Source organism: Megascapheus bottae, chromosome 27 (assembly GCF_031878675.1).
Source record: "Megascapheus bottae isolate mThoBot1 chromosome 27, mThoBot2.hap1, whole genome shotgun sequence".
In the NCBI taxonomy this organism is placed as follows: Eukaryota; Metazoa; Chordata; class Mammalia; order Rodentia; family Geomyidae; genus Megascapheus; species Megascapheus bottae.
Genome location: NC_143535.1, coordinates 16,832,619 through 16,962,045, shown reverse-complemented (window position 1 = coordinate 16,962,045; position 129,427 = coordinate 16,832,619). Strand labels below are relative to the sequence as shown.

The 129,427-nt window shown below is 42.2% G+C and overlaps 1 protein-coding gene across 1 annotated transcript; it reads left to right on the top strand.

The window, feature by feature from the left end:
- The first annotated feature begins 33,623 nt into the window (after positions 1-33,623).
- Positions 33,624-103,781, top strand: Ets1 (ETS proto-oncogene 1, transcription factor). Its single transcript, XM_090319701.1, has 8 exons — positions 33,624-34,181; positions 70,660-70,779; positions 72,558-72,758; positions 75,988-76,065; positions 77,279-77,527; positions 82,452-82,712; positions 101,225-101,343; positions 103,123-103,781. Exons 1-8 carry the CDS (start codon positions 34,100-34,102, stop codon positions 103,336-103,338), a joined length of 1,326 nt encoding a protein of 441 aa, XP_090175827.1. The 5' UTR covers positions 33,624-34,099; the 3' UTR covers positions 103,339-103,781.
- Positions 103,782-129,427: the final 25,646 nt, after the last annotated feature.

The following is a 129,427-nucleotide window of genomic DNA, read 5'->3' as shown; positions in this document are numbered from 1 at the left end:
GTGCCACCATGGCTGCCAGTCCACACTTGGAGAACAACTAAGTTAATGCAGAATGTGAAGCAGTACCATCAGTTAGCAAGCATGATATGAATATTTGCTTCTATGTCCATTTTAGTCACTGTTCTAAAGTACATTTTGGGAATCATTGATTCAGAAAGTGGGCCAGTACCCTATCCTAGATACAAAACACATGATGGATAAAGGAATCAACTTTGTGTGTGTGTGTGTGTGTGTGTGTGTGTGTGTGTGTGTGTGTGTGTGTATTTCTACAAGATACCAAATGGTTCCCACATGAAATATCACATTCATGTCATAAAGGTTAGCAGTATCAGTGGGTGATTTCAAATCTCACTACTTAAAATTTCTGAAGCAAATCCACTAGTAAGATGGTGGAACTGAAGAATGTCTTGCCTAAATAAACTTTGGCTGTTCAAGTGGCAGATAATATTGAGAGTGTGGGTTCAGACGTCTTTCATGGGGCTTTCTCAGCGGGTAAGGCGGCTGGGAGGGATCAAACCTGGGCAGTGTTTGGAAAGGGCTATCCACAGCCAGGTGGGAAATTTCAGCATGAAAACCAGATGCCTCCAGTTGGGCTTTCAAGTGTTGAGGTTATTGAGGGAAAGCCAGAGACACTTGTTAAAGGGAGAGTCACCTTGCTCTGAAATGTTTATTTTTATAGCAGGTTTATTCTTTCAACTGACCATCTCAGATGGCCTGGAGGTAAAAAAAAATGGTTTTTAAACTCTTTCTGATATATATATGCACACACACACACACACGCGCGCGCACGCGTGCGCGCGCACACATATACCTCTTTCAGAATGGGAGTCTTCTTGTACCTTCTTTTTTTCTTCAAAATCATTCTGATCTCACAAGTGTAGATTGCCTGTATGTTGAAATAGCATACACTACAAAATTGGATGAATAGTCTATATTGAAGTAGACCAGGATTCATGCAGGCATTGTCCAGTCTCAAAATTTTATTGTATTGTATTTTCTCAAGTTTTCACCTCAGTGTAGAGCTGTCTTAAACTGTCCAAAGATAAAACCATTACTAGTTCTGCAGCATAAGACTGTATCCTGCAATTCCTGTTAGTAAACAAGGTCTGAACACTTGCAAGGATGGGAAAAGTGGACTGTGTTTGGTTCTGATCCAGGAGCTACAGTGTTGAGTGGTCTCAGTACTGGCCTTTAGACAGAAAGGACCAGTGCCAAGAGAAACATGAGGCAGGACTCATCTTGCCACACCTCAACTGGTCTCTGAGGAGCTCTGAGAGTTGCACTGAGGAAATAATGGAGGAAATGGAACCAGACTGGGCCTAGCCTAAATAGGACACAAAGAAGGGAATCCATCTGCCAAAAAAGATCTCACATACTTGCACTATCATTTTTTTCTTAAAAAATTATTAATATAACTTATACAAAGAAAGGGGTTTCACTCTGGCATGTGATGTATTTGACCAAACTGACCCTGTTTATATTACTTTTTCTTTAAAACTTTAAAACTTTTTTCCTTGCTAGTTACGATATGGGGAGTTAATTCTTATTTGCCACACTCAGAGACCTACTCTTTATTAACTATCTCCTCCTCTTTTGTGCTGTGTCTTGAATTCAGGGTCTAAACAGTATCCCTGAGCATTTGAAGGGGAGAGGGTTGTCTTCTCTTCTTCCTCCTCTTCTTCTTCCTCCTCCTCCTCCCTCTTTTTTCCCCTCAAGACTAGTGATCTACAACTTGAGCCATAGCCCCACTTCTAGCTCTTTTGTTAAATGGAGTTAAGAATCTCACAGACTTTCCTGTTCAGGCTGGCTTTGAACCATGAACTTGAGATCTCAGCCTCCTGAGTAGCTAGGATTACAAGTGTGAGCCATCCCAGCACCTGGCTTACCCTCCTACCTTTCCAAAACAGTTTTCATAATACTTTTTCATGCACATATAATGAATGTATTTGAATCATATTTACCCTCCCCTTGCATCATTTCCTTCTTTATTTTATTTATTTATTTTTTTTGTTGGTCGTGGGGCTTGAATTCAGGGCCTGAGCATCGTCCTTGAGCTCTTCAGCTCAAGGCTACCACCCTACCCTTGAGCCACAGCACCACTTCTGGTTTTCTAAGGTTAATTGAAGATAAGAGTCTCACAGACTCTAGTGCCCAAGCTGTCTTTGAACCCTGATCCTCAGATCTCAGCTTCCTGAGTAGTTAGGAATACAGGCATGAGCCACCGCCCCCAGCTTTTATTTTCTTTAAAATGTTTTTTCTTGTGCTAGTATTAGAGCTTGAACTCAAGGCCTTGCATGCTTGCTTGGCTTTGTCACTCAGGCTTGGTGCTCTACCACTTAAGCCAGTGCTTTCTACCCTCTTTTTTTAAAAAAAATTTCTGTTCTATCATTTAGATTTCCTAACCACAAGATGATTATGAACCTTACTCTGTGCAAATGAGGCCTGTCAGTGACCAACTGTGGACTGAACTTGCCTGTCTTCCAATGTCACATGGCCTCCTATGTCTTCCTGCCACCTCCTGCTTCCTTGATAGCTTGATAGCTTTTCCTCAGTCATTTCATAGGTTGCATGAATGATGGGGATCAAGGATGAGGATAAATTGAAGGGAGGAGAGTCCACACAGCTGGTATGATGCTCTGAGCAAGAATATACCCCCAACCAGGTGTTGATAGCTCAGGAGGCTAAGATCTGAAGATTGCAGTTCAAAGCCATACCAGGAAGGAATGTCTCTGTGTAACTCTGATCTCTAATCACTTAAAAACCAGAAGTAGCACTGTGGCTCAAGTGGAAGGGTGCTAGCTTTGAGCACAAACTGGCTCAGGGGCAGTGTCCAGGCTCTGAGTTCAAGCCCCCCCCAATGTAAAAAATTATATATACATATAATATATATATATATATATCCTCCAGATCCTAGCCCTGCTTTTATAGGCCTAGAGTTTTGATTCAGTTCTTCAGGCCTCCATCTTTCCACCTTTGACAGATGAAGTTCTTAAGCTGTTTTATTCTTTTTATTATCAAGGTGGTTACAGTTACAAAAGCCAGATAAAGAGTACATTTCTTTTTGGACAATGCCACCCCTTCCCTTGCTCACATCCTCTCCTCCCCACCCCCCAAGTTGTATAGTGCATTTTCAACAAAGTGTCCAGTGAGTACCACTGCTGTACTTGTTTACTGCTTTGTTTTTCTATTTCTGTGCCACACCCTCCCCCCCAAAGACAGATAAATGAATGAACACAAAAAAAGAAAAGAAAACAAAAACAGCAACAAAGAAAAGAAACATCTTGTTTCCTTTTCCTGGAGGTCATTCTGATGAATATTATTTTCTGTCATTGGAGGCCTATAGGCATTGTGTCTCTCTTAGGGTATCTTCCTTTGGGCTCACTGTGTGTGAATGCAGAGACCTGTAACATTTATCATGCTGTGAATTTTACATGTAGCATCTCTACTCGAACCAAAGCACATGCCCCATTTGATTCTCTGAGCTTGGCTTAAACTTATTTTCAAAAGTTCTTGTACCCATTCAACTGACTGGCACATAATACTAAAAAGATCTTGACCTCTAGCAAGTGACAGATGGATGCCCTCTCCTCTTTCTCTCCAACCTGCGTTGATGTACTGGACACAAAAACGAACTTCCTACTTGTGCCAGTGAGTGTTACCTATTCAGGATCTTACTTTACCAGGGAAAGGAAAAAGCAAAACCAGGTTGGGAGCTGGGGCTTGGCTTTCTGGGTTGTTTCCATACCAGGAGAAAAGGGTCTCTGGTCACCTTTGTGCCTTGGGGAGGAAGGCAGCCTAGGTGAGGCGGCCTAGCCTCCTCTAGCCTGCATGTAGTTCTAGCAGTGCTATAGTTAGGACACACACTTCTCTTGATCTGGCCCTGGATAAGTCCTCGGTTTCCCCCAAATCCAAGGACGTTAAGAGCCATGCTTGGCCAAGTTCCCAGGGGGGGCTGCCGTTAGAAAAGTTCTCTTAACTTTTTACAAACCACAAATATTTGGTGCAAGTTGGGAAAGGTCCCTGGGGGCACTAGCTTCAAGCAGTTTGACCCTTCTTCTGCAAAGGGGAGGAGGGAGGTGGGAGGGGGTCCGGAGGCGGGCAGTGAGGGCTGGCTGGCTGGCTGGTTGGCGACACTGGGTTCTTTGCTTGGCTTCAGTGGGCAGGCGACAAGCCGGGCGCCACAGCACTTTGTAAATGGAGATCCGCGGGTGGGTGGGTGGGTGGGTGGATGGATGATGTGAGGGCTGGAGCCAAAAAAGCAAGACCGGGTGTGTGAGAAGAGGAGAGGGGGCGGGGGATGGGGATTCATCCAGGGACAGCCTGTTGTGCTCAAGTCTGGCGATCCTGGACTCTCTGTCCAGATGTTCACAGTGTTTATAGCTGCTGGAGCAGGAGACCCAGCTCCCTCATTAATAAGTTGCTTTCTTACACTGCAGCCAGAGAGGTCTCAGCCCCATAGCCTGCAGCTGGAGCCTGCGTGTCCTGCTCCCCTCCCCCGTCTTCTCTCCCCCCCCCCAGCCTCCCCACCCTTCACCCCAACCCCGCCTTCCTCTTCTGCAATCCTCCCAAAATACACGAGCACACAAAAAAAGAAAAACACCAGCAGATTTTTTATTTCAGAGAGTAAACACTTGGGCCGTGGGGGTCTGGAGGTTATGGGAAAAGAGGAAACCATCAGGGCTAATCAGCCAGCACACACTTCCCCTGCTGAAATAAAACAGAAATCATTGCTGCTGCGCAGGCCCCACGGGTTAACCCTGGCGCTGCCAGCCGGGCCCCTGAGGTGGGTGCTTCGGGCCCTGCGCCTTGCAAATGCGACCCTCCCAGAGCCAGGAGAGGAGAGAGGCAGGCGTGGGGTGCCTGGTCTCTGCTCCAAGCTGGACTTAAGAAGTAGACGGAGGTTCCAGATAGGTAGACTGTGGCTCTCTTCCCAGCCGCACACATGCGCGGGGTTACCCAGTGTAACAAGGCGCAGTGGGATCCAGAGGGGCCCCAGGTCTTAGCTCAGATCAGGACCAGCTCAGCAAATCATTGAACTGCCCTGGGCCTCAGTTTCCCCACTTGTGCTAACGAGAGAGAAAAACAATAGAAACAAACCGAAGAATAAAATTCCAGATTTAATAGGACAGTGTGCATTGACCAGATCCTTCCCTTTTACCTCCACCCTCCCTTCCCCACCCCTCCCTTCCTTCCCCACCTCTTTTTCCCTACCTCTCTCCCACCCTTTTTCCTTCCTTCCTTCCTTCCTTCCTTCCTTCCTTCCTTCTTTCCTTCCTTCCTTCCTTCCTTCCTTCCTTCCCTCCCTCCGTCCCTCCCTTTTTCCTCCCTTTCCCTCCTTCCCCTCTCCTTCTTTCATTCTTTCCTTATTAAGTCTCCTAGTTTCCATCTTCCCTCATCTGGCCCCCTGCCGCCTGCCTAGAGAACATAAATATCCCCTGGGACAGAGATCAAGGGTCAAACATGAAGTCTAATTGCACCCTGGGAGAAATCACCTCTCTGCTGTTGTGTGGGCAGCTACCCTGGTGCTTGCTGGCCTGTGGCCTCAGCCTTTTGGTTCTGCCTGTCCTATCTCACCAACCAGTTTGGATAGTCCTTTCCTCCTGGAAAAATAGTGATAGTAATCATTATTATTATTCTAAATAGGAATCAATTCTTTCCCCACTCCAGCATGCATATCCCCATTAGACTCATTCCTGACTTTGGAAAATTGTTTGACTCTTTGGGGCTCTCTTGTTATTTAAGAAGAGAACTTGAGGACCCTCATTCATCCTAGCAGGCCAGACTGGAATGCCTCACACCAATTTCCAGAGTTTTGTTTGTTTGTTTCTTTGGTTTGGTTTGGTTTTGATTAGGTGGAGATGAGGAGCTGATATCCAGTGGTTCTAGGTGCCTGGATTATTTTCATTTGATGTCATCCTTAGTTCATAGGTTCTTTATCAGCCCTGACAACTTTCTTGTCAGAACTGAACTTCAGAAATTTGTGATCCTGCTGAGATGATGATGCATGAGACATCCCCCTCCACTTCACCCCCCACACCAGAAAGGTTAAAAACATCTTCCTCAAGGGAAAGTAACCACTGCTCCTTCTTGTAGCACACAGGCAGTTATAGAACGCAGCTTGCACACTTTGTGGAACAGAGGTGGATTGATGGTATAAACTTCCTTCTGATAATCTTGCCTCACCAGAGTCCCATGAATCCTGAGAGAAGAATGCATGGAACTGTGGAAGCTCGTTCCATTCCACTGTCTCCAAGTTCAGCCCCATCCTTCTTTTTGTTTTTTATGTCCTTTCTATTGATGATCTTTATGATGACGTCTTGGGGAGGCAGGGAAAAAAAGAACGCTTGCAGTGATGGCACCGTGGCCTCTCTAGTGAGCTGAAGTGTGGTTGGCACCCTTTGTTTGGTTCACTTCATAGCATCATAGGGAAGCCACATGGGTGCCCTACTTAAGAAGGAGAAGCCTTTCTAATAAGCAAATGCCCTATCCTCCTTAACTCCCATGGGGAAATGGAGGAAGCAGTATAAAAATAATGTCCCTGACACTCTCCCCATCAATACAGTGTCTAAAACGACAGATAAATTCTGGGCATTGCAGACTCTCCAATGGCTGTCTGCATACCTAGATTATCTCTTGGAATCTTTCCCTCATTTCTGATCTTTAGCTTCTCTTGGAGTCATCAACTATGATCAGACTTAGACACTGAGTCACATCAGACTCATCACTGCTATAGACCCGGACAAGTAGAGACAGTTTTTAGACTTCTCCAGGCTAGAGAGATGGAGAGCACGTTATACTGAACCAAAGGCTTTCAACTGCCCTGTGGTGTACTAACATTTCCAACAATCATATCTCAAATGTACATAATTAGCGGAGCACGCCCACGAAAGCTCAGAGGCTGGCTTTGAGAATGCACATTATTGGCTACCTCTCAGGTCTCAGGACTGTTCCTGGAGAATCCAAGTTCAGACTAGAAATAATAGAAAGGCTGGTATTTTGTTCCAACCACACCTGTATTATTTCAGGAATTTCATCATTACTTTGCCACAAGCACCTGCTCTCCCCTCCTCTCCTGTTTTCTCCCCTCCCCAACTCTCTATCCTCCCTTTTTCTCCTTTCCTTTCCTCTCCTCTTTTGGTCTGATACAGGGCCTCAAGCTCTGCTTGGCTTTTTCACTCAAGGCTGGTGCTCTACCAATTGAGCCACACCTCCATGCCCACCACATCTCTCTATTTCTACATTGCCTCTTTACTGACCAGTGGAGGTGGGGGAGGAAAGGCACAAATACCGATAAAAGAACAGTTTGTAGCCCATTCTTCTGCAAGTAAATGAGAATGTAAACAATCACGTTCTAGAAAGCTCCAGAGAAGGCTGTCTTTCTAGAATGATTTGAGAGGTAATTACAGTGTCCTTTATGTGCTGGGGATCCCGTACATGTGGGCTTTTTGCTTATACAGTAATCCTATGAGAGTGACATTCTCCTGATTTTATACATCAGATAAATGATAGCCAGGGAGGTAAAACTACCTCCCCAAAGAGCAGTAACTGTCACTCTGGGAGGGAGGGAGGAAGGGAAGAAGAAACGGAGGGACAGAGGGAGGGAAAGAAAGAGTAATTAAATTGGAATCTTTCTTCAAAGCTTGTCCTCTTAACCATTAGACAAACATTGCCCAGACTTTTTTTAAAAAAACATCTTCCTTATTGCCTCTTCTTCGTGACTATCGTCCACACTCCAGAATAAGAGAATGAGGGCTTTTCTACATGTCAGAGGCCCTGTGACCATCACACAGAGATCAAAGAGAAAGCTGACCCAGTGGTGACTATGGCTCTGGATCCTCTTTTCTGGTTTCTCTTTGGTCCATCATTGGTTTTATTTCAGGACATGAATGAGCAAGGCTTCTCCCAAGCATGTTTTAGTTTCTTTGTTAGTTATTCAGTTAGAGACTGTGAGCTTCCTTTACCCCAAGACTTAAGCATGGCATTCCCCTTTGCTCCCTTAGCACTCCCTTCTCATCCCCAGCCTAGCTGTGCTGGGAACAGACAGAGTCACAGGGCTAGTCTCAGAAGTTCCTGAAAGGTTATACCCTTGAAGCTCCCCACAGTGTACATAGCACGTGCTGGAGTTTACACAGACTTCTCAGACCTCTGAATAGAGAGACTAATTGTGGGGAAGCAGCTTTTCAGCACACAAGATGGGCTGTTCCCTGTGGGGTTTACTATCAAAAGGCTTTAAAAAGTGCAGTGTAGTCATGGTTGAATATTTCACAATGAATTAAATACCATTTCTCTCCTCGCAGCTGTTCTATGTGAGTGAGCATAGAGTATATACTCTCTCTCTCTCTCTCTCTCTCTCTCTCTCTCTCTCTCTCTCTCTCTCTCTCTCTCTCTCTCTCTCTCTCTCTCTCTCTCGTTGGCAGAAGATGTCTGCTGTACAAACCCAGGCATGGGGGTAATGAGATTATTTGTGTATGAATTCTTTAGGAAAAGCGTTTTTGTTACGGAAATCCATGGGTTGTGGAGCAGGGGCTCTGAAAATGAGGAGAGGAAGAGCCTAAGCTGAAGATTGAATCAAAAAGTTGGATCAGAACTGGGAGGCAGGGGTCAGGGGTCAGGGGATGGGCTAGGACTAAATAAATGGCTAGGACAAGTTATCTGGTTTAGCAATGGATCCCCATTTTGCCAAAGCTGCTTGCTGCTTTTAGATCTACCTACCGGATGATGGAGCTGGAGGGGGGGGAATTCTATATTTCATATTATTTACTTTTAGCACACAAGTATTTTTCCACCTTCCCTTTCAAAATTCCTTCCTGATCTTACCTGCTTTTAATGGAATTGACTGAACAATTGTTTGAATCCCTGTTTCTTTGCTTGCTTCTGTTGTTGGTCATGGAGCTTGAACTCAGGGCCTAGGTACTGTCCCTGAGTTCTTTTGATCAAGGCCTAACACACTGTCATTTTGAACGAGAGTGCCAATTCTGTTTTTTCTGAGGGTTAATTGAAGATAAGAGTCTTGGGACTTTCCTGCCCAGGCTAGCTTTGAAATGTGATCCTTAGATCTCAGCCTCCTGATTAGCTGGAATTACAGCAGTCTGGCCTTGCTTTTTTTTTTTAATCTACAAGAATTTTAAAACATTTTAAATGGTAGAAAATACCAGGGAATAGATCTTTCTTATGATATTTAGTGTGGTTTGGTTTCAAATATGTAGCAGACCCAAACAATTCCAGTAGTCCTGACCATGCCCTATGGTTGGAAGATTTGGATGTGGTTTGAGTATATCCCCCTAAATCCCATACACTGATGCTTGCTCCTCCCTACCCCCCTCCCATGTTTATCTTAGATAAAGAGATAGTGAAACCTTTAAGAGAGGACTTTGTGGGAAGTAATGAGATCTTTTGCAGAGACTGGTGCTTTTCTCATGAGACTGCCTTCTGGCTCTTAGAAAAAGGAACTCAAGCAAGGGCTGGGAGTTTGGCCTAGTGATAGATTGCTTGCCTAGCATGCACGAAGACCCAGGTTCCATTCCTTGGTACCACATATATAGAAAAAAACCCAGAAGTGGTGCTGTGGCTCAAGTGATAGAGCTCTAGCCTTGAGAAAACCCAAGGATAATGCTCAAGCCCTGAGTTCAAGCCCCAGGAATGGCAACAACAACAGAAAGGAGCTCGAGCATAACAGCAGGTTGTTATGTAACCAGATTGACACCTCCTTGAATTTCTTATAGTTTCTGGTATTTGGTTACAGCAATGCAAAATGGACTGAGAATCAAAGTTTCTACATCTTCTTCTTTCCTCCTTTTAGAAATGAACTTCAAGTGAACAGTTTGTTAGAACTCTGTAGGAAACCAATGGAGATTTGATACTGGTGTAGACTTAATTCTTCAAATTTCATCAAGGGGTAGGTGCCTTGCACATTCATTGAATAGCAAGAAAAAGAAGAAATTAAATCGAAAAAGAAGGATTTTGACTAGCTAGACAGAAACTAGTCTTCCAAATTAGCCATTAAGAGGTCTATGAATTACTTCTTTGCAGATATCTTCCATGATAGTCCAGAAGGCACTTAAGTAATTCATTTATTACAATCCATATGGCTCTATCACAAGAAAAAAAAAAGTTTTGAAGCCTTTTAAGGGAATGTTTTAGGAAACCCCAAAAGAGCAAGCAACTCATGTTTGAAACGTATGGAAGCTGAGTTCTGATGTCTCAGGCCTGTTATCCTAACTATTCAGGAAACTGAGATCTAAGGATTGAAATTTGAAGCCAATAAGGGCAGAAAAGTCCATTAGCCAAAAGCCAAAACATGGTAGAGGAACAGTCGTACGAATGAGCTAAGAAGCAGCACCCAGGCCCCAAGTTTGAGGCCCAGTACGAGCACAAAATAAATAAATAAATAAATGAATGAATGAATGCGTGAATGAATGAAATAGAGAGGGGGAGAGAGGGAGTAAGGAAGGAAGGAATTGAGTTTAAATTCGACATTTAAATTCTGCAGTCAGAGGCATTCAGAGAAACCCAGCTGAGCATGTCAGCATGAGAAGTCCAGGCAATAGATTAGGTTGGAAGTGCAACTCTGTAACTCTCCCTTCGTTATCCATCACCTACTACTTGTATTTCCCCCGTGTTTGTGGCTAAGCAAGGCACCCAAACTCAACTTCTGCAGGAAACACTGACAGAGTGTGTGCCCCTCTTGTCACTTTCACACAATCGTTTTCCTCTTCCTGGATTCAGACTTTTCCATGAACAAACATATGCCTTTGAAAACCAGAGACACTGTTCAAAATAAATGTATTCACTACCTCACTTACGTAACTGTAACCCCTTGTACATCACCTATACAATAACAATAAAAAAACAGTTATTTTTAAAGAAGACTTGCAAGTTAAAAGATTCAGAGGGTCTTTAACTCTGTTAAAAGTTTCATCTCTGTGATTTAGCACATCTAGATGTTTGCATGGGTGTTTTTTCTCTGAATGGCCCACCTCTTTCCCACAATGTTGCCCTGTGTTACCTTGCCTCTTCTTTCCCTCTTCCTCCGTGTCCTACCACTTTCCTCCTGTCTGCTACCCATCATGCTACAATATTGGCTTCCTCCCATCTACTTTTACCTGTGTGCGTTGAGGCTCCTTTTGTTTGCAAGTTGCAGGGAAGTAGCTCACACTTGTTTAAATAGTGACTTTATAGATCTGCAATTGGAAAATTCACCAGAAAATCCAGCTTGGGAGAACTGAAGGTGGTAGAAAACCAGTCACATTTCTCTCTTTCCTCCTCTTCTCTGTTTTCATCTTCCTTCTCCTCTGTCTCTGCCTGTTGCTCTGTCTCTATCTCTCTCACTCACTCGTGACTTTGCTTTGATAGGGGGAAGTTTGTCTGTATAGGTATCATCGACACATGTCTTCCTTCTGGGTTAATGGCATATGTTAACAGTGTATGTTATTACCTTAGAGAATCCATGAGATGATGGGAATGGGGACATTTAAATGGTCATGTTGGGTCGTGTACTTTTACCTTCTGAGCAGGAGGCAAATGGGCATACTGTGCCCATCACTGGCACCAAAGCTCTGCAATGGGAAGACAGTTCTAATTGCCTTTGTGCAGGTTTCAGTCATGTTCCCTTAATGCCAGTGTGCATCACTGTCTTAATCTTCCTCATGAAACAATGTCCTTCTTGCAGTGCCTCGCAGAAGACCTGAATTTTCATAGGAAGTCAAGGAAGGTCTGACAAACAGATGAATCAGTGTTTTAAAACTCATCTGAAGCCAAGCACTAGTGGCTCATACCTGTCAGACTAGTTACTCAGGAGGCTGCCAGCTCTGGTAGAAAAGTCTGTGAGATTTCCAGCAAAAAGCTGGAAATGGAGGTATGACTCAACTGGCATAGTGCTAGCCTTGAGTGAAAAAGAATAGTGAGTGTGAGGCCCCGAGCTCAAGTGCCTGTATCAGCCCCAATCAAGCAGAGATGTCATCTTGCTACAAAGAGTTCTAAAATTAATTATCTAATTAAGAAGTCATTCTAATTAATAATACATATACACAGACATACGAGTTCTAAAATTAAGAAATCATTTGAATTAACTGCATACACATACTTTCTATAATCCATAAAAAATGGCCTTTAACAATCAGATCCAGCCAGGCACTGCTGGCTTATGCCTATATTCCTAGCTACTCAGGTGGTTGAAATCTGAGGGTCACAGTTCGAAGCCAGCCTCGGGAAAGAAAATCCATGAGAATTTTATCTGCAATTAAAAAGGTAGAAGTGGAGCTCTGGCTCAAGTGGAGTTCTAGCCTTGAACAACAAAGCTGAGAGACAGTAGTACCCAGGCCCCAAGAACAAGCCTCAGGACAGGCACATAAAAAGAAATAACAAACAAGATTCAGACCCAAAGACTTTCTGTGTTGTAATTCTTCTCTCTCAAAGACCACAGTACAGTTCACCATGTACTCTTCTGTCTCCAGCAAATAGCCTAATAAATGGCATATAACAGCAGATTTGATCAATATGTGTGTCTTGAATGCCCAAAACCTTCATAGCTACTGGTGGTGTCTTGGTTCTTAATTAGGACCTAGACTCTTGACTGTACAGTGAGAAGAATGTTCTTTGTGTTGGCTAGGGGAAAGAAGACCCCACCCCAACCTACTTCCTGCTGGGAATGCCAAATGATATGAAAGTGTGGATCTGGTGTGTGCCCCAAGAGGTACAGTCATTTCCCTTGACTTGGTCAGCACAGAGAGGAGAGTCTGATTGTACAGAGGGGTTTGTTTTACTGGTGTTTAGTATAGTGGTCATCTGGCTCTGCTTTGTGTATCTGAGATCGCTGTTATTTTTTCCTTCTCTGCCCTGGATTGGTTTTCACCTCCCAGGCCTTCGCCTGGCCTCCTCCTTGGCCTTCCTGCCTGCCTTCAGAGATGCATTTAGACCCCGCTCCTGCCTCCCAACCTGAATGAAATATTCCATTCCTGGGTCTGCTGCTCCTCACCTCATTAGTGTCCCCGATGTTTATAAAGCCAGGAGATAATATTTTAAGGTTCCATTTAGAGTTCCCCGGGCAACTACACTCTAAGCTACTTAGGAAGTTTAGAAAAGAAGGTCACAGAAATGTTAGATGTTTTTTTCCACTGAACTTTTGTTAAGAAAATGGTCTTTAAGATGCTGTCCTATACACTAGACTGGGCAGACTTTATTTACCGCATGATAAGAAACCTGTCTTTTGTATTTGTTTTGCCTTTATCATTGGAAAGCTAAGAATTTTTCTTTTCCTTTTTTTATAATGATAAGGAGGAAAGCTTTATTGAGATAATTTGTATACTATGTAATTTGCCCATGTAAAATGTGCAACTTATTTTTTTTAGAATATTCACAGTATTGTGCAATCATCATCCTAATTTAGAGTATTTTTGTCCTTCCTAAAACAAATCTGTGATGAGTCTCCATCCTCTCTCAGCTTCTCACCCTGCAACTTAGTAACTACTAGTGTGATTTTTATCTTTGTAACATATCTGGGTACAGTTGGGCTCATACACTATGGGGCCTGCTGTGATTATTTTCTTTTACTTAGATTATGATATTCTCAGTTTAGCAACACATGCATGTTTTAGCAATCCTAGCCACTTAGCAGGCTGAGATCTGAGGGTTGAAGTTTAAACTTAGCTAGGACAGAAAAGTCTGTGAGACTCTTATCTCTAATTGACCAGTAAATAAATCTCGAAGTAGAGGTGTAGCTTCAGTAATAGAGTTCCAGCCTTGAGCAGAAAAGGACAAATGAAAGCTTGAGGCCCTGAATTCTCACCCCCCACTCTCTCTCACACAGCTATTTCATCAAATGGTTAAGTCACACTGTATATACCCACTACAGGAGGAATATGTGGATTGCTTTTACTTTGTAGCTGCTGCAAGTAACATTGCTAAAAACACCCATGGACATATGCTCACATGAACGTATTTTCATTTTTTTCTTTGTCATCACTCTCTGTTTAACCATTTGTGTTGTGGCTAGATTGTTTTCCAAGGGGATCCTACTATTTTTTCATTGTCGTCAATGATGTATGAGGGTTCTAATTTCTTTTATCTGTTCCTTCTCAAAAAAAAAGGGGGGGGGATTTTATTTTATTTTGAATTTGTGTGCCTTTGTAAACCACAGAGTTTTTTTTTTAAGGATATTTCCTTTAACGTGCACACCCATTTTCCTTGTTCATATTACTTCGCATTCCCCCTCCTCCAGTAGTATTTGACAGATTTTTTTTTTCCAGTCCAGGGACTCGAACTCTAGGCCTGAGTGCTGTCCCCATCTTCTTTTGCTCAAGGACAGCACTCTATCACTTGAGCTATAGCACCACTTCCCGGTTTTTTGTAGTTTATTGGAGGTAAGAATCCCAAGGACTCTCCTGCTGGGGCTGGCTTTGAACTGCCATCTTCAGATCTCAGTCTCATGAGCAGCTAGGATTACAGGCATTTGGTAGGTTTTATGATACTTTTTACCCCCTTTGCCCCTCTCCTTCCTGCTTATCCGTCCCTAGGTCATCCTTCTTTACAACCACGATCCATTACAAGGGTGACCATCATTATCATTTTAGATGTGTTTTCCACAAACTACTGACAACATGTGTTTTTTCATATTTTTTTTATTGTAATTAATAGAAGGGTTACATTATATTCACCAGATAGAAGGTGCATTAATTCACATACGTTGATACCCTTTCTCATGTCTTGGTCCCCATTTCCTTCACCCCCACCCCCACCCTTCATCTTGTTTTCCCCCCTTCCCTATCCAATTTCAAATAACCAAATACAGATATATCCAATATATCCGACAACAAAGTGAGATACTGTAACAATATGAGATAACCAAGGGACAGCAAAAGAGATGAGAGATAACATAGTACATTAAGGACAACAATCACTCATTATATGGCTTTTGTTTCTATATCCTAGAGGTCCTTTCATTTAGCGTCATACTGTATGGCCTTATGTATCTAGGTTTTGTTCTATTGTAAATCTCTGCTAGGAGAGCCCAAGGTTTCTACTGATTATGACAAATGAGGGAAACTATTGAGCCTATGTTCCTTTGAGTCTGGCTTACTTCACTTAATAAGATTTTTTTCTAAGTCTTTCCATTTCCTAACAAATGGGGCGGTGTCATTTTTTCTGACAGCAGCATAGAATTCCAGTGTGTATAAATACCACATCTTGTTGATCCACTCACCAACGGAGGGACATCTGGGTTGGTTCCATATCTTTGCTATGGTAAATAGTGCTGCAATGAACATCGTTGTGCTAGTGGATTTAGTATCTCCTTGTTTCTGGACAATTGGGTAAATGCCTAGTAGTGGAATTGCTGGGTCATAGGGGAGCTCTATGTTTAGTCTTTTGAGGAACTGCCATACTGCTTTCCATAGTGGTTGAACGAGTTTGCACTCCCACCAACAGTGTAGTAGTGATCCCTCCTGGCCACATCCCCTCCAGCATCTGTTGTTATTAGTTTTCTTGATCCTGGCCATTCTAACTGGAGTGAGGTGGAATCTTAGAGTTGTTTTGATTTGCATTTCTTTTATGACCAAAGATGTTGAGCATTTTTTCCATGTATCTATAGGCCATTTTTGTTTCTTCTTCAGAGAAGACTCTCTTTAAGCCTTTGGTCCATCTTTTAATGGGATGGTTGTTTCTTTGGAGAGATTCAATTTTTTGAGCTTTTGATATATTTTAGATATGAGGCCTTTGTCTGTTGTATGGTTGGTGAAGATCTTCTCCCACTCTGTAGGCTTCCTAATTAATTTACTAGCTATGTCCTTTGCCATACAAAAGCTCTGCAGTTTAATGCAGTCCCACTTATCCAGCCTTTCTCTGATTTGTTGTGATTCTTGATCCTTATTAAGAAAGTTTCGACCCGTGCCAAGGAGGCCTAGTGTATCTCCTATTCCTTCCTGTAAAGTTTTCAGTGTCTGACAACATGTTTTATTCGGTACCCTGAGTCTGACTTATCTTGATCCATGTAAGGATCACCTGATCAATCTTTTTCCTACAAATAATATACTTTTTACTTTTCTTTAAGGTACAGTAATATTTCATGGTGTGTGTGTGTGTGTGTGTGTGTGTATGTGTGTGTGTGTGTGTGTGATAGTTTCTTTATCCATGCACTGATTGTTGATCACCTTAGCAATTCTTATCTTTTTGTTTCTAGACTTCCTGTGAATGCAAAGTGTATTGAGTTGTAAGAGTTCTTCAGATAAGTTGGAGACAAGTCTTTTATCAGATGTACAATTTACAAATGTCTTCTCCCAGAATATGAGTTATCTTTATATTTTTATCACTTACGGGCATGTGTACACACACACACACACACACACACATTTTAGTTTTAATACAGCCCAATTTACTTTCTATGCTTTAGCTAAGAAATCACTGCCTAACACAAGGTTATGAAGATTTACTCTGGTTTAGTCTAAAAGAGCTGTGTGGTTTCAGCTCTTACATTTAAGTCCATAATCTGCTTTCAGTCAGTTTTTGTAAGAACCATTTCTTTCTGAGTTCAAAGGTGATGATGGAGAGGGGGCAGGAGGATAGAGAGTATGTGTGTATGTTTCTGTGTATGTTGTTGTGTGTGTGTTCAGCTTGAAAAAAAACTTTGCCATTCATTATAGACTCTACCAAACTTATTAAATGCATTGTCTTTTACATAGTTGAAATAAATTTGATGGAAGTTATACTGTAAGAAGTAGGCACCAGTAGATCATATCTACATTCATAGCGACTCAAGAGGCTGGTTTAAGATTAACTTAGACAGAAAACTCCACTAGACACTCTTCTTCAAAAATAACTAGCAACAAAGCAGGAGTGGTTGCAGTAGTAGAGCACTAGCTGAGAAATCCAGGAGGCATTGGGTAACTAAAAAACAAACAAAGAAACAAAAACCCCATTAAAAACCACACACATTGTTTACAAGTGACAATCTCTGTGTTTGAGTTTAGATCATTCAGACTGAGACTGCATAAGACAAGTTATGGGAAATAACAGAAACCAGGAAAAAAATAACAGTATCCTGGATGTATGCAGTTTGTAAAGAAGCAAAATCTGCAAATCTACTTAAGCTAAATGCTTATCTATTTCCTCATCTTGAAATAGGGATATTAATATCTTTCCTTGTCTTCTTCATTACAAGACCTAAACAAATACTGCTTAAATGTTCAGTTCACTTACTGTATATGAACTACAAAAAAGAGCACATGCTTGTAGGACAATTTCATTATACTTTTATGAAACAATTATACCAATTCTACCTTAAGACGAGTTCATATGTCTGTAACATGAATATTGATATTTTGGTTTTGCTTTACTTCATTGTCTTTGGCAAATTTCCAAGGAAATCACTATTAACTGGATGCCACTGGCTTATGCTCATAAGCTTAGCTACGCGGAAGGCTGAGCTCCAGGGGACCCAGGTTCAAAATCAGTTTGAGAAGAAAAAATCTCAGAAACTCCATCTCCAAAGTAACTGGCAAAAGGCCAGGCTGGTGGCATAGCTGTGTTGTGGTAGAGCACCAGCCATGGGCAAGCAAATCAAATAACTGTAAAGCCTTGAATTCAAATTCTGGTACCAACAATGACAAAAAAAAAGTAAAAAAGAAAAAAAGTTAGTATCAGTTGTCTGGTAAACATCTTGAATCTTCAGTTTATCACAGACAAAAGTTTTAATACATTATAATGTTCAAATAAGGCAATTGGAAGAAATCAACTGAGAATCTAAGGAAAGTAGAAACAACCCCTTAAAATGGAGGTGTCAAGACTTGCTACACTCTATGACATTGCTTTCCAGTCCTTTTCCTTGTCCTGCTCCTTTTTCCTTCTTATAGGTCCCCTTTGTGAAGAATTTGGAGTATGAAGCTTTAGAACAATGCAACATTGTTCTAGATGTATTGTTCTCGTGTATGTAACTTTGTGTTTCGGTTATTCTAGGATATGTACAGTACTAGAATTCGTTACTATAGAATCCTGGTATTCATGGGCATGTGACAGCAAAACAATGAGGAACTAGGACCTTGGAGGCCAGTCCCTCTCTTTCTAAGGCTTTGCCATGCTGACCGGCTGCAGCTGTGAGGGAGAGACATCTGAGAGTCTCCACAAGCTGGAAGGCAGAAGTTTATTCCATGTCAGTTTCCCTTGACCTCTGCCAGTCCCAGGGGAAGGAGCTGAGGCTTTGCTCTCATTTTCCCAATACTCGTTGGTGATTTCATCCCTCACTCTGGGGCATTCTTGAACTCAGGCAGAAGTATCACTGAGAACTAACTGTCACCACCTCCCAAGGACACTCTATTTCCGTCCCAGGAGAGATGGGTAGAAGTTAGGGTGTAAATAATTTCATTATCTACATCTGCCCCCATCCCCCATGTCACCTCTCCCCACCACCAGTGCAATCTTCCTTGGTGGAAAAAAAATAATGATGTAAATGGACTGTGGCACACAAGGCTAAAAAAGAAAAAGAAAAAGAAATGTAATAAATGAGATGGGTGATAGTGGCTTATGTCCATAATCCTAGCTAATCAGGAGACTGAGATATATGGGTTGCCATTCAAAGCATTCCAGGAATATAAGATTCCTATCTCTAATTAACTACCACCAAAACAAAGCAAAGGAAAATAAAACCCCTCCGAACTTGAAAGGGGAGCTGTAGCTCAAGTGAGCTTCACCCTGAGTGAAAAAGCTAAGGAAGGAAAGAAGGAAGGAAGGGAGAGAGGGAAGGGAGGAAAAATATGAGGAAAGAAAGAGAAGAAAGGAAGAAGGGAAGGAGGGAAGCATGAAATTCAATAAATGTCAACAAAAGATGTGGCAGGGAAAATTCACATTTAAAGGTTTTTGAGAGGTAGATAGGTGAGCATGATTTTTGACACATGAATAATTAGGATGTTTTGCATAGCTGTCTTAGATCAGTGTTGAATAAAACATGGGACAGAATCTCTATACCCTGGACAGACACTGCATGGGAAGGCTGGGAAGCTTCCTGTCTTCACAGGCATGTGTCTGAGATTTGGTGAAAAGGACATCATTGAAAATGCTTTGTTATCTTCTAGACCAGGTGAAGTGTGACTGCTTTTTCAATCAGGGAAAGAAACAATGCTTATTTACATTGAGTTTGGAAGTTTGGCACACAGAGGATTTTGAACCACCCAAATTCTGTGACATTAGTGTAAAATGAGTGTTTTCTAGTTGTTCTTCCAAGAAATCCTATTGGAAGAATTACATGGCCAGTCTGTCCTGATGTATCATTTGACCAACGACAGAATAGGAATGTATTGAAATGAATCTTTAGCACCTCTACTCCTTCTAGTCCAATCTGAGCTTTCCTCTCCCTTATATGATATTTCTTTTCTGTCATGCTTTGTCCAAAAACTATTTTTGGTTTCAGAAAACAGCTATTTCCATACTATATAATATAAATTACTCCCTAACACCTTCAATAATATTGGTTTTATCCAATGTACTTAATTCTTATACCCAGTAACTATGCTTACTTCTGCTATACATATTTTCTTCTATTCTTAGTTTGATTAAAGTACACTGATTATACACACCTGATATTTCTATTTGAGTAATGTGGTGGTATTCACACTGATTCATTTCCCATCATTCTTCTCTTTCAACCATGTTTTCTGCTTATCTCTGTTTGCCACAGTTTATTTCTGCAGTGGAGGTTATTTGATATATCCTTGATAAATTAACAGGTGTGACTTTTACAGGCTCAGAACTCAAAGGCCACTTTGTATTTGTGCCAAGCCTATCCAGGGGAGACTAATTTACAGGAAAATGAAGATCTTTTTTGTCTTCATTTACCCTCCTGTTTACTGCATGCCTTCGAGTTCTTGGATTAGTCTTCCTTAGGGCCTATCAGGGTAAAGGAGACTCATGAAGAGTGTTTTGCCAGCCGGGGTCTAATTGTGCAGCTATCATCCGATTATTATCATTACAAAATGGGTCTTTTACTTTAGCATGTATAGCTCTTGCCAGAATAAATTGACTGCCAAGAATATGACACTTTTATTCCTTTATCTTATATTGGAGGTTCCCAACCTTTTGCTGATAAAATTATTTATTAATTCAATAATCAGGCAATTCCCCCTTTTGCTGTAAACATTGATTGCTCTTTATCTGCAAAAGGCATCCATATATATATCCATATATATATATTAGAAACTATGAGATGAACTAATCTTAAATATCATTATGCCTAGAAAATCACTAAAGAAATTCCATAAGGCAGTGGCTTTTGCCACAAGGCTTTATGTGTCAGAGTGAGATTCAATCATTGACTTTGGCTGTTTTTAGATGTGTGGGAATACATCAGAGTTCAAAATTTATTTGGCCAAAGGCTTTATTTTTTCCTTTTCTTTTCCACTGCTAATTTTGAGGCACTCTGGTATATCATGGGGGATTTAACATATATATATATATATATTGATCACTCTCGATATCAGTCATCTATTCATGTATATGAGACACTCAAGAAGATCCAGGAGTCTTCCTTAAAATACTCAGGCAAGGTTTTGGGTTTTTTTTTTTGCCATTCCTAGGCTTGAGCTCAGGGCCTGAGCCCTGTCCTTGGACTTTCTCAAGGCTAGAGCTCTACCACTTGAGCCTCAGCAGCACTTCCGGCTTTTTTCTATGTATGTGGTACCAAGGAATCGAACCCGGGTCTTCATGCATGCTAGGCAAGCACTTTAACCACTAGGCCAAACTCCCAGCCCCCCAGGCAAGGTTTATATGGGTGCAGGGATTTAATGACCTCAAAGACCAGAGCTGGTTTGAAAACTTTAAGCTCATAAACTATTAAACAGATTTTTAAAAATAGCTGTTCTGGTCTCCTTCCATTAAAATTGTATTTAATAACTTAAAAATGTATAAAAGGGAGTACATGTAAATGTATGTGGATATATATATTATATATATGTGTCTGTGTATGAGATCTGATCATTTCAAATGGAGAGAAACATACTATAAAACAGTAAAATGCCTTTTTGTAAGCACTAAAAGTATCTGTAGTGAAGTTGGAAGTAGTCTTGAACTTACCTTTCCAGATTGTAAACAGTGTAAAAAAGTTTTCATTCATTCATTCGCAATTCACTTATTCACCATCCATTCTTTGTTTCTTCATTTGTTCTGTTATCACTCTTCTACCACTTACCAAGCGTTGCTAGGTTCAAGTCACTGTGTTTTAAAACAGAATTTCAAATCTGAGTCCAATGTGTTTCTTGCTCTTGAGGTCTCAGACTTTTCAGCAGTGGAGTAATTACCCTGGGAGAAGGGAATGTTTGATCCTGAGTTCCTCTGGGAAGTTGGGTAAGACCAGGAATTTCTGGGAAACAAACAAGTGGGACAGGAGAATGATCACCCAATTCGGACAGGCCCAGGATTGTTGGGGTGTCAGGATAGATGAGGTTGAAAGGTGGACAGGACCATTTTGATCTTGTAGACTCTGCTTGATTTTACCTAGTTGATAATGCTCCTTTGAAGGAGATTAACCTCTGAAGGGTGTTATGCTATTTGTCTATCATGCTTTAAAAAATTGGGTAGAACTGGGCCCTGGGGGGGGGTTCTCTTTAATAGGAGCTACTCAGGAGGCTGAGATCTGAGACTTATGGTTCAAAGCCAGCCCAAGCAGGAAATTCTTAACTCCAACAGACCCCAGAAAACTGGAAGTGGATCTGTGGCTCAAAGTAGTTCAAGCTTCAAGACTGACCAAAAATAAAGCGGAACGATTCTTACTGTTTTTTCATATCCCTGCTTTTCTATAGACCACCTTCCCTAGAAGCCTTCTTTTTTCTTTCTGCTCAATGGAATGTGGCCCTTTTGGCTTTGTTGCCCTCAGCACCTTGGAACGTGGTGACAATTGGTCACAATGTTTTCATCCAGAGACAGAAGCAACACTGTTGGCCTGTGGTGTGGGTGCATTCCCCCCAAACACTTCTTTGTGATGGAAACCTTTTACCTTCCCAACTAAGTTATTTTGTAAAAGAGTGTCAATTTGGTCTAGTCCTTCAGGCTGTTGGGGGTGGGCAGATAGAGCCGGAGCTGTGGATGAACACAGAAGCAGACTGAATGCAGAGATATTGATAAAGATGCTTTTCAAAGGGCTCCAGCTAATTGGCAGTGGGATGAGGGGGTGGGCTTGTGAGAAGTACAACATTGGCTTGTCTATTTTGTGGCTCTTTGTGGAGGTTGCTGGAGTGAGGGGAGCTAATCAGGAGACCAGCATGGGGAGAGAGGCGTGTTATTTAATTAGCTTTACAATGGGCTGACTTGAAGGCACGTGGTGGTTTTAATAGAGGGAGATAGATGCCCTTTTTTGCAGGGCTAATTGTTAGGAAAAAGCAAGGTCTTTGTTCAGACCCAGCATGAGGGCTCTGATCTCTTTGAGCCTAGGGCTTCCCCTGCTTATAATTTTAGACAGAGCTATTCAAGGGAGCTTTGCAGAGAAAAGAAGAACAAGAACAGTATTGTATATGCAGGATCACTGCCCAAACTTCTCCAAAGTCATTGGGGAAAAAAAAAAGAAAGAAAGAAAAGGAGAGCCAGAGGACCCAGCCATGTGCATTTAGGAGTATTTCCCCATTCTTTAATTGTTCTGGCTGTTGGAAGAGCAAAGCAATCCTTTCATCAGTTTGGAGCTGAGTGAGGTAGGATAATGTAACCAAACGTGGCCAAAAAAACCAATTCAGTCTGCGTTTTCCAATAATATGGCATTTGTCTGGCTAAAATGGGGCAGACAACTCACAAGGGTACTATGTAAATTCCATGCTGCCAGCCTTGATGACCAGGTGCCAAGCGATCCTAGTGCCAGAATACAAATTGAGTAGTTGATCTTCCCTGACAAAATCTATGTAACTCAAGGACAATACTAGGAGAGTTGCCTTTGGTTCTGAGTGGTAGCCCAATGGGCCAGGTAATTTAACATTCCACAGGACTATGTGAGAACAACTGGTCAGACACAGGCAGTTGACAAGTAAAAGTTGACCTGAATTCCAGATGATAAACCCATGCTTGGCAGGTGGATCCAGAATTCCGTCACTAAAATGCATACGCGTGGCATACTCAGAAATGAGTGTAATACTGATTTACAACACGACATGTTTTGATTGGCAGACAAAGATAACAATGAGCCAATGCCAAGAAAGATGAGTTAACACCAATGCTGCATGTGGTAAGACATTGGGGAATGCTTCCTTCCTAGCAATGTATAGGTCAAGCCATGCATAGCAATTTTGACAAATTCCTGCCCAGCCAGCCAGTTCAATGGTCAGGACAATTGCATAAAAAGATCTCATTTTGTTTAAGCTGTACAAAAAAAAATCACTGAATGGTTTATTAACTCCTTTACCCAGATAGGAGAGAACTCAATCTTGCAAGGCACACATCTATCTCCTGCTGCTGGATTGTGTGGCTATGCACCTGAGTTTAGAATGTCCACAGCCCTAGCCTCCATTTCCACGGTGAAAGTTAGTCTCATCCCAAAGGGTTAGTCCCCAAAGGTGTTATGTAGTGGATGTGTGGTCTACTCACTTGAGAGGAAAAATTCCCTTTGTCACTTTGTCATGATTTTAACAACACGTACCAAATTGACACTAATGGACTAATCTTTTTCACTGTGTACCACGGTTTGGATTATGAACGGTTTAGATATATTAAATCTGAAGTCATGCTTCTGACTTTTAAAATTCACAGTGGCAACTAAGAGCCACAGAGTATTCATTGTCTGTCAGGTACTGTACAAAGTTTCCTGGCATACACACACATTTCATATTCAGCTTCATTCTCTGGATACTTTCATCAGTTTGTGTTGAACAAAACGGAGGCTTTCTGAGGCAGGAGAGTGGCAAAGCTCAAACTCAAACTCTTGGTGTCCCTACTGCCAAAGCTTAGGCCATTAACTGTTCCACAAAAAAGAATCAATGCTCAGTTATTTTAGAGCTTATGTATATTCCGTGTCTGGGAGATACCAAAGCCTGATGGCTTCTGTGCAATTAGAAGCTGCAGGTCTTTGTGTTGCATTATTGGGATGCTCGGGCATGAAGGTTCCTTCTTACTCTCATACTTCAGTTAATTCAATTCAATTCGATTTGATTGATAAAACACCCTCCATTAGAGGAAGCATTAATAAAAGGGGTGAGGATGTGGGTGCAGGGTCTTTTGTGGATCTGGAATAGTTGTTGTCAATCATTTAGTCTCAGTGCTGCAGAATTCCCTGAAAGAGAGGCTTTTTGGATTTTATATTTCCTTTAAAATCCTCAACATAATTCAGAATTTTTAATTCCTGGAAAGGGATCTCTCCTGGAAAACTGCCACAAGAGAACTGCTTTTTATTCTATTCACCCTGAATTAGCTGCTAATTCCCCACCCAGCTATACTCCTCTTTCTCCTGGGGGTGGGGGTGTCTCTGGGGGTGTCTACCCAAATCCTTTTATATTCCTAGTCATAGGGCTTGAACTCAGGGCCTGGGTGCTGTCCTTAAGCTCCTCAGCTGAAGGCTAGTGCTCTATCACTTTGAGCCAAAGCTTCACTTCCAGATTTCTGGTGGTTCGTTGGAGATAAGAGTCTTATGGACTTCCTTTCCTGCACTGGCTCTCCACTAGAATGCTGAGATCTCAACCTTCTGAGTAGCTAGGATTTCAGGATGAGCCGGCAGTGCTCAGCCCTGGTTCTTTTTGTGATGAAGTCTTTCAAGATGATTTTCCAGTCTAGGAAAAACCAGCTTCCTATCCAACTGATAAAACCATTTTTGTTTTCATTAAAAAGGAAATTCTGTATAGTTTCTACATCTCTTTGCTTTTCTCCTTACTGAGCTTCACCTATTATTTTGAGCCTCAAGCCCTTGAATGTTTCATGAGTCTGACTGTTGGTGGCTCTGTGCACGTCACTCACATGGAAATTTCTCTTCCCTTCTTCATGAACTCAAAGGTTTTTATTGCATGACAGCTAATCCAGATAGATGAGATGTGAGCTGCCTCTTCTCACCATGGATGTCATCGCTAGCACCCCACACCCCACACTCCATCAAGGAGCCATAAAACAATGCCAAGCAAGCTGGGCTGCCTTCTTGGAAATTCCACAGACTCTAACATCTCGCTTTGGCACTTAAGAATGCAGAATCATGTGTGAGCCTTAATGATATCAGTGAAACTGATATCTATCTTCTTTTAGTTAAAAATTATAATTTGTTATTTTTTTTACATAGTTGTACAAAGGGGTTTCAATCTAGCATGTGCGTTTATGAGTACAATTCATCTTGACTCATAATCATATAAGCATTTTTGCCATGCTCCCTTGTCTCTTCTAACCCCCTGCATCCCCCAAGTTACCTAGATTTTCATTTTCATAGGCTTATCTCTTCTTGATGCTGTTTGTCATTGGCCGACATTACAGAAGTGGCATGTTTAGTGGTGCTCAAATATTCTAAATGTAAGTAATTACATCAGATATCCTAACTTTTGTTTCCCATGGATCTAATAATCTTGTATATTTAAAGAAAACTTAAATTCTGTGCCCACTTTTCAGGATAGTACAGCTCATGCCCCAAAACATTAAAAAAAAGGTTTGAAGTAGCATGAAAATTTAACAAATGCTATGCAATTCTTTTCCTTTGTCTTTGATCAAATGTAGGGAGAAGAATCTCAACCCATTAGATACAATAGCTAAGTGAAGGACATTTAAGGTAAAATAAGATGTTTGCAGACATCTCAAGTGGCACAGTAAATTAACTGTTTACTAATTTCTTTTTTTGTGATATTTAGGGAGTTGTACAAAGGGGTTACAATTCCATAAATTAGATAAGGAGCATAATGCTTTCTGGAAAATGTCACCCCATCCTTTGTTTCCCCCCATTTTCTCTCTCCGCACTTTGCATAGTTCATTTTATCCGTAGTGTGTATCAAATACTATAATGTGTATTAAATACTATGTTTGCATCAAATACTGTGATCAAATACTATAATTTCTCAGTGTGATTTTTTTTCTTGAGCCTCATATACATTCAGCTCATCATAGTTCAGGTGCCATGATGGAGTTGAATCAAGCCCATTGTTTCCTTGGTTCATATGGTTGAGATCAGTATGTTTTCTGTTGCAAAGTCTATTCTCTACTAGCAGATGCAGGTGTTTAAGTACAGAGAGTACCATTTTACCACAGTCTGTCTCTGTGTGCCTGCTGGCATCCATTCTTAGTTGGTCATCCTTGCCCTTCCTCTTCCTGTCCCCCCCTTAACATATTTCCCTCTTCACCTCATATCCTCTTCCTTTCTACACCTGTACTAAAAGGATGCATTTCAAAATACAATGCTTCTGGGGCCAGGAGTTTGGCCTAGTGGTTAAAGTGCTTGCCTAGCATTCACGAAGACCCGGGTTTGATTCCTTGGTGCCACATACATAGAAAAAAGCTGGAAGTGGTGCTGAGGCTCAAGTGGTAGAGCTCTAGCCTTGAGAAAGTCCAAGGACAGTGCTCAGGCCCTGAGCTCAAGCCCAAGACTGGCAAAAAAACAAAACAAAAAAACAAAATACAATGCTTCTGAGGAAGAAGGCTCACAGTGTGTTTGAGATGGTAAAGGGGATGCATAACAGACACTGTGTTCTCCATAAAGTATGTAACATTTGCTTCTTTCTTGTTAAGATGGGGGTAAAATTTGAGCTTATTTAGTACATTTTCCTTACCTTATAAATACTGTGCCAAGAAGCTGAATATCTGACCTTGTGGTGGCAGTCAGTGAAAACAAAGACAATTCAAAGTTCAGAAAGTCCTGAAGACTGTGCTTGAACACTCCGAAATGTTTTCTGATTGTTCCCAGCAGCATACTGCCTAAAATATCCATACTGCTGTTAAACTCTTGGTTTGTTGTGGGGTGAGCCATTTTCTTTTTCCACAAACAACTACTCCTGCCTACACATAGAAGAGAAGTCACATGTATATTGTGGTCTCCTTTAAGCAGAGGTATAGTTGAGTAAGCAGAATAACCAGTTTGTCAGAAAGGAGTTAACTCCTTAATCAGCATCATTTATTGGGCTCCCAGGGTCTTCACTCAAAGACTAGAGGTATAATACTGACTGTTGGCTGCCCTTAACAATGCCTGAGCCAGGTGCACATATTCCAGTAGATTCCAAGGCTGTTCAAGGTACTCAGTACAAAAGAAAAATCTCTGGGCATAAGATTAATAAGTTTTTAAGAAGAAAATTCTTTTGCATGGAAAATAGACACATGGTGGTGGTGGGTAAACTTGTGATATGAATCCTGTGCTTGTGTTGTATCAGTCCGTGACCTCCTGGGACCTGTCTACTCAATTCTACCCTGGAATCCTTCCTAAGTCTTTGAGCATGAGGACCTCCCATACAGTTGACTTTTCTAGTTCTATGATTCTTCAAAAATTGGCTTTGTGTAGGTATTGGATACATAATCAAATTTCTATTATTATGAAAGTGATGTATAGAGGGTTATAGTTACGTAAGTCTGGTAATGACTGCATGTCTTTATGGACAATATAACCCTCCCCCTCCACTGCTCTCAGCTTTTCCTTCCTGTTCCACATGATCAAATCTTAATCTCATTTTGGAATTTGGGAGACTTAAAGCCCAGAAAAAACAAAGACTTGGAATCCCTGACTCTTACCTCCTCCTTTCCATCTGGCCTTCAGCATGTCCCATGACTTATCTTTCCATTCTTTCCACTGACCGTCCTTTCTACTGGGTTCTCCTTTCCCCAATTCTGATTGGCTTCTAGTGCGATTTGCTTCTTCTACTAACATCCAGCCCCAAGAACAGGATGGAGAAGCTCTCTTATCTCCTCTCTGCTCCTTGATCTCCAGGATGATACCTATTAGTCCTTTGGGGCAATTGACTTTGTCATTTAAGAGAAGGAAGATGGTTCCACAGTGAGAGTCAAGCCATAACTGCAGAGAACATCTGTTTTGAAGTTTGATGTTGTCTTTGTAACCCAAGAGACAAGCAGAGTAAGATCAGAAGAAGGCTTGGCACCACCTGCAGTCCCAGTGGTAGGGTGGGAATCTTGTGCCCCTGAAAGAGACCCACTGCTGCCAGGCTATTAAATAGTGTTGGCTCTCTTGTCATCTGTGCTAATGCCACCATCTCTCTGCCTCCTCATGAGGCCAATTTAGGACCATGTAAATTGGGATCCCAATTATAGGATCCACAACAAGCATTCTGCATTAACCAGGCTCAAGGGGTGCAGTGGGCTCCGGAAAGATGCTCTGTAGGCTTCAGAGCGGCACACTGACCCTGGGTGTGGAAGAGGGCTTCAAATCCCATAGCCTTAATTGACTACTCGCCTCATCTGTCTGAGCTCGGTCTGTTTTGCTGCGAGGACACGTGATGTCTAAACTGATGCATTCTAAAATGTCGCTTGGTCTGTGGATTAGGCCAATCCGTTCCACATTGTTGGGGCTGCAGATGCAGATGAATGGTTCATAATTATAGTCTAAAGAAACTGCAGACAGCAATAGAGCCAAGCCAGACCCTTTTCTTCTTATAGCCCATGCCAAGCTGTCTCCCACAGGGAACGAGAGTGCGGTGATTCTGCAATCTATTTGTCCCAAGACAGCTCATCTGTTATACAGAATCAGGTGCAATTTCTAGAAACTGAGTCTGAGGATTTACATGCTCCTGTTTACAACTGATGCGGTTTTGTGTTACAAGGGCGATTGGTATAGACTAAAGCAAGCAGTCTCCACTTCTCTTATCCAAGTGGCATCAATGCATGCCAAGAGAGAGGAGTCAGTGGGTCCTGACACTGCCTTGCTGTTTTGTTCAGTTGTGAGGCCTTGGGTAGACTCAGTTTTTCTCTTTGATGAATGGAAGGGCTATGCTTACCAGATACCAACAGCCTTCCATCTAGTTTGACCCTATGAGGACAAAGGTCTACATTTTGTTAAGAAAAATAAAAATGAGAGCCAGGTGCTGGGGGCCACACCTCTCAGGAGGCTGAGATCTAAGGAGGGTAGTTCAAAGCTAACCCCAGGAAGGAAAGTACATGAAACTCATAAATCTAATTAACCACCTGAGAATTGGAAGTAGATCTGTGGCTCAAAGTGGTAGGACCTAGACTTAGCCTTGAACAGAAGAGCTCAGAGACAGTGCCCAGGCTCTAAGTTCAAGCCCCACAACCAAAAAAAAAAAAGTGGGGGGAGGTCCTAGCTAAGAGATTTATAGTGAATTCTCACCTATTTTACCTGATCTTAAAAATAATATTAAAGACGTGGTATTGTGTTAAATGCTTTGTGAGCATAATTGTATGATTCCATTTCTTCTTGCCAATAACCTTAACAAGTGGATGCTGAGAGGTGCTGGTGACATTCTGTAAGCCTGGCTATTCAGGAGGCTGGAATTTGAGGACTACAGTTTGAAGGTAGCCCTGACAGATGAATTCAAGAGACTTTCATCTCCAGATTACCAGTAAAAAGGCAGAAGTATAGTTCAATTGTTAGTGTCAGCTTTTGAACAACAAAAAAATGCAAGACTACAGTGCCTTGAGTTCAAGCCCCAGTACACACACACACACACACACACACACACACACACACACACACACACACACACACACATACTCTGGCGCACACATGCACAAAGGTGCTATTATTTTCTCCTGTGTGGAGGTACTGTGTTTCAGAATTGTTTAAGTGACTTACTGTGTTAATTCAGCCAATTAATTGGTACAGTTAGAATTGGAGCCTAAGTCTTATTCTAAAGATCACTCTGTTCTCTATGATAGATCTATTTTATTAGAAAGAGTTTTCTAGAGCAAATAGACCACCGAATGTCTTCTCCCCTCTCTCCTTGCTTTTCCTCTGAACTGTGGCTCCATTATCCCTTATTGTTTATTGTACCTTCTAAACAATAGCAAATGCTTCTGTTAAGGGCTGGGGAGAGCCAGGGTGGTTTTATTCCCTGAAGCAAGATGAGGTTGTGACACCAAAAGGTTAAGTGGTTTGGGTGAGGTCACTGAGGCAGTCTGCAGTTAGCAATATCATCTTCTAAGTCCACTACTTGGGTTCTCAGATTGATCTAAGGCCTTTTGGAAGTAGAGTTTCATTCGATAATTATTATAACTCTGTTTTTTTCCTTTTTATTGCTGTTTAATAAGGATATATATTGTAGATAAGACAGCCTTTGGTATCTTTTTACCCAGCATGCTTTTCTCTAAATGTAACAGATACAAAACAGCTTAAGTTTGTGAATTTTTTTTTTTGAATATCACAGGGCTTTCTGCCTTCTCAGTACAAAAAAAAGCCCCCCCCCAACAAAACAAAACAAACAACAAAAAACAACAGTCACACACAAAAAAAGAAAAAACAGACCACAAATGCAACTAAGACAGGTTTCTATTTGAGAACTTGAGAGTTCTCTCTCTCTTAAAAAAAAAAAATCTTACATTTCTACCAGTAAATCAACATCTGTGAGTCATAAACTCACTCTGGATCAGCCGTTTGTGGTCTGACTTTTTTTTCCTACCTGTCTTCAGTATAGCATGGTCTTGCTCAAAACTCAGCGATTTGTTTTATTTTATTCTGTTGGAGTCCAAGGTTGAGGAGAAGGCATGATTCAAACATGCTTCTAGAGAGAAAGAAGCATATTTTCTATGATGGTTTGGAATGAAGTATATTTTTATCTTTTTAATTTTGTTGGGTTGAGTAAAATTGAGGGGAGGAATATAAATAGAGGAATAAAATCTCTCTCTCTTTACATTCTTTATGTATTGAAAGAATTCCTGTAAAACAGCAATCATGTTCTTGTTATTTTACATGGTTCTGTCCCCTAAATCCTGTTGTCTTTTTTCCACTTGATTATAGCAAGAGTGAAGCTTGATGTCTTAGTTGAAGGAGTTCTAGTACTTGGTAGAATGTATTTGAAGTCTAAGGAATGTTTGAAAATTCCAATCCATTTTATTCCCAATGCAGAAGTAACAGACTAGCACATTAAGCAAAATTAAAGACAAGTCACCTCCTCCTCTCACAGTACCTGAGTGACCAAAAGTCTCACAGTTCCTCATTCTATATATTTAATGAACATCTGACCCAGGCACTTATTTCTTTTAAGGTGTCAGATAGAAATGCCATTTGAAGAACCATTCAAGAAACCCGAGTCCTAACTAGAATTAAAAAGTTTGCACTTATCAGAAAAAAATATGATGAATGAAGTATGACAGACCTGACCACATCTTAATTTCTGATTGGATTATTAATGTCTCAAATAGGTCAAAATATTTTAATTTTGCCTCATGAGTGCTTTTCAACCTACATTTCAATAAGATCCATGGCATCACTTGGGGTAGTATGAACATTTGTAATTAGTATCATGTAGAAATCTGTGCGGGGGGGGGGGGGGGCTATCTTCTCTGCAGTCTTCTTGCTGCCCTGCTCCCCTACCCGCAAATCCCCTACTTTAGACATTCAAACAGTTTGAGTTTCTGAGCTTCAGGGCTGAGTTAGAAAATAAGATGATTGACTGGCTGATTTGTCATTGTTGAAAGATTGCAAGTGTCCCATCTATTTTCTCTCCTTCTGCCTTGCTTGAGTGGAAAAGTGTTTACAGTTGAATTATGGTGGGCTGTTTTAGTGTCTCATGTGAATTTTAGTGTTTAGGTTAGAAAAGAAAGTGGAAGAGCAGACCCAAATAGAGAGGGGGGGGGGAGGGAGGGAACAAGGGAGGGAGAGAGGGAGGAAGAGAGAGATTGAGAGATTCTTAAAGAGGTGTGTTTTCCAGTTAGAAGTTTTCATGCTTGGCATAAAATATTTCAGTATTTTTAATAAGACATCATCATCAACAACACAAATTTCCCCCAAAGCAACTGTTAATGTATCCAGTTCTCCTTCCAATGTCATTTGTGAACAAGACAGGACACAGTTCAAGACCCTTTTACTGTGTGGCTTACTTGGGTGGGTGAATGTACAATTCATTCATCAGCTGTTTCCCTAAGCTTTTCCCAGGACCCAAAGTATCTGTTCTTGTCATCTGGAGGCCAGAATTGTTTTCTCATACCTTCTGGAAACACAGCTGGACCCCAACAGTCTTTGTTCTTTCAAAAAAAATTAAGATTGTTATATACACATATTTTCCTCTCGTCCCTGACCAAAAACTAATGGGGTGTGATCTAGTGGCTGGACCAAAAGGCTGAGATTTACATTTATTCTCCATTCCTTCCCTGGTTTGCTGTGAGAAGCTTGCAAGTTGCTAATGCTCAGAGGAGATGAAACAGGGCTTAGATGAAGGTAAGCAGGTGTACTAAAATTTGCCAGAGTCAGGGGCTACAGCTGGAAGCAACTGGTGACAGAAATCAGGGAACAATACTAAAAATAGCTTTCTTTGAGACTGTTCAGGAAGCTTTATGTTTAATTTAAAAAATCAAACACAGGTCTCAATGGTTGTATACAAGAATGTGGCTATGCACTGGTTGATTTGTTGGTTGGGATCAGTTATCTCCAGGTATAACCTAGGTGTTAATGGCAAACCATGCGTTTTTCAGATTCATTTTGTGTTATCTGAAGTGTTGCTAGTCCCCAAACGTGTTTCCCCCACCACCCCTCCCTGCCCCTTATCTTCCAGTTAAGTCCTTTAGAGAATCAAAGTAGAGAGCTGGACTGACCTGGCCTTTTTATTTTATTATTTTTATCTTATTTTATTATTATTATTTTTTGAGGGTGGTGTGGGGTGGAATTTGAAGCGGTGGCAGGTTTACTAGCTTTATCTAATATACTCATCCTGAAAAGACAAAGCCCTAGGATCACCTAATTAGAGGTACAGAATAAGGAGGAGAAACTCGTTCTCCACACCCCCCCCTCCGCCCCGTGTCCCCGTTCACTGCTGTAGAGAAGCCTAGGATTGGGCTTCAGATTCAATGCTCTCTACTCCAGACTCCCCCGGGGATCCAAGGGGGTACCTAGATCTGCCTTTTTTTTGGGGGGTGTCTTCACTCGTCCGCCCGCACACACGCCAGGTGGTAATCGAATCAGCCGTCCCGCTCGACCCCCCCCCCCCACCGTGCTGCCTGTGCCCCTCGGCGAAGAGGGGGAGCCTGAATCACCCCTACCCGGGCGGGAGCGCGAGCCTCGGAGGACGTCACCTCGGGACCCCCCCACCCCCCCACCCCGCCCGGCTCGCACGCTCGCCCCTGGGTGCCCATGCCTCACGTCCTGTGTGTCAGTCTTTGTGAATGAATGATGCACACACGCCCTTGAGAAAACTATGCTGCTCCCGGGAGGAGGAGGAGGAGCAGCGGCGGGTGACCAAGCCCTCAAGAATGCGTGGAGAATCAGACGGACTTTCCCCGAATCTGCCCCCGGTGGAAGCAGCCTAGGCGCGGGGTTCAGGGCCTTTCCCTCTCCGCGAACTAGCGGGGTGTGTGTGCGTGGTGGGGGGGAGTGGAGACCTCCCCCACCCCCTTCTTCCCCTCCTCCCCAACTCTCCCGAGCCCAGCTGCGCGCGGCGGGCGGGCGCGCCTCGCCCTTCCTTTCCGTTCTGGGCTTCGGGCGGTGATTGGCCGCGGCCGCTCGGGGAAGCCACGCCCCCCGCGTACTGGCCACGCCCCCATCATGGCCACGCCCCCTCGTCCCCGGGAGAGCGGAGCGCGCGGAGCGAGCCGGGCGGGGCGCCCGGAGGAACGCCCTAAAGAGGAGGGGAGTGCCTGCCCGTGTCCCGGGGAAGGGAAGGGGGTGATCGGGGACCGGGAGAGCGAGGGTGAGAGCGAGCCGCAGCCCGCGGTGGCCGAGGAGGCGAGGAGCGAGCGAGAAGAGGGGGCGAGGGACGCCGAGGAGCCAGCCAGCCTGCCAGCCTGCCCGCCCGGCAGGGGACCCGGCGCGCTCCCTTCTCCGCAGAAAGTGTCAACTTCCCGGGAGACAGTGCCGGGCGCGCACGGTCCAGGAGCGAGGGGGTGGAAAGTCAGCGGGGCGTTTGGAGTTCTTCAAAGGAAGAAGAGAAGTGGGCATCTTCCCCCCTCCCCTGCCCCCGTCCCGTCCCTTTTCTCTGGTTAAGAATCCTCCCCATTAAAAACAACCACACCACCACAAAACAACTGAAAACGCAAACTTGCGCTCACCCCCATCCCCCCCACTCTGGCCCCTACTCCCGGCATCATGAAGGCGGCCGTCGATCTCAAACCGACTCTGACCATCATCAAGACGGAAAAAGTCGACCTGGACCTTTTCCCCTCCCCGGGTGAGTGGTGATTGCAGAGTCTCCCTCCTCCCTCCCCTCCACCCCATACACCCCCCCCCCCCGTCCCAGTTCCGAGGGTCCCCTCCTTCTCCCTCCGCGGCTCCGCTCCCTCGTCTACCAGGGATGCTGGTGGCAGCTGGAGGGAGGGAGGGATGGAGGGAGGGAGAGAGAAGCCAAGAGGGGGGCTGTTGGTGGCCCAGGACCCTTCGTTTGGGGCATAGTATTTTATTTTCACAGCTGCGTTTTGCTGAAGAGTGGGAAAAGGCCTATAGAATTTCTAGCAGCACCATTCCCCGCCCCATGTATGTGTATCTATCTCTCTATTTCTATCTCTATCTTTATCTCTATCTCCCCGCCCCATGTATGTGTATCTATCTATCTGTCTGTCTGTCTACCTACTTATCTATCTCTCTATTTCTATCTCTATCTTTATCTCTATCTCCATCTCTCTTTCCTTTCCTATACTCTTATTTCGTAATCATAGCAAGAGGACCTGACACTAACCTTCCAGAACTTCGTGTCTTGATTCTGAAGCTCCTAGAATTGGAATTGGTTAGGAGGGACTTGGGGGGTTAGTAAAAGGTGAATGGGGTATCTAATGGGCCGGCCTTCCAGTTCCTTTTCAAATAAAGTCTCTCCTTCACCAGCTCCCCCTGGGTCTTTTCTGGGTTGATGAGGTAGTAGGAAGAGAACAGAAATGATCCTTTCTTTTCTGGTCTTTGGGCAGGTTCCTGACGTGCCCCATGTGTTTGGATCTGGTTGTGTTTAGCCCTTTTGGTACCAAGGAGTCTAGAAGAAGAAAAACATCCTAACACCAGACATGTCTTGAGAAAGAAACTTAGTTTTATCTTCGACCCAAATTTTGGTGCTAAACAACTCCACGGGATTCCTGTAGTCTGAGAGGGAATCAATCTTTTCAGCAGAGAACTGCTTACTCCCCCCCCCACCCCCCTGGCCTTAGAAAGGAGTGGTTTTGGAAGTGAAAGTATCTAAAACATAGAGGGAGAAGCCCAGAGTTCTGGAAGAAAACTGTTACATGCACCTCTGTTGTATCTGATTGTCAATAACTTTAGTTGCTGTTGTCTGGCCTTTCTTTGCTTTTGCCACAATTAGCTGCCTAGTAATTATCCTTTCTTAGGTTAAATTTCCAATGAAAGTCAAGCTGATATTTTGTCATTGTGAGATACTTCAACTTTGTTAATAGAGACATTAATGTCTTTTCCACTCCCTAATATTCATCCCCTTGATTGCCCTGCACAAAGAAGGCTGGGCTAGTTTCTTGTTACTGCACGACCATGGTCAGTGCAAAGTTGAGACCTGGGGCCAAGATTTCAGGCATTGAGAGCTGCAGTGAAGGCTCCATTTGGTGGTGGTGGTGGGGGGGGGGGTGTTCAGGGAAGCCATAAGAAGTTCTGTGTGTCACAATTTAACTATCCCATACAGGGCAGCAGTAAAAGGATAGTTCACAGTGAGGATATAAATGCAACTAAGAGGCTCTTTCTTTAAGAATGGCTTGTTTATATGTGTTGTTATGTATGTTTATGGGGAAGAGACAGAGTCGGTCATCTGGGAAATATCATGTAGATATGTCAGTTCACATACCTACTATGGATATTTCTTGCTGGCATTGAACAGAGCCCCTGGCAACACATGTTTTTGATCACAGCAAACAGCTGAAGCATGTTCTTTTGGTAATTTAATATTAAATATTAGAGATCTAAAGTATATGAGGCTGTTACTTCAGTTATGGATAAAAATAAGCCCTGGGCAAGTCACTTGCTTTAGCTTTCCTATCTACAAAATGGGGATGGCAGGGAGACAGTAAGGCCTAATTTACTGTCCACATCCATTATAATATTCCCTCCCTCCCTTCCTTCTTTCCTTTCCTTCATTTTCCTTCCTTCCTTCCTTCCTTCCTTCCTTCCTTCCTTCCTTCCTTCCTTCCTTCCTTCCTTTTCCTTTGTGTGTGTGTGTGTGTGTGTGTGTGTGTGTGTGTGTGTGTGTGCGCCAATATTGGGACTTGAATTCAGGTCCTAAGTGTTGTTTGCTCATAGATTTTTGTTGTTCAAGGTTGGCATGGGCTTTTTGTTGTTGATGTCCAAAAAAATGTTTCCAAGCCACCAATCCATTTTTGTAAGTAATTTTCAATGCAGCAACATTTCAACTTGTCAAAGAAGTCAGGTAGTCTTCTGCCATTTATTGCCATGAAGTTTTATTTCTGGCATTTTTGGGGAGGGGGGGTAGGTGATAAAGAGTGAAACCTGAAAATACATGTAGAACATAATAACTAACTTTTAGCTATTTTTGTATGGACTTCAGTTTTTTCTATGTAAATAATAAACCCATGCCTCAGAAAGGGACACAGAACTGCAGAAAAGGTAAGTAACGTAAATGAAAAAGGCCAGAGAGCCAGTGGGTGAGGTAAAAATGGGTTTCTAACTTCTCAGTACCTCCTGTTGTCACATGGAAGGCTGCAAGTTGCCTTTGATAGCTCAGCACAGAAACTTCAGTTAGGACTTACTCTTACAGGTGCGAAGATGGAAGAGCCCTTGGTGGTGGCTGCCAGTTTTTTTTTTTTTTTTAAACAGGGGAAGGACAAGGACTTTGTCTGAGTAGAGATTTGCTAGCAGACAGAATAGGACATGGGTTTAAAGTTGAACCGTTCACAGTGTGGCTTTGTATGTCCACAGCTGTGAATTAAATAGTCATCACAATGTCTTCTTTGGGTTGCTTGATTTCTTATGTTTGGAGACAACTATTGTGGGAGAATTAGCTGGCTTTTAAACTAGAATTTTCTTTCTCCTCCCCACCATTCCCAAATTAGTCTAAGAAAGCAGTAAATAGGTGGGGAGCGTACTTTTTATGGCTAAGGCATGCTCATGAAACTATGAAACTTTATTCACTTTTTTTTTCTTTTGTATTGATACTAGGGCTTGAACCTCAGGTCTATGCTGTCTTTTAGCTTTTCTGCTAAAGAGTATTCCTCTATCACTTGAGCTACAGCTCCATTTCTGGCTTTTTTTGATGGTTAATTGGAGATAAGAGTCTCACAGATTTTCCTGTCTACAGGGCTGACTCTGAAATTCGATCCTCAGATCTCAGCTGCATAACTAAGGAGTAGGTAGGATTATAGGCATGCGTCTTTTGTGCCTGACTCTTTATTCACTGTTATTCTTTTTTGAGACTCAGAAGGTTTTTGACAGCATTATATACCAACTTATTATATACTGTGAAATAACCTTGACATTGAATTTCCCATGTAAGTGTGAAATGGGGTATTATTCTGTCTGATTGTGCTGTGTCTGCTCTTAAATAGGCTCAAGCCTGATGTGGTCATTGAGTAGTCTCTGGGTTTTTTCCTTGGTGTGGAATTGGCTGAGAAGGGGCCGAGGCCACCAAGGCTGGGTGCCAAAGCAAACACATTCCCAAGCCACTTCATTCTCTCTTTCCCCATTCCACTGTACCTTCTGGGCAATATGAGTCAGCGCTCTAAGTACTAATTCTGGACCTTTATCCATTAATGAGAATAAAAGGGCCATCCCTAACCCCCATTCCATCCTGGCAAAGGTGATTCTTCCAGTGGAGATCTTTATTGTCCTTAGAGTGGGGACAAAGCATTATCCTTTCTTAGTGTAGATAAGAAAGGATCCAGCTGCCCAGCATGCCTGGATTATTTGCTCTGTTTGTGACAAAAACAAAAACAAATACAAAAAACCCTGTGGCTCAGAGCAGGGACTCTAGAGCCAGCCCAGGTAATCACTTAGTTACTATGTTGATTTGGGGTAAATTACTTAGTATCTCTGTATTCTACTTCTTGCATGTGTAATATTACTCAATGGGATTGCATGAAGAGTAAAGCTATGAATTTGTATAAAATCTTGACACAGCACTGTAATGGTTTCTGCCGAAGAGTTAACTCAAAGGCATGTCATTAAAGATGACCCTGATCAGTACAGGATTTTAGGATGATCCCTTGAAGGATTTGATAGGGAGGTACTCACATGCATTGCCCAAATTTATTTTTTGGAAGTGCACAGAAGAGAAACTTATGACTCTTTTGCCTGCTTCACTGAGATCTTGTTCCAAAGAAGATTCGTGCTTGCTCTAGAAAGCAAACATGGCAAGCAGGTAATTTTGAGTATCTTGAGGGCTGACAGGTGGGTTGCGGGGCTGGTCATTCAGTTATCTTGGGCCATAGAGGCTTGTCATTGTTACTTCAGCGCGGGAAGTCCACTAAATCTAGGGACAAGGAGGATATTTTCATGACTGACAGAAAAGCAGTTTTTTTCCATGATGCATGGTTGAGAAATGCATCATGTTTAGTTATTATAAATTATCCCTCATTTTATTTACTTGGTTGGCAAACTTGCATTCCACACATTTTTGGGCAGTTTGTGTTGCTGTGTGATTTTCTTTTTCTTTCTCCTCTTAAAAAGCCCAGACATCAGGAACATCAACTCTTGCTAGGAGCCAGTGAAGCCCATGATTCCCAAAGCCCAGCTTATTCCACTGGGTTTCTTCTGTTTCTCTGTTGGTTAGTTTAGGTCAAGAAAAAGAGTCCCTCTATTTCAGAGATTATGGTAGATAACTCTCCATTAGCTATCATGTAATTACAGACAATTCTGTGGTCTGTAGACATGAATAACCCATGGCTGTGGTGGCATTCCTTGAGCTTGATTGAAAGATGGACTCTTGCCATCCAAAAGTTATAGGATTCCTTCTGAAAGATGTAGTGAGCTTGTGTTGTGTGTCTGGTGCATTCACATAAAAGAGCCCCTTTTTACTTATCTCCTTGCTGTGGGAAAAGTATTATGTACTCCCATTTCTCACACGAAGAAAATGACACGCAGGGCAGTGCTTTGAATTACTTTAAAAAACGAATGAGATACAGCAGGTTTTTTTTCCCCTCACCTAACATTAAAGTATGGCGTTATTCTCATGAATATTGCAAAGTAAAATATGATTGTAGCCCAAAGCTGGTGACTCACAGCTGTAACTCAGTAGGCTGAGATCCAGAGGACTACAGTTCACCACTAGCTTGGAAAGAAAAGTCCTCTAGACTCCATCTCCGAAGTAATCAACAAACAGCTGGACTGGAAGCATCCAGATGCATTGCTTTAGCAAGAAGCTTCATGGGTCCAGCCACACTGACCTCAGGTGTGGAAGTGACTAGAGCACTCAGATTCTAGGGTTTTCAGTGTCCTCCAGGTAGAAAGAATTATGTTCCCTTCCAATGTTACAACTTTTTTTTTAATGTGCCTATGTGGGGGCTTGAACTAAGAGCTTAGGCACTGTCTTTAGCTTTTTCAAAGCTAATGCTCTGCCACTTGAGCCACAGCTCCAATTCTAGACATTTGGGTGGTTCATCAGAGGTAAGAGTCAAACGGATGTTTCTTGCCTAGGCTGGCTTCATGGCAATCGCAGCCTCCTGAGTAGAAGCAAGCGTGAGCCACTAGTGCCTCAGTAGTGTTACAGTTTCTTTCAAGCCTCCAGATCCTGCCCATTTTACCTCCTGCATTACTGACGCCTTTCTACTCAAAATCTGACTGGAATGATATTGGTGGCAAAAGCATTCATTTTCAGAAGACATGGTTGAAGTATTATTTTCTGGTTCACAAAGAGACTGAGTGGACTCAGCAAACAAATTTTCTTTTTTCTCCCTAAATTTAGGGTTGTTTTGAGTCTGTTTCATACATTAGGGAACATGGTTTAGACTGCTCACAGAGTAAGGAGGGAAAGACAGACCCAAAGGCAAATGGCAAATGGAGAATAGATTCCTGCCTTCTTCTCTTTGGCCAAGCTGGTGGTTCCCTTATCACTGACCCTTGGGGTGCATTCTCCCAAGATTAGAATCTTTTTGGGAATTTGTGCTGGAACAACACGCTCATTTAGTGTGTGTGTGTGTGTGTGTGTGTGTGTGTGTGTGTGTGTGTATGCCAGTACGGGGGTTTGAACTCAGGGCCTAGGTGTGCTGTCCCTTAGTTTTTTCTCTTCTCAGTGATGGTGCTCTGTCACTTGTGCCACATCTCCACTTTCAGTTTCAGGTGGTTAATTGGAGATGGACTTTCCTGCCCCAGGCAGCCTTTGAACTATGATTCTCAGATCTCAGCCTCCTGAGTAGTTAGGATTAAAGGTATGAACCACTGGCGCCAGACTAGTCTAATAGTCTGATACTTGGAATATATTTTTATTCAGTTGCTCCATCCTGGCACATCAGTCTCATTTGTTGTGCTCAGAAGGAATGTCTGTGAGGATTTGTCTCTGTGTAATCATGTTCTAGGGCTGCACTTTGCTCATGGATGTTGTTCTTCATTAAGGGTTAGAGATGTCAAGGTGATTCTCACATCTATTACTTTTTACTTGTCACCTAAGTGTAACTAATTCTTTGCTTTTCTTCCTGCCCTTCACCAGTAGGCTAATTCTACTTGGCTATTTACCTTTTCTTTTTAATTGTATGGTTTATAATTTTGAGGCAAAGGGAATTGGTCTGTATTGTAGGTTGTGGTAGGTCTGATTGCATTGGCACAAAGCCATGCTTACAGATACACTGAAAATATTGCAGCACAAGTTATAAATATTTATTATTTGGCCAATTCCGTCATATTTCCCAGGTTCTTTCCAGTGGGATTGAAGTCAAGCCTGTCACTTGGCCCTCCAAATAGGATCTCTTGTTTACTGCCCACACAACTTTTCTCAGTTGTCTTTTTTTTTTTCTGAAACTTTCAGTTTTGTCTCTGAGAGTTAGTTGCAACACAGTGATCCAGAAAGTGCTTTTAGCTTTCTGTAGCCCTGGGAATTTTTTTTTTAGGCGGTGAAATTTTAGACCCTGATGACGTTCAATAGATACCTTCCAAACCAGGACACTTTGCACTGGGCAAAGGAGCAATATTGACAATCATGAGGACTCATTAGCAGGTGGGGTCATGCTCCTTACACACTAAATTTGAACTGTAAAGTGCTTGTATTCTCTCCGTTCCTAATCTTGGGGTTAGGGCATCTAAAGTAAGCAAAGAGAACTGGGTTAAGAATTTAAAGCAATTGAAGTTTAGCATGGTTTTCCCCAACCATGAATTAGATTTTAAATTTATTGTTGATTCATACCATCATTTTGCGTAGAGCCTGAGAAACAACTCAAAATCAACCTCAGAACAAGTTCACACAGAGCTCTTGAAACCTCTAAGGTAGCTTTGGGCAGCTGTGGTACCTGTTATTTCCTAAGGTGGTGGTATTGGTGCTAGTACTGAGGTTGGAATACAGGTTCTGTTCCTTAGCCTTTTCACTCAAGGCTGGTGGCTCTACTCCTTGAGCCACAGCTTCTGACTTTCTAGTGGTTACTTAGAGATAAGTCTTCTGGCTTGGTACCTTGACCCTCAGATCTTAGCTTTCTGAGTAGCAAGCATTATAGGTGTGAACCCCTAGCACCTGGATAGTCATTGTTTTTTGCTTTGCAAAGTTCCGCAGAGGAAGCATGATTGTTTTGCATGCTTTGTGTGAATGCGTGCGTGCGTGCGTGCGTGTGTGTGTGTGTGTGATCTTGATGTATGTCTGCATTCCTGTTCTCATGAGTGAAGAAATGAACTTTTGGGTTGGGAGGAACTGTCACTGTTACATAAATGAAGGCAATTAAAATGTTTTGTTTTGTTTTAATGTGTATTCAAGAGGAGACATTTTACTGTTGAAATTAAAAGGGACAAAAGAAACCATTTTTTCCTCATTAAACAATGTAGATGAAACAAAGCAAACAAACAAACAAAAAAACCCCCAAAGTATAGAACAAGCCATTGGTATGCCAATTGCAACCTTTTTTGTTGGGGGTGGGGGGTAAAAATTAAGAGGGAAGAAGGACAGACAGAATAGTAGTAAAAGACCTAGTGAAAAGAACAGCAAAAAGAAGCTTTTAGAAAGAAATGAAAGAATTTAAGAGAAATTTTCATAGATATTAGGAAAGCTTCTACTCGGGTCAAGCACTGCTTTTGACTGACAGGAATTCTCTCAGGTAGCCTGATGGGAAGTCATGGACCTGTTTTCTTTGCATGGCCCATTTCTAATACTTCAAACCTTGCATGGGCTGATATGATAGCTGGTCAGGAGAGCTCACACACTGTCTTTGGTATGTGTTAGGCCTTTCTGTGGCTAACAGTGCAGGATTACCTACCAGTATTTGAATTTAAGAAAATATGTGTGGATCAGAAATCCCTGTGTTTTTTGTTGGATGGACTCTCTGTTCTATCAGTTTTAGGATGGAACTTTCATGGGCCAGCTATGTGGAGATCAAAAGCATTTCTGGAGCATTTGAAGAAGATATAAGAATAGACAGGGGGGCCGTGGTCATGCCCGTGATTCTAGCTACTCAGGAGGCTGAGTTTTGATGATTGTGGTTCAAAACCAGCCTAGGCAGGAATCTTCACAAGATTCTGATCTCTAATTAACTAGCAAAATGGCTGGAAATGGAGCTGTTACTCAAGTGCCAGAGCATTAGCCTTAAGTGAAAAAGCCAAGTGTCTGGGCCCAGGCCCCTGAGTTCAAACCCCAGTACCAGCACACATACACACATACACACACACACACACACACACACACACACACACACACACACGACAAAAGAGTGTTTTTGATATAGACCATAGTATGAAAAGAAGACTAAGTTTAGAATGAAAGCAAGGCCAGGCACTGGTGGCTCACACCCGTAATCCTAACTACTGAGGATAATGGTTTGAAGGTAGCCTGGGCAGGAGGTCCATGAGATTCTTATTGCCAGTTGACCAGCAGAAAACTGAAGTGGTGCTGTGGTTCAGAGTGGTAGAGTGCTAGCTGTGAGCAAATAAGCCCAAGGACAGTGCCCAGGCCTCTAGTTCAAGCCCCATGCCCAACAAAAAGGAAGGAAGGAAAGAAAGAAGGAAGGAAGGAAGGAAGGACGGACGGAAGGACGGATGGACAAAGGTAGGGAAGGAAGGAAGGCCAGCTTAAATCAGCATGATGTAGTTTGTTGGAAAAGAGAAAGAAAAATTGATATAGGGCCAGGCAGGTTAAGGGCAGAGTGGCAGTGTTGAGCAGGTTTGTGAGCCAGATGATTCTTTTTTTGTTTTTCATTATTTTTCCTCCCACTCAAACTGTTAGTTGTTAAAACCTCCATATCAGTTTATCAGAATAGGCGTTAAACCTCAGAGAACATGACAAAATCAATCAAGTAACTTTTTTTTTTCTGAGGTACAAATGGAAAATAACCTCGTTTAGGCGTGGGTATTGCTTGAACATGGTGTTTGTAGCTAATTTTTCAAAAAGCTTTTAGGAACCCTCACTATGCATGAAGTGCAGTATCTGTTTTTAAATACTTCTGTGCAGGTTCGGCTGTGTGCTATGATAATGTTTCTTGCTTTAATGTTCAAATAAGGCTGATTATATGATTATTTGTGTGTGTGTGTGTGTGTGTGTGTGTGCGTGTGTGTGTGCGTGCGTGCTAGTACTGAGGCTTGAACTCGACCTGGATCCTGTCTTAGCTTTTCTGCTCAAGATTGGAGCTTCACCACTTGAGCCATGGCTCTACTTTCAGCTTTTTAGTGGTTCATTGTGGTAAGAGACTTTTCTGCCTGAGCTGGCTTTGAACTGGGATCCTCAGATCTCAGCCTTTTGTAACTCAGTTATGATTACAGCCATAAGCTACCAGTGCCCAACTTGTATCTGATTTTGAACTACCTTTGTGAGAAATCTTCAGAGGGAATTTTTAATGGCAAAATTTTCATGTGACTTTTCTACTCTTATATTTATGCAGTTGTTCTATTTGATATTCCTTACCTACAGCGTAAGTTAATTCTATGCATGATACATCTTTATCCAGATTCTAACATCTTTATCCAGATTCCTCACTATACTGTAGTAGTGAGGAATCACAAATGGTAAGAGAAACCCATTAGAATAGTAGCAATTATTACTGTATCTTAAATAAATAGAAGAATTTCTCTGGGGCTCATCCTTGGTTGGAGAAGAAAGAGGCTTTATTCTAAGCCATGATTTTGCCTATATTTGTGTGACTTTGGGAAACTATTTCATTTATTCTGAACCTCATTTTTGTCATTAGGCAAATAAATTACCTGGAAAAGCTGCAGGTAAGGGTTCTCCTAACACTGACATTTTACAGTCTTTGATGACTTTTTTTTTGGGGGGGGGGTTGCCATTTCTTGGGGATTGAACTCAGGGTCTAGGGCAGTGTCCCTGAGATTTTGTAGCTCAAGGCTATTGCTTTACCACTTGAGCCACAGCGCTTCTTCCACTTCCAGCTTTCTGGTGGTTAATCAGAGATGAGAGTCTCATGTACTTTCTTGCCAGGCACAGCTATGAATAGCAATCAGCCTTGTGAGTACCTAGGATTACAGGTATGAGCCATGGTTTCTCAGCAGGCTTTGGATAACATTTTAAATAACCAAGGCTCAGAGAGAACACAGTGTCTATCAAGAGGTAGACAAACTGGGCACTGGTAGCTCCAGCCTGCAATCCAAGCTACATGGGAGGTTGAGATCTACGGATTGTGGTTGGGCAGAAAATTTGATGAGACTTTTATCTCCAGTTAACTTCAGAAAGCTGGAAGGTGAGGTGTCACTCCAGTGATAAAGCACTAGTCTTGAGCAAAACATACCAAGCAAGAGCTCTGAGGCCCTGAATTCAAGACTATGTTCTGCCACCAAATCAAAACAAAACAAACAAGTGGACAAATCCCTAAGTGGTGTTGATAATAACCACTGGGGAAATTTTAGGCACTTCTGGAAACGGGACCTTTCCACAGTGGGAGGTAATGGGAACTGCTGCAATTCTCACTCACACTTATCTCTATGGTCATTAAAAAGAATGTTTTTGCAGATCCTGGGCCTTGAACTCTGTGCCTGAGTGCTGCTCCTTAGCACGTTTTGCATGAGGCTAGCACTCTACCACGTGAGTTACAGCATCACTTCTGGCTTTTTCTGTGATTAATTGGAGATAAGAGTCTCATAGAGTTTCTTACCTGGTCTGAGCTTGAACCATGATCCTCAAATTTCAGCCTCCTGAGTAGCTAGGATTACAAGCATGAGGCACCAGCAGTCAAGTCTACCATCCTTTCCAAACAGTGTCTTGGGGGATGATATGGACTTCCCTCTTGGTCACACCTCTTGGTCTCCTAGTCTTCCACAGCTTCTTTTCTCTATAAGCTTTCATTCCCACTAACTGATAGTGGCTCCCATTCTGAGTCTAAGATAGAGAAGGAAGATGGAGGCTGGGAGTTCTGGGCGGTGGAGCAGACAGCCCAGCTGCATCCTTAGGGTTGAACGTGATGGCTGAGTAATGAGTTGTTTCATCAAAGCTACTACCCCTTTTTGTTATTCTGCTCTGTTGAGAAACAGTCCCCTCCTGTAGCAGGAATGCATTCTGCTGGGAGCTACCTTCCTACTTCTTCCTGACAGGCTAGTGAGTCAAGGCCTCTGCTGCTTGTCTCTAGAGTAGGAAGGGCGTGGGCCTGCATGATGAGATGGCCACAGGTAGTGTCTGCGCAGCTACGAGCTGACCTTTCATAAGCTGTGCCTGCTAGTGGAGTCAGAGACAGGCAAGGTGCCACCTGCTTTTGGGTTCTCACCCATCCAGGAAGCTACAACTGTGCTTTGGGTGTGGTACACTTACCCCCTTCTCCATTCCCCCCCACCCCCCCACCCCAGTCCCCCGAGGCGTTGCCTGCACACCGTTCTTATCTGAAATTTCCTTTTATTGAATTTTTTTTTCTCTAGTTGGAGTAAGATCTGTCGGAGTTAACCTTTGTCTTTGAGAAGCAAGGATCTAAACTCAGCAAGCCAGGTTTTACTTTGGGGGAGCAGGGCTTGGAGTAGAAGGGAAATAAATGGCCGTGAGGATAGGACTGGTTATTACTTATCCCTAAACTACTTAACTTTTCTTTGTTGCTGTTGTTGTATTTTGCTCTTTTATTTTTTAAATTTGCTTTTGGATGCTGACTTTTGTGCCAAGAACCTCATCCTTGTGTATGTGTGTGCCAGTCCCTGTTTTTTTTGTTTTTTGTTTTTTTCCTCAAGGCTAGCAGTCTACCATTTGAGTCATGGTTCCATTTTTAGCTCTCTCTCTTCTTTTTTAATATATAGCAAATTGGAGCTCACGGTCTCATGGACTTTTTTTACTGGGCTGGCTTCACACTGTGATCCTTAGATCTCAGCCTCCCGAATAGCTAGGATTACCAGTACCTAGCTAAGAATTTCATTATTTTACCCTAACCCAGAATAGCTGAAGAATTATTCCCCATTTGCAGGTGAAGAAATCCAGAGAGAAAGCCTTTGCCCCAGGTGGGAGACTTTCTAAGTGGAGGAGGTTAAAATCCGAGCATATCCAGCTATATAGTCAGCTCTACAATTGTGTCTGATGTCTGCATATTTTGCTGAAATATTTGGATATTTGTTGAATTTGGGTGCAGCTTCAAGATCTACAGTGCATGGACATCTTGTTCCCCAGTCCACCTTAATATCTGCTTAGAACCTGGTAGAGCGGTGAGGTTTGACAGGTGGCTTCACCACACTGGAGCTCCCAGGATCCTTTTATAAATAAGAGCAGTGCAGAGCCATGTCACCAATGAATTCTCCCCAGGGAAAGTGATCACGAAGTGGCAAAGGTAGTAGGTGACATCAGAATTCACCAAAGGCACACGCATGCTAAATATTGCTTTGGTTTGATGAATGCCAGAATATACACTTACCTAATGACAGTAAATGTTAGCCAGCAATGGAGATACTCGTGAGGCATTCTTTTCTCTTTCTCTGGAGGTGGATGTCCTTTATATGTTTCATTCATGCTTAATGAGTTCTCCACCATCGGAGTTGCAGGGACTTGCCTGACTAGCTAGCTTTGAATTATAATCCTCAAAACTCAGCCTCCTAAATAGCTAGGGTTATAGGAGTGAGCCACCAGCTCACTGTTAGGGGAAAGAATTATGCGTATGAGATATGCAAGAACTAGTGACTGCTTTGAGCTTTTCCCTTGCTAGTTTCCATTTGGGACAGAGGGCCTTTTCTATGGCAAAGAGCTGAGCCAAGTTGCACTGGTTTACCTCCCTGGTACAATGTGTTGTTCTTAGCAATAAAAGCAGGACTCACTCCCACCCACTCCCTACCTTGTTTCCGTCATGCTGGAAGCCAGAGCAGTCCAAAGCTAAATTGACAGGCTGTTAGCCCAGAAAGAAACTCCCTTGGTACAGTACTATTTTCCTTGCCAAGTAGGTGTAAATCCCCAGTAGCCATTGATGTCAGGGGTCCTTCTGGATTATGGGGCAAGAGAGAGTAGGAATTGGAAGCATGGTGGTGGCGGAGGGGGGGGTGCTTCATCTGATTGTAAGCAAAATGTGGTAAGAAGTACTTAGGGTCCATGGTTTTTAACCTTTGCCTGGCTTTGTATAGTTTCTATGTGGTCCGCTTAACTTGTCCTTATAGGCAGTCTGCTGTCCGATGTGACAATCAAGACTCCTGACTCTGTTTTTCCTGGAACTGCAGGATGAATGATCTGTATTGTTTCCGTATTCTATGTGAAGGGGTTTTCTCCTAGTAAGTGAGCTACCTTTCTTTGGGAGAGGCTGGGAGAGTTAATGAGTTCACACTTAGAGTCATTGGTGAAGGAAGGAGTGTTCTTAAATTAATGGGAAATGCACTAGAGAGTGTGATACTAAATACACATGAATCTCTCCAAGGTGTCTACAGGAAATGCATCATTGATTTTACAGAGATTAAAAGTCCAGTCTCCTTGTCTCCTACTGGAAATCAAATGTATGTCAGAATTACCAGGTGCATTTTTTTTTTTTCTGGTCTTGACACGTAACTTGTGTCTGAGATACAAGGACTAAGAAGTGACATTTTTTTGTTGTTGTTGTTTTCGGTCATGGGACTTGAACTCTGTGCTTGGGCATTGTCCCTGAGCTCTTCAACTCAAGGCTATCACCCTCCCGCACTTCAAGAAGTAACACTTTTTTTAAAGGACCCACTGTGTGCCAGGTACTTTGCAACTTTTTTTTTAACCAAAAAGTCATATTCTTTAATTGGTGTTGATGTTTTCTACCCTGCTTTGTAGATATGAAATTGAATCTCAGAAAGGTTCAGATACTCCTCCAAGGCGCCATAGAGCTTCAAAGTCAGAATTTCTACTGAGCTAATTGTTGGCTCAGGCCTGTAATCCTAGTTACTTAGGAGGCTGAGAAATAAGGATTTCAGTTCGAAGCTAGTCTCAGCAGGACAGTCTGTGACACTCCTATTTCCAGTTAACCACTGGAAAACCAGAAGTGGCACTGTGGTAGAGCACTATCTTTGAGGGAAAAAGCTTAAGGACATCTCCCAGGCCCCTGAGTTCAAGTCCCACAATGGACAAAAAAATGCACTAAGATTTTTTAATTTTTAAAAATGATCTTTAAGTAGATAAAGAGGGATAAAGGGAGTTTTAGCCCAACTAAATGATTTATGATTACAGTATATCTTGATCACCCTTTCTGTTCTCCCTTGCCTCTTTCAACTTCATTCATACTCTGAAGTTACTTTTTTACATATGTACATTGAATATTTTGATGGTATTTTCAAGATCTTTCTTTTTTTTTTCATCAGTCCTGGGGCTTGAACTCAGGCCTAAGCACTGTCCTTTGGCTTTCTCAAGCCTAGAGCTCTACCATTTAAGCCACAGCACCACTTCAGGCTTCTTGTGTGTATGTGATACTGAGGAATTGAACCCAGGACTTTGTGCATGCTATGCAAACACTCTACCACTAGGACAAACTCCAGGCCCTCAAGATATTTCTTAATTACATTATTTTCTCTATGTAAGCATGTTGAAAGAGAGAATATGCCAGCATTTTTGCAAGAGAACTTGATTCCTGGCACATTATTCTGGAATGGTTTTAGGATGGACATTACTTTCAGGGTTAGGAAGAAAATAGTGAATTAATTTATAACACAGGGATGTATAATGGAGAAGGGGGAAAAAATCACTTTCTCTGCATTTTCCAGCCCATGGTGGACAAATAAGCAAGCTTTTACTAAACTTACTGAACTTGGAGGTGGGACTGGGGCTTGGTCTCCCATGTTCTAGTTTGGAAAATTGAGGAATGAAATAGGAGCCCCACCCATGCTGGAGAATTTTCCAGGGAGGGGACATTCACAGACATAGTGTAGGCCTTGAGGCCACTAAAGGCAATAAGAATGTTTGTAGAAAAATAAACATGCATGGAATGAATCAACAGCTACATGGTAGACCTGGAATTCACCTCTGATTCAGTGAGAGATTAAAACAAATTTTTTTAAATAAAAAGTGATTCATACTTGTAAGTCTAACTACTCAGGAGGCTGAGATCTGAGAATCACAGTTTGAAGGTAGCCCAGGCAGGAAAGCCTGTGACATTCATATCTTCAATTAACTACCCAAAAGCCAGAATCAAGCTGTGCCTCAAGTGATAAGGGTTCTAGCTTTGAGTGAAAAAGCTTAGGGACAGGGCTTAGGCCCTGAGAGAAAGCTGGAGTAGTGGCCAAAAATGATCCAAACAACAGTAACAACAAAAAAACATTTCTAGATATTTTGACAACCTCTTTGGGACTTTGGGGCTATACCTTTAGCTATATTTTTTATTGTTATTTTTATGTGTGATGGATGGACTGATGGAAGAACTTTGAAATTTGGGTATTGGGCAGAATAACAGGGAATGAGCTTTTTGCTTTGGAAAGAGTTCTGCATAGCATATTCTTCTCACTGGCCCAGTGCAGGCAGTGTGTGACCAGCAAAGATGTAGCAAGTCTCCTGTCTCCTTGCCCTCTCCAACTGCTTTGCTTTGTAAGAAAATATTTTTAATTCTTTTATAAATTAGCCAATTCCAGAGAAGTTAATATTTAAATTTCCTAAAGTTGGTACAAAATACAGAGAGAAAATATAATCTATTTGTGTAAGACATTGGTAGTTAGGCTTATATTATTATAATATTATATTATTATGTTATATTATATATATTATTATATTATATTATTATTATTAGTCTACTTTTGTTTTTTCTTTTGTGCCAATACTGAGGCTTGAACTCAGGACCTTACACACTTGATTGGCTTTTTCTGCTCACGACTAGTGCTATACACTTAAACTTGTAGCTCTACTTCCCGGGACTTAATTCATCTATATTTGCCAGGTAGATTGATTTATGCCATAGGTTGCTTGCCATAATTTCATGGCATAAATCATTTTTATCTTTATCCTATATGGAAAGTCAAAAGCAAAGGACTTACTAGGTGGTTTTCCAGGCTAACTAATCTCTGTGAGTCTTGCCTTATCACGTTACATTGTTAATGATAATATTTTTCACTCCAGGCTGGTGAGACAGTGCTAGGTTTGAATTCAAGCTTGCTGCTTACTAATTTATCCTTAGGCAAATTATTTAACTTTCTAAGCTTTGCTTTTCTGATCCTCTCAATGATGATAATCATGAAGGTATCTCAAGACTACGCGAGGATTAGAAATAAGTCCTGTAAAATATTTCCTTTACACCTGGACTCAGTGAATGATACTATCACTGTCTCTCAGCCCACCCAATTCTGTACAAGTGTTTACCATGGACACAGTTATTACTTGAGTGGTTGTTAAAACTGTGGTTTACTGTTAACCTGGTTACAGAAAATTTTCCACTTGACACCCCTCTAACCTAGCAGGCCAGAACAGTCCCTGGGCCCCCTTATATCATTTTCTTGTCTCTGTCACGCATGCTTCTGGTTGCCTGAGTTGGAGTTGAGAGTAGATTTGCAGCCATAAAGCATTATTTCCCAGGCCCTTCTCTTGCTACTTTAACTATGTGGTTTTATTAGTTTTTTAAAATCAGTGTCAGAAGGTAACTTTTATTCCACTGCTGAAGCACCCCTTCTTAGCTTTGGGACCCCATCTTTCCTGAGAGGTGACTTAAACATGTGATGGAGGAAAAATCTGATGGAATAACACAAGGCAGGCCAGGCTCTCATTCTCCTACTTGTGAATTCCTGAGATAGCCAGGCAGTGAACTTATTTCAGAGACTCTTGAAGACTTGTCTTTTCTTTTCATTTCTTTCCCTCCCTCCCTCCCTCCTTCCTTCCTTTCTTCCTTTCTTCTCAGCCACCTGGCTCTGGTCCCCTGGAAGATACCTGCTGACCTGGCCTACTTCTCACATACTTTTCCCTGAAGAGCTTTGCAACTAGAGAATCCAAAGGAGCCTTGCACCTCTGGGCTTTGTCAGTGTCTGATTGCAGCATGTGATTTACTGCCAAAATCTGGCACCCAGAAAAGGAGATCGTGTGTCTTTAAACAACTGTGTGCCAGTGTGTGTAAATGTGCTTGCTAATCCAGTGACTAATTCAGAATAGTTTAAAGCAGCAATGAGTCCTGCTGCCAGAGCAGGGCTGAAGCCCAACTGGATATAGTCCAATTATTTCTTCAGTCCTGTCTGTCTCTGCCTCTTTGTCTCTGCCCTGTCTGTCTCTCTGTCTCTGTCTCTCTTCTTTCTTTTCTGAAGTACAATCAGCAATGGCCTCTGGTTCCTGGACTTCTTGTCCCCCTCCTCCTGGCTCTTCACCCCCCTCCTTTTTATTTACTCATCTGAGGGTGGGGCTCTGCCACTTCTGAGTCAAGGCCAGGGAACCAATCAGAAGTATGTTGGGGCATTCCAGCGGACAGAACTCATGTTCCCTCTTGGAAAAGAATTTCCCCCAAAGATCCCTTGCCCATTGAAGTGTTGTGACTGGGTCTTCCTTGTGCAGGTTCAGTCCAGCAACACTGTATCCCTTCTTACCATGTGTTTGCCTCAAGTTACAGTCTGTTTGCCCCTTCTCTGTCACTGTCCTTTCCTGGTGGGTCTGAGGTGTGGGAGAGTAGTGTCCAGTCAGTGGGCAAGTACCATACTTCTTCCAGGAGAATCTTATTAAAAAGGCAAATGTTGCCTTCATTCCGAGCCAGGGTGGCCTTTTGTAGGAGCATCTTTGGGAGTTGGAAGGACTTGTTTGTCTCTTGGAGTCTGGAGCCTCAGCCTAAGTGTTCCCAGACATTGCAGACGCTAAACAGGTGTCTGCTCTGGAAATGGCCCCTGCCTTAGCTTCTCCCACGGCCTCCGTGAGCACAGCCAAGCTGCCACCTCCAGCTCTGTCTTGTGTTAGAGGTGGTGTGAGAGGTCCTTGCCTCTGTCTTCTCTTCCCTGTAATGCCACCCATCCCTTCCCTGACTTAATCTGTATCCCCTTTGACTTCTCTCCTAACCCAGGACAGCCCCACTCCTTCCTACCCACTCTCTCCAGACTCTTGCTGTCCCCTCTCATCCTGTTCTACCCCATTGTAAACCCTTCTGTGTTAGAGGCATACTCAGAGTGTGCCTCTGAACATCTGAATGTGGAATGGTTGTCTGAACTCAGTGGTCTACCTCAGTGGCTTTTGTTTTGCTCACTAGAAGGGCCCCGACACATGAAGGGCCCCTGGTTTGTCATTGCCAATACGTTCGCATTGTTGTGTGGGTCAGTAACACTGCTCCCTCCCTCGCTCCTTCCCTTCTTCCCTTGCTTTCTTCCTTTCTCCAGTTCTGCCTTTCTGTCTTTCTCTGCTGCTGGGGCTTCAACTTAGGGCCTAGGTGCTATCCCTGAGCTTTTCTGCTCAAAGCTAACCTTCTACAATTTGAGCTCCATTTGCATTTTTTCCAGTGATTAACTGGAGATAAGAGTCTCCCAAACTTTTCTACCCAGGTTAACTTTGAACCATGATCTTCAGATCTCAGCCCCTTGAAGAGCTAGAGTTACAGGTATGAGCCATCAGTACCAGATAGCCAGTGTTTCTTTTTGAAAAAAAAAAAAAGCATTATTCTTTAAACTGAAATGAAGTGCACGTAATAAAATGTATCCTTTCAAAGAATATCTTTGGTAATCCCTTCCTCCCTCCCTTCCTTCCTTTTTTATTGTAGTACATTCACAAAGTGTGCCACTATCACCAATATCTAATAGCCCTCTGCCCATCAGCAGATGAGCGCTGTGAGCACACACCTAGACAAAGCACTCCATCCTTCTCATCCCCTGTGGACCTGCTCCTCAGTCCCCCCTCCACAGCACTCAAGCTCAGACTGCGTTCTGAGCGCCGGCTTGGTTTAGGCCCCTCTGGAGTGAGCAAGTGTACGTCTGGGTGGAGATAATGAACGCTTTCACCAGCTGCAGGCACACAGTTCATCCCAGGGAGCATGGGCTGTGGTGACTGCAATTTCCTAATGGCTTCCTGATGAGGCACAGCTAGTTATTAGTGGCGGATGAGGGCTGTGAATCTTGGGCCTCCCTTTCCCACCTGACCCAGGCAGATGCATAATGGCTGTGTTCTCCTCTCCCTCCACTCCCACCGCATGGATCTTTTTTTTTTTTTTCCTCTGTTTTCCATTCACTTGCCTATTGATCTAGAGATTATGTCTGCCTGGGGACTGGTCAACCACTTGGGTTTGCTGCTGGGACAGGTGGCCAGGATTCCCAGTTGTGGAACTGTGTGAGTGAGCTCTGTGGACAGAAGTGGGAATGAAGGAATGCTGCAGTGTGGGTATTCAGGGAGATTAAGAGAGATCCAGAAAGATGGCAGAGAAGAGATCTACTTTTTCATTTGGCAAAGCATATCCTTCCTATAAGCCTGAGATCCTACACTCTGTGTGCACTTGCATTTAAGACTGGAGCTGTTTATACAGCTCTGTCATATAGGCTATGTGAGACAGAGGGTAAGAATCATAAAGATAATTTTACTAATTTGACAAACAAGTTTACTTCACAAATTTACGTCCCTTACCTCTATCAACTGTGTCTGAATTGTCTTATTTGGACTACAGTGGGACTGAAATGGTTGTGATGGAGAACTGTCAAATGACAAGAGGATGCTTTGTTCTCTTTTTGAGTGATTTTAGCTACAGATGTCAGACCTGGAAGCCATCGACTCATACCTGTCGTTCTAGCTACTCTGGAGGCTGAGATCTGAGGACTGGGCTTCAAAGCCAGATCCTGGAAAGAATATCTGTGAGATTCTGATCTCCAGTTAACCACCCAGAAGCTGCCAAGTAGAACTGAGAGAGAGGAAAAAGCTAAGTGATAGCGCCTAGGCACTGAGTTCAAGTTCTAGCACCCTCCTTTACATGTACACAAAAATCCATAGGTCACCCTAATCAAAACGAACTGAAGTCTTCCCTGGGTGTGGATTGATGAGATTGGCATTCTCAAATTTCAGAGCCATCATAGTATCCTGCAACTCAAATTGAGGATCAAAGACTGCATCTTGGTGGCCCTTTGTATGCTACAGGACCCTCTCTTTGGCTCCAACGAGACTTTAGAATCTGAGCCTCGTCACTCGATACTTGAAACCATGTAGTAGGAAGCTCATAGCATGGCAGGCCCCCCCCTCCCCCAAATAAGTCTCATCTTCTCATCATCTCTGTTGGCTCTTTGGAAGGAATAGTATGCATCCAGAATGATGAGCTAGGGCTTATTGGTAGTAAAGAGAAGGCGGAGACCTTGCAGTGCACAGTGATGCAGTCAGTCAACAACAATGGTACAGAGGACTGGGCTGGGAGGCAAGAGGTCTTGAGTTAATAACCATGTGATGATTGGTAAGTTGAGATCACCTCCCTGTTCTCCATTTTCCCATCAGTGAAAGAAGAAGTTGGAAGTAGATGACGCCCAACCGACCTTCTAAGGGTGGCCCAGCAATACTATCGGGCTTCTGAGCAATGACAGATCTCTTCCTTGCCAGGGCAGCTTTCTTCCCAATTCATCTCCTAATCATGTCTAGTTGCCAGGAGGGGACAAAAGCCTTCCTCCAAAGAGCTGGTCAAGTTTTATAGCAATTTTTTTTTCTTTTCTGTCTGTAGATAAGGGTTTTCACATCACATAGAGTTGAGGGAAAGCTAGGAAAGCAGAGACAAGGAACTATATAGACACTCAAGAGGAATAAATTGCTGCTATGATAGTTACTGCACTGGCCAGAGACAAGGCCAAAAGTTGAAGAGAAACGGGGGCGGGGGGAATGATAAATTAAGTAGATCTTCACATACTGTGAATAGCCTCAGATGATGAGATGAACAGTGGATCTAATAATTTAGGAAGATGAACTATACTCCCTTGAGACTTTACTATCTCCCTGGGTTCTGGATGCTTCCATAAAGCAGCTTGAGAAACTCCAAGTGGAACTCTTGAAATGATCACCTAAAGGCCTTCTACGTCATGAGATTTCTGGCTCATTGTGGGCATGCATTTGCTTTTACAGAATAGAGTGGAGCCTTTATTCGGTGAGTGCTTGAACATCAAAAGACTGAGCGTGTGAATTACAGATGTTCCAGGTTTTGAGTCCATTTACTAGCGTGCAGGCATTTTTTGAAGACTCTGATAAGTTGATACTCAGGGCTGTCTCAGGCACTTGCCAAACATGCTATGGGTGAGAATTTTTTTTTTTTTTTTGCATCTTCTCTGATGTCAGCCTTGCTTCAGGGTAGGAATGTGTGTGTCTCTGCCTTTTCGTCACTCCGACCATGTGGTTCCCATGTGGTGCGTTTGAATTATCCTGGAATGAGTCAGCAGGGCCTTTGGAAAGAAGGGAATGTTTAGCCTGTAGGGAGGAAGGATGGAGAGAAATGGACACAACAGGTGGCCAAAACTCCACTTCCGTGTCTACTGTTTGGTGGATTTGATATGGCCCATATCTTCCTCTGGGATTTCACCTCCACCATGTGCCTTGAATGGAAGACATATCGGAGTGTTTGGTGATTGTGACTTTGTATATATTATCTTTGTTGTTCTGATAGTCCAAATTGATGGGCACGATGGGAAAACTGAGCATCTTCGCTCGTAACACTTCTGAAGGCAATGAACAGAAGGGTGGGGGAGCTGGAGGAGGAAGAAGTGGGATTTTCTCTGTGAAATATTCTAAGCTATCTAAATGAAAAGCAAGGCTTCTTTGTATATCTAAGTGTTGATTTCTCCAGGAACCAAGAAGAAATTCCCTTCCCAGGACTCAGGTACTAAGCGGAAATCTGAGGAGAATCTGCATTGAGTTCCAAATTTCTTACCTTTGGGAGAGTCCAGCTTGGAGTTAAGCATTTCTTCAGGCTGTGGTGTTGGATGGGATTCAGAGGTCACAGTGGCTGACTTCAGTTGCTTGTTATTGGAGAGTTGAAGATAATGTGGGAGGGAGACACACAGCTTTCTTTCCAGGACTCACTGCCTGAGCTCTTTCCCTGCCTTGGCCGGGGCCCATACTCTGTGTTTGTCACAGGCTAATATGACTGCTGGGGAGTGGAAAGTAACACAGTTGGAGAGGATTGAAATTGATTATCAGTCCAAAATCAAGTTACAGATGAAACTCCAGAAACTTAGAGAAGCCCATGGCAAAGCTCTTTTTTGTAGCATCCCTAAATATGTATAACTAGCAGATTTGGTAAGACTTGTCTCAGGATGTAGAGCACTGACTCCAGCCATTGGTTGCTTTGGCCTTAGCAGCCCCATCTTTTGGTGACTGTCAAAGAGAGAGGCTTTAATTTCTTTGGGTTGGCCACTTTCTGATCATCCTTCTCAGAGATGTGCTTCCGCAGAGGGCCAGCGAACTACTTCACTTGGCGAAAGAGAAGGAACCATGTGAGTAGAAAATGAAGTCCATTCCTAAGCTGGCAGCATTCTGGTTGATCTCATCTTCCTCCCAGCTTGGGTCCAGTTGGAGCTATGCATACAGGGCAGACTTCCAGTTCCTCCTGTCTGGGACTCACAGGGGCAGATATAAATAGATCAAGACTTTGTCTGCAGGCATTGTTCCCTAACTGCCCATTGTTTCTGGTAGCAAAGCATTGTGCTGCAGTGCACTCTGTTTCTCTCTCTCTCTCTCTCTCTCTCTCTCCTTCTTCCCCTCTTATTGTGCACAATCTTTGACATTGTCTACCTACCACCTTTGCACTTGTTTGATACCTGGGGAGGAACTTGAACAAACTTACCCCCCAAGTGTAAACTAGCTGAATCTGAGAGTCTCATCCTGTGGTTCTAGCCTGTTTTCTTCTGAGTCTCTGAATGATGGATTTGTGGTTGAGACAAAGACAGGTGGGTGTGGTGAGGGTGGATGAAGAGGATTTGTAACTGTTGAACCCAAAGGGTCTTGATTAATGTGCCAGCATCTGAGTAATATATCATCCTTCATGTTACACTGTGAGCCAAGCTGGGGGCTCAGTACTTACTTTGTTATTTCTTTTCAACATTTTGGGTGGGGAATTAGAATAAATTTGCAGAAAGCAAATTAGTAAATTGTAGGTGATGCAGAGCCGATGGGACAGTTAGTAGGAAGAAGGCAGACTCGTACTATTAAAAAGGATCTCTAGCTGGGCATCAGTGGCTCATGCCTGTAATCCTAGCTACTCAGGAGGCTGAGATCTGAGGATGGTGGTTCAAAGTCAGCCCGGGCACAAAAGTTCCTGAGACTCTTATCTCCAATTAAGCACTAGAAAATCAAAAGTGGTGCTGTGTCTCAAGTGATAGCCCAGAGTTCAAGGCCCCTGAGTAAAAAGAGAGAGAGAGGGGGAGGGAGGGAGGGAGGGAGGGAGAGAGAGAGAGAAGGAGACAGAAGGAGACAGAAGGAGACAGAGACAGACAGAGAACTCACTGTACATAGGCAAACATAGAAACATGGATCGATACAAAGGTCAAGTTTAATATAGAGACATGAAGACTCCACTTTTTGTAAATGCTAGCTCTGGGGCTTGAACTCAGGGCCTCTTACTTCTGACTAGCTTTTCTGTTCGAAGCTGATGCTCAGCCACTTGAGCCACAGCTCCACTTTGGGCTTTTTGGTGGTTAATTGGAGATAACAATGTCATGGTCTTTTCTGCCTGGGGTGGTTTAACATCACTACCTTCAGATCTCAGCCTCCCAAGTGGCTAAGATTACAGGCATGAGTTAGAGGAGGTGCTTGGCTTTCCACTAACTTTTCCATGTTGGCTGTTCTGACCAAAGTTTAAGGAATGAGCTGGTCATGTGACTCTCATTTTTCTCCTGGGAAGTATGATGTTGGATGCCTACAATTGTTTTAGGGACATGTGCTGAAGGAATGCTTCTAGATTTCGGTCAGGAGTACCATGAACGATTGAAGGAATCAGAGAGTTTTAAAACTTGTCCAGAAGGGATGATCGAATGAAGGAGTAAAGCCAGTTGAGAAGCAGTTGTATATAGGGCACTAGAATGTATACTGTGTAGCTTTGAGCAATAGAACTGTGGTTGATGGATAGAACTCCAAGGAGATAGACCTAGGATTCAGTGTGTGTGATTATTTCTTTACGTGATTCTTGCGGCTTAGAAGAGAAACCTAACTGAAGATGTTTGTTAAGGAACCTCTGGATAAGAATGTTTGGTTCTGGGCCTGGAGTTTGGCCTAGTGGTAGAATGCTTGCCTAGCATCCACGAAGACCCAGGTTCAATTCCTCGGTACCACATACATAGAAAAAAGCCAGAAGTGGTGCTGAGGCTCAAGTGGTAGAGCTCTAGCCTTGAGAAAGTCCAAGGACAGGGTTCATGCCCTGAGCTCAAGCCCAGGACTGGCAAAAAAAAAAAAAAAAAAAAAAAAAAAAAAGAATGTTTGGTTCTGGAGCCAGGAGTTTGGTGTAGTGGTAGTGTGCTTGCCTAGCATGCATGAAGACCCAGGACTGATTTCCTGGGTGCCAGATACATAGAAAAAGCTGGAAGTGGTGCTGTGGCTTAAGTGGTTGAGCTCTAGCCTTAAGAAATCCCAAGGACAGTGCTCAGGCCCTGAGTTCAAGCACCAGGACTGGCAAAAAAAAAGAAGAAAAAAAAGATTAAAAAAGAAAGAATGCTTGGTTTTGGTCTTGGTTGGTGTGTCATTTTAGTGTTGAGAAGCTTCATCTTCTACATTGGGAAAATGACCGACATAGTCTTTTTTTTTTTTTGTTTTGTTTTGTTTTGTTTTTGTTTTTCTCCCCTGGGTTAGAAGCTGACAGTCTCACAGTATGAATGTGTGTGGGTATGCATTTTCCTTCTCTGTCCAGATTTATTTATTAAAAGAAAAACACATCTGCATAAAAAAGCCTTTAGAAAAGCAGGAAGAATGTTGACTTTGTTTTTCTTTCTGAAGCACTAAGACATGTGGGGTTTCAGCTTCCTCTGAGGGGTTTTTGAAGACTGGCTTTCATCTCCAATGAGAGTTTTCTTTTAACCCCCATTGGGAAAAAAACGTGGCCCTTCTGTTGGATTAAAAAATGTATTTATATAATGTATAAATAAATATGAAAATACAGAGAGAATTTCCTTTCACAATTTATGGGAACATACTGCTTTCTGAACATCATTAATTGGGAAATAAATGACTGTTGATATTTCCAAGCCTGTTCCCACTTGGCTTTGTCTATGTTGAAGTTTTGCTCACTTTCCTTTCCCTGCCTTTGCCTACCTGTCTTTCCCTGTCTCTCTCCTAGCTTCCCTCCCACTCCATCTTCTCTTAGCTCTTCTTCCTCTGGTTTTCCATGGCTATGACCTACCTGCCCCCATCCACACCCCCAGGTCCCCTCCCTGCTCTCTCTTGCTCTCTGTCTCTGCCTCTCTGTCTCTCAATCTCTCTCTGTCTTTCAATTTGTCTACCTCTTTCTCTCTCTCTCTTTGACTGTCTTCCCTCTGCCCTTCCTTCCCTGGCTAGCTAGCTAGCTTTGAGCCTCAGAGTGCTGTCTCTGTGTTTGTTTCCTGCGTGGGAGGGAGAGGCAGGCCTTGAGAAAACAGTTCAAAAGTGCAGAAAAACTTTACCTCTTCCAGCCTAAATAAACGGGGCCTCTCCTCCATTTGTTTGCCCAGAATTTTCCATTGCCCATGAAGAAAACTCATCCTCCACCTTGCCTAGCTTTGCCTTCCCAGTAAGTCTCAGGTCTCTTCCCTCCTCACCATGATTTTGCTCCCACAAGATATGCCAAAAAGGCCCTGAACTGAGAGGATCAGAGAAGGCCACTTCTGGAAAGGATGTGCATTGGCCCAGGGGTGCCTGGAACTTGGGTTTCTGACAACTATGTCTGTAGAGAAGGACTTAAATCCTGGTTGTATCACTTTACTACTTACTCTTGGTTTCATCACTGAGCCTCAGTTTCCTTATCTCTGTAAGATGAAGGGAATGTAAACTTGGTTGTTTTGAGAAACGTACTAAAATATTCTAGACAGCGTTTTTTGGTAAACTTAAAAAAGTTCTATTCAGAAAGCAGCGATGATTGTTTTAGGTGGGAATTAAGTGAAAATGAAAATCAATAATTGTCACTGAGAAGCATCTTTAGGATCTGCAAGGACTAGGTCTTAAAGGTTGATAGGTAACCAGAGGGTGGAGAAGCTAGGGGAATAGGAGAACATTGGCTTATTCCAGGTTGCTTTAGTACTGAACTTTGCACCCTGACATCAGTTTTGGAGTTGAAGTCAGGACGGCAGGTGTTTTTCCCATTCTGGAGTGTGAGGATGTGGAGGATGGGGTCAGGGGCGTGGCTCCAATGGTTAAAGGCTTGCCTACCAGGACTGAGGCCATGGTTCCATCCTCAGAACCCAAACAAAAGTGTAGGATGGGAGAAGAGTAAGTTGGAAGCAAAGTAGCTGTCTGCCAGGTGGTAGAGAGGAAAAGACCCAATCCAGGCTTTCCTCTTCCTGCTTTTTCATAGAGTTTTTGACTGTGTGCTTTTTCATTAACAAGAAGTGAAACCTTTCCAGGACTTTTAGGATATAAAAAGATGTCCTGTGTTAAGAATCAAGTGGAACCATCTTTGTCAGAAATGATTTGAAACATGCAAAAGACTTTGTAAATGGCTTAAATCATAAGCTATTGAGTACTTTATTTGAAATGATCCTTATGCAGGATTCCTAATTGCTATAGTTAAATTTTTTTTTTCATCTGTTATGAGGCTTGAACTCAGGGCCTGGCTACTGTCCCTTAGCTTTTTCACTCAAGGCTAGTGCTCTACCACTGAGTCAGTGAGGTCTAATTCTGTTTTTTTTTTTTGAGGTTAATTGGAGATAAGAGTCTCACAGTCTTTCTACATGGGCTGATTTTAAACCGCAATCCTCAGCTCTCAACCTCCTGATTATCTAGGAATACAGGCATGAGCCACTGGGGCCACTGGCGCTTGGCAAAGCTATTAAAAAAAAAACCCAAAAAAGGTTTTTAAAATTTATTTTTTGTGATGGGGGATGGAATCACTGAACTAGTTGACCCTCATCTCTAACCACCGTCCCCCCCCCCGCTTTTTTGGGGGGTGGGTCATGGGGCTTGAAGACTCAAGACTACTGCTCTACCCTTGAGCCCAGCCCCACTTCCTATTTTCTAGAAGTTAATTGGAGATAAGAGTCTCAGGTCCTTTTTTGCCTGGGCTGGCAATGAACCCTGATCCTCAGATTTCAGCCTCCTGAGTAGCTAGAATTACAGGCCTGAGCCACCTCACCCAGCTACTTCTAACCCCTTTTGCTTTCAGTTTGACTTCCAAATAGGCTCTCGTACTTTTTTTTTGCTTTGGCCTCTCTAGTAGCTGATATTACAGTTGTTCAACACCATACTTTGCTTTTGAGACAAGGTCTTTGCGTACTCTCACCTGGGCTGCCTTTGAATTGTGACCTTCCTTTCTCTGCCTCCCGAGTAGCAGGGATTATAGGCATAGATCACCATGCCTGGTTCTCAGTGGGAGTTTTTAAAATCGAAAGATCCACTGGATTCATGTACCTCTGAAGTGTTGTCAAACCTATTTTTGAATAATAATTGCTACAAGAAAGTATCTTCCCTTAGCATACTGAAGGATACAGACTTAGAAATTTTTCTGCATGTTTTTTTTTTCATTGCATCCCCTTTCTACAAATACTTAAAGATAATAGAAGGTAAACTAGCCTGTTTTGTTTAAGGAAAAAAGAAAACAGAGCAAGCCAGTTTCAGGTGATATCAGCTTCCAATGATGTCTCCAAATGGGTTCTTCCCTCATTGTTTTCTCAGTTGTTTAATTGTACCCAGAGTAAGTAAGTATCAGATTAAAAATACCGTATCTATTTGTTCAGTCATCAAATTTTATACTATGTGTAAATTCAGTCAAGTCACCAATAATTCATCTTGTAGGTAGTATGTATTAAGGCTTCTGCAACTTCACCTGACTTTTATGTAGCCCTCATTACAAAGCAGGAAGAACACATATATAAAGTTCCATCTCACTGTCTCTTGGTCTGTTTCCTGGGCTGTCACTTGTCATGACTGCCTGCCATTACATGTATGTAGATAATCCTTCCAGCCGTCTTCATTCACTTAGCTCCTCTTTCAGGCCATTTTGCTCAATGTTTTAGGTGGGAGATTTGTATCACTCTAAAGAAGAGAGCAAGAAAATTTAGCTGTAGGACCCAAGGGGGCGGTTCCACTTTCTGGCTGGGATCCTGAAACGGAAGAGCCTCTCTGGGCTTCCCTAAACACCTGGAATTGATTTGGGCCGTGCTCTGCCTTCTAGTACATTTGCTGAGGTGGAGGCTGGTGGAGTGGCTGGGAAAGAAATAAATCTGGTGATTAAAAATAGCTTTTGCATGTCAGGTGCTTGAATGCACTTGGGAACTTGCTTGCAATCCCTTTTTGTCTGGCAGGTCTGAACCCCAGCGCTGCCGAATTACAACTGCTTTCATTTGTTTTCCCTGCTTCCTTACCATGTAATGGTCAAGGGCTCATTGAAACCATGTGTGAGCCTGGTGAGTCACCAAATTCTTAGGACTTCAGTGGTCATAATGTGTTAAAAGTCCCTTTTGGGGGGCTGGGACGATGGATGAAGGGAAGGAGGGAAAAGTCTGAGGTCACTTCCTACAGATGTTCATCCTGCGCTGGCTGCCTCTCTTGGTTTCTTTCTTAGTCCCAGCTGCAGGACCCGTGTCTGGTTTCTTGGTGCTATAGTGGACCATGTCTTTTTGTCTAGGGCAGTTTCCCTATGCGAAGACGTGTCTACTTCCCAGTTGGCACGTTGAACCCAAACAGTGTGTCTTTGCTGGTGGCTGCATGCATTGGCAGCACAGTAAAATGCTGTAATCCGAGACTAGCTTGCATACTTGGGCAGTCAGGTCACTAGAGGGTGAGCTGAGGATTTTCAGTGCTGCTTCTCTCTGCCTTCTTTGGAGTGGTGTTCGTTGGCTGATGCCTAAGAGAAGGGCAGGCACCCAGCTATGTTTCACTAACCATGGAGATCCAGACTAAGGGAATTTGTGTCCCATTGTTTGGGACAGTGATGAACTGTCCAAATGGGATAGGTACTGTGCCTCTGTTTCACTTCCCATCAGCAAAGGAAGGCAAAGCATCATGTATTGCTTAGCTCTTGCTGAGCCAGGATTTCTGCTTGTCCTCCATTGCTTTGTCTTATCATTATGTGTATGATAATTAAGACAGAGTCTGGAGAGGAACCCTCATCACCTTTCTTTGTATTACCCTCAGTCAGAACTTTGTGGATCAAACCAGTTCCCTAGGATTGCCTCCTGTCCCTGCCAAGGATTCTAGAGCCTGTTTTCCAGGATCAGAAGTGAAGGAGGAAGACAATGGCCCCTTTACCTCTGCTTCTGGTTCACTCTTCATGAATGAGAAGGGGGTCATAGACGTCAGAAACTTCCATTCATTTGCATCATTAGCCCCTCGTTGAGGTGCATTCTCTTAGAGACCATTAGTAGCTTCTATTTGTGTTGGTTTGAAGAAGAAGTAAGGCATTTATCTTGTTTCCAACACTTGTCCTAGGTAATTATGAAATCAGTTGCCCAGTAGAAGCTCTGGTCTTTCTAGATGTTTATTTTTTCAATTTTCTTGTTTAGTTGTACAAAGAGATTACAATTCTACAGGGAAGATTATGAGTACAATACAACTTGATCAGTGTCACCCCTTCTTTCATTATCCCCTTTTCATTCCTGCCTTCAAATTATGTAGTTCAATTTTTGCATAAGATACATTGAGGGTAATGTCTGCACTAAAAATGTTTCTCTTTATAATTGAAAGTTCATGGGGCTCTGAACTTGTGAAGAATGGTCTCGGTCATAATCTGTGTGTAGAACCTGGCGCTGGTATCAGCTTTCCATTCTGTTTTCAAGTCATCCCTCTTTGTTACACCTTTTCCCACTTTCCAGATTATGATGGTGTTGCCTTAAGCAATGTTTGTTTTGGGGTTCAAATTGGCTTGATGTAATAAGCAATGGCAAAGTAATGCAAAGCCCAACTTTATTCTCTGGTGTATGTCTCTTATAAGCATTTATATTAAAGTCTTCTATTTCACACATACAGTGTGCCAATCAACTTGAGTAAGAGGACATTGTGTGTGTGTGTGTGTGTGTGTGTGTGTGTGTGTGTGTGTGTGTAGGCATGTGGGTGAGTGCAAATGAAACGTAATGTTGGTAGAGTTTGAATAAGGGTTCACTCTATTATTCTCACAGCTTTTGTCTACATATGAAAATTGCCAAATAAAAACTAACACTTGATGAGGCTACTCAAATTCAGATTTTACTCAAGATCTATAGACTCAGCTCAGATCTGTTGTAGAAACCAATGAGTAAGTGAGGTACCTGGTATAAGAACACAGATGGCAAAAATATGACCAGAACCCCTAAATTTCGATAAGCAAGCCAACTATATCTTGTGCAAATATATCTACTCTGTGTCTTTCTCTCATCTTCCAAATCCTGTCTTTCGCACTTGTATAGTTGCCCTTTCTATTCTTCTCAAAGGAACCATAATGTCTCTTGGTTTTCTTTTGCTCTGAGAAATGTATTTCAGCATGTGTTTATGTAATGAGTTAACCATGTATTATGTGAATAGTGCCCCACTGGGTGACACAGATGAATGGAGGCAGGGCAGAAAGTCAACTTATCATTTAGTCTATTTGCTTCCTATGTCCAGAAGAAAGCTTCACTTCCTTTTATCCCAGGAAAGGAATAGAATAGGAATGATTCTTTTGACAATAGATTTTTAACAATGCTTTAATGGACATGCCATAATGAAACAGGGTTTCTTAACAATTATTTTGTTTAAGTGTTCAATGATCTCAGTTGTATCTAATTCTGAACCGAGAATAAAATATCTTACCTCTCCCAATTCTGAAAAGGCTTTGGTTTCTGGATCTCTGATCTCTTAGAAATTCTCTGGACTTTAAGAGTTGAAAGATTGGGTTGGCCCCAATTAGTTTGTCCCATCCTATGACTTTAGACCAATGCTTTTATTCTTTAGAGAGCCAATATGGCTTTCAAGTGATTGGGAGTGTACAAAAGGGGGGAAAAAGGAAGGTTGAGAACTATAGAAATCATATTACAAGAATACTGTAAGGTGTCTTGGCAAACAAGAAGGGAGTTTTCAGATGTAAGGTACATTACTCATTTTTTTCACATTGCTCTGATTATGACAATACCCAGCATATATAGCTGATACCATTGTAATCCACTAGAGTTTGGCCAAGTCCAGTCATCTACATAGGATTGGAAAGTTCATGTTGAATTTCTTGTCCTTACCTTATCACCTAATAGTGAGGGCCTAAGATGCTCCAGTCTGGTCCATATTATTTATTGAGAACAATCAGAGGAGCATCTCTGGTAAGTAAGTGCATATGTCTTTTTGTCTTCTTGACTGAAACTGCCCACTCTCCCTTTTCCAGGTTTAGATTCTGTATAACTTTGTTGATATGAGCCATTCAGCTTCAGGGAACTCAATGGTATAAAAAGACCCATGAAATACCTTGAAGAGTTCTTGGAAACTTAGCAGTCTTTAGCTTGGAGTAACATACAAGTGAATGGAAACCCTTGTTTGGCATTTCACTTGAACTGTAGATGGGGTGGTTTGTGTTAGGCCACAGTGGAACATGTGCAGGTGGTTTTCTGTGTTCAAAATGCTGCTGGCTCAGTAAAACCATGGATGTGTAGAGAGCTGCCTCTTCTGCCTCTACTCTGAACCAGCTTGGGATGGGTTTTTAGCTGCCAGCCCCTATATCTATCAAGATCCTAGTGTAATTCTTACAAATCTGAACTTGGATTTAGGGTCCTAAGTAGTTAGAAATTGAATCTAAAGTCTTATTTATACCACTGATTTCTATGCATTGAAGGAATCTACCGACTGCACTGGGTATTTCTTTAAGTACAATTGCTAGAATTTAGAGGCAAACATGTTATTTGAGGTTAAGATATCATAATCATTAACACATAGGTAATTTCAGTGTTCTTTTCTATTTTATCAGTCCTGGGACTTGAACTCAGGGCCTGGGTACTGTCCAGGAGCTTTCTCAAGGCTTAGAATTCTACCAATTGAGCCACAGCACCACACTTCAAGCCTTTTATGGTTATGTGGTACCAAGGAATCAAACCCAGGGCTTTGTGCATGCTAGGCAAGCACTCTTATCGCTAGTTCACACTCCTGTTTTTTTTCATAATTTTCTTCATAAAATGAAATTAGCTGATCTCTATGGAGGAACTCGTTGATGTTTAGATGGTCTTACTAAAATAGGACTGTTTGACACAGTATGAAAAAATATGATAGATAATGAGGTAAATATGTTAAGAATGAGAAATTTATGTTAGGACTCAACCTTAGATTCCCTGCTTGTTTAGTGATTTCATTATTATCATGAATTGGACAATTAGCAGAACTGCTGTAATCATAATCAGATAATGTAGAAGTACTTACTGTCCTACTATTTTATGTAATGAGTTTGATATGTTCTATTAATGGCACTTTGGGTTGTGATTATTCATTATCATTTAAGGGTAGTGCCCACACAACTGAAAAATGCAATCCAAGCCAGTTGTTCACTTAAAAATAGGAGAGTAATTTTTTTAAAACCCAAATTCAACATTTTATAAATGAGAACATGAAACGGATTTTTTTTTCCCCTGTAATCCTAGCTACTCAGGAGGCTGAGCTCTGAGGAACTCCGCCTGAAGTCAGACAGAACAAACAGATTCTAGAGACTCTTATCTCCAGTTGATCAGTAAAAAGGCAGGAGAGGTGTGTCTCTAGTGGTAAGCATAGAGTAGAAAAAGCAAAGCAAGAACACAAGACCCCAAGTTCAAACCCAAAAGAAAGAAAGAAAAAAAATGGGTGCTTAGCTTTTGACTTTCCTTATTGTGTCCTTTGACTCCCAGGGCAATGATATGTCTCAAATGTGTGGAAATGCTTTCCATCATCTGGGTTGTGAGCTCTCTCTCTTGGGCTTCAGCCATCAAATCTTCCACAATGAGATGGAAGCACCCAGCAATCACCTATGGGCCTCTATGGAGCTGTAGCTGCCTGTAGATGGGCTAGACTATTGGAAATGGCACTGTGGTGCATAGGAAAAAGTAATCCCAGCTGTTTCCCTCTGAGAGAACAAGCCGGAAGTGCTGGCTTCCCCAGTGGGAAGTAGAAACTTGTTTGGAGAAGAATCTGTTCCACACTCCTGACAAGACCAGCCTAACTGAGTATGAGGAGAGAGAGGAAGCAGACTGAGGCTTTCAGCCATCATCCTTAGCCTTCACCTGAAACTGGCATCCTATTGCCTATGTTTTCATGTTTAGGTCTCCCAGACGGTTCTCATTCTTCAATTTCAGTTTTCAACAGGACTACTGCCTCTTCATTAGGCCTGGTTCACATTTTTCCACGTGTTGCTCTGGCCAATTTCCGCCACCAGTTAAGTCCTTTCATCAAGTTCATAAATCTAATGAAGGGGAATCACACACACACACACACACACACACACACACACACACACACTGAACAAAATCTACACAGCTCAAGTGCATCAGTTTATGTTGGATGGGAATGATAGGATTCAGATTTTGAAAAACTTAATTGACAAAATATTTGTTGATTGACTTGTGCTAGGTGCTGGGGATGCTGCAATTTCCCCTTCTCAGAACCAACACTCCCTAGTGAACAAAAAGGAAAATTGACTTCTACTTTACAGAGGAGACATTTCTGGACCTGCCATTTAGCTGTTCTTGGACTGGTAGAATGGGGACAAACTGGAAGCATAATGTGTTTCATAAGTGACTCATTTGATGATTATTCCATTGTTTTGAAGAACTGGATATTATGTAATCAACACCCCCCCCTCATTTTTTTTTTAAATCCCTTACAATCTGGGATTTTCCATTATTTTGTCAACCTTCCTGGAGTCATGATCCTTTTTCCATCAGATTTCTTTTGGCCATGTCCTGGGGGGCAATCCAAATTTACTACTTACTGGTGCTTCAGATGCCCTATGACCAGGCAGGGCTCAGGACAGAAGCTACAGTGAGCCCTTCTGTTCTTCCTGGGCGGGAGCTGGGGGATTATGGGCCTTTTCTTGACAGCATGGCTGGAAGCAAGCAGGAGGGAAGGCACAGACTGCCCTTCTTTTGTGCCAGCTCACTTCCATCCATTTTGACATGCGGGGGCAATATTTTTGCTGCTTTTATTAATTTATTTTTAAGATAGTTTTATTTTCTTGAGGTAGTTGTACAGAGGAGTTGTCATTCAACAGAGCTGTTGATGAATACACTGCCTCTTGGTCAGTGCCCTTTTACCATTCTCCCCCACCCATCCCATCCCACCCCTTCTTTCACTTTTCTTAATTTTACTCTGTGGGTTGAACTTTTTATGTTGAAGCCCAACAAAATGACTATGAGGAAATGGATACTTGAGAGGGGGTGGGTGGGTCAACAGGAGAGGGGGTAGAAGAATGAATGTGGCAAATGAGTATAATGCAGGCAATAATTTTGTATATGCCACAGAACTGAGTAAAATAAGGGAAAGGGTGGGTGGAAAGATGTTGAAGTTATCACACAGATCAAGATTCATTGTGAACATACATTGCTTTGTGAATGGCTGAATTAACTGATGTAAAATAGAATCCTTTATTTTTTTTGAAGTCATCAATTGTCATCTATTTTTTCCTTCTGTGTTTCCATAACATTTCAACCAATATGATGTACATTGAAGGTTTTTTTTTTAACTAGCAAAAGTTTAAGAATGGCTACTGGCAGAACTTCTGTAGTAGTCTGGCCTGTACTCAACCATTTCCTAAGTCACTTTCAACACCCAATACACAGAAGAGTCAGGCTTCTAATATTCACAGCAGCAAAGTGCATCACTGCCAGAAGTTTTCATGAAGTGATGAGCTCTTTGAGAGAGATTGACTCTGATGTGAATTCCAAAGATGTCTGAATTCAGCCACAGGCACCTTCCTATATTGTGACCATAGTCTTCAAGTTCAAGGAGGGCTGGACACAAAAAAATACAAGGATCGTCCAGCTAATGATGACATATTGGCTGGTTGACATTCTTTTGAGGCCTTATTCTTTACTGCCTACTTGTCAACAAATGAATCAAGTTGCATGGAGTTTTACCTCCTGCATGTGTGTCAAGCTTGCCTGTTTATCAGTATTTTGACTTTATGAGTCAAAAGCACCAGTTTCTTAAGAGTTCTTCTGCTTATACATCTCTTAATCTGCTCTTTACAGAACATTTCCTAAACTGCTCTATAAAACATACCATGATTGGGCCGTTCCTTTACATTCAACTCTCAATGACTTTCTGTTTTATTTAGAATAAAATGATAAAATCACAAATATATCCCCTTTGATATGTCTCTAATGACTCCCTCCCTGCATTACATTGCACTGCTTTTTATTTAGTCTGTTCTCTTTGTCTAAGATTGTGGTCTCCTAACTTTAGTGCCTATCGGGATCACCTTTGTTCTGTTCTAAAATCCAGATTTCTGGACTGAAATCACATGACCATTAATTGAGTTGGTCAGGAATTGGATCATTTCTAGGTGATGTCAAGGTAGCTTTTCTGGGTGCCATATTTGGGGACCACTGGTTTAGAATGTTCTTTCCTTCTTATGCTCTGTGTAGACTGGATACCTCTCTTCCTTAAGAGAGGCTTTTCTTGGTTCCTCCAGAGGCATAGGAATATCTGTTCATATATCCATGCACATCTTGTACTTCTCCTATGAAGCTTTTGTTGACATTGTATTTGAGCCTATATCAATAGGCTTTTCGAGTGACAAAATTTCTGGAAAAAAATCAGGTATTTAGAGGCCATTTTGGTCTTATTTGTTTCTTTCACTGATTCTTTGCACATAAAGATTATTTTTCAAAGGAAACTGAACTAAAAATATGTCCTTCCTTCCTTCCTTCCTTCCTTCCTTCCTTCCTTCCTTCCTTCCTTCCTTCCCTTCTTCCTCTTCCTCCTCCTCCTCCTCCTCATCTTCTTCTTCTCCTCCTCCTCCTCCTCCTCCTCCTTCTCCTCCTCCTCCTCCTTCTCCTCCTCCTCCTTCTCCTTCTCCTTCTCCTTCTTCCCCCTCTTTCTCCTTCTTCCTTCTTCCTATAGATTGTCTTGAAATTTTAAATTTTATCTGCTCTGATGAGAATGTGCTTGCTAATTTTTCAGTTGCCATCTTCAGTCTATCCATATCTTAAGTTTTACAAGCAGTTAATTACCACTTAATTTCAGTTATTCATATACTTCTTTTTTCCCTTTACAGACATGGAATGCGCAGATGTTCCACTATTAACTCCCAGCAGCAAAGAGATGATGTCTCAAGCATTAAAAGCTACATTCAGTGGTTTCACAAAAGAGCAGCAGCGACTGGGAATCCCCAAAGGTATGTTGTTATAGTTGGGAAAAAAAGACACTGAACACAATTCTTCAAGCAGGCTCCTTTGCAGACCTGGAGTAAGGCAGATGTTAGACTAACCACATGTAAATCACCAACCATGGGTTGTTACAGATGTCAGTCAGAATGGATTAGTAGACTACTGGTCCACCATCTTCTAGGATTGTCACTGCCATCTTGCTTTTAGGACAATAGTTTCTAAGCTTGTTTACATATTTAGATCCCTTCAGCCATACCAATTAAATCTTAACCTTTGGTGGCATCTGTACTATTCTTTTTGTGTGTATGCTGATACTAGAACTTGAACTCAGGGCCTGGGTGCTGTCTCTTAGCTATTTCTCTCAAGGCTAACACTACTCCTTGAGTCACAGCTCTACTTCCAGCTTTTTGGTAGTTAATTGAAGATAAGATTATCATGGACTTTGCTGCTTGGGCTGGCTTTGAATTGCAATCCTGAGGTCTCAGTCTCCTGAGTAAATAGTATTCTAGTGGTGAGCCATTGACACCAGTACATCTGTATTTTTTTAGACTTCTCAAATGCTTACAAGCTGTAGAAAAAAATTGGGAAACTTTGTTTTGGGGTCCCTCTGGTCTACTATAGGATGTACTCAGTGAACTATATTTCTTGGAATTTACTAATTGGTCTTTTTTGGGTACAGATGTGTTTGTTCTTTCTGTTTTGTTACATGAAAGCATTTACTGAAAGATGGAAGGGGTCTGAATTTGTCAGAAAGGAGACGTAGGTGGAAGATTTCACTAAGAACATTTAATGGACAGTGGAGAGCAGGGAAAATGTAAGACTACCTTTAAATCAGGCCTCTTTTACTGCTAGAGGAGCAGATTCCAACCTAGTCAAATCTAAGCTTTAGGTAGATTCTGTGAATATTGAATATATTTCATGAATGTATCCATATACCTTACCCATGCCTCCACATTTACTGCAATCTTTGGTAAACAGCAATACTAAACATCCTTGGAAAATCACAAGGCATAATAAAGTGACTTCGAACCACTGGATTTTCTAGCATCTCAGTCTGCTGGGTTTACATAACTATTCTTGGCACATTGGTGATATTTCTGGCACTGAAAGCTGTTGTCATTTGAGCTTTTAAGTGTCAGTTGTGGGTGTGGTGTGCAGAAACTCAGGTCACACGTGAAGATTATATGTTGTATGTGCTACAATGCTTCTCAAAGCAGGGCCTCTTAGATGAAAAAGGCTTGTAGAATATTTAGTATGATACAGGCACCTAATAATGTCATTATCTGGTACCATTCGAATGACTTATCATTGCTAATTACTACAGTTATTACTGCACACAATTGGCTAAGATAAAAATAATTGGGACTAATGTTCCCTAAGCATACCTAAGGGTTGAGAGCTGAGAGAGGCATGTGCAGTCTGTAGAAATCATTGTTTTGTTATTACTGCTATTAAGCTATCTTCCCTTATCTAAGGCTTTTAAGAATGTCTAATGGACATAAGGCAAAGAGACAGGAGGTTCATGGAAATGTTTGTCTAAATGGAGGGCAGGGACTATTCTTACGTTGCGTTTTGGCAGATTCTAGTTGCGTTTTGGCAGATTCTTGCTCCTCCGTGATGTCAAAATAGAAAAGGTGGGGTGCCGAGAGTGAAGAACCTACATCAGTAGTCTCAGGCTGCTGCTCTCCAGTTCTGTGGTGCTGGTAGGGTCTTCAGTGACATTCAGGTCTTCTGTGTTTTCTTCTGAGTCTGATGCTCAGCCCCTTTGTTTGGTGTCTGTCCTTAGATCCCCGGCAGTGGACTGAAACCCACGTTCGAGATTGGGTGATGTGGGCTGTGAATGAGTTCAGCCTGAAGGGTGTGGATTTCCAGAAGTTCTGTATGAGCGGAGCTGCCTTATGTGGCCTGGGTAAAGACTGCTTCCTGGAGCTGGCTCCAGACTTTGTTGGTGACATCTTATGGGAACATCTAGAGATTCTTCAGAAAGGTAAAAGTGTGAAAATGCTGGGGAAGAGGAGGAAGGGAAGGGAAGGGAAGGGAAGGGAAGGGAAGGGAAGGGAAGGGAAGGAGGGAAGGGTTGGTGTTGCTGTCAGGTTGGAAGGGGTACCGATCAGTGGGTGGGTGGGGGAGGGGGAGAGAGGGCTTCATCATTGATGGTTGGTGGGGATATGGGTAGCATAATGCTTGGCAAGCAATGATGTTCCGTGTCTTTTGGCCTCCCTTTTCTTCTTTGTAATAGGGTTTCAGTTTTTTGTGTTTTTTTAGTTTTTAGCACGGTTGATTATACTCTTGTAGTTTCTTGTGATCTAACCTGAGTTCTTGCATCTGTGCATTTATTCGATTGTCCCCTGTTCCATATCACCCCTGGCAATAGGATAGACACTCCCTTGACCTATGGCCACGAACTATCTGGCTATAGGCAGGGAGAAGCTTAGCAACTCAGAGCTTATTAATATGTGAGACTTCTCTGCCCACTAAACTGGACGGGAGGTACTGCAGCGCAGAATCTCTTTTCCATCTGGAGCGGAAACTGAGGTCACACAAGGACGTGGTGTTGCAACCTTGTAATGACAAGGCCTTCCCTACCGGCCTGCTCCAACCTTTTTGGACCAAGTGACTCACGTCCCACAGTCCTGCCTGAGTATAGAAACAGCAGCAGGCGGTACACTTGGGTGTTTTGGCGCTTATTTTTCTACATTTCTTCTTAAAATAAATTTCAGTTACCAGCAGTCAGCAGTTGCCCTGCAGCTGACTGTAAGCCTAGAAGCCCTCTGCCCTCGGTAACCCGGGCCCACCCTTTTCCTGTGGTCAGCTTCTCCAGGCCTGGCTCAGACAGGGGAGGTGAGGGGGTGAGGGGGAGGGTGGGGAAGGGAGATGGGCAGAAAGCTCAGGATTAGCACTTGGATTCCATACAATAACCTTCCTCAGTTGAAGAATATTGTCTACACTGTGGTGCTCCAAGACAGACTGATCTTTGATTCCTCTGGCCACAGCAGGGGCTGCCTTTCTCAATGACAGTGAAAACTAAATGAACACAGTGATGAACTAGGTGAATCTTCCTGGGACTGGCAGGCGGCTCAGGCCTCCCCAGTCTATGGGCGTGTTCCCGGTGTAACTGCACCCGCATCATCCACTCCTAGGTGTTGACACGAGTGGCTTGTGTACAGAGGAAAAGCTATGGCAGGCTCGTCATGGGTCTCATCTATCTGCTGACTTCTAAACATACTAGCTGATTGCACCAGACCATGCAACCTAGACATATTCTACCACTATAATATTTCCCTCTGTTGGGCACCACACAGTTACCCTGCGATATCTGAGTGCTTTACAATACATTTGCTCTTCGGATTCTCAAAATAGCCCTGTGAGGGAAGGGGGTCACATTGTTTCAAAAGAAAAGAATTCTTTACCTGACTTAGGTCACTGTAAGACTTCTGTATACATCACCTTTATACTAACAATTTTAAAAAGATGCAAAAAAAAAAAAAGAAATCCTGTGAAATAGGCAGGGCAAGGAGTACTTGTTTGTAAAATGAGGCTTGGTTTAGCTGATTTTTCTTAGTTATCGTCATTTATTTCCTTGAATTTCTTTGTCATTTAATGTCTCTTTCTTAATATCCTTCCTGCCCTGTATTATATTCTGGTGATATTGTGGGAGTTTTTGACTCTAAAACACGTCCAACTTACTTTCCACAAAGAAAACAGTAGAAGGGAGTTTAAGTGAATTATAATGTAAGGGAGTATGTTTGCTCACAAAAGTAAGACCACCCTTCTCAGTGTTCACCCATGAAAGGAAGTAAAATCCGTACCTGTTCAGATTCACATACTTGAAGAGAGGGAGCAAGATATTTGCACCAAGGGCACAGCCTCTGTTCAGTAATTAATCCAAAACAATACTGCACCCAAAGAACATAGCTGTTTTGGGTGGGGTTGAAGGCTAAAGGTACAGGGGATGTTATAATCTGATAAGCTGCTAAAGCAAAGTTTAATCATTTTATCTCAACCCAGAACTATTTTTCTTTTTCTTTTTGTTTTGTTTTGTGCAGGTATAAACTTGTCTTCCCATCAACCCTTGCTCTGAGCAAGCTATCAAATACCTGAGGAAAGCCCCAAACCAACATACTTGCTTTCTATCTGTTTTTCTTTTCTTTTTCTTCTTCTTCTTCTTCTTTTTTTTTTTACAGTGAAATGGAGTCAGTTTATATGACTCAGAGGCTATCCCATATGCTGGATTCCAGAATAAACACTGGATCCCAAGCTGAGCTCTGTATGGCTCAGGAGAAAACATTTCTTTCTTTCTCTTATTTATTAATTTATTATTATTTTTTTTGGTGCCAGACCTGGGGCTTGAATTCAGGGCCTGGGCACTGTCCTTGGGCTTTCTCAGGGTTAGAGCTTTACCACTGGAGCTACAGTACCACTTCTGGTATGTGGTACCGAGGAATCGAACCCAGGGCTTCATGCATGCTAGGCAAGCACTCTACCACTAGGCCATACTCCTGGTCCAGGGGAAAACAATTCTATCCGAAGTTACCCTTCCATCTCTGTTCCTTTCTGATTCTTAGGGAAAGGCACCTGGGCAGCTTGGTTATGTTGCTGTTTGGGTAAATATGCCCCCAAGGTTTACCAACTGGTGTTACTTTACTAATATCTTGCTTTGTGTCTGGCCCTGAACTTGAATTGTAAAAGCAATTGGGGAAAAGCATAGTGCAAAAATCAGACATCAGTTAGAAGTAGAGGATATGCAAATCTATCTGCCTAAAGATTGGAAAGTATTTCTGAAGTGTTTGGATCAATCACTTTACATGCTGGGTGTTGATTCTTGGTAATCTCCCAAGACCTCATCAAGCCTTTGATCCTAATCTCTAATGTGAATATACCCAGAGAGCAGAAAAAAGCACATCAAATACTAGGCAGAATGTCTTCCCCCATCTCCCTCCCCCTCCTGCCCCTGCCCTTAGCAATTACTCATGGATTCACTTTCCAAGATATTGCATCCCATTTTGTAGCTACTGAAACAGTCAACTTGGCTATATTTGTGATCTCATTCAGAGACAAGGCCCCAGTCAGGAGCAACTCAGACACCGAATTTGCAGATTTCTTAGAGAAAAAAAGGGTTGAGATCATTGGGGCCCATGATTCCAAGATCCTTCCAGGCCAAGTATTCCTTGTGTGTTCATACTGACTTCAGTTCATTTGCTACTGTCTCTTTACAGAGGATGTGAAACCTTACCAAGTTAATGGAGTCAACCCTACTTATCCAGAATCTCGTTATACCTCGGATTACTTCATTAGTAAGTTATATTTTCAAACTTCTCTTGGCTCACTGTAAATCCCCCCCCCCTCCACATTCATCTCAATGGATGGATCTCAGTGTCTTTCATAGTAATTCTATGGAATAACATTTTCTTTACTGGAGGCTCTTCTTTGGGATTTATCTTTATTAATTCTCACCGAGCACACGTGTTCAACTTCTATGCAGGCCTTGTTAACCTGAACATTTCTGCGCCACTCTTGCTTCACTCTGATAAATCTTCAACAGGAAAGTCAGAGGGCTGGAATGCAACTTGACCCCCTAAAACCTTGGATCTTATCTTGATCTTGCATACTATAGCAGCCATCAGAAGGCTGGAGTAGGATTTGATCTGGGCCTCTGTTATTTTTCTTTTACTTTATTAGATATGATAGCATTTCTTCTGAAGTCCTTAAATGTCTTCTATGTAGCTTTACATTTTACTACAAAAAAATCTTACCCCTTTTACAATTAGAGCCTAACTATGCCAATGGATCATGCCTATAATTCTAGCTACGTGGGAAGCTGAGATTTGAGGATGAATCTGAGGCTAGCTCAGGCAGGAAAGTCTGTGAGACTCTTACCTTCAGATAACAACCAAAAAGTCAGAAGTGAAGGAGTGGCTCCAGTAGTGGAGCACTAGCCTTGAGTGAAAAAGCTAAAGGACAGGCCCGCTGCCCTGAATTCAAGCCACAGTATCAGCATACACATGCACAAAAGTAATAAAACCTAACTCCAGTACACTAGAGAGGTGACCATTGGAAGAGATAGTGTAGGGATATTCTTATCTTTGGCTTTGTTTTCAAAAGTAATCCCAAACAGACTTGTTTTCATTTTAGCTTCTTTATTAACATTTTAATTCCAGTAACAACAATACTATTAGCCACTGTCTATCAAGAGTTCATCAGATGTCAGTGATGTTGGCATTTTTTTCCATAAACACTATCATTAGAGCTCTGTCACAATGCTCTGGGAAAGACTGGAATCATCTGTGTTTTTTTTAAGTGAGGAAATTAAGTCAGAAAAGGGAAATAAATATCTTATCAAGGACCATGATAGTGGATCAAAGTAATAGCCAAAGACTAAAGTGTTTTCCCTCTGTCTCTCAGGTAGCCGGCTCATTTCACACTGGTGGGGCTATTGTGGATGGTAAAGAATTGCTTGTTTTAGGTCCAAGTCTCTCCTCTCTACAATGACCACTATTCTTTTTGCAGGCTATGGTATTGAGCATGCTCAGTGTGTTCCTCCTTCGGAATTCTCAGAACCCAGTTTCATCACTGAGTCTTACCAGACACTCCATCCCATTAGCTCAGAGGAACTTCTGTCTCTCAAGTATGAGAATGATTATCCCTCAGTCATTCTCCGGGACCCTCTCCAGACAGACACCTTGCAGACAGACTACTTTGCCATCAAGCAAGAAGTTTTAACCCCGGACAATATGTGTATGGGGAGGACCAGTCGTGGTAGGTCAAATCTCTTCTCTAAAAAATGCTCTTGGGTTTATGAGGATTACATACTTTTACGAGTTCTCTCACATCCTTCCTTTTTTATTTTGCTTACATGTTAGCTCTATGCCATCTTCAGTTTCAACCTTCTCATCCAAGAATATCTAGCTTATAAGACCATGGTGCTTCAGCCATATTCAGCATGTGGAGAGAATTCTAGGCACAGTGTGAAATTTATTCAAGTCTCAAAGTTGGCAGACTTGAACAAATAATCAAATATCTTACTGGGGTAGAATGTTTTACCTGAACAATAAATCTCATTGAATCTGGTCAGTTTTAAAAAGTATACTGGATTTTCTTAGGATTTTGCCTGAGGAGGACAGGACAGAAGAAAAATGGGGGAAATCTAGCATCTGTGTATATCCTGGTAGTCCTCCCAGAATACTCCTGGGTGAGATTGTAGAACCTGGAGTGACCGCTGGAGTGACCCCAGCTGCTCAGTCTGGGACCTTAGTCTCCTGTGATGACTTTGGTTTGGGAAGATACTGGATGGTTAACCAATGATTTATTTGGGATCATTAGTCAACAGTGTGGTGAAGGTGTGTATTTAGGTAAAAGACCAGGGAAAGAGGTGGCCAGAACCTTTCAAAAGCAGATACTCCTGTTGACATAGCTATTACAAAAACGATAAAACATTCATTGGCAGTGAAGTAAATGTTTCAAAATAGAGCTGGCTGACATAAAACAAAACAAAACAAAAGGTAAAATAAGATCTAGCATCGTCTACCTCATAGTGTGTTCTGACCATCTTGTTTCTGAGAAAAGTGTAGTTCATTATAAGGAATGGCTTGTTTATCTGGGAAGAGCTAGCTAATTTCTGGAAAGGTAAACATTATGACTTTTCTCATGGATAAATGGGAAAGAATCATAAATAGGAAGAAGAACAAGGAGAAACCTGAGACAAGTTTTCCTTTAGTCATTTGGGCCCCCTCAGTTTGCTGTTTCTGCTTGGTAGCTGACTGTCTCATATCCATTTTGTGCCCATTTATTTTGCAGAAAGCCAAAGATGCTTTTGCTTGAGTGAATCATCTTCTTACAGTATTCAGGCTTATGTTTTCTCCCAGCATGCTTTGCACAGGGATATATACCACCAGGCCCTGCACAGGGAAAGTCCCTGAAAATCACAACCCATAATGGCCCTTCTTAGGGCCCCAGGGAATTTGTTTCAGTCCAAAGGGGATGGGCGGGACCAGATTTACCTTCCTCTTTCTGTCTTTTATTTTTGGATACATGTCTATTTAAATACATGCACCCAAGTAGTAAGTATGAGTGTTTCTTCTCAAGCAGGTCAAGGTATCAGAGGAACTTTCTGGTCAGGCTTTCTCTGCATATATGTATTGAGATTGAGTTGTGGGTTTGGGGTTCAGTTCTTGTTGTACATTAGGTAGATCTATTGTCACATTGTTTTAAAATAACTTCCAGTATCACATTTATACAATTGCCTCTTTTCCTTCTTTGCTCTGGCTTGTTGGTTTGGGTCCCCACTCCCCAATGCTTTCAAAACCAAATTAATGATTATTAACCCCCAAGTGATCTTTACTATGGGACATAAAGTATTCTTCCCTGAATCTACTTTCCTACCCTTCAAGCTTCAGGCCACCAAAACTTTTAAGGAAGAATACTTTATGCAAGTTGGAAGCGCTAGAAACAAGACTGATACCAAGGTGGATTGAATTGGAGAGGGTATGATTGGGTCTAGACTGAAAGCATTACTGTTAGCTACCTGTTAATGATCATGTATTCCTATACTTCATTGTAATAAACAAAGTGCTTCTATGTCCCTCTTGGACTCCAAGGTCTGTCTTGGTGTTATTCTTTTCCTTGGGTTACTGTGGGCCAACCAGTCTACTGTTCTGAGTGCTCTGAGATCTGTTTGGTGGAATCTGATAGCTTTAGAAGAATCTTGCCCAGGCGTTTCTTAGAAAAGCTGCTCAGTGGACATCTTGTAGGACCCTGGATTCCACGCATGAGCACAGTAGCAGAACTGAGTGTCTAATGGATTTAACCCATTGTTGGAGAAAATACCCACATGTGGAGGTCTCTAGCTTTGGGATTGTAAAATGGAGCTAAAATGAAAGCTGCCTCTCTACTATAAACTGCACTTCTCATCCAGTTGTGTTTGCTGATGTTTGAAAGATTGCCAGAGAAAGGGTCTGGCTAGCTGAAATTGCTTGATTATTGGGACTCCTTTACTCTACAACTGTCTTGTTTGGGGAAATTCAGATCTGCTCACTTTCAAATATACAAATTGCTGGTAGAAGCAAGCTTAGTGGCACGTGCCTGTAATACTAGCATTTGGGAGACTAAAGCAGAAGAATTGCAGGAGATAGCCTGGGTATGTAGCAAATTTAAGGACAGCCTGGCTTACCTAGTGAGACCTTGAACTAAAAACAAAAATTAAAAAAAAAATCAACAAAGATACAAATCATTTGAGGAGATATAAGCATTGACAGCTCCTACAGATTGACGTGCTGGTAGTATATTCCTCTTTTTTTTTTTTTTTTTTAGACTTTAGTGTGTTTATCTCACAGAGAAATTTAATGACCCTTGACTTCAGTAGCTAGTATAAACAAATACCTTTTTCTAAGATCCCAGGAAAATTTCTGTTCCTCTGAACAAAGACATGACATTCTGCTTGTGGGGTGTTTTCCTGAGTCACTTGATGGGACTTTCTGAAAAGGACAAGTCCTTCATTTTTAATAGCAATAAAAAGGGTGAAGATAGAACACTGTATGTAGGCGGGATCAACCATGCCATGAAGCTCTTTGATTTGCCTTCCAAGGGTTATCTGGAGAAAGGGAGGAATAAGATGAGACAGACAGTGCCACCGTGCCACCTTTCTAGTGTAAGCAGAACAGGACAGACTAGGAGGTGCAGAAAATTTACAGCATCGATGCAAGAAGTACATTTGTCTTAAATATATTTCATCTGGCATTCAAAAAGAAATTTGGGGGAGCAGCATCTTTTCCTATGTTTTTGTTTTTATTTTGGTGCCAGTAATGGAGATTGAATTCAGGGCCTCTTGCTGTTACTTAACTTTTCAAGGTCTGAATCACACCTTCACTTCCTGCTTTAATTTTTTTTTCTTTTAGCTGGTTAATTGGAGATAATTATCTCTCAGAATTTTCTTCCAGGCTGGCTTTGAACTGGGATACTAAGATCTCAGCCTCCTGAGTAGTGAGGATTATAGCCATGAGACACTGGTGCCTGGTATTATGTATTTAATTTTGATTTCATGCCTACTTATGTTTAAAGTTTATGTTTTTAAATAATACCTATTGGTATGTAGGATAGACTACACCTAGTAGTTTACACATACATATTCTGGGATTTAGAATTTATTGGTAGGGCTGTCCTGAACAAACTAATAATTGATTTGTGGGTCTTTCTACATAGACATTTGTCATGTGCTTTTTTCCCCCCATTTACAAGTGTTGAATTGAGATGACCATCTAATCTTCTGTAATTAGCCTTAGGTTGCTTGAAAAGTATCTGATCATAGATTTTAAAACAGATTCTTAGGATCCTTTTTAGCTCTTAGATGCATTTGTCCTCCTCTGAATTTTTTTTTTTTTAATTAGCTTCTGTTTAAAAACTGTTACTTAAAAAGATGTCTTTTGGTAGTGGAAATTTCTCCAAGAGCCATTGTGTAATCATTACAGCTTTGTATAACCTGGTTTGGGAAATTAATGAACTTGCATGATCTTGGGGTCAGTTAAGAATGCCTTAAGCAACTCACACACTGAGGATTTCTGACACTATGAGCCTTAACTATTTCAGCAGTATTTTTGTGCATATATCTATTTGTATTCGAGTGTGAACTCAGAGCCTGGGTGCTGTCCCTTAGCTTTTTCACTTCAGGTTGGTGCTCTACCAGCTGAACCATAGATCCCACTTCCAGCTTTTTGGTTCCTAATTGTCCAGGCTGGCTTCAAACCTCAATCCTTAGATATCAGCCTACTGAGTAGTAAGGATTACAGGTGTGAGCCACAGGCCCCTGGCTTGTTTGCTTTTGTTTTTCCTTCTTTGTTTTTCTGTTTTGAACAGTTGATTCTTTCCCAGTAAAGTATGAATTTCAAGTGCACAATATGCTTTGAGACGATAATAAGGCCTTTGAGTTAAAAAAGAGAGCATTAAAAATATGTATTAGAAAAAAACATGTAATAACTTCCTTTCATATTTGAGAAGGTCTAAAGGAAAAAATACATATTTCATTTGAAATGATACATGGCAGAATGTTAAATACAATGTGTTTGTTCCAAAGTCAAGGAAGCCTAGTGGAACTGTGGTTTCTTCTTATGATCAAAATCTGTCGCTAAATTGACCCTTTTTGAAATCATCTGATTGACTTGGGTTGGGGAAAGAATTCAGTCTGTCCTTGCTCTGATGTGTTCATCAACTCATTGGGTTTAATACATTAAGCCAGAAATCCATAACAGGTGTGATTTTCAGTTATTAAGTTTTGGATTTTACTGTAAAGGTGATGTACAGAGAGGGGTTACCATTTTATAATTCAGGTAATGAGTACATTTCTTTTTGGATAGTATTACCTGTTCCTTCTGGCTTTAGAATTCTTGAGGTCCTAAATACTGCCTTGTCTTGCTGGCAGCTTTGAGCAGCCTTTGAACCTGAGTGCCTATACCAAGAGCTCTGATTCAGGCAGCAGAGTGGCAGTGGGTCTTTCTGATTGCAGCCTAGCCCCTTTCCCCAGAGGAATCTGATGGCCTCTGAAGCTTCTATGTCCCTGGGCCCCTTTCCTTCTTCCTTCCATCCTGCAGATCTGGTTAGCGATCTCTTCCTCCATAAGAGGGTTTTTACAGTTGTTTTTTTCCCCAATCTCTTCTCCCCTGTCCTCTTCCGACCTCTCCTCCTTTATCTCCAGGAAAGCTCGGGGGCCAGGACTCCTTTGAGAGCATAGAGAGCTACGATAGTTGTGACCGCCTAACCCAGTCCTGGAGCAGCCAGTCATCTTTCAACAGCCTGCAGCGCGTTCCGTCCTATGACAGCTTCGACTCCGAAGACTACCCTTCTGCCCTGCCCAACCACAAGCCCAAGGGCACCTTCAAGGACTATGTGCGTGACCGCGCTGACCTCAACAAGGACAAGCCTGTCATTCCTGCTGCTGCCTTGGCTGGCTACACAGGTAGGCATTCTCTCCCCTACCCAAGTGGCCTGTCTTCAGGCATCTGTAGGCTGGGTCACCAGAAATGCTATACCATGCCCCCCAGAGACGAAAGAGCACATTCTTTCTTTTTGGTGGCAGTTGGGAGATATCTCTTACTGGTCTCCAGTCTCTCAAAATACTGTGCTTGTGAATAGCTTTGATTTTTATTTTAACATTTCATTTTTTAAGGGAGGGAAGCAAATAGAAACATTCTGTCCTAAGGGGTCATTTCCAAGCATGGTAGGAAACTTACATTTTTGGATCTTTTCCATATGTGGGGGAAGGGAGCTATGGTGATTTGGAGTTTCTGGAAACTCTTGTCTAGTGGCCTGGCATCCAGGAAATTTTCCTGGCCTGTTCTTGGCAGGTCTTTCCAATTATAAAACCAGAAATGGCCTCTCTCAAAAGTGTGATGGAATGGCCTCATGCTTGACTGTGGTAAATTAGTTATCGTGAGACTTGCTGTTTGAATGTGAGGAAAGCATCCTAAATAAGTCCAGAGCTATCCTGGCCTTATGTAGGAAATCGTTATTTATTTATTTTTTGATGTTAAAAAAAAGAACAACAAAACTTTGGTGCCATTACTGGAGCTTGAACTCAGGATCTTGTACTCTTACTAGGCTAAGTTAGCTCAAGGTAGGAGCTCAACCATTTGAGCCATACATCCATTTCCATATTTTGTTGTTGTTGTTGTTGGGTAATTGGAGATAGAAAGTCTCATGTACTTTTCTGCCCCAGGCTGGCTTTGAACCATGATCTTCATATCTGAGTAACTTGGATTACAGGTGTGAACTACCAGCACCGGGCCTCATTTTAGGTTTATAATTAATTTGATTGCAGAGGAAAACTAGAATTGGAGTAGTAGTGAGTGAAGAAAGATCTCAGGGAATGGAAAATGCCCACTGAAAGCAGATGAAGAATCTGGTAATAGAACATAACAGCATTTGTGAGTCTCTAAGAATTATCTAAAGAGTATTAGCTAACATGTTAAACATCAGACCCTTTCTGTAAGATTGCAAAGGGTGCTAGGTGTGAGGCTCGTTTCAAGCTGAGAGGTCTGGGCCTCCACACTCGCTTAATATCCTCCACCCTGTCTGTGTGTGAAAGAGACAAACAACAAAATCTGGGTTTTGTTGGCCTATCTTTCTGGTCTTAGGAGTGTACTAGGTTTTAGTGTGCCCAGGGAAACCTCAGGATTTTATTTCCTCAAGGAAACCAACTGACTTTGAAAACAAAACTCAGACATTTAGGGAAAAAAATGACTCCCTGTTCAAAGATCAAGTGTGTGTCTTTTTAAGTTTCCTTCCTCCAAAGTCCATAGTGCTGTTCATTACATGAGCTGTGCTTAAGAATTATGTCCATGTTTTGAGGTTGGTACCTTGGGTAGCATCAGAGGTGACGTCTAGACATTGACCGTGAAAGGAGCTCATAGTTCTGTGATTCTTTCTCAAACGTGCCATGCTCTTCTCCGGAATGTGATCCATAGGTGGGAATTTTCTGTATTTTAAGGGAGGCTTTTCTCATCTCTGAGAAAGTGTATTGGGAAGTTCATAGCCATTTTCATTAAAGACATCCGAGAAGAGAAGACATATATGAAGAGCATTTTTGGATGCTCAAGGGGGCCAGGCCCTGTAGTCAGGACTAAGACTCTAATTGAATTTCGCCTGGAGAGAGTCGGGAGCGAAGAGGGGTATTTAATTGGGAAGAAAAAGCCTGAGCTCTTAAATGATTGACAGCATCCTAAATAGATAGTTATTCCTTCCTTCCTTCCTTCCTTCCTTCCTTCCTTCCTTCCTTCCTTCCTTCCTTCCTTCCTTCCTTCCTTCCTTCCTCTTTCCCTCCCTTCCTTCCTCCCTCCCTCCCTCCCTTCTCTTCTCCCTTTCCTTCCTTCTTCTCCCTCTCCTTCCTTCCTTCCTTCCTTCCTTCCTTCCTTCCTTCCTTCCTTCCTTCCATGTCTCCTGGGATAAGAGATTAAAACAGTGAGTAGAAAAGAAGGGAGTATGATCTTCACTTACATGGCTTAATGAAATAGCCTTATGGTTATTAAAATAAACACTGAAAACCATCTCATTCTCCATCTCTCTTTTTTTTGTGATTAGGGCTTTAACTTTTCAAGTTCAAGGGGTGGTGAGAACCACAGTGCAGAAAACAGAAGTCCTTTCTGTTCCCTCCCAGCTCTAACACACTGGATGAGTTTAGGCAAATTTATCTAGTACCCTTTTCTACTTTTAGTGAAGTAGAAGTGTTCATCCTTATCTTGACAGTAAGAGATATTTGAAAACTTAATTGAACCAAATCACTTCATCAAACACATGAATGATAGACATTTTGTTAGACATAAGGAGAAAAAAAAGTCCCCCAACAAATTGATTATTTAAGTAAATGAATACAGAGCAAATATAGAGAAGAAGATAGCCCTTGACTGCCTTACTGAGTTTGTTTCACATGATCTTGGGCTGGAACTAGAACGATTCATTGCTTGTGTTCTAGATGAGGATTGGGATTTGTAGGAGTAGCCCCCATTTTGATGAATTTTTCCATGTAATCTATCTCTGATGAACCTTCCCGGACTTCTAAACCTGCTTCCATGATCCTGTACCCTCATGGCTCCTTCTCTTTGCAAACATGGGAATAGAGTGGGTATAGAATTCAACCATCCTAGCCAGGCGCGGTGGCACATGCCTATAATCCTAGTTACTTAGGAGGCTGAAATCTGAGGATCAAGGTTCAAAGCCAGCCCTGGCACAAAAGGACCTGAGACTCTTTTCTCCAATTAACCTCTAGAAAAATGGTAAGTAGGGCTTGGTTCACAGGTAGGGCGGTAGCTTTGAGCAGAAGAGCTCAGGGACAGTGCCCAGGCCTAGTTCAATTCCCATGACCCACCAATAAATAAATAAAGGAAGGAATAAAGGAAGAAAGAAAGAATTCACCCATTCTTCCTCCCTCCACCAGGCTGTGTGTGTACGTGTGTGTGTGAAGCATGTGTGCGTGGGTGAGTGCAAATGAGCGCTGGGTATTACACAGACACATTAAGATGAGTTGAAATGATACAAGTGTTGGAAATATTTCTTAATTTAAAAAGTTATATCTTTCTAGGCACCAGTATCTCACACCTGTAATCCTAGCTACTCAGGAGGCTGAGATCTGAGAATTGTAGTTCAAAGCCAGCCTGGGCAGTCTGCGAGACTCTTATAGCCAGAAGTGGAGCTGTTGCTCAAGTGGTAGAGTACTAGCCATGAGCAGAAAGCTCCGGGATACCTCCTAGGCCCTGAGTTCGAGCCCCAGTATTGGCACGTGCGCGCGCGCACACACACACACACACACACACACACACACACACACACACACACACGAGTCCTCTCTATTTTCAGTCTCTGGTTTTCCCCTTGTCTGCTCTCTGTTCTCTTAAAATTCTGTTGCTGCAGAATATGTGTGGCCTCATAGAGAGAAGCACCCATCATTTTTATGACCTGAACATTTATCTTGTCTAGAGTCTCAGCACAAGCGTGTTCTTTCTGCCTTTACTCTAGTAGCCCAGTTTTCTGCCCCATAGCACCTAAGAAAGACATGCATTTTATTTCCTTCTCTGTAGGATGTCTTAGTTACTCTACTCTTAAGTGTGGAAATCAGCTAGAAACTGAATTTTCACATTCTCTTGCACAGTTACATTCTTCCTCCAGAGATAAGAAAATTGCATCAACCTTCACTGGGCTTCCATGGCAACTTGTTAAATTAGGTCGAGATGTGGGGGCAGATAACATGGCTTGAAAGCCTGCCTCTTAGCTGAGTTAAGAATACATCAAATGCAATGGTGGCTTCCGCCAAAATGTACCTTCTTACCTTACTGTGAACTGTTTACGGTTAATCAAACTGATACCATCAGAAAGCTCCATTTTCTCTTGTTCAAAGAATACATTCTGAACCCCCTTCTCATTACAACGTAGTCCGAGAAAGGTAGCCCAAATGTTTTTGGTATATTTTCTCTACTTGAGCAAAAGACTTCACTGATCTTTCTAAAATGTCTCTGGTTTTGTCTCATTTGTTTTTGGTTTTGATCTTGGACTTTTTTCTAGGGATAAAATAATATACTGGATTGCCAAATCATCTTCCTCCTGCCCCATTTTATTGATGGTGAGACTGAGGCATGCAGAACACGATTTACTCAGAGCCATGAAATTGCATCCTACATAACCAAGGCATTGATTCTTAAGTGTCACATGGCTGACCTGAATGCACGGTCTACCAATTTTAGGAATGAGAATACAGCTTGGATATCTAATTGTCATTGCTTCCAAGAGGTTTAGGAACTTGCCAGCCTCCTGTCACTAATTAACACTGTATTTATGTAAACTCTGTAGGAGGGATTCAGTCCAGAGTTTCTGGTCTGTGAATCATCTTTATTGAACTTCGTACTAGATTTTCAGACATAGCCACAGATAAAAGTCTATTCCTGTCATTGCTGCAGTTAGGGTGTGGGTGTGGTGGAAATAATCTTGTTCATGTCCAGTGGGGTCTACCTCCCCTAGGAGTTGCAATTATGAGTGAAGTGCTTTCCTTCTTTGCCCGAAGCCCGCCAGATGTTAAGTCCAAGCAACTCATGAACTGACATGATGTTCCATTGTGTTTTGCAGTGTGTAGATTTGACACTAGTGTATAGATTTGGGACTGTCTAGAATTCAGCTAATAAATAGTGTGTGTTTGTGTGTGTGTGTCTGAGAGAGAGAGAGAGAGAGAGAGAGAGAGAGAGAGAGAGAGAGAGAGAGAGACTTAATATACACACACTCTTATAGAAAACAATAGCTCATCCTTACCCTATAACTTCTTTCAAATTATTTCTGGTCTTAGTAAATTCTCTTCTTGGCCTTCCAGAGATGGCAAGAGAGCCTGTTTATAATAATAATAATAATAATAATAACAATAACAACAACAATAACAAAGCCCCTCATAGACCATTTCGTTGGGATTTGTTTTACAGTTGAGTTTTTCTTTCTTTCTTTTTTTTTTGTTTTAATTTTATGCCAGTCCTGTGGCTTGAACTCAGGGCCTGGGCACTGTTCCTGAGCTATTTTGTTCAAGCTAGTGTTTTACCACTCAAGCCACAGGTCAACAAGCCACAGCTTTTTGGTAGTTAATTGGAGATAAGAGTCTCATGGACTTTTCTGCCTCAGCTGACTTTGAACTACCATTCTCAAGTCTCAGCCTCTATAGCAGCTAGAATCACAGGCATCTAAAAACAGCTGAAGTGTAGACTCATCTAACGTTACTCCTGAAAATTTTTTGTAAGAATAAGTTTACTTCAAGAGGAAGTGCTTTAAGCTCTTCATTTCAGAATCGAGCCTGGGATCTTGTAGCAATACCTATAGACATAGTTTGCTGAAGGAAACAAGTTGCAAAATAGTCTCTGTGTACCACAGGGGCAGTGAATGACTGAGGAAACTTTTAGTCTGAGACTAAGCTACAGATAAGCAAAAAGAGTGTGAAGTTTTTTTTTTTAATACCCTAAGCACTAATGAGTTTGTTATTAGGAACAGTATAGACAGTCTTATTTTCTTCCTCCTCCTCTTCATGCTCTTTCTCCCCTTCCTCCTCCTCCTCTTCTTCCTCTTCCTTTGCCTTCTTCTTCCCTAGGGCTTGATTTCAGTCTCTGAACTTCTTTACTTAAGGATAGTGCTCTACTACTTGAGCTACGGCTACCCTTCCAGCTTTTTGCTGGTTAATTGGAAATAAGATTCTCATGGACTTTCCTGCTCAGGCTTGCTTCAAATTATGTTCCTCAGATCTCAGCCTCCTTAGTAACCAGGATTATAGTCATGAACCACTAGTGTTCCATATATGTAGAGTTTTTGTTTTGTTTTGTTAATGCATTGCCTGAGCTGGGTGCTGAAATATAAGCCTCTGAATGTCTGTTGGATAAGACAGTTGAGAAATGACTCCAGTTGGGCAGGATGTACTTGTTGACATGATCATTGTTTGTGCTCTGGCCACATGTTCAAAGGCTCAGAGATGTCAGGTGATTTTCCTGAGCATCTTGGGGCCAGGCCAGGGATGGCTGTCAGGATTGCTGTATCACCACAAATCATCTCAGGGATAACTTTGGAACAGTTCTCTTCATGGTCTTCCATTAGTAGTAAAACATGGTTAGAAGATTTGGCTCTCACCTTTTTTTTTTTTTTTGGTCTTAAGTGTCATTAAAAAATATGGAAAGCGGGGCTGGGAGTTTGGCCTAGTGGTAGAGTGCTTGCCTAGCATGCATGAAGACCCGGGTTTGATTCCTTGGTACCATATACATAGAAAAAAGCTGGAAGTGGTGCTGAGGTTGAAGTGGTAGAGTTCTAGCCTTGAGAAAGTCCAAGGACAGTGCTCAGGCCCTGAGCTCAAGCCCAGGACTGGAAAAAAAAATTCAAAAAAAATATGGAAAGCAAAAGTTCTCTATATCTTTGGTGGCTTTTGAAGGCTGCAAGGGCAGTGTCCTCTTAGAGGCTTGGTTGAACTTTGGTAGGAATCTTGACAAGCTGCCTGGGGCTGGAGAGATTCACTCACACATCACAATCTATCTGGGCTTCTGGTGTTGTTTATAACTATCTGAGGATTCCTGGGTGGATTTTGGATATCAAGAAACAAACATATTGACTCTTTGGTTCTGGAACCCCCCTACCCCCATGCTTGACTCCTCTTTTCGTATTAAGTATTCAGTGTTAAGTATTTGGAATCACTGTTGCAGTAAACAAAGGTTCATTGGGAACAGTGGAATTGGGTGGGGATGACTGCTCAGGAATTTATCTCTGTCTTCAGTTTGATGCTTCACCTTTACCTCTTTAAAATAGAACTTGTTTCAATTGAGCAAAATACTGCCAGCTTGCAAAAATCCTGGCTACTTTTAACTAACCAGACTTGGAAATTCCCATGGCATTTTGTGGGGAAAGGCCTGGCCCCTGCTTGCTTAAGTGGCTATTCTGGGTACAGGTTCAAGTTCAGAAAAGAAGCACCACTTTTCACTATTCTCTTGCAAAGGGACTCATGGACTTTCCTGCCCAGCTAGTTTTGAACTGCAGTCCTCAGATCACAGCCTGCTGAGTAGCGAGAATCATAGACATGAGCCCCTGGCACCTGGCTAGTATTTATTAGTTTTTATCCTTTTACTAAAAGCCATCCAGAGAAAATTTTATGATTCCCACTGCATGAATGAGGATATTAATCTCAAAGCCACATAGCACATAAGGAAGATATCTGTTAAAGTTTTCCACCCTGTCCAGTGATCGGTAGGAAAGTAGCTAAAATAGTGGGAAGTAGAGGTCAAGGCAAGCTTAAGTGTGGAAGAAAAGTCTCTGGGGTGGGGGCATCTGTGAAGGACACAGAGGGGCGATGAGGAAACATCATTATACATCATGCTGCCGGTCTGGATGGAAGAAATCCCACCAGCAGCACAATTCCAACAACATTTTGGCCTGTCTGAGGGAGAACTATTGGATCATAGTTGCCCAGCAATGTAACTATATGTGTCACGGAGTTTGACCTTCCTGCCTGTCTACACTCAGTCCTTGACTGCTCCAGGGTGTTGGATGGGGTGGTGAGGGGGTGTGGGGGGGAACAGGCCTTGGAACAGACATGGTAAAGGCATCACACTCCCTGCAGCTAGAGAGCTGAAGAACAGTTAATATAACAGCCACATCAAACCTGACCCATCCAGATGACCTGTCAAGAAGGCCAGCATACCTTTTCCATGTGGTTCGCTATATGGCAGGACACTGGGCCCTGTATCTTTATACTCACAGTAGACCTAAGTTGGCTGACAAGCCCAGTGCCTATGGTTGGTCATAAATTATCTTCTTGCATTGTTTGCCTTGTGACTCACCTCTCTCTGAGAGATACCAAGAGTGAAAGTTCTCCTAGGGTGACTGAATGTGAAAGTTTAGACTCTGAGAGGAGGGTGGGTCTTGAGATGCTGGAGGAAAGGGTGATGGAACTTCAAGGGGGGCTATGTGGAGAGGTTTAGCAATAGAGTTGAGATGAGGCTGTTTCTTGTGGACGTCTCCTCAGGCTTTTTCTCTGGCCTTAAAAAATTAAAATCGTAGCCAGGATACTTTTAACCACTCAGTAGGGAATGGAAAGCATTTGTTCAGATGTTTCTATGCTTGTTAATGTTGTGTTTTGTGTTAAAATCAAGTATAACCCAGTACACTTGAGGGATAATATAGGGGGACAATACTGAAAACTTTAGTTGTAGTAATGGTCGCCACCTCATATGTTCTAATATGCCTAGTTAATGCCTCTCATCTCTCATCCTTTTCCCTCATTCCTCTGATAGAGGAAATTGTTCTTGGTAATATCAGCTCCAAGGATGGATTTGAGAAGCCCACGGAGAACTTCATTTGCAGACTCTGAAATCCTTCTTCCTCATTCTTAAGTAATAAACCCATCTTCCTTGCTTCTTCTCACCTAGATACTTAGGGAGGTGTTTTCCTTTAGGTATTTTCACTGTTAGAAAAAGTATCTGTGGAGCTGGTGCGGTGGCTCACGCCTATAATACTCAGGAGGCTGAGATCTGAGGATCAAGGTTTAAAGCCAGCCCAGGCACAAAAGGATCTGAGACTCTTTTCTCCAATTAATCTGTAGAAAAGGGGAAGTAGGGCTAGGTTCAAGGATAGAGCCTTGAACTGAAGAGCTCAGGGACAGTGCCCAGGCAGAGTTCAAATCCCATGACCCACAAAAAGAAAGAAAGAAAGAAAGAAAGAAGGAAAGAAAGAAAGAAAGAAAGAAAGAAAGAAAGGATTTGTTTGGTTTATAACACAGTTTTTGCCATGTCTCCAAGTCCCAGCCTAAGCTACCTCTTTGTTGACATCTTCAAACTATTCAGTTCCCTAGAAGACATAAGGAAGAAAAAGCTGTAACGAAACCGACTTCCTGACCTGAGCTTTGCTGGCTCTTCCTCCAACTTCACGTCTGAGAGTCGGGCTGCACGTGGTTAAGCAGTTTTTGTGGTGGATTTAGAGGAAAGAGCTGGCCACATTTGAATAAAAGCGGCCCCTTTAAGAGAGAGGAACCAATACCTCTCTCTGGCTGCCACCCCCTCATATGTGTGTACTTGAATGTGCAGGTGTGCAAAGCTTCAGTAAAAACAAAGGTCTTTCTCTTCTGTACACTAAAATGTGTAACTGCTTTGTTCTCAGACTCAAGCCAGACTGGCTTAGAGAATCTCACTGAAGTCAGTGCCAGACTTCTGGGAAGTCAGGGGGAAGCCCCAACAGCCATTTACAGCCAAATGCACTTTCTGCCCCTCTGACAGGACCACTGAGGGCAGGGCAGGGTGCTGCTGCACCTTAGCCAGCGCTCCTGGGGTTTGGCTCTGTAAGCCCCATGGTGGGTGGAATGCTGGCTGGTGAACTCACTCTAGCCTAGCCTGGCAAAGTTGATGTGGTCATAGACAGAGAGGGGGCTTGGTGAGGGGCTCATGGCTCCGGGATTCAGTTCGATTTGTGGCTAAGATCTCCCCAAGTCACAAACTGGTTTGCAATGCGTTGACTTGCAAAGCAGTTTGCATCTGCTGTTTCTTTGGGTGTGTAGCTACTTTTTATTAGCACTAAGGATATCAGTCATCCCTAACTTTAAAGTATCTATAATGGTTCCCTCCTCCTCCCTTTTCCCCTCCTCCTTTCTTTCCTCCCATCCCCCTCTCTCCCTCCCCCTCTCCCCCCACCATGTGTCTTTCTTTAATAAGTTCAAATCTCTATAAAGAAGAGTAGAGGCTTCTATTTCCATTTTAAGAATAGCAAGCCCAGGGAGGTTAAATAAGTTACATAAGACTGCCTAGTAAACCAGGAAGAATTGAGATAGAATCCCTGTTGATTCTCCAGGCGGGGCTTTTCTAATACATATTCTAATTTTGTAGGATGCTATGATCACTTATCTACTCTGCCTGACATATGCCATGTTTGTTAATACAATGTATTTTTGAAAAGCTCTATCAGAACATATTAATAGTTAAAAGCTAGTTTTAATTGACCTGAGAGCTATTCTCTAATTTATTTCCATCACTAGCTACTGGATATCTCAGCAATAAGATGTAAATTGATGACGCTATGCTTCATCGTTGTGTTTATTAAGTGTATTGTATTTAGTAAAAGCATCTGTCAGGATGTTCATTGGTTGCCAACTATAATTACAAAAGCCTATAATCCCAGCTGCTCTGGAGATGTAAGGAGTATCGTGGTTCAAAGCTAAGCAAAAAGCCAAAGTTCCTATCTGAAAAATAACTAAAGCCCAAATGGATGAGAGGATGGCTCATGCCATAAAATATCTTCCTAGCAAGTATGATGCACTAAGTTCAAACCCCAGTATAGTTCCATTCCTCTCAAATATTCTTTGTTACAAAATTATTAGAATTATTAGAATCCTAATACTCCCTGACATTGAGCTCCTAATTACTGATGTAGGAAGGAATTTATGGAGTATAATGATTCACTAAGCCAAAGCATCATTGGCCTGTGGTAGAATGTACACTAGATAAATAGATTGATTGATTGAGATAGATAGATAGATAGATAGATAGATAGATAGATAGATAGATAGATAGATAGATTACACCAGAGATGAAGGTTGGTTCAGGTCAGTGGAAAAGATGGTAGCAGTGGAAAGGAATAATCCAGAAAAAATTTGCAAGTACATTGACAGACACAAAACAGAGCCAACTGTCAAGCACCCTCCTCTCTTTCCCTTCAAAGCGCTTTCTAAGGCCTCAATTGCCAGATCGATCTGGCAGGATTTTGTGATGCCTCAGGTTGCTCTTGCTGCAGAGCATGAAACCATCAGATGTTTCCTATTGTCCTACATTTCATAAAGATTTTAACCGGAGCACAGAGAAGAGCTCTGGGAATGGGTTGTGAATGATGATACAGAAGGGGTGTGGTAGAAAGGACATTGGACTCTAGACTCGGGAGTCATTTTGGCCTCTTGAAGCAAACTCTTCTGCAGTTGTGAGCAGCTGGGTCATTTCTGGATTCTAGTGTTCTGTTTTTGCTGTCATCGTTTGGCTGTGGGTAGAGACACCTGGCTAGAAAGGAGGGGCCAGCAGGGCTCTTTCTCTGTTTTAAGGCCACCTGCTAGATGTGTGCCCTCAGGGCAGAGTCAGACCTGTTGCAAGGGTGATCAACCATGAGAGTTTCATAGGTTAAAATAAAATGCGGTGTCTTGCCCACTCTGAGGTATTTGATTTGAATTTGCGAGTAGAACTAAAAGATTTCAGCTTCTCAAAGTGGCAGATTAACCCCCATAGGACTAGAGGGTGTGGTAGTTTTTATTTTGGGAACGTGCTGATGTAACATTGCCTGGGAGACCCATATTGTTTATTCCCCTCCAATATAATTGAATAAAGGGAAGGCTTCTGGGTGGCCTTTAAAATCCTCATGTCTTCCTTCAGAGGAGAAATCTTTTTGTTCAAAAACAAACAAACAAACCAAAAAAGCATCCAGTGGCATTTTTGGAGGGCCTACCAAAGATGAGGTATGATATCTGGCACTGAACCACTGAACAATTCAATTCATTGCTGGTATTGGTGGATGAGTCCCTGTCTAAGACTTTGGGTGATAGCCATGACAATGGTAAAGGAAAAAAAAACTCCTTTCCTTTGTATGTTGTAGTCACATGAGACAAGGACATTGAGCAATCTGTTGGGGTTGGCCTTGATGTTGGCAAAACCGCTGTGAAAATACCAGCAAGTCTGCCTGGAGAACAGTTGGTCCACATTGACCTCTGCCTCTGTGGAAGTCAGCTGTCCTGTGTTGACCTCTCATCTGGGCCCAGATGACAGAGTGTGAACTTGTGGCTGAGGTGGAAATGAGGGAAGAGTAGAAAACCCCCAAACAAACAAACACCTGGTGTCCAACACCAAATCCTGTTTTCCAGCCATGACATACTGTCGACAGCCAACTCCCAAACCTGGAAATGGACAAGTGGGAAGGACTGCTATCAAGAATGGCACAACTTTCTTCTAAGCTCACTGCTGTTTAAGTTGCTCTGTTTATAGACTCAGAGCAAGGGATTAAAAAAAAAAGCCAGGCACCATGGCTTATGCCTATAACCCTAGCTACTCAGGATGCTAAGATATGAGGATTGCTGCTCAATGCCAACCCAGAAAAGAAAGTTCATGAAACTTTTATCTCCAATTAACCATGAGAAAGCCATCATATTAAGTGAAATAAGCTTTGACCCAAAGGAACATAGGCTCCATAGTTTCCCTCATTTGTAATAATTAGTACACATCTACGACTCTCCTAGCAGGGGATCATAATAGCTCAAAACCTAAGTGCATCCTCCCATCTGGCGAATGTAATGTAACCCTTCTATTAATTACAATAAAAAATATATGGAAAAAAAACCTAGGTGCATATGGTCATATAGGATTAGAATAAACAAAAGGAACTCTAGGATAAGTAAACAAGAGGTTTATCTTTGTGATTGTTATTCTCAGTGTACTATGTGCAGTTATTCCTTTTCTCTTTTTTTTTCCCTTTATGATTAGTCTCATGTGGTTACTGTATCTGGCTTGTTACCTGGTGTATTGCCTATACGTTTATTTGTTCATTTGAAGTAGGGAAGGGAAGGGGGGGAAAACAAGATGATCGGTGGTGGGGAGGGAAAGGGGGACAAAAACATGAGAAGGAGTATCAATGTTTCAGAAGTAATGCACCCACTACTTGAAGAATGTAACCCCTATATCCATTACCCTGACCATATATATATATATATATCCAGAAGTGGTACTGTAGCTCAGAGTGGTGAGAACTAGCCTTGAGGGAAAAAAAAAAAAGCAAAACTTTAGGAACAGTGCTCAGAGTTCTGAGTTGAAGCTCCATGACTGATCATGAAAAATAATAATAATCATAGCTTTTAAGCCAATTACCTCTGATTGAGATAGGTGCTAGGACTTGGAGTTCCTAGACAGAACAAGGAAATTAAATCATGGCCATTTATTTGAAGGTTTATTATTATTATTATTGTTGTTGTTGTTGTTGTTACTGCTACTACTACTCTTTTTCCTTTAGAATTTTTTTATTTTCTTTAAGTAGTTGAGAAAGGATTTCAGTTTCACAGGTCAATTTATAAGTACAATCACCTTGATTCAAGTCACCTCTTTCCAACATTTTCCTCAACCCTTCCAATCTCACCCATCCACTCAATTTTTCTAGTTCCGTTTTCACATATACACATTGAATATTATGACTACATTTCTCCATCCTTCCTCTCTTCATTCATTAAATGAGTTTACTACCTTGGATGTGCGTCTTTCAGATCCACCGCTTAGGGAAGCATCCTTTCTGTCTGTGGTTTTCCTGCTATCCCAAGATTCCTCCAGGTATCCACCTGGCATTCCTTCTTCCCAGGCTCTGGCTACCTGTAAAGACGTCTCATGTTGTCATAAGGACTTTCCTCTCATACCAAAGCCAAGAAGCAGTCAAAAGAAAACTCCCTAGGACTGGGGGGCGGAGGGAGAAGGAAGAGGATAGCAGGAATAGAGGGTTTGTGGAGGCTTGGAGCTGGAAGAGAGATGGGAGTGGCCTGTGAATGTGTGTGGTACCCTCCCTCCTGCACCACTTCAGGAAGAGACCGCCTTCTAACAGGGACCCTCTGTTGTTGTGGCTCAGAGCTCCACTTGAAAAGCATAGTTTCCCAGTGATGCCACTGGATTCCTGATGTGTGACACTACAGGGCAGCGTGGTGAAGGGCGCTGTTGACTGCTTTGGGGCCCCAGACAGGGACACCATTGTGAGTCACATTTAACATGTGAGCTCCCCTTTCCCAGGACTGGTGCTATTCTTAGTACAAATCTCTCCTCCCTGGGACAAAGGTCACTGGGACCACAGTCTATCTGGGTTAGGTGGATGGGACAGGCATGGTGCAGGGAGAATGGAAGAAGGAAGCATGTCAGGGCAAGGACAAGAGGCTTAGGCTTCATGGATTTGAGCATATATACACATCTTCTGAGAGAATGGGAACCAGGAGTGCAAGACTCATTGTTTCCACAAGACTTGGAGGAGTAAATTCGGATGTGGCAGGCAGATGAGGAAAGCCAGCAAGCATTGCAAACCTGGAGTTGTCTTCACTCCATGTGTCCCCAACATGGCCCTGCTTTCTCCTTCAGATCTGAGTGAAGGCAACAGGTTGCTGTAGAAACAGATTCCTTCATGAGACCATCCAGGAAATGGGCTCACCCTGAAGCCAGACTTCTTGCCGTTATGGCTGGATGGGCAATCCACATCTTTTCCGTGACTCTTCTCCCCACAACAGCAGGGCGATGTAGGGGGTCAGTCAAAGGGCACAAGAGGAAGTTTCCAAGGGGTTATGGATTGTCCCTTACAGGCTACAACAGCCTGGCCTCTCTGAAGGACTAGAGCCCTGGGTGTGTCTGTTAGCCAAATGAGCTTACTGGAGTTGTCTATAAGAGTCTCAGCCCTGTGGTCACTGCCCACTGATGGCCTCAGGAATGGTGCAAAACCATTCCATTCTATGCTTCTCTTAGGGTGCTTCTTTTCCTACTGCTGGTCCTTTCTTCCATGAACAAATACAGAGAGCTCATAAGCATACCACCTAAAACTTAATATTCTCAGTGTCCAAACTGAACATTTTTGTGTTCCTTCTGAAAACCACAAAGGTCACTCAGGCCACCTTCACAGACATCATGGGTCAGAAATACAGGGAGAAAGAGCTAGAACATCTGACTTTTTGACATTTCAGTTTGGAAAAATGCTTCTGCAGAAAAAAATAGCAATAATAATTCTATCTGAAGGCCTATCCTCTGAACTATTGCTTATATCTGCCTGATGGCTGTGACCCAGAGGCAAGAGACTGTCTGTACTCAGATCATCCTTACTGTTTTTCTACAATGGTGAGGTACATTTCTAGATATACACCAAGATTTCCTCAGCTTGGAATATTAGCCTTTGCCTCTAAGAGATTGAAGACAACGTGATAGAGGTCCCAAGGTAAACAATGGGAAGGAGACATAGTGACATAGCACAACTTACCACTTTAAGGGGAACCGACTGCCCCAGCTGGCAGCCTTAGCTGTGGAGATAGAGTCAGTAACTATTGAGAGTACTATTGAGAGTCCTATGACTGGAAGACATAATGACTTTAAAAATTAGGACCTTTAATCTCTTGCACTGGTTTGGGCAATGTAATGTTGGGAGAAATTGGAGATCCAGAGTGCCTGGGTCGAAGTCCTAACTACTCCATCTCTGATTTGAATGGCCTTGGGTTAAGTTAGATAGCCAGGCAATGTGAGCATTTTCTTTGCTGTAATAACAAAAAATACAGGAAGAATAAGAACAGTGCTAGCCTACAGAATTATGATGAGGAGTTATAAGATGACTGGAAAGCATTGTTCAGTATCATGTGTAGAAAGAATATGGCTCCTGCTGGGGTTTTTGTTGTTGTTGTTTTGTTTTATTTTCGGTGAGGGATCTTAAAGCAGCTCCTACCCAGTATTCAGTTGGTAGTGCTAACACAGAAGTGGCCTAATTTAAGAGGCTTGGGCTATCTGGCATCTCTCTTCAGGAGTGTTAATGTCTTAGCTGTCCATAGTTATTGTGAACGCCATCAGGTCCAGTGGTCTCTCATGCATACCAGGTCCATTGGAATGGCTTCTCAGTGGATTCTTCATGCCATGCAGCATTTAGTCTTGTGAGACCAGGAAGGAAGCAGTAGCTAACGGCCTTACTCAATTGTGTTGTGAACCCAATAGATGGTTTTTTTTTTCCACCTACAAGCAGACTCAGAAAGTGAAGGTTTCACCAATGGAAATCCATTTCTTAGCATGTAAATTTATTTTTGCTTTACGGAGCATGTTGAGTTATTTAAACAACATCTGTTGGTGAGTCTTCTTATTCTTGAATATGAGAAGCATTTCTTGCAAGAGAGATAGGTGCATTCTCAGAAGGTTTGGATTCCATATTTAACTTGGATATGTGGAGAAGGGGCACTGGGAAGCACCATTCGGAAACAGTCACTATGTGACGGTTTCTTGTGACTGAGGTGGCACTGTCTAGATACAGCCGAGATCTTGTGGGACAGTGTAGTGAAGTCACCTTTCTTTTCTTACAATCTTTTGCTGGAAACAGTAGCATGGAAACAGAAAACTCACATGAGCTGTGGCCAGCTCAGCATGTGAACAAGCCTTAAAGAAATATGAAACGTAATAAATGACACCTTCAGAACCTGAAGAACATTTTGTTCTTAAGTGAGAGGAGTCTTAAGGCTTGTTCCCCCTATTGTGGAGCTGACACATTTGAAGATTAGAGCACTAGAAAAGTCAAGTTCCCAGAGTTGAGCACAGTGGATCATGCCTCTAATCCTTGCTACTTAGGAAGCAGATATGAAAGTTTGAGGCCAACTCAGGCAAAAAGTAAGACCTTCCCAGAGAAGCTGGGCATGGTATAGTGGTATATAATATAATCCCAGCTATGACAGAGACATGGGTAGGAGGATCATAGTACAGGGCCAGGCTGGGCATAATGTTCAAGACCTTGTTTGAAAAACAAACAAAGCAAAAAGGGCTGGTGTGTGGCTTAAGGGGTGGAGTGTCAGCTTAGTGTAGACTCTGATTTCCAATGCCAAGGCAAGCCGAGTGATGCTGGCTCACGCCTGGCATCCTAGCTACTCAGGAGGCTGAGATCTGAAGATTGTGATCTGCAGCCAGCCTGGGTAAGACAATCTGTGATGCTCTTATCTCTAATGAACCACCAGAAAACTTGGCACTGTAGTTCAAAGTGGTAGAGCACTGGACTTGAGCAATTAAAAGAACTCAGGGACAGTGCCTAGGCCCTGAGTTTAAGCCCCAAGGCCTACAAAAAAAAAATCCACCTCTCTCTGTCTCTCTCTCTCCCTGTCTCTCTCTCTCTCTCCCTGTCTCTCTCTCTCTCTCTCTCTCTGTCTCTCTCTCTCTGTCTCTCTCTCTGTCTCTCTCTCTGTGTCTCTCTCTCTCTCTCTCTCTCTCTCTCTCTCTCTCTCTCTCTCTCTCTCTCTCTCTCTCTCTCTCTCTCTCTCTCTCTCTCTCTCTCAAGTTTTCAGGTGAATTGGAAATACCCTGGCTTCCTTCCTACTCACCTTGGTATGACCAGCCACAAAGTAGACAAGTGACAGCTAGCATAAGCTAGTGAGCCTATATTGGTCTCTCTAACCACAGCCATAAATTAGAATTTGTGGGTCAGCAGTATCAGTTTAGAATACAAAGACAACTTAAAAGGAAGGCTATGTGGCATAGCCTAAGAAAAAATGATGGATAGATACTGCCAGGCCTTGGGCTGGGAATGTGGCTTAGTGGTAGAGTACTTGCCTAGCTTGAATCAAGCCCCGGGTTGATTCCTCAGTACCAAGTAAACAGAAAAAAGCCAGAAGTGGTGCTGTGGCTTAAGTGGTAGAGTACTAAAGTTGAACACAAAGAGGCTCAGAGACAGTGCCCAGGCCCAGAGTTCAAGGCCCCAGGACTGGCAACAACAACAACAAAAAGATGCTACCCGACCTTCTAGAGACAAGATCTTGGCAAAGTTTATTTCTAAACAAGAGGAGCTGGGAGAAAGAGAGAGATGGGGGAACCTATGGAAACAGTGTGAGACAGTCCTCATTTTACCTCAGGATTCTTTGGATAGCAAGTTAATCCCTCTGAACAGTGAGAACACACTCTCTTCTGAGCGTGGGTGCTTGCCTGTGCATGGCCTTGTGAGGTGGAGTGATGCTGGAGAGAAACATCATGACAGAAGAACGTCCCGTTGTCTTATTTCCTAGTGGGGTTCTGAGATCAGGATTATTCGTGTTCACAATTCAGAGGCTACAGGGCCTTCCTTCTGCAGAGCAGTGCTTCTGAACTTTGGCTTCAGTTTTGAATTGGCAAACCTCTAATGAGTGGGGATCCTCATTGCCTAAGCAAACAATCCTGAATACGGTTGCCAAGTCTATTGAGTATGCTTCCTAGAGTCTACCATATTTCAGATAATACATTTGTTGGGAAAGAAGGCAGTCATGAATTCATTGTATATACTATAAAGTTAAGAAAAGTAAGAGAAGGGTTGGGTTGAAGCAGGGTGAGAACCTTGTAAGGGGTGACACTAATCAATATGCATTGTATTCATAAACTGATTTGTTAAATGATGTCACCTTTGTACAGCTATTTAAAGATAAATAATACTAAAAAAAAAAAAAGAAAGGATAGGCTTCCTTAGAAAATCTGGGAAGGCGGACCCTGTATTTCTAGAGTTTACTCAGCAGTTAAAATGGACTGACCTTTATTGAAATGAATCAAAAACAAGACAATTGCTCTATTATATGTTTTTGTGTTGGGTCTTCACCTATTGTGTCTGTCTGAGCTCAGAGCATTTTATCCCCTTCAACATCTGTAGCTTCGTTTTCTCCTGGCTGGAAGGGCAAGGGATGCATATAATGGGATTAGTGACTAAGAAAGATGAATATGGGTTGTGAAGATTCAGGATGCCTTATGTTTGCAGGCAGTGGACCAATCCAGCTGTGGCAGTTTCTTCTGGAATTACTCACTGATAAATCCTGTCAGTCTTTTATCAGCTGGACAGGAGATGGCTGGGAATTCAAGCTTTCTGACCCAGATGAGGTAAGAAAAGAGCAACATGAGAGTCCTGAGCTGTGGGAAGATGGGGGTAAACCCTGGGGGGGCCTTACATGGGACCAAAGCTATGTGATTTGCTCCTTGTGTGACCTTGAGCCAGTTATGCTGCCTGTCTGAGCATTTGTTTTTAAATCATTTGACAAATAGCAAATATCTCCACTGCCCCTTTGTTTCCCAAGATTAACCGATATACACAAAAATGAAGTGCCTGGCACATGACAGACCCCTCAAAAAATAGTTGCCTTCTCTGGCCCAGCCCTCTTTCTAGCTCCATCACTCTGAATGTGGAAGGGGCCAGACAGTTCAAGAGACCTTGGAAGATTGATGTAATTTGTTCATTCATTCATCCTTTCATTACACAAATGCTTATTGAGTGGCTGATCTGTGCCATGCTCAATTCAGCTGCTAAAACACAATGAACAAGAGGGGCAAGCTCTCGGTTCAGGCAGACATGAGAAAATGTTTGTGTCCTGGGACAGAAAAGATGCTTCCTGTTGATGAAAGGTGTGATTTGTGATTTCAGATTAGTTCTTCCTCTGCACACTCTTCTGTTAGACTTCAGGCTTTCAAAGCAAGTAGAACCTACCTGATGATATAAAGAGCTAGTAGTGTGGTTCTTCTTTGCTTTTTCCCCCCCTCCCAATCAAATACTTTAAAACCCCACTACATAATGAGTTCAGATCACTGCATTTTCACCAACTTAGTTAACTTGACCACTCTCCTTCAAAAACTAGAAATCAGAAATTCTCTCATTTGTAGCAACACGGATGTAACAGTGGAGGTAGACATTATATTTAATGAAATAAACCCAGCAGACAAATAAACCCTGAAAGACAAATACCACGTTGTCTTACATTCAATATGTAGTGGGAACTAAGATACTGGTTGAATGGAAGTAGAGAGTAGAAGAGTGGCAGGGAAAGGGTTGGAGAGAGGATAGTTCATGAGCACAAGAGTATAATTGGAGAGGAGGAATAATGGTCCATGTTAACGATCATTTCCAAATAAATGTTTTCAACTACTAGAGAGGTTTTTGGATGGTACCATAGAGAGTAATACAAATGTCTATTGTGGTAGATAAGCCTGGGATCCTGATTTGGTCATGACACTGGCTAGTCACATGAAACCCCCTAAATACTTATAGTTATTATACCGCAATTAAAAATAAAAATATTAGGCAGGAGCCAGTAGCTCATGCCTGAAATCCTAGCTACACAGGAGGCTACTCAGGATTGCAGTTCAAAGCCAGCTGACCATGAGACCCTTACCCTGTTTAATTACCCAAAAAACAGAAGTGGTGCAGGGACAGCACCTAATTCCTTAGTTCAAACACTATGACCGACCAAAAATAAAAAAGAAAAAAAGGAAAGAAAAACTTAAACTATTTTTAGAAGAGTGCCATTGATCAAGATACATTATATTTACTAGCTGACACATTGAATAGAGATCCCTTTGTACAGTTAAAGATAATTTAAAAATGGAATTCAGAGAACATAGCTCAGGAAAGCATCTTGTGTCTGTGAATTGATCTCTGATCCTCTTGTCTGAGTCACCAAAGGCCGCGGTGTCTAGGTATACACAATGGAATACATATTTTGGAATATCTATAGTTTTAGACAATTTTTTTATATATATATGTATTTTATTGTTAATTAATAAAAGGGTTACATGATATTTTGCCAGATAGAAGGTGTATTAATTCACATATATTGATACCCTTTCACATTAGAGAGTTTGTTTTTAAAGTTGATTTTTTTCTTTCAGGTGGCTAGGAGATGGGGAAAGAGGAAAAACAAGCCTAAGATGAATTATGAGAAACTGAGCCGTGGCCTACGCTACTATTACGACAAAAACATCATCCACAAGACGGCGGGCAAGCGATACGTGTACCGCTTTGTGTGTGACCTGCAAAGCCTGCTGGGATACACCCCTGAGGAGCTCCATGCCATGCTGGATGTCAAGCCAGATGCTGATGAGTGATGGACATGAAAGGGGCGGGGCGATCCTGCTGAGATCTTTCAAAGAACAACTGCATTGGTCGGACTCTTTTTAAGTTTTAATGGTTATTCTATTTTTTATTTTCCAGAACTCATGTTTATTATTTTTTTTTTTTTACATTCAGGGGTGGGAGCTAAGGGAGCTACAGCTGTAATCCATTGTGCAGTGGTTGCAAAGGGAAAGCCAGGACTGGCGGGGTGGGTTGGGCAAGGACTTTTTGGGTAGATTTTCAAGGTAGAATTGTCTTCGTAGACGCTTGAAGGATCTGACTTAAGGGAGGAAGAGATTAATGTGTCCAACCATTTAACAACAACAACAAAAAGCATCCATGAAAAAACATCTGTCTTCAATTATGGACCTATTAGCAAGAAAAGTTGTCACATCAAGAGTTATGAGATGATGGTGATGGTGGTAGTGGTGGTGATGATGATAACAGTGAATTTGCTTTTGCTTTAAATCATGGAAGAAAAAAAAAAGAGGATGATGGGCTCAAAACAATTTTCTTTGGGGGGATGCACTTAAAACGAACAATTTATATACCTGTCACTCTGCTTTTCAAAACAAAGATGGACTTCTGTGGGGAGGGGCCAAAATTGTTTTTGTGTTAAATTTTATTCTATTACATTTTGTGCCAGTATTTTTTTTTCTTAAAAATCGTCTTAAGCTCTAAGGTGGTCTCAGTATTATGGTATCATGAAAGTTGGTTCTTATTTGCTGGCTGAGGACTCTGTCACAGTGGAAGAAGACATTTTATATAGACCCTATTGGAAAAGCAAAGTTCTGTTGCCAAAGTCAGGGATTCATTCCCATGTTCATGTGACTTAGATATGAAGGAAATGGTCATACTGAATTGAGTTGAGGGAGACAGTGCGTGTGAATCTCACTGATTAGTTTATTGTTTAGAAATTGTCACACCCCTGTAACTTATTTTTTATTAGAAGCTTCTCGGGGTTGGAACTTAATGTTGAGCTAAGACACATTAAGTCTTTGAAACTGAATGTATTTTGCAGTCCTGGTTTTGGCCTACCGTTGATGTAGGAGCACTGTTGAAGAGGAGGAAAGGAAAATTGAAGGTGGAAGATTCACTTGGTTCTTGATTCATTCTCTACTTGTAACCTAGATGACTTGGAATAAAAGCTGTGTGAATGGGCATTTCTCCTCAGGTTGTAAGAAGTCTTGAGTGCATGTTTGTTTTGTTTGTTTTTGATTTTCCTCCAAAACGAATGCTCTGTAATTCCTTCTTTGTGTCTACTTTTCCCAGCATCCCAGCTTTGTTGATCCATTCCCCACTCTCTAATTCAGCACAGCAAAATATACAGCTTTCTGATAGGTCAGTGAGATTGTGCCTCAGAGACAACACATATTGAAGACTTGCTGGGTTTTTGAAGGCATGGAAATTCAGAGGGAATTTTAGCAAAATGCTACAAGGGGGCTGTTTTTGAGAAGGGTTGGGCAAGATGTGCCTTTGAAGAACCAAAGCTAGTCAGGTAGTATATCAGCTGTGAGACTACATTTACAAAGGAAATACTTTAGACAGTGGTGGGGCCTTATGCTTGCATCTCTTATCTTGGCAGAGTGAAGGTTAACTGCAGAAGGGATGAATGATTGAAAGGCAGAGGACAAGGGGAAGGAGCTTGAGTGACGGAAATAAGGTGATCCATAGAATCTGAATATATATTTTAATTTCCCCAAAGCTTGAAATACAATTAGTTAATGGAGGCAATCATCGTTTTGCTGGTTGTGTGCTGATGTGTGGATGGGGGGCAGAATCTGAAAACAAAGGTTTAGGGGCAAAACTTAACATCAGACCATTAAACTAGTAAGGAAACATGCTTAATATGATTAGAATTCATCATCATACATATATATATATGTATATATACACATATGTACATATGATATGTATTATGCATGTATATATATTATAGTCTCCAAGTTAAAAAAACTAAAGTGGACTTCAGGAAAGAGAACATTAGACAAGTGTCTCAGGGCCAGCCCTTTGTAGAACTTAGCTAAGAAACTGGAAGTACTAACTACCTTCTAGCAAAAGGTAACTTTTGCCAACTCCCAGACCCCCCATGCCCATCCTGACCTAATAGGATCAGGGCTCTACGATGTATGAGAGTCCTTATGCTGACAGATAGCAATGGCCACACCAACAACAAAGGCACAGTGGCCCAATGGTGTATTGTGATTTTACGGAGGATGCAGGTGCCTTAATGAAGCTCTCAAAATATTTTAGGAGCTGCTCAGGGAGTGTTAGGTGGCATCGTTTGAATTACATTGTTTTCGCTTAGAATTATGTGATCTTTGTTGAGCACTGGTCAGTGTGTATGTGTGTGTGTGTGTGTGTGTGTGTGTGTGTGTGTGTGGTGCAAGCGTGCATGTGTGTGTTTTCAGACATGCAGAACCACAGCTAACATAATATCTGTGTTTCTAGTGAAGTCTCCTCCACATTTCAATAACAGGTGAGAGTAGAACCAAGGCTATGTATTTTGTCTTCGCAGACATAAAATCACTGTCTAAACCTTCAGCCTTTCCTATTCCATTTGTATTGGGAAACTCCCCTTTGGTGATCCTGTCTAATACTTGCAGCCTCGGCAAGCAGATAAGATGTGAGAAAAATGCCTCATTGCGCTCTCCTCTCAGCTCATTTGATTGCTAAGATACTCTTTCTCCCTAGATCCACCATTTTCAGGATTTGTAGATAATGTGTTTGTTCAGACAGCTTTTTCCATCTGGCCACTTGTTTTCCCTTTTATTTTTGTCCAAAGGCCAGAGACCACTCCAGGAAGTGTAGTGGTTTATACACTGGAAATGTAGCAGCATCATTGCATTTATGCTTTATATATATATAAAAAACAAAAACAAAAAAAATCACATATGCTAACTTCAGAGGAAGGTTGGGCAAATCTGATCAAGCTGGATGACACTGTATTCCCTCCCCACACCCCAGAGAAGTCACAGCCTGTGTGGGTTTGAGCTTTGGGGCTTTAGAGTCACGTGTTCCTTCTCTATGTAGGAGAGGGGTTGCCTTACAGAGAGCCCTGATGTGGTCACTGTGGGGATTGGAGATAGCATTGAAAGATCAGATAAGCCCTTCCTCACTTTGGAGATGAACACTCTGGTCTTAGAGCATTAACCTGCCTGACTTTCATGGTGAAGAATATACCTTCTCTCCTGCCATTCTGTGCGTGCTGCTTTCTCTGTTGGGGTCTATATAAATCTGTTGAACTCTGAACATACATTCCAAAGACATTTCAAGGAACCATAAGTATATGTATATCTATACATATATGAAATAGCTATATAAAAATGAAATGATCTCTATCAGGAATACTGCTTTAGTTACTGAGCTTTTTATTAAGGATACCTTTTTTTTAAGCTGAGAAGTATTCGGGTAAAAAAAGATGTTATATTGTGTTTGACTATTTTCCAACTTGTATTTTCATATAATTTATATTTTTTAAAAGCTGAAAATTTAAAAGCAAGATTTAAAGAAAAAGGAAAAGCAGGTGCTTTTTAAAAAAAATCAGAACTGAGGTAGCTTAGAGATGTAGCGATGTTAAGTGTCTTATGTGTTTTTTTTTTAAAAAACAAATGCAAAAAAATTTCTTATTGGGGAGTTTTTTGTTTGTTTATTTTAGTAGCTGATGCTGGCACATCATTTTGCTGGAGAGTTTTTTATATACTGTAGCCTGATTTCATATTGTATTTTAAACTGTGTGAAAATTAAAAAGAAAAGAATTTCATTCATAATGATGTGGCTTTGACTTGATTCTTTCCTATTTGTAGGGTGTAATAAAATAGGACAAACTAACCAATCAGAATAAAGTAGGACAAATAAACCAATCAGAGACCATCACAAGAAAAGAAAATACAACTCGGTCTTCCTGACTTTGGCAGGTCAGGACCATTTCAGATAGAGATTTCCTGATACAAGGTGAATCCCAATAGGATGACAAGAAAATCATCTAAGATTCCAGTTACTACAAATAATATGTCATTCTTGTGGAATGTCCTTGGCTTTGTCATACTTCACTTGTTCCTGTCTGAGAGCCCCAAGAAGAAAATGTTTGATGTCTTAACAAGTGGACATTTGACTTTAGCTAGAATCGTTCTTGGTATTAATACAGATAACTGAATATCATGGATGCCCTGGACAGACTTTGCTCTGTGCTAGTCAAGTCCATCACATCCATTCCTATGGCACTGAATTTCACTGGGCTGAAAATTAGGGCATGATAAAGTATCTGTCAGAACCCCCCAACCCAGGTAGCCATGTTATAAATAAAACACATATTTATAAGTACTCTGGAGAGTGAACGCTTAGGAATGCATTTTTCACAGTGCTTTTTCCTTGTTGAAACTGTAGAAGGTGGATGTTTTTAATTAACACCAACATTTACAGCATGAATCCCAACTCACAGCTGGAAAGGGAATTTTTTTTATGCTGAATTGTTCACAAAGAAAGTTCTGTTTTTTATTTATTGATTTTTTTTGGTGGGCCTAAAACTTGAGGTTTGCTGAATACATGTTAAACAAAGATTGTGTGGTCTAGTGGTTGGGGAGCCAGCCCAGTTGCCAAGAAGAAAGCCTTGGGCTCTACATCCCAACAAAAACCACCACCACTCATTGGGAGAGTGGGAGAAATGGTTTTAGGTCCTCTTTATGTTTTAGTCTTCAGCTGCAAGCCTGGGACAAAACCACAACTCCTGAGCCAACCTGAGGCCACATCTGAGACCTTCTCCGTTTAAATCAACAGCTTCTAGAGAGGAAGTTTCTGCTTCAGTCAACGTTTTGATCAGAGAGCTGTCCTTCAGTGTCAAATTGGTATTGTCCTTGAGAATATCTGATTTCATGCCGACCAGGGAAAAAGGCATAGAGTGTACTTGAATGAAATTAATTCGGGCCACTGTTTGTCAAACTAGGAGGTAGGCAGAATTCCATTGGGACATTTTCAACCAATTGGACTCTGGTAATCTCTTAATGATGTTGCTGAGAGCCACATAAGAAAGCCATGGCAGAAGGGCCATAGGGCAGAATGACATCACCAGTTGCAGGACTTGAGAGGATGGGGTAGTATGAAGAGACTCATGGGAAAGGGGGGGAGTTTCTAACACTTACACACACATACACACAAATGGTGGTTCAGTTTGGCCTAGTGGTAGAGTGCTTATGTAGCATGCATGAAGACCCTGGCTCAGTTCCTCAGTACCACATATATAGAGAAAAAGCCAGAAATGGTGCTGTGGCTCAAGTGGTAGAGTTCTAGCCTTGAGAAATCCCAAGGACAGTGCTCAGGCCCTGAGCTCAAGCTCTAGGACCCGCAAAAAAAAAAAAGTATATAGATTTCACATGCTTTCAGAAGGTGGTAGCCACAGAATTGGCCAAGCTCACTAACTCCTCACTGCAGTAGGTTTGGAAAAAACATTATAGAACTAAAGCTCTGATACCTCTTTCCTCACCCTCTCCCTAAATTGAGCAACAGTGTTCTCTCTGTCAATCTGGCTTCTGTCGCTATCACAAAATAATCAAGGGTAGGTCATGCAGGAAGTGAAGAGGCCTATTTAATTAATAGTTTTGGAGGCCCAAGTCCAGGATGAGTAAGCTTTTCTGGTGTGGGCCATGAGGCCTACTTCATAATGGGTGGCCTGGTGGTGCATGGACCATGTGGGAGAGAAATAGCTCACATAAGACTGAAAGACAGAAAGGTGCAGGAGAAGAGAATGCCCTCTTTCTAACAAGTCTCATGAGAACTGTCTCATTTTTTTTTCCAGGCCAACTTTAATTCCAGGGAATGCCCTCATGACATAGCTGCCTCTCATTAGATATCCTGCCTCTTAAGGGTTCTATCGCATCAACATGGCTACATTGGGGAATAAGCTTCTAAGAAGCACATAAACTTTTGGTGAACCCACAACACAAATAATCCTCCCATACAATAAGGGCTTTCTACAAATGCAGACTTTTAACCTAAAAAAGGAAGTGATGGTGACCCGTGCTTTGGGCAAAAGGAGGAAGACAATATAAACTAGAGTTAGCACACAAACATTTCTTGACAGTTGTATTTGGCATTCACAGTGTTGGATCCACCTGCACAGCCCAAATGAATAATGTCTTATAGTAAAGAAGTGGGGTGTTCTTTGAATCCTGACATTCATTTCAGTCTTCCAGGGGCACTGAATAAGCTGTCTCTTCTGCATGAACTTAGAGCTCCCATTTTATTTCTACTAAGCAAGCACCACATTCATCAATATGCCTTCCCAGTACCTTACAGAATCTGAGTTTGTGACTTTCTCCACAGTCCCTATTTTCTTTAACTGTAGAACCACCAGTGGAAGAGAGCACAAGAGGCCATCTGGGGCCTCAGAGATGATCTGACTTCTGAGTCCTTGTTCTTTCCATTACACCATGTTGCTGCCATTCCACTTGAATGATCTTTGATAAAGCAGGGTGACAGCTCACTACCTGTGGGAACCACAGCTCTCGTTCCTTCAACCACTAACATTGGGTTGAAAATGATATTCTTTTAGCCAGAATGCTTTTTCTTCTTCTTCTTCAAAATCCTTTCTGGCTACTGCTAAATGTGGTTTATGATGTGGTTCTAATTGCTCCATGTGATAGTTTGCTCATTTGTGGATCTTCCCTCCTCTACTGAGTATCTTCACCTAAGAGCAAGAAATAAAAAAAAAAAAAAGAACACTTTCCACTCATTTAAGGAGCCTTAGTTACAGTAGAGGTTGATCAACTTGCATACATTTTATAAGGTTTGAAGTTGAGAGAGGGAATAAAACAATTGATTAATTGAGAATCCAGAATGCCTCACTAGGAGACAGAATGGATTTGGTTTTTCTGCCCTTGGCTCAGTGCCATTTCTTGTTTTCCTCAACATCCCAGTCCCTTTCATGGTTTCCATTTTCCTGACAAACACATCTGTCCTGGGAAAGCCAGTTGCTTTCACTTTCCTGGAGTATATCAGCGTGTTGATATCCAAAGTCATGATAGCAGTGTGCATCTGCACATAGCAACACTAAGAAATCAACCAATGACCAGGCTTGTGATACGCTACACAATTCCCCAAAGCTCTTGTGAGTTTATGGTCCTGTCTCTAATCTTTCCTCCCTGACACTCAGTCTCTTTCGTGCTTTCAGTCACAGGCTGTGTACAGAGCTTTGATGTCAGCTCAGCTCTGGTCACTCCCTGTGATAGGACAGAGAGAAACAAGAGAGTTTTCAGCAGCCACTTGTGGGGATTATTAAGGTCAAGAGATAACTGCCATCTTTTCCCCATCCAAGTCCCAACAATCATCCCAATCCACTGATTTTGAGCAGTAGCAGATTAGTTTTAACCTGCTATTTCAGCTCTGCCTGTTCTTGTACCCTTTTGACATCAGTACCTAAGGTGTGCATGGAATGGTCTAGAGAAGTTTAGTGAAATGACCATAATTTCTATAAACCTGGAATTCTGGTGATGAACATGTGAACGTCGTCTTGATCTGAGAATGCTTTTTGAGGTTAGAATCTTCCATGACATGGAACAGGAATTTGTAAATAGCTTTGGAAATTATATAATGTCCACAACGAATGCTGGCTATTCCACCCAGATATCAAAGAGAGGCAAGTTCAAAACCCTTAAGAGTGATTGCAGTGGGGATCTCTCTGCCAATCTGCTTCTCAAGTGATCAGTTTTGTTCCATTTGTTCTGACTTCTGTCAGAATAAGAGTTTACGAATACCATGCAACGAATGTACCTTTAATTTGAGTTGCTTCTATCTATTGAGGAAATGTCTTAGAGGATAGGGACAATGACCAAGTTGACCAGTGTTTGGAGATAATGGATATTTTGTTATCTAATTCTCATGGCTATTTTTCCCAAGATGTGTACTTGGGCCCAAGAGATTTCAAGTGATTTCTTTACCAACTGATCATAGAACACTGAGTGTGCGTGTAGGGAAGGGGGCATCTGTTTCACCTACATGGTGATGACATCCATTATCAGTTAGTGACTTAAACATCCCATATCAGAACCCTAACCGTGGATCTCCAGTAGCCTTCTCCCTGCTATTATAAGTAACAACCCCACACCTGAAGTCCACCCAGTGAAGACCCAATTAAAATCAAGGGAAAGGGGCCAGGAGTTTGGCCTAGTGGTTAAAGTGTTTGTCTAGCATGCATGAAGACCCAGGTTTGATTCCTCGGTACCACATACATAGAAAAAAGCCGGAAGTGATGCTGAGGCTCAAGTGGTAGAGCTCTAGCCTTGAGAAAGTCCAAGGACAGTGCTCAGGTCCTGAGCTCAAGCACAGGACTGGCAAAAAAAAAAATAAATAAATAAAATAAAATCAAGGGAAAGGACATTTCTTGATATATATGTGTCAGTCACTTCTATTGTTCACCCACTGGTCTAGTGTGAATGTTCCTAGCCATTTCTTTCTCTTCTGTAATACTTTTCATGACCTCCTTGGTAAACCCAAGCATTCCTAGAGGATGACTGTGGATTTGCAAATACCAGAAGGTGAAGTGTCCTCATTTTAGAGTCAAAAGGGTTTCTTTCGTTGTTGGTAGTGGTTGTAGGGCTTGAACTCAGGTCCTGGTCACTGTCCTTGAGTTGTTTTGCTTAAGTCCAGTGCTGTACCACTTTGAGCCGCATCTCCACTTCCAGTTTTCTGATGGTTAATTGGAAATAAGAATCTCACAGACTTTCCTGCCTGAGTTGCCTCTGAACTTCAATCCTCAGATCTCAGCCTCCTGAGAAGCTAAGATTACAGGGACGGCCACCAGTTCTTAAATATGATCCAATACAGTAACATCAATTAAACATCCATGAGCTAGAAGTTCTGAGAGGTCAAGACTTGCTTCATATTCTTGCATAACAAAGGAGATGAACAGATCCACCTCTCCCATGAGCTCTCACCAAAACACCATTCTTATAATAGACCAAGCCTCACTGCCGATAATGCATTCTTCCTTAAGCTCACACCTCGGTGGTTTAGTGATGGCCGTATAGTAGCTTGGATAGGCATAACAACCTGCTCAATGCTGAAGTTTGGTTTGGATGATGGAAGGCATTGTATCTTAGTTTGCAGAACCACAAAATCCAAGATCAGAGTGTTGTCACAGTAAACATATCCAGCACAATGTCATCACCAAATGACTGTATCATGTAAGCATTATTCACTGAGCATCTGCTATGTGGTGGGCACTTGGTTGAGCTCTTCCTTGAAGAATCTCATAAAGAAGAGGGGACAACACACGTTCCTTCACTTTCAGCGAGTCATAGAAAAGTGCGTGGAGAATTTCTATCCAGTGAGCCAACACTGTGATTTGTTGCTAGGAGAAAATTCAACCTGAAGGAATCTATCACCAGCCAGCTAGGTGGACAGAAGAAAAATGGTTTCACAGAGACAGGAAACATGTATCACAGCTTAGAGAGGAGATAGTATTTGGACTGATGGAAGTTGAAAGTAGGGCACAGGCTGCAAGACCAGAAATGAAGGTCAGGATAGAGAGGTGGTTACACTATGGGATCCATGGCCTCTAGGCCAGCGTATGAAGACTAGAAGAGAATCCTGAGGATTTTCCTGCAGGCTGAGTTCCATGTGCTTATAATCATCATGCTGACTCGAGAGAGTGGATTGAGGGGCAGGATGGAGGAAGAAGGCCAGCTGGAAAATTGGCAGAGGTTGTGCTGGGCACATCGGAAAGCTGCTCAGGCTAAAGAATCACAGCAAATGGGCACAAGGTTTGTGTGGCTATTTTAGGTCCTGTATTAAGGATTTAATTGGATGGTAGGCAAAGCTGTCTATGTTAGTCCAAACCTTGGTTACTATGTCACCAAAGTCTGGGGTTTGGATGTGGAATGAACCTTAGAAATGAAGCCCAGTCATTTCCTTGTGGAGTTGAAGGGCCTCTGAGAACAGAGTTTAAGTGATTTGTTAAAGATCACACTACCACGTAGTGACAGGTCAAGGTAGAACTTCTGTGTTCTTACTCCAAGTCCAATTCTGTGCCCCTATTGAGGGCCAGAGACCTATCCCTCCACACAAAGCCAAGATATACTTTGTCTCCTTCCCATCTCCCATTTTTCTTTTCCCCCTTCTTCTCTTCTTCCTTCCTCACTTTCCTTGGGAGAACCAGAGCTTATCTAGCTTATAAATGGAAGGGGCAGGCCTCCCTGTAAGACTGACTTAGCTGTCTTTTCTCATCAGGATGCGAATCTCTCCCCAGAGCCCCTGGCACCTGTCTCCACTCCAAGCTGTAAGGGGAACAAGAAGAGAAGGTGTTCATTCCTCTGCTCCAGCTGCTGCAACTCCTTCTCCCAGAGCAGCCAAGCCCCAGTTGCTTAGTGAACCCTGAGCATATTTCCAGAGTCCAAATTTGAAGCCTAGGCAAAGGCTGGTGTCTCTTCAACCAGTTTTGCCATTTCTTCCATTTTCAGCATGGTATTTCTTACTGTTATTGGATAGACAGCCTCATTATATTATTGTGATTATTACAGTCCTTGATAATTCTTCCTCCTTTCTTTTTTAATCATTCCATTTATTCGTCATCTTATTTTCTTTCTTTGGGTCTTACTTTTGCATTTCTAGAGGGGAAATTTGGTAAGCCTGAAGGGACCCCTTTCTTGACTTCCCGGAAATCCATCCCCTATAGGCATGTCCCCTCTTCATGACAAAGGAGTACTTGACTCAAGGCAGGGGCTGTAAATTCCCTAATAACAGCTCAGATTACAAAAGCATCTAAACCAGGTGGAGTTACCAGAATTCCTCCCCCAACCTACCCCCTTGGCCTCCCAGGAAACTCCCTGCCTTTCCTTTATCGTCAAAGCAGTGCGCCAGAGGCCCACCTTGATGATAGATCAGTTCAAACAGCAAAGGTATCAGTGGTTGCCTCAGCCATCACTCAAGTATGTTGAGATTCCATTGGCAACCCGAGTATCGCCAAGCCCAACCACATGGCTGGTGGCCTATAAAAGTAGCCTGTATGATTAGGCGGGGTCGCTCTCTCACTCACATCTTAGAGATGGCCCTGACCGGTCAATATGATTCTCGATGCTAGGCGCGGAATAAAACATTTGCTTTTGTGTCAGACTCGTTCCTTTGATCACAGACCCTAATATGGGGGGACAGGGGCAGTTGCATTTAAGAGTATGGACTCTGAAGCTAGATTGCTTGGCTTTGTGTGTGTGTGTGTGTGTGTGTGTGTGTGTATGTGCTGGTACTAGAGCTTGAACTCATGGCCTCTGGATTCTCTCTTGGCTTTTTCACACAAGACTGATACTCTGACAGTCTATTTCCAGCTTTCTGGTGATTAATTGGAGATGAGTCTCACAGATTTTTCTTCTTAGGGCCGTTTCAAACCTCAGTCTTCGTATCTCAGCTTTCTGAGTAGCTAGGATTAAAAGCGTGAACCATGTGCAACCTGCTGACTGCCTGGTTTTTAAATTCTACCTTTTCTTCTTCCTTTTTCAGTCTGTATGACCTCAATCAAGTCACCTTCTTGGTGCCTCACTGTGAAATGCAGTTACCAACCAATCAAGCTTGACGTGGTGACTGCCGATTCATCTGTGATAACATAGGACAACCAGTGAATGCTGTGTAAAAGTAGGCACTATAGAAATGCATGTGAGTGAGTTTGAGTCTTTTTCCCTCTTCTTTGAGAGCCATGTTTTCCCTATACTTGTCAAATAAGGACAAAACCTCAGCACTCAGGGTGAGGCCTCTTAAGGGGTTGCCTGCAGAGAAAGCCCTGTGTATTCACAGCCCTTGGGCGGGGCTGTGGGTTCCCAGGATTCCTGCCTACCAGTGCAGCCACAGGTGGGCAGAGTGCTGGCTCCCAGGGTGGAGAGGGGATGGATGCCCCTGCCAGCTGCAGGGCTCAGCATTTTCCACTACTCTCACTGTGTGTTTTCCTCTCTGGGCTCCTCCTGCTGAGCCAGGACTTCTGAATGAAGGCCAACAGCAACCTTGGGCCTGCCCAAAGTCCTCACCCACCACGGGGCTCCCAGCCCTCCTCCGTTCTTCCCTCTCCCATTGGCAGGCAGAGGGAAGTGGAGGCTGGCCCATGCACATGGCTCACACACAAAGTGCCATTGTATAGGGCTGGTCTGTGGGAGACAAATGAAAGGGATTTCAAAATCAACGGCCAGTTATTTTTATCCATGGAAGGGCTGAAATGCCTTTATTTTCCATCTTGGAAAACAAGTCGTAAGGGATCATTGTGCTACACAGAGTGTTTTCCTTTATTCTGGTATTCAAGAATTTAGGAGGGACTTTTCTAAAAGCTTTTTACTCAGAAAGGGAGAGATTCAGAGAACCAAGAAGCCACTATGCCTGAGGCCCCTCCCACAAACACATAGATTGGGGACTTGTACAGAACTGTCAAACCCATAGTTGCTGTGGTTCTCAGAACTCAGGGACACTAACTATCTGGACCTTTAGCATTCACTGTAGTCCTCCAGAGAGGTTGCAGTTCTGTCCTCAACATCTCAGATCTCCACAGGTCTGCTTTTCTCATCCAACCCTAGCCCTTCTGTGTCAGAGTCGGGTCCCTTTTAAGAATGTCATGCTATGGCCCCATGGGAAGGGAGTATCTCTTAAAAGTGAGGAGCTCACGCCGAGGGTCAGACAATAAAGCGTGGAATAGGGGTGGAAACCAATAGAATGCTCATTCATGTTCCTCTGTCATAAAAAATAGGACACACTCACTTATTCATACTGAATACACATATCAATGATGTCATTGTAACTAGAAACTCTTCTCAGATGGACAAATAGCTTCACTGATTGCTGTAATGAATCTATGGATTGCAAGACCATAAACCCAACTCAGGATCAGGATGACAAGGGAAAATCCTCATTACCTTTTATACTTCTGTAGCAAATGATTAGTCGGCCACATATTGAAATTGAATCAACAAGAATTTAATTCGATTTGACAAGATCCAGCCAAAACATTTTCCAAATTATCAGGACTATACTAAATGTAGGTTTACATTCATTAATGATGATTACTACTCTAGGGTATTATGTTATTAATGCTATCTGACCTTGGCTGGTGTGTGTAATTTCTGAATAAATATGCATATATTGTGATTGCTGTGATGGTAACTCTTGATTGGTTGGCAAAGTGCCTTGATAAGTAAAACTCATCTCTGGATGTTTCTGGGAGGGAATTTTTCAGAGGAAATTAATCCATGGGAGATGGAGGAAGCATCTTCCCATTTGAGTTAGAGAAAAGGAAAATGCAGGACACAGGAATTCTATCTGTGTGTCTCTCTTTGGCTTTCTGTCTCTATCTTTTTGTTTATCTCCTTCCTATTTATGGATTTTTTTTTTGCCAGTTGTGGGGCTTGAGCTCAGGGCCTGAGCACTGTCCTTGGACTTTCTCAAGACTAGAGCTCTACCACTTGAGCCACAGCACCACTCCCAGCTTTTTTCTATGTATGTAGTACCAAAGAATTGAACCTGGGTCTTTATGCATGCTAGGCAAGCACTCTACCACTAGGCCAAACTCCCGGCTCCTGTTAATCTCCTTCCCAACTACTATGATGTGAGCTGTTCTACTTTGTCATGCCTTCCCTTCATGGGGGCCTCAATATTCATGAGACAAAACTCTTGCCCCTTCAGTTGTGTTACCCATATATCTTGTCACAGTAAGGAAAACCTGTAAAAGTAAATTTTTTTGATAAGGGACATTTTCTGGTCGTGGTGGGAAAAGCTCAACTTTGCTATCAGTAAAATTTATTTTAAATTCTGGTTTGCCCACTTGAATAGCATTTTAATACTCTACTTACTATGGGGTATGAGAAGACATTTAAATCCTCCTTTTCCTAAAAACTACAATAGTACCAACGGTCTGTTATCAGGATTAATGACACATATTACGTTAAGTGCCTAGAATAGGGCTGACATGTAATAAATAGTCGAAAAGTATTTTCTCCATCGTGTTTCCACTAGTCTACTGCTGGTAAAAGACCTGCACCATTTGTTATGATATCTTACTATTAACTCCTTGGTTCAAGAAGATAAATTTATGTTTTTCAACAGAGGATAGAGGGACTCTCGGTTCTATGAGGGAAGACCCACACTCTGGTTGGTTTCCCTGATGGTTCCCAGCTAGTCTGGAATAAATGGTTATATGTTAGTTTTAGTCTATATAAAGAAGACAAATGTATTCCCTCCTCTCCCATACTTCTTTTCCTTTTCCCCCTTCCATTACTTTCATCTTTAGAAGGTATCACACATCCATGCCATAATTGGCAATAGTTATCCTTGTTGGTGCATGCAGCTCAGCTAAAAACCTCAGAAATGAATTAACTATAGAAAGAAACTAAGAATCCCTTCATGGTCCTTAGACTGATCTTTGCACAACAATCTCTTACTAAAGGCTTCCTGTATATAGTTGCATCTGCTTCAAAACCATGGGACAATAACCTTGTACACGAGCAAATCCCTTCCAAAAATCTGTCATGCCGTGATCCCCCATGAGCTCTTTTGTAATCTCCAAGCCCCGGAAAACCGAAATCTTTAACTATGCTTTTGAGTCACCTAGCTTAGGCCTACCTGTTCCCTTCATGACGTACTTTCTTTATGAAACTCCTTGTAGGTCTTTTTCCTTTTTTGGAGACATCAAGAATCTGGTATCTTCATCTTCAAGACTATCTCTAATAACAATCATATCCATCAGAGTTTCGAGGCTCAAATCTTACTCTGTTATTTCATAGATGGCCCTGGAGGAACTTGGGAGTCAGAGACTCTATTCAAGTTATTAGAGCAAAGAGTATTTCATTTATAGTCCTCCCCTGGGAGAAGGAAGGGACAGAAGAGAAAGCACAAACGCTCTTAGAGCTCTCAGGGAGGGCTTGGGAAGACTCTTCAGAAAGAATGGATCTCTGAAAGGATGTGAGGAGTTAGTATGGTAGGTAAGAGCTGATCTGAATACAACTCAGGAAAGCTGTTCTGGCCCAGTGCACTCTGGGTGATGTCACAGCTGAGTCCTTTGCAATCTAGACAGGTGACCAACCTGTGAGTCAGGCTGGCCTGGACTAAAAGGGCTGAGAGTGGAAAGGTGCCTGTTCTGTTCCTGTAACCTGACAGCCTTGACCCTTTCCTTCTGTGGTGTTACTCTGTCTGGGGACAAAGGGGCCCTTGTTTTTACAACCTGCTGCTAGGGTGTGAGGATGAATCATATTCCTCCTCTCTCATACCCCCTGCCACGTGGCTTCATTGGGTCATTTGGACTTTATCTGAAGCCACTGACGCCTTTCCTTGTTTCAGGTCAGACTTCCTTGAGTTTCAGGTTACATATACTTGATTGTGATGCTGACATTCTTAAGAGGAAACTTCCAAAGGCCAATCTCTCAGCTCCTATGTTTCTACAGTGATGTATTCCCAGGTCCTTCCATCTGGTCTAGCATCTTTACTCTCTGAATTCAGAGACATTGACCCTGGAGGACTTAATTCTCCCTTTCAAGATTAAGGAAAGGACTTGAGAAGAAGGGAGAGGGAAGAGTCAGTTAGGTACCTGAGAGCGAACTTACTACCTGCCTGAAGCAACACTTCCTCCTTTGCAAATGGGATCCTACTTAGAGGACTTGTTATATTGTTCAAACAGGATAATGTGATAAATGCCTTTTTTATTGTTGGGATAATGTATAGAGGGATTACAGTTACATTCATCAGGTAGTAGGTGCATTACTTCTCGTACATTGATACTCCTTCTCATGTTTTTGTCCCCATTTCCCTCTATAAAATGACTTTTAAAGTAAGGGAGCCCTAGCAAGTGCCTAATAGACATTACATATGTAACTATACATACATATGTCTGTCTATATGTATGCACACACACATATATTAAAGATTACGATAAAAATTGCCCACTCTGACTCTTAATTGCCCCACAAAAGCCCATATGGTAAGGCTTGAGCCTAATGTGATACTACTGGGAGGTAGAAACTTTAAGGCATAGGATTTTTTTATTGTGAAGGTGATGTACAAGAGATGGTACAGTTATTTAAGTGAGGTGAGAGGTTACCATTGCATAAGTAAGTAAGGTAATGCGTATATTTCTTTTTTTTTTGTCAGTCTTGGGGCTCGAACTCAGGACCTGAATACTGTCCTTGGGCTTTCCTCAAGGCTAGAGCTCTACCACTTGAGCCACAGCACCCCTTCCAGCTTTTCCTATGTATGTGGTACTCAGGAATTGAACCTGGGTCTTTGTGCATGCTAGGCAAGTACTCTACCGCTAGGCCAAATTCCCAGCCCTTATATTTCTTTTTGAACAGTTTTACTCCCTCCCTCATTTTCTTCACCTTTTCCTTCCCCCCACCCCAATCCTTCTCTTCTCTGTCTTTTGCTTATAGATATTATTTTGGAGACAGTCTTGAGTTATTGCTTGGAGCCAGCAATGGACCTTGATTCTTCTGTCTTGGTCTTCCATATAACTGGGATGATAGGTACCTGACAGCATACCAGTGTTATTGGTCCAGATGGAATTTCCTTAGCTTTTCCCCTGGGATAAACCCTAATTACCATCTTCCGCATCTCAATTTCTACCTTCAGAGTAGATGGGATAATGGGCATACACTGCTATACCTGAGCTTTCTCTCTTTTGCTCCAGCCATGATTTGAATAGCTTTAAAGGACCTTGAAGTGACATCCTTTTATCCGAAGGACTAAAACCAAATGGGTAAACTAAGTCATAGAGTAAAACTTAAAAAATTGTGAGGCAAAAGTATTTTCTATGTATAAGTTAATGGTCTCAGGTATTTGTTACAGTGAGGGAAGTTTAGCACAAAAACTGAAAAATATTGAGAAGATAAATTTTAAAAATACCTTACCCTGACAATCAAATACAATTAAAATACATGGATATCCCTTGCCACTAAAATCTTGGCATAAATACTTTTATCATATATATATATATATTATATTTTAATCTGGGCCTGAGCTCTTCAGTTCAAGGCTACTACCCTACTCCTGGAGCCACAGCACTACTTCTGGTTTTCTAGTGGTTAATTGGAGATAAGGGTCTCTTGATCTTTAGTGCCTGGGTTGGCTTTGAACTGTGATCCTCAGATCTCAGCCTCCTGAGTTGCTAGAATTACAGGTGTGAGCCACTGCGCCTGGCTATAATCATAAACTTTTATCAAAGTAAAATTTACGTGTAAGACATGCACAGATTTTTGTCCAATAGAGGTGAGCATTGATAAATATATTTTGCAAGGAACATTTCAGAAAGACCATAAATCTACATTTTGACAGTCAATCACTGTTCTGATTTCTGTTCCCAAAAGTTAGTTTTGCCTATTTGTGGATTAAGTAACTCATGGAGCTTTGGGTAGAGTACTGGAAGCTTTTACATCTGTAGTGGAGTAAAATTAGCCTTAGACTAAATGCTGTTCTCTTCCTGTCTTATTAGCTAGGAAACAAGACTCAAAAGGGTCAAACTGTTTCCAAGGAACTTAGCTCAGGCATATTTTTAGGTATATAAAAATATCCAGAAAGTCCACATTGTCTGGCATCCAATCAGAAACTACTAAAGCATCGAAAGAAGCAGGAAAATATGAGCAATCGTGGAGAAAATATTCAGTTGAAAAACATTTCAAAGATATGACACAAGGGTAGAATTTGTATATAAAGGACATTGAGAAATGGAATAATGTGAGCCATTCAAGAAGCTAGAGGCTGAGTGTGCCCATCAGAGATGGAGAACACAAAACACAGAAAATCCTAGTTGGGATCAGTGAGAGGCTCTGGTTGGGATTACTGGGGACTGATGACAAATCCAACCCTGCCCAAGACAGGAACTACTCAACTCAAAACTATAGGTATTGAAAATATCCAGCATAAAGCTTACATGCAGTAACAACTGAGAAGAAAAATGCACAGTGTGTTAGTGCCATGAGTCAATTTTAGAGGCTGAAGATACTTGTAGCTGGAATTTCCAGAGAGGTGAGAAATGTAACAGAAAAAAAAGATAGTTAAAGAATTATCGCCAAGTGTGCTGGCTCACACTTATAATCCTAGCTGCTCAGGAGGCTGAGATCTGAGGATTGTGGTTGATAGCCAGCCTGGACACAAAAAACTGTGAGACTCTTATCTCCAATTAATCACTAGAAAATGGGAAGTGGGGCTGTGGCTCAACGGGTAGGATGATAGGCTTGAGCTCAAGAGCTCAGGGACAGTGCCCAGGCCCAGAGTTCAAGCCCCATGACCGCCCCCATACACACAAAAAGGAATTATTAATGACAGGAGCTATTCCAAATTTGACTAAAGATACAAACTCACGGATTCAGAAGCCCAAAGAATGTCAAGCATAAGAAACATCAACTGATTATACAAAGCCATATTCTAATCAAATTGCTGAAACCTAGGGATAATTCTTCAAGTAACCAGAAGCCAGCTGGGCATGGTGGCACCTATCTGTAATCCTAGTGACTCTACAAGGAGAGGCGAGAAGATTTTGAGTTAGAGGTTATTCAGGGCAAATGCACTGGTAAGATCTTGTCTCAGAAACAAAAATCTAAAGAAAAAGCTGGAATGACAAAGGTAACTGTAACCCCCCCCTATACATTACCCCAACAATAAAAACATTGAAAAAAAAAGAAATTTATTAACAGAAAAATTAAAAAGACAAAGCTGGGAATGTAGCTCTGTTCATATCATCACATAATAATGAAAGAAATAATAAGAATAAAAGCTAAGGGGGTGGAGTTTTGTGGCCTATTGATAGAGTGCTTGCCTAGCATGCATGAAGCCCTGAGTTCCAGTCTTTAGTACCACATTAACAGAAAAAGCTTAAAGTGGTGCTGTGGTACTTGTGGTAGAGCACTAGCCTCGAGAAAGCTCAAAAACAGTGCCCAGGCCCTGAGTTCAAGCCCCAGGACTAACAAAAGTAAGTAAATAAATAAATAAATCTAATTTTTTCGGACATATTCCATTAAGTCCACATCTTTCAGCTATAATATTTAGTTTAGTAGGTAACAGATTGGAGAGAGACAATCAGTGTTATTTCTTCTCTGATAAAGTATAGAAAACCTTGCCTCTATATCTGTTCTTTACTATACTCCATGACTGGAATTATGTTTCATCCTTAATTTTAAGAAGTCTCAAAGGAGGGGGCGCTCCACCCTCAGTCTGGGTTCCCTCTCTTAAGTTAATTTAGTATTTTAGTGATAGTAATCTGCATATTCTATTTTTCCCCTAACTGCTCTTCTATATGTTAGTAGGTAATTATAAGCCTTATGTCTATAAGTTGAAACATCAGCTAGGATGACTCTATATTGTGTGTCATCTCACACCAAGTTCCTTCATCTCACACCAAGTTCCTTTCACAGAGAACTTTCCTCACTGTCTGACCTCTGCTTGTTTCTGTTATCCTATCTCCAGCTAGATAGCAAATGGTAGATCCTCAGTTCCCACATTTAGATTTTATATTTTGGCTACATGAAAGGACCAACTCTCTCATCTCCAAATTCCAAATTGTCTTTGGGTGCCAGGCTCCTGTTAGTTAACCACTTAGGAAAGTAAAGATCTCTCATAAGCAGAAAATATATATGGGTGGCTTCTGCTGCTCCTAGAAAAGAGATACTGGGGTTAGGGGCGGAGCCTTCCGTAGGTGCCTCTGATATGACCCAATGAACGCGATAGGAAGAAATGCAAGTAATCATAATGGTCAGTAAGCATAACTGGATATATTTCATAATCTTTTGGTGGAATTGAGGCTACATAACTTTTTTATTAGCAATAAATAAAGCACAATTTAATGGCAAAACTTTCTTTTAGTCGTCTCATAAAAAATAGAACACTTGAAAATAAATATGAAAAGGGAACTCTATTCCATCTTCTTGGCTGTCTTTGCCACAGGCCCATGTCATACCACCTGCAACCAGCAGGCTTTCTGGACTCTGTGTGTGTGTGTGTGTGTGTGTGTGTGTGTGTGTGTGTGTGTGTGTGTGTGTGTGTGTGTGTGATTCAGACATACAGCATGTGATTCCCAAAGGACAAGATTGGCAGCATCAGCTGCTTGCTGCTCACGCCGCCAGAGTGACATCAGTTCTCTAGAGTTTCCCAGATGTGAATCCAGAGGATCTCACTACGAGTGGTTTTGCCTCGGGATGAGTAAGCAGGCAAGTGCAGAGGAAGTTTAACTTTATCATTTCGGGTCTTCATCAAAATTCAACTTACAGCACAAGATTGAGCCATATGGGATATAGTGATTGGATGTTGAAGATTTCATGCTGGCTCCCAGATTTCATTTTGAGTATCCGGGGAAAAATGGAAAAGATGAGCCATGTCGGATTTCAGATCATTGATAATTCAATCATTTGTAGTCATGACCCCCAAAGGTAAAACATACTTTTTTTCTCTTTATAAGTTAGTGTCTTGTTACAGTGATGGAAACCTGTGTAAAACAGGTAATACCTACACATGCATTGTTTCTTCTTATATTCCATTCATTATGAGACATGTCTCAATTTTTTTCTTTCATAAATTAGAAACTGAGTCAAAGAAAGAGTAAGTAACTTGCCTGATGTGACCATAAATGGCCAAGCTGAGTACCTGAGTTCCAATCCAAGTATCAACACAAGGTGAAGAAGAAAAATTAGCCACATACAGTGGCTCATGTCTCCTAGCTACTCTGGAGGATAAGAGTGGGAGGACCGTGTTTTGAGGCTAGCTAAGGCAAAGAAGTAGTGAAAACCCATCTCAGTAAAACAAGGCAAAGCTGTGGTATCTGCTTGTTAATCCAGCTACATTGGAGGCATACATGGAAGGATCATAGCTCAACCTGCCTGGGAGAAAAAATGATGCATTTCTACCTTCAAAATAACTAAAGCAAAAATGGATGTGGGTTCAAGGCCCTGAATTTAAGACAAAAATGGGAGGGGTTTGAACTAGGTTTTGAGCTCAGATATTTTGGATTCAGAGATATCGATGGCTCTCAGCCAAGATGTGACAATGCATAGTCACATGGATCTCTACAATATGCAAAATGAATACCTACCATGTGCCTTCTATCTGCTGGACAATATTTCAGTGCTTATACGAACCCCAAAGCAGGGAGTTTAAGCCCATTCTGCATGTTTCCAGTTCATTCTTGTTTCTTGTCTGGACAGAACTGTGTTCTTGCATGCTCCTTAAAGACAGTGTGTAATTTGTGCCCATGGTCAGATCCCCTGGCAACTTCTTTATTGGAGATAACCAGAATTAAAGCATCCAGCAGTGTAGATATCCCTGTAACATTTGCGAATGGAGTAGGAGCTGGTGATTCAATGCATATATGTATTAGAGACTGCTCTCTTTGGGGGTTCCTCTCTTCCAATCTTGGTAAGCGAGAATCCCCTTCCACTGAACACCACTGACATCTGTTTCTCATCTAACTCTCCATTTGTGATTTTCTTCTTCCTCCTCTCTCTCTGGATCTTGGGTTGCCTGCAGCCGGAAGGCTGGAAGTGAAGTTCTCGGTAAATCACCGTGAAGGCTCCAGGGCTTTAGGGTTCATTTTTCACGAAGAAGAGCCAAATCCAGCAGAGGCTGTAAGAGATGCAAAAGAATGTCTGGCCTGGGCTATCTCAGTAAAATGAGAGGGGGGTGAAGAGTGTGTGTCTGGGGGGGGGGACGGTCTCCAGGTGTCAATTCAGATCTTTCCCTATAGTTCTTGGTAAGAACCGGAAGTCATGTCCCTAAGTGGTTGAATCTAGTGGATTCTACACTTTCCTGCTCTGTCCCATGAAAAACAAAGCTGCTGTCCATGCATACGAAAGTTTTTGCTAAGCCCAGAGTGGCTCCAAGACTCTTCTTACTCTGTGCCCACAGATCACAGCATATGTCACAGGAAACCAAACAGAGGCAAGCAAACCTACCCAAACACTGAGGTGTCAGTGGCCAGATAGGAGCTATGCTAGACGGAGGCTGTGAGGCCATCTGGATGAAGTATAGAAGTACCACCATCAAGATGGCTTCTGTGGGGCTGTGGAAAACACTCCCCCACACCGCATGGTAATCATGCTCCCTTTTTAATTCTTCTCTTTCCTACACTCACCTCAGGCTTTTAGTAACAGTCTGGCCCAGAACATAAGATGCCACAGGCTGAGAAAAATCCCAGATGAACTTCCTGCTAGGATGATGAAGAATCTGAGCTCTCATGGAGAACTTCAGTTCTGCCTAGATATTTAGTATTGGTTAGCATCTCATTCATCTTTAAAAGTCAAGTGCTGGGGGCCGGGAGTTTGGCCTAGTGGTTAAAGTGCTTGCCTAGCATGCATGAAGACCCGGGTTCGATTCCTCGGTACCACATACATAGAAAAAAGCCAGAAGTGGTGCTGAGGCTCAAGTGGTAGAGCTCTAGCCTTGAGAAAGTCCAAGACAGTGCTCAGGCCCTGAGCTCAAGCCCAGGACTGGCAAAAAAAAAAAAAGTCAAGTGCTGGAAGGAAACTAGTAGCTCCTACCTATACTCCTAGCTACTCAGGGATGTGCGATCTGAGGATCACAGTTCAAAGCTAGCCCAGGTAGGAAAGTATGACTTAGTTCCAAATAACAGTCAGAAAGCTGGAAGCAGAGGTGAGGCTCAAGTGTTAGAGCACTAGCATTGAATGAAAAGGCTAAGGGACAGAACTCAGATCCTGAGTTCAAGACCCAGTACCAACACACACACACACACACACACACACACACACACACACACACACACACACACATGCACGCACGCGCACACACACAAGGTCAAGTGTTGCTGTGCTTCTAACACATCTTCCATTACATTCCTAAGTGGATTTTATGGGGTATTCTCTAGGGGAATGGTAACATTGATTCTCTGGCTATGAACTTGATCGTTGTTAAGGGGGAGGCCCCTGTTACTGGAGCCATAGACAAAGGAATCATCTTTGGTGGGCCTTTTTATCTACTGCTTGGCTCTGGGTATAATCTGTGGTCTCCTCCATGTCTTGGCCCATCAATGTCCTAAAGGGAGAGTAGAACCAGTTTCCAGTCTAGGGTTCTGTCTATGAATGCATTGGCCCAATTTACCAGACTAACTTTGATACACAATATGAACAAGGATTTCTGTGTCATGTTCAAACATGAGGAGCAGCCTAGGAAATGTAGCTTCCAGAAATGGATATGAGAATAACAGATGAGATTATTTGAAATTAAGATTTCCTGACAACCTAGGACTCAGGGTTTCCATTATACAAGTGCTTTCTCTCCTGGTATTGTAGGGTGAGAGAAACATCTCCCGCTCTCCACATCTCCTACCTCCAAAATTTCATTTAACCCCGAGAACAAATGTGTCATTGCAACTGCTGTACACATGTAGGGGAAATGCTATAGTGGCATTCATATAGAGATAAAGGCCAAGGGGAAATGAAGGCACAGTTTGAGTGAATGAACTGCATAATTTCCTACCCCTCCCATGACTAAGGTATGGACTAAGGTATGTAAAAGGATAGGAAAGCTAGGATCCAGTAGCTTGCACCTGTAATCCTAGCTACTCAACAGGCTGAGATCTAAGGATCACAATTAGAACCCAGTATGGGCAAGGAAGTCTATGAGATGCTTTTCTTCAATTAAGCATTGCTGCTCCCCTCAACCCCCACAATAAAATAACCAGAATCAGAACTGTGGCTCAAGTGGTAGAGTTAGCTTTGAGCGAGAAAGCTAAAGGACAGCACTCAGGCCCTGAGTTCAAGCTCTATTACCAGCAGATAAACAAACAAACAAATAGTAATAGAGTGCAAGAAAGCCTGGGAATTGCCTCCCATCTTTGTTTTAATAGAGCTGTGTTACTGGCAGGATTCACTATTCTTAGCTGTCGCTTGTCTTAAAAGAAATCTGTGCCAGAGACCCCACAGGGCTAAGGAAAATTGATTTTTTGGATGACCTCAACCATGAATTTGACAGAAATGCACAACCATGTTGAATCCAGCTGTGTCATCCAGTAGATTGAGTGATTAAAAAAATATAAAACAGCAACAATAACATCTAACATTTGTGGAGTTACTTCTATGTTCCAATGCCTGGAAAACATTTAATCATTATCACAGTCCAAAGAGGAAGGTGCCTTTCTTAGCCTCATTTGCTCATCTGAACAAATTGAAGCTAGCAGAGGGCAGTTAAAGACACCTGCCAGGATTCACACAGCTAAGAGGCACGTGAGTATGCATGCCTATCTTGGTTGACTGCAGCATCTCTACTTGCCCCAGTGTTATTGTGTCAGTAGTTATCCCACAGTTCTCGCAAGGCCTGTGCTTCTTGATAATCACCAGTGGATGTGGGCGGGAATGGGAACCCTCGGAACATGTGGAAAGGAGAACAACTATTTCTGGGAATGCTGAGATATGACTTTCTGAGAAAAGCCAAGGCAGGGTGGGGAGAGGAGAGACGATCCCATCATTCCCGCTGTGTCCCATCCCATATTGGCTATAAGTGATGGAAAGAATGAGAAGGCCAAGCATGGCTGGAAAAGTAGTGAAATGTCTCTAAAGGCCCACCAATGCAATGTGATTTAGGATCGCACAGCTTATCCAATCAAAAAGTGGATCCTGTCCCAATATCCCAAGAGAGAGGGCAGGGCAAAGAGGGTTACCCTGTGTTGGGTTCTGTCACTCTCCACTATTGGATTATTCTGGCTCGCCAAAGTCCCCTACGTGGAAGGCTCTTCTTTTGACATGTTGGAAGATACATAGGAGTGGACTCTAAGCCTTCTCCCCACAACAAGTGTGATGTTCAGATAAGCTCAGGATTTGGGAGGAGTGTGTGATTGGCCATGTCTTTTCAGTAGACAAGATCAGCGGGTAGGGGTGGAGCGAATCTCTGCCTCCCATAAGGAGAGCTGGAAGATGGCTCAGCAAAGATGGCACTTGTCAGACACCTCCCTGTTTTGAAGGGTGTGAATGGCTTTCCCACTACTGAGGGACACAGCCCTGTAAATTCTACCGGCCTCTTTCCCCAGGGGTCTTCTAAAGTGAATAGGCATTTTAATTTCTTGGTTTGAAAACTTGATGTGGCTGGAAGGCAGGTTCCTATATGAAGGCTGCCAGAGCCTTGGTGTGCCTCATTCAAAGACTTGAAGTCCAGCAAGTTGCTATGTCCATTTATCAACTCAAAATAAGAATGCTGGCTGGTCATTTTGTAGGACACCAGGTAAAAACAGCTATGTGCAAGAGCATTTTAGAGAGAAGAGCGTGTATGCATGGGGCCCCTTGACAAAAGTAAACTTGAGGGCCAGAAAAGAGAGAGAGAGGTAGAGGGAGGTAGAGGTTTACCGGTGGGACCACGTGATTGTACAGTGTTGCCAAACAGTGTGGTTATTATCTCATTTCCCTAAGGAAGCCACTGGAAAGTTTTATTAAAGAAGCCAACCAGCAAGCCTGCTGTGCTTTCATTTTGCTGCCAGTCCTGGGGCTTGAACTCAGGGTCTGGGCACTATCCCTGAACATCTTTTGCTTAAGGCTTTAACCACAGATCTGCTTTTGGTATTTTGGAGGGGTAATTAAGTGGCAATAAGAGACTCACTGACTTTCCTGTCCACTCCAGCTTTCAACCATGAGCCTCAGGTCTCAGCTGCCTGAGCAGCTAGTATAACAGGTGTGCGCCAACAGTGCCAGGCTGAAGGACATTGTTAAAAAGAGCTCTTCTAGAACTGACGAACAAGAAGGGGAAACAGGAATAGGAATAAGGAGAGAGTGAATTCAGCTACTTCTAGAAATCCCAAGAGGCAGAGGCATGGCACATTCTGATGTTAAGGTGGATCCTGAGGTTTAAGTTGAGCCTAAGTGGATTTTACAAAGTCAAGAATTTGAGCCCCAGGTGGCTGGGATTCTGGAGGCTGCTTTCTCTTTGATCCATAATGCTACTTCCATCAAGAGCCTTTGCAAACTGTGCAAGTGCTGTGGCTAACTAGCTGGCTGGCCAGTGATGAGAGACACAGCAATCAGAGATCTAGCGCTGGCAGGGTGGAGTTTGGTTGGACAGGTGATGGAGAGGCTTCCCAGCTGTGGCCTGGTCTGTGCAGGGCTGCAGGAAGAGGAGGCTGTGCCTCTCCCCTCCCTCCTCCTCCTCCAGCTC

Excerpts from the sequence above, each read along its gene's own strand:
- Ets1 (XM_090319701.1), top strand. The coding sequence starts at position 34,100 with ATGAAGGCGGCCGTCGATCTCAAACCGACTCTGACCATCATCAAGACG. Across the intron at positions 34,182-70,659 it reads GGACCTTTTCCCCTCCCCGG|ACATGGAATGCGCAGATGTT; the intron begins GTGAGTGGTGAT and ends TTCCCTTTACAG. Across the intron at positions 77,528-82,451 it reads TATGGGGAGGACCAGTCGTG|GAAAGCTCGGGGGCCAGGAC; the intron begins GTAGGTCAAATC and ends CTTTATCTCCAG.